General features: G+C 39.1%; 2 protein-coding genes across 3 annotated transcripts; one reads left to right on the top strand and one right to left on the bottom strand.

Annotated features, from left to right (window-relative positions):
• Positions 1-9774: 9774 nt before the first annotated feature.
• Positions 9775-24825, top strand: LOX (lysyl oxidase). 2 transcript variants are annotated; one of them, XM_065656320.1, is made up of 7 exons: positions 10051-10876; positions 11333-11441; positions 12749-12886; positions 15807-15963; positions 18401-18496; positions 18640-18755; positions 20333-24825. In XM_065656320.1, the coding sequence occupies exons 1-7, from the start codon at positions 10150-10152 to the stop codon at positions 20337-20339; spliced, it is 1350 nt and encodes a 449-aa protein (XP_065512392.1). In that variant the 5' UTR covers positions 10051-10149; the 3' UTR covers positions 20340-24825. The 2 variants fall into 2 exon arrangements, with proteins under 2 accessions (XP_065512393.1, XP_065512392.1); XM_065656321.1 differs by lacking the exon at positions 20333-24825 and having other exon boundaries at positions 9775-10876; positions 18640-18759.
• A 1307-nt stretch (positions 24826-26132) lies between these two features.
• Positions 26133-109749, bottom strand: SRFBP1 (serum response factor binding protein 1). Its single transcript, XM_065656547.1, has 8 exons — positions 109648-109749; positions 81412-81500; positions 80339-80411; positions 53537-53608; positions 31949-32030; positions 30288-31032; positions 29846-29883; positions 26133-29121 (listed from the first exon to the last, which is right to left on the bottom strand). The coding sequence occupies exons 1-8, from the start codon at positions 109675-109677 to the stop codon at positions 28934-28936; spliced, it is 1317 nt and encodes a 438-aa protein (XP_065512619.1). The 5' UTR covers positions 109678-109749; the 3' UTR covers positions 26133-28933.
• Positions 109750-144179: the final 34430 nt, after the last annotated feature.

Here is a 144179-nt window from a genome sequence, read left to right on the forward strand (position 1 = left end):
CAAATACAGAAAGAAAAGCACGGTAAAACTAGACTAAAAGAACAACTTCTGTGAGCTTACCTGCAGATTTACTAGAGAAGATAAGTAAGGGGTTTAATCACTCCTGTTTTTTCCCCATCTCATGTCCTCATGTCCTGTTCTCATGCCACCACACAGATAACTCATACAAACCCAGCTTTTCCCTAATGCCTCCAAAGCTACAGAGAAGTCAGCGTTGCACCAGAGTCAAGACAGTTTGTCATTTGTTCTCGCCCTCACCCCACTGCCTATGCACTTGTAGACCCAGCTGACAGCATGACCCCTTTGCCTGACCTGATGCAGTTGCACAGCCCAGACAATATCACAGGGAACAACACAAGTCAGCTGGAAAGATGGGAAAAGGGCTTCGCTTTCTTAGATAATGGCAACAGCCACTTCTATCAGTAAGTATTCAACTGAAATTAGCTCGACTGAGTGTATACCTTTCTGAATAATGCGTTTTCATGGAAGTTTCTGTTTTGATACATGACATCAAACGTTGAGATAATTTTGATTGCTCTGAAATTACAAATGTGCAATGCAGTTTAAACCAATTACTGCGTTAGTCTTCTACTCAGATAGAATAAACTGCATGAAACTAACCTGGGACACCATGACAGTTTCCAAGCTTACCCTCAAAGACTGGTCTTCAATGAGTAACTGCTTGAGTCTGTTCTCTGTGAGAAGAAAATTGTATTTACCGTCAACTTTTATTTCAGCTCATTAAAGCCAAACAAGCAGTTTCTAAGTATATCTCTTCTACTCTTAGTTGGTAAAGTAAATACTACAGTCATTGCCCTGATATACCTTCAACGTTTTTATAAACATTCCTTTCAATTTAACTGCATGACTTAATGTTTTACTTTAAGTAGTTTCTCCAACCATCTGAGCAACGAGAAGACCTAAAGTGAAATTTGATAATTACCTGTGGATGAAAATAGGAATTAGATTAGGAATGTACTTCAAAAAGGATCTACTGTGCTGTTATAGAGCAGAATAGTAAAAGAGTTCATAGTATTGGTATGTAAGACAAAATATTATGATGAAATTTAAACCAAAGGGAAAACCACCATGGATGTTTTATTTGAGTCAGAAATGCTGAGTGTCAACTTTGTTCGATAGTACACACAGCTGCATGAGGTCTTTCACATGTTCTAAATGTCACATCTGTTCAATGCAGCGTTCCGTATTCAGAGCTGCTCTTCATATCACAGTGTCGCCAAAAGTAATAGTGAGACTCAGTGCCCTACTATGGCATTGCTGAGCCCATACACATGAGGCCATGGACCCTGCTCTGGAGAATTTATAATCTGTAACATTTGGAAAAAAAAAAAAAAAGAGATCAGTAAGGAGGAAAGATAATGGGATAAAGATCATGGGTAGGATGAGAATATGAACAACAGGTTCTCAATAGGTTTAGTGTTCTCTTCATCTTATAAGGAAGGTAAATAAATAAAGCCAGCTCTTCCCAAGCCTCATTCAATTAGACACTACTTTTTTCAGTCTTCCTAGGATGATTATGCTTAGTTATGCCTAGAGAAAGAAAAGCTCTGCAGCCAAGAATTGCTCACCAGTCCAGACCATCAGTTTAGGCAAACTGGTGCATCTCCACAGTTCTATGTAAGCTGATTTGTTTCAGGACTGGAAATATACTTATTTTCATAGAATCATAGGTCCATAGAATGGCTTGGGGTGGAAGGGACCTTCGAAGATCACCTAGTTCCAACCCCTCTTCCATGGGCAGGGGCCCCTGTCAATAGGTCAGTTGCCCAAAGCCCAGTCCAGTCTGGCCTTGAACCCTTCCAAGAAAAGGGCATTCACAGCTTCTCTGTGCAATCTGTTCCACTGCCTCATCAACCTCATCGTAAAAAATTTACTCTTTACATCTAATTTAAATCTACCTGTTTCTAGTTTAAAACTGTTGCCCCTTGTCCTGTCAGTACAGGCCCTACTAAAAAGCCTGTCTCCATCTTTCTTGTAAGCCCCCTTTATATCCTGAAAGGCTGCAGTAAGGTCTTCCCAGAGCCTTCTCATCACCAAGCAGAAAAACCCAAACTCTCTAAGCCTTTCCTTGTAGCCAAACTCTCTAAGCCTTTCCTTGTAGGAGTGGTGTTCCATCCCTCTGATGATGTTTGTGTCCCTCCTCTGGCCCCTCTCCAACAGGTCCATGTCTTTCCTGTACTGAGGGCTCCAGAGCTGGACACAGAACTCCAGGTGGGGTCTCACCAGAGTGGAGTAGAGGGGCAGAATCACCTTCTTGACCTGCTGGCCATGCTTCTTTTGATACATCCCAGGATACAGCTGGCTTTCTGGGCTGCAAGTACATGTCCAATTTTTCATCTACCACTGTCCCCAAGTCCTTCTCTGTAGGGTAGCTTTCAATCCATTCATCCTCCAGTCTGTACAGACAGTGGGGATCGTCCCAACTCTTGCACTTCATGAGATTCACATGGGCCCACTCCTCAAGCTTGCAAAGATCCCTCTGGATGACATCTCAAGCTTCAAGCAAATTAACTGCATCATTCCGCATGGTATAATCCACAAACTTCATAAGGGTGCACTCAATTCCTCTGTCTATGTCATTAATAAAGATATTGAGCAGTACTGGTCCTCGTATGTGCCCCTGAGGCACACCACTTGTTACTGATTTCCATGTTGGCTGCACCTCTTTGGATTTTGTCCTTGGTGAAGCCAAGGCTGTCTCTAATTACCTGTCTGCCATCCATATGCCTTGACATAACTTCCAGAGGATACACAACATCTCTTTACTTAATCCACACAGAAATCCTTTTCCAGGGTTTACAGAAGCAGCTCTCTACACATAACTGTGTGATAAGCAAAATAGAAACAATGTGTCTTAATAATACCAAACATTTGCTTGCCAATACCAAGCTAGGAACCAAGCCTGAGTTGCAAATGTGAGGGTATTTGTTTTAGAAACATTCTGTCCCCTGATCAGATGTTTACATTTTGACAACATCAGATGCAGCAAAACACTACTGGAGACAGCTAAGGGGGGATTAAGGGCTGTTAGATGCCTAAATGATACTGGTTTTCTATAGGAACTTGGTTAATATAAAGTACCTTGTAAGTCTGAGCCTGCATCTCTATCAGAAGACCTGTCGCTGGGTAGGTTTCTGTGTTCTGCTAGAAGTAGATTTCACTGTGGAGAAGTTGGCCCATTCATCTGTTTCTATTCTTTCCTCACTTCTTTTTGAACACAAACTGCAAACTGTATTTCTACTGTCCTTGATACTCAGCTCTGAAACATTCTCTTTGCTGCAAAGATGTGGGGGTTTTTGTTCATTGTTTACTGTGTACTTATTCTCCAGTGAAACTAAGTACCAGAAAATTAAAATCCTAATCATAGAGATAGAGGACTTCCTCTGCCAATTCTTGACTACCTTCATCATTGTTCCAAATTTATACATTTGCATTATGAATGGCATTACTGGTTGCTATTTTAAATGAGCCTTTATATGCACCTTTTCATATAACACAGAATTCTTTTCCAATTTCAATTATGAAAATTTACCTCGGGACTTGAAAGCAGGCTGTCCTCTGGTATTTTTCCATCAGACATTGAAGTGCCACAAAGAAAATTACCTGTCTCTGTGACAGCCATCCAAATTCAGGGATGGTTATGAAGATAAGGATGCCATACACTAGATGTAAAAGAACTATCAGATCCAGGTATATTAGAGAGTTAGGAATTATATCTATTTGTAAACCAAGCAACCTAGATATGACGAATGAGACACAAAGAATCTGCAACTCCTTTACACTATTTTTACAATTAGCTTTGTTTTAGAGATATTTCTGCCACACTGTCTCACCAGCTTTGATGAGATGCATAGTAAAATCATGTTCCAAAATTTCTACCAACATGTTCTGCTATTACATTATGTTGGAGAGTGTTCCACTTTGTGAAAGATTTATGAGGACTTCTCTGCTGAAGATGAAAGCAAAATGATGGATATGAAATGTTATCCATTCATCTCCCTTCATACATAATGTTCTTAACCTCAGAACAGCCTGATGAATGCCTCGATTCAAAACTTATTGTTTTCTCAAGTCTTCCTCAGCTTGGACTTACTAGCTGGTTTTTGTTGTTGATTTTGGTTTGGGTTTTTTTTGTTTGGTTGGTTGGTTTTTGTTTGTTTTTTGGGCTTTTTTGGTGCAAAATACACAGAAGGAAAGACTCATTTTGGAGCCCTGCCACAACAAAGACAGGCTTGTGTATAGAACTGTTCAGCCAAATATTTGCTTTTTCTGAATTTACTTAGGTTTTTCAGGTTTACCATTATAACCTCTTCCCAGTATTTAAAAATTTCAATAAAATTAAGTAGTTAGTCTGAGATGGTCAACAGTTCTTGAGCACATGCTCTTCTTATGGATACAATGCCTGACTGAAGTCTCTAAACTAAGAAAGTACTGTTTACACATGTACTTTACAAATCTACTTTTAATTTTATTAACCTTGCTAAATGAAAGTATTTGATACCTATCAGAGGCATTAATGTGCAGATAGTGTGCTCTTAACTTTGAGTGTCTTGGATTTCAATTCCTTTGCACATGTCATGAGACAACTTACTGAAACCAAAACAAGCATACCTGGTTATATTGTATTGCTGATGGTAAGTTTTCCATACCATTGCATTGAATACTCCCAAGACAATAGTTAGGGAAGCCTTCATTATATACCCTGATGTGTAAGAAAAGAAATTGCTTTAGTGGATTTTCAAATCTTTGATTGAATTTGCAGAAGCTGCCTATTTGTCTCACTTTTTTAGAAATATCACTTGTTACATAAATCTTTGGGAGAGCAATAGAAAATAAACAGAAAAGTGAGAAAACAATATTCAGAGATGAAACCGACTATAAATTCAAGAAGGAAGAGGCTTTTGAGTTAATTTTCACTAAGCTCTTTTAAAATCTATGTTCAAGTAAGAAATCATAGCTGCACAATGTGAAACCACTCATATTCAGCTTTACTAACACATGAACACTTTAAACTTAAAAAAATACTGCTCTTGAAACCCCATTGCAAAACCCTGATTTGACAAAAAATCCACTGACATCAGAAGGTATTTGTCTTCAGGTCCCATGCTAGAAAATAACAATGGCTGTCTTGGATCCTGTAGCTTCTTTACTTGACGATGCTGTCAGATTCTGCAGAGATAGACGAGGATGCTTAATTTCCTGCACTGGGCATAAATATGTGCAATTCGGTTGCTCTATCTGCAGTGTACAAAACCAAGTAACTAGAAAATAGTTGAGCAATGCAGATAGATTAACCCAAAATATTAGATGTGGCATCTTGGCAGATCATTTTGAAATTAGGATATTACCTACCAATAAAATTCTAACTGCTTGCTTTCTTCAACAAGTTGACAAGTTCACCATAGCAACAAAAATCTATGTGTTCCTTTATAAATTCAGAGCAGAAAAAACTCTGAAAGTTTACTTTTGGACTTTACTTATGGTCATAGGAAGCTGCCTGATTAGAGACTTCAAAATCAGCTAAATTTAACTAGGAGATTAACTTTTGTGAAAATAATTTTTTACAGTTTGTTCCGAAGATTACTGATGTCTGAAAAAGTCTATAGCCGTGATCTCTAATTAACTTTTTTTTTTAAATCTCATTACAGACCTGAATCTGAAAATACTCAGTGTTCTTAGTTTCTAGTGAAGTTTACATACTATAAAAATATCTAATATCTTAATTCCAACTATTATGGAGAATTCATTATATTTAGGGACCTTTTAATCCAATGCACTGACAAGTGAGTTTCTAAATAAAGATGCCTGGACCTGCTGTAAAATGTGCTCCAGAAAAACCCACAGTGTTCTAGTGTGTGACAAAATTACCCAATTTTGAATATTTGAATGCAAAAAACCTCAAGTTATTAAAAATATTATTAGGAAGATATGCAAAACAAGATAAATTTGAATAATCTACTTGCAACTTGGTGTTTATACAAACACAAAAATCATAGTAAGTTTTTTGTCTACTCAAGCATAACTTGGATGAATAAATGAAGTTTTTCTTAGATACAGAAAGCTGAAAACAAACATTAATTTTCAAGCTTTTTTTCATAATGACTCCTCAATAACCAGCTCTTGAATCCCAAAGAAATAAATACTGGCTTCAAAGAAATGTACTTAACACATGTTAAGTTTGCCTAGTTTCATGTTAGGCTTTCATAAAATTAATTATATTTCTTGCTTCACATATGTGGTTCTAGCTAAGCATCCCAATTTAACACTAAATAAGAACACAAATTAGCCATCCTGTAACAATATAATTGATGATTTTTAAAAAAACCATTAAAAGTAACAATTAACGTGATAGGCGTATACTGTAATTTTAAATAACTTTCTTTTTTCTACACTATAGGACTTTTTTCATCCACACACTAAACAATAAGCTTGGAGAATCTTAAAATGTCTTTTCTGGGATGTGCTAAGACATACCAAATTCAAATAACTTTGGCTCTGTTTGGAGGGTTTTTTGAAGAACAGGTTATTTTTTTTTCCATTTTTGAGATTTACAACTGCTGTTTAATAGTGGTGGACACATAAGGAAGACTCCAAATGCTGCACATTACATTAAAGACATTTTTCCATTTGTAACCTTCGAATGAGAACTGCAACGATCTACCAATTAATTTTAAATATAAAATACCTCCTGATCTCAAGTTTTGAGAGATTACTAAAGTTACTTACTGATATCTGGTTAAATTAGCATCATTTTCTGGTAAAGAAAAATTTAATTTCTCAGTTGACATAGACTGTATTCATTTCTGTAGGTGGCAGAAATCAGAATCCCCAGTGCAAAGAGTACCCAGGCATACCAGTCATCTCAGCCAAGAAGGAAAGAGGTAGGCAAAAGCTTAAGAAACTAAATTAATTCTGATCCACTGCCAGACTTGGGCTTTACAAAGAGGCTGCATTAGCCTCATGAGAAAGCTTAATATCAGATGACTCAACAATTTTTAGGGAATTTTCAAAGCAATCTCAGTACCTGGCCTGCTTACAAGACTTTTCAGGCATTGCAGAGATTTTCACCTCCGTACCTCTGGTCACAGATACTGGTGGGCTTTTTGATGGTCTAGACCAGGTATGTCAAACTCATTTTCACTTGGGGCTACATCAGTCTGATGGTTGCCTTCAAAGGGCCAAATGTAGTTCTAGGACTGTATGAATTTAGGACTAGTTACATTTATACAGTCCTAAAATTACTTTCGGCCCTTTGAAGGCAACTGCCAGGGTGATGTGGCCCCCAGTGAAAATGGGTTTGACAGCCCTGGTCTAGACAGACACAAGGTATAAAACCTAGTATAATTAGGCAACCTGTGGAGAGGGAGGAGAGGACAGCAGCTGAACGGACATAGGTGCCTAATGATAAGTGAAGGACATGACTCTCTAGGGATGCTGATAGTGCTTTTCATGCATTATGAAACTTTAATTAATTAACAAATAAAACTTGTGGTATGGAAAAAATGGCAAACAATGTGAATGGCTGATACATGCGCAGGACTAGCCTCAACTATGCTTTCTCCAGTTGCATGAAAAATAGTTACTTAATCAGGCAAAAAAAAAAAAAAAGCTAGAATCCTACTGTGTGGAAACTTTGTCTAATATCACACATTGGGCAACAACCTGCTGTTTGTAACACTAGCAAGATTTAGAGGAAGATTAGAAAGATGGAAACCTCATTCCTTCAGTGTTGTATTTTCCCTATCTTCAACCTTTCCATTTTACTCAGTCTTAGTCACTGATTGTTCCAGGCAAACTCTTAAAAGGAGAATAATATTTTCAAAGCCACAATGAGAAAGATCAGAGGGCATGAGCAGTCTGCAAATATGATGAATAAGAGAACCTAAACCAAACCACCTCTATAGCAAGCAGCCCAGACTAGCGGTAACTTGAGTGTGAGACACAATCCACTTGTGGAAAGATACCAGTTACCGGTTCTGGTTGGGACCCCAGTCCAGCAGATGCTCCCCACCAGCCTGGTGAGGGCTAGCAGTGATGACAAACACCAACTTTGCTATTGGGGATAATATTCCCAAGTAAGAAGACTTTGATCTATTTGATGCACACCTGCCCTGTGCTCCTCTGTGTTCTCCAGACTGGGATTTTTTATGATTAACTGCTGATTTCCCAGTGATTTTAACCCTCCAGGTTGTTTGAGTGACTGCAGGGTTAATAGTGCTTAAATAAACTTACTAGGCTGCACACTTGTCTGCAGCACTGACCTCCCGAGAAAGAGAGCAGAGCAAGCCAGCCTGTCACCCAGGGCAGCCAGTGCCGGGCATTGCCCACAGCCTCTGACCCACCTGTCCACAGAGATAAAACGGACTCCCAGGACGCTACCACTGATTTCAGGGACTAGAAAGAGTTATTTTAAAGCTAATCACTACTAATAATAATTGGATAGTGGTGTGAATCACCAATCACAATGCATCACAGCCACAACACAGGACCGCGTTTTGCAGAATTCGGATTCTTGTGAAACATTTGAAGTAATATGCAATTAAAATAAACTACAATATAAAAAACGACAGGAGAACTGTATCAAGAATATCAAAAGGCAGCGGCAAATACCTGCCCAGCCAGTGGTATGTGGACTGTTAACCTGAACTGGGTAAGTGAGCAGTGGTGAGAAGGTGCCTTGCATCTGCCTTAGGAGGATAAAGACTTCCAGCCTCGGCTGATTTGTTTTGACGGGAATATCTTAAGAACTATCCTCACCATCAAACATTCGGTGAAGGAGAACTTTTGTGTATTCTCCTCCATTCCTTTGCAAGGATTCATAAGCAAACAACCCTTGAAAAAATACACTCAAAAGGAGTTCTGGCTGAAATCCACAGACCTTAATTCGTTTGCCTTGCTGGGTGATTTGACTTATCAAAACACAGCGTTGATGAACTCTTGTAAAAGCAGGAAGGGCGGGAGAGGCTTTTGGGCCACAGCCTGCCCTCCTTCTCCCAGCACGGTTTTGGGGACACGGTGCTTGAACCAGGTTTATTTGTCCTGGTGATGGGGCTCAGCCTCTCCCATGTGAAATTTCACTTTTCAATGAAAACTTACTCTGGGAGGACAACCGCCAGTATATTTATCGTGTGACTCATACTCAGAAAACCCAAAAGTCAATAGTCAAGAGTTTATTTGATGGAGGTTTTCTCCTGATCAAGAGGTCATTAAGGAGATCCGACTGTTACTCAGCGCTAAGACGAAGGTCCCTAGCAGCTGCTCCAGCCCGGGAGATGTGCCGGCCAGCACATTTTCCAGAAACATGTTTCCTCTCTCGCTAGCAGCCCCTTCCCCCTCCCCGCCACCCCGTTTCTAGTCTCTCCAGCGCTGATGAGCTAATAGCATTTTTCCTTTGCATACTTTGGCGCTGCCCCACGGCATACTCTGGCAGCCTACGTGTGTCTGAGCGCGCTCGCTCGCCGCAGGCTCGGCTCGGCTCGGCGCGGCTCGGGGCCCGGGGGGAGGCAGGGATGGAAGGAGGCAGGCAGGGAGGGAGGGAAGAAGGAAGGGAGGATGGGCAGCCGCTGCCGCCGCGCCGGCCCTCGCCGCCCCGTTCCCCCCGGCCGCCCCCGCGCGGGGCGGGCGGCGGCGGGCGGGGGGCAGCCGTGGGGAACTGTCAGGGCCGCACGTTTCCAGCCGCATTACGTGAACAAATGGCGGGGGCGCAGCCAGCGGGGCTTGTGTAACTTTGCGAGCGTGCCAGCAAGTTTAAAGTCCCTGGTCTCTCCTCCTCCTTCCCTCGCACCAGACACCAGCGCGGGCCGGAGGACGATGAGAGGCTGATTGTTTGCTCCGGCTCCCATTCGCATCCCCTCGCCTATAAATACCGGGAAGAAGAAAAGCCGCTCCTGCCGCCTCCCCCGGGCCAGGTTTCCTTCCCGACGGCCCGACCTGCCCGATGGCACTGGCTGGGTGCCGCCGCGCTTGAGACCCCGCTGCCTGCCGAACCCTTCCAGAGGCGCAGCCCGCACTCCCCGGCCCCCCCACACCCTCCGCCACATCCCGGGCAGGAAGGCGTCTCTCGCTCTCCGCTCGCCCCCTGGTTTCGCTCGTTCCTCTCTCCCGCCGGCACCCAGGAAAGAGGAGAAGATGCATTTCGCGCCGCCGGGGCTCCTGCTAGCCCATCTCCACGCGTGCATCTACTGGAGCTGCCTGTGGCCCGCCGGTGGCCAGCAGCCGCCGCCGCCCCGCGACCCCCCGCCGCCCCCCGCCGCCTGGAGGCAGCGGATCCAGTGGGAGAACAACGGGCAGGTGTACAGCCTGCTCAGCCTCGGGTCCCAGTACCAGCCTCCCCGGCGCAGGCAGGCGGCGGAGACGGCGGGCAGCCCCATCCTGCTGCTGCGGAACAACGGCACGCTGCCGCGGGGAGCCGCCGCCCGAGCCGCCGCCGCCGCGCAGCCCCAGCCCGCAGCCGGCAGCCGGGGGGGCACCGGCGCACGACACTGGTTCCAGGCCGGCTACCAGGCTCCCTCCGGGGGTCGCGCCGCCGCCGGACAGCGGAGCCAAGGGGCTGCCACTCCCGCGGCCGCCGGCGCGGCCAGAAGCGCCTCCTCGGGGCCGTCGCGACCCAGCGCCCCCACCAGCCCCGCCGGCGGCACCGGGACCGACGGCAACAGAAGCAGCACCGGGGCCGGCGGGCTGCCGCCCCTCAGCAACTTCAGACCCGGGCGGGAAGATGTCATGGTAGGAGACGACCCCTACAACCCCTACAAGTATACGGACGATAACCCCTATTACAACTACTACGACACCTACGAGAGGCCCCGCCAGGGCAGCAGGTACAGACCCGGCTATGGCACCGGCTACTTCCAGTATGGTAAGAGCCCTCCCGTCCCATATCTTCCCTCCCCTTCCCTCCCGCCGGCCCCGCCGCGCCGGCCGCTCGCTCCCGTGCACGCCGGGGCCAGCGCGGCGCGTCCCGACGGGGTGCGGTGCGGGGGTCGGCGGCCCTGCCAGCCCCTCGCTCGGGGCAGAACCGGACCGGGCAGGCGTTTGCACGGCTCCCGGCCTGCGGGCAGCCCGATGGGCGCCTGGGGGCGAGAGGGCGAGCTGCGCGGGCCACAGCAGGAAGGCCACGGCGGGGGTTCCGTCGCCGTGCTCGTGGGGCGGTCTTTGAGAAAAGGCGAAGGGCCTGAGCAGAAGGGAGAGCGAGCTTCATGGTCAGGGGTCCGTAGCAAAACGACGGCACCTAACGATTGGGATGGAAGCCAAGTATCTGCAGACGTGTCCTGGGTTGATCTTGCTGTTATGTGGTTGGTTTGATGAACTGCAGGTCTCCCTGACTTAGTCCCGGATCCCTATTACATCCAGGCGTCCACATATGTCCAGAGGATGTCCATGTATAACTTGAGATGTGCTGCCGAGGAGAACTGCCTGGCAAGGTAGGCATCACCCCGGCTTTTGCCTGTTCACTCTGGGTTCTTGCGCTTCTGCACCCGCCGCAGAGTACCTGAGGACACAGTGAAGAGTGGAGAAAAGTGAGGCTGAAGGGCCCAAGGAAACAGCCCAGTTTGTAACCTTCTAAGCCCGTGGCAGATTGTGTGGTGTGTACATAGGAAAACAATACTGCCATATTAGAGAGACAAACTACAGATGCTTTGAAGAACTTACATTTTGAGAAAAGTTATATTGCACATTTCTATTATCAGGCTCATTTGAACATATCTGAATTTTGCAAAATGGAAGCACCTGAAAAAAACCCGCTTGATTCTGGTGATTTTCATCTCCTTCCTCTAATTCAACCAAATAATATTTTGCTCCATTTAAAAAAACCCCAAACTATTCTTAATCAGCACGAGTTACTATTAAAATTATAACATGCTAATTGTTTCTGGGCCTATGCCTTGTAATGTCTCCTAAGACTAAAATCTCCCTAAAAGTGTTTCAAGTCTTTTACCAGGTTGAAATAACAGCTTTGCTATGAAGTTAGGTCCTGTCTAGCTGGCAAAGAGGGATGTTTCCTGTTTTGTTTGGAAAGAAATCAACATGACTAGTTTTTAACCATTTTAACTTGTTTGATACCTTATCATGTAAAACAGATTTATTTATTTACCAGCATCATTAATTGATGTCAGACGGTTTCCAGGGTCATGCTTTTTCTTCACTTGCTGGAAAAAGAACACATGGCATAAGAAGCAGTATTTTTTATGCTAACTTTACAGTGAAGACTAATTGAAATGTTCTTGCTGGCTATAAATTGATTAAAATATTCCAGTATTTAAAAGACTGTAGATAATAGCTATGTGAAATAGGAAAATATAGCTTGGGGCTTTTTTTTTAATTTACAATAGAAACAAACATCTGTTGTGTGATCTTACATACACAGAAGTTATTTTGGTTAACAGCAACTAATGAAATTGTATTTTGGGTACCGGAGTAATTTTACAGCTAAGCAGTGATCTGCTTCAGAAATGGAGTGTGTCTGTGTGATGGAGGCAGAAAGTAGGTGCTCACACTCCTGTTTATATTATTAGAAGCAGATCTGAGTCTTACTCAGGTCTTACTCAGGTCTTGGTCAGACCTCAGGCACTCCTGAGTGTACCATGTGGAATTCTTGCGCATCTCCAATGCATGTTCTTTAAGGTGGCTGAAAAGATCTGTGCTAGCAGTTAGTTCTGAGACAACATAAAGTGCTTTTTAAAGTGTTTCTTGCATATGCTTATGGGTCTTTTTTTTTGTATTATTACAGCTCAGCTTATCGAGCGGATGTTAGAGACTATGACAATCGGGTGCTCCTGAGATTTCCTCAAAGAGTGAAAAATCAAGGCACATCAGATTTTCTGCCCAGCAGACCCCGTTATTCATGGGAGTGGCACAGCTGTCACCAGTGAGTGAAGTGCTCAGTATGGTACCCTCTTATTATCTTTTTCACTAACAAATTGTCACTCACAAGGTGACATTTTCTCAAACTGCAGTGAAGTGGGGGAAAATCATGGGGAAACTTTAGCCTTTTACTGACTGATTAATTTCATGGTAGTGGTGATTACTTTTTATACAGCCACACGAAACCAAAATGGATATGAAGCTTATCTATAAGTATAAAACTCTTAAAAGTATAAATTCATTACGAGTCTCAAATCAGTTTTGACTGTACCACCTTCTGCATTTACATATATTTTTACATAGGTTATAGTCCAGTTACATTTAAGTGGAACCAGTAAATAAAAGTCCCAATCATGTTAAAGTAATGGTGGAAAGTGTAAAACGTACCTGTACTAGCATATTCCCTGCAATACATCATTGTAAACATTGACCTATACTTCTTTACTTGAATTTCATGGGTTAGTTCTTGGCAAGGAATGGTCTGGTCAATATAAAAGAGAAGATACTGAGTTGACTGATAATATCAATGTCCTTACCATACCATGGTACTTTTCACATATCGGTATTGCTCTAGAAACAGCAAAATTGCTGGAAACATGGCAAGGCAAATGCAGAACATTTTCAACATTTTGGGAGCTGTTAACTCTGCAAGCTTTTACCTTTTCAGAAAATGGATGCACAGTTTGCATGTTTGTTCAAAATTCCGCCATTTTATAGCAGGACAAATCATAAAATACTAGGAAGCTTGCCTTACTCCACTTTACTTCAAATACAATTCTGCTGTTATGGGTACATAAGTGATAACTTAACATTAGTCTATTAAAAAAAAAGATATGTAGTGTGGGCTTGATCTAAAGGCCCCTGGCGTCAGTGGAATATTTTTCTCTAGCTCCAGAGGCTTCAAGCTTTGGCATGAAAAATCAGTATCATTAGAGCAAATTCTTTAAAAAAAAAAAAAGGAAAAAAAAAAGACTTATATTACTAGCAACTGAAATCTTCCATTTGTAGAAGAGCCATTTCTTACTCTGCCGCCATAGGCCAGCTATCACTGTCCAGATGCAAAGTGTCTCTGATGTTGATTCAGTTCTTGGACAGAAAATACTTTGCCTACAAAAAAATGCATTTCTTGTGATCATTTCCATGAGAGTGAAACAAACCCATTTGGAAGTGAACTATAACTGCCAATTAGTTTGGCTAGCCACCAGACTTCAGTGTTAGTCATCATCATTTCACAGAATCACAGAATCACAGAATGTTAGGGATTGGAAGGGACCTTGTAAGATCATCTAGTCCAATCCCCCTGCTGGAGCAGGAACACCTAGAGGAGGTTACACAGGAATGTGTCCAGGCGGGTTTTGAATGTCTCTAGAGGAGACTCCACAACCTCCCTGGGCAGCCTGTTCCAGTGCTCTGTCACCCTCACCATGAAGAAGTTTCTTCTCAAATTTAAGTGGAACCTCTTGTGTTCCAGTTTGTACCCATTACCCCTTGTCTTGCCATTGGTTGTCACCGAGAAGAGCCTGGCTCCATCCTCGTGACACTCACCCTTTACATATTTATAAACATTAATGAGGTCACACCTCAGTCTCCTCCAAGCTAAAGACACCCAGCTCCTTCAGCCTTTCCTCATAAGGGAGATGCTCCACTCCCTTCATCATCTTCATGGCTCTGCGCTGGACTCTCTCCAGCAGTTCCCTGTCCTTCTTGAACTGAGGGGCCCAGAACTGGACGTGATATTCTAGATGTGGTCTCACCAGGGCAGAGTAGAGGGGAAGGAGAACCTCTCTCGACCTACTAACCACTCCCCTTCTAACACACCCCAGGATGCCATTGGCCTTCTTGGCCACAAGGGCACAGTGCTGGCTCATGGTCATCCTGCTGTCCACCAGGACCCCCAGGTCCCTTTCCCCTACACTGCTCTCCAATAGGTCATTCCCCAACCTATACTGGAACCTGGGGTTGTTCCTGCCGAGATGCAAGACTCTACATTTTCCCTTGTTATATTTTATTAAATTTTTCCCCGCCCAACTCCCCAGCCTGTCCAGGTCTCGCTGGATGGCAGCACAGCCCTCTGGCGTGTCAGCCACTCCTCTCATTTGTGTACCAGTTTTAGTGTTCTTGACATGTGCGTTTGTGAGACTTGTGTGCTCCTCTTCATTTTAACAATGTTTGAGTTCTGTTAAATTACAAGCTCAGTTTTCCATGTTTTTGGAAAAAAATGAAATGACAAGAATAATAGATGTTCAAGTCCACAGTAAGAGCTAGAACTCTTACTGTGTGAAAGCAAGAAAGCTGCATCACTGTGCCTAGATCAAAAGCACGCACACTTTTGAAATAGAGACTGCATCAAGTATAGACTAAAAAATTGTTGACATCAGACGAGTTCTGCATTGTCAGCACACAGAAGCTGATTTCTTTATGCATGTTTTGTTTTCACCAATGTTATGAATGCATTACATTGATTGAGGGCCACGGAAATGTAAAAGTAAATTGCTGGGAGTTTGCTAGCAAGTAGCAAACTTCCCTGGAATTTATAGTATGTAAGGTAAGCATTCCTAGCAAAACTTTGGCTAAAGGCAGTTATAAGATGTACAATTCAAATATCAACTGATTGCTCTTGTTACTGGATAAGAGTTGAAACAGGAAATTTCAGAAAAATAGTGCTGCTATTGAGTCTTTCTCTTAACAAACTAAAATCTATTATTTATTTATTTATAGAAGATGGCATTTTTATAGTAATTAAAAATTAGAACAATGAAAATAAAACTTAATTGAATGGCCAGTAATAGTAAAGTATACTAACATGCAAGTTCTGTGTAATAAATAAAATTTGACCAGATCTAACTAAAGGTAGATCTAATAGGAATATGTTAAAATGTTATTGACAAGATGTGATCCATCTTTAATAATCTATGGTTTAACAGACATTATCACAGCATGGATGAATTCAGCCACTATGACTTGTTGGATGCAAGCTCACACAGAAAAGTTGCTGAAGGACACAAAGCAAGTTTCTGTCTTGAAGATACCTCCTGTGATTATGGATATTATAGACGATATGCATGTACAGCGCATACACAAGTAAGAGTTGGTTCAGAGACAATTAAGTTTCTTTTCCCCCTGTAATTTATCTTTGGATCTTTTTTCTACCAATCATCTGATGCCCTAAATTACCTGATGCCCTAACTAGCTCTGAAATTCTCCATCATAGGGGCCAGGATAGCAGTTTGGAGACATAATTTACCCAAGTACTGCTACATGTGGGTTTCTCATTAATATGCAGGGACACTCATTAGCCTAACATCACTGGTAATTAAACTACATTAAAACACACCACAAGTTCTTGCGGTTATAGGACTGGTCAAGCAATGTAGAGAGAACTCAAGACAGAGCCAGTAAAGAAATTGTTTCCCATGTTCATGCCCCCACAAACTGCTTGGTGATGTCCTTGGCTGGTCCCAGCGTTCGTAGGTATTTTCTCCCTTGCAGAGCATGGGGCTGTAAGGTGCTGAATTCCCTTAATATCTATAGCTATTGGCTGGCAATTCAACACAGAAAACTTACAGCATAGTTTTATGTGTATGTAGAAGGCTGTTAAAGAGAATGGCAGCCATGAGAACGTTACGATAGGTGATATACAAACTTAAAAGCAAGGTGTTAGGGCTTATTAAGGGAACAGATTAAAAAATCCAATGTACCGTTATGTTATTATACAAATCCGTGATAGACTCTTACCTTGAATATTGCATGGAGTTCTGCTCACCACCTCTCAAAACTGTTGAAGAAAAACTTAAAAAAACCCAGTTAACCATCCCCAGGAGAATAAGGATGATCAGCAGTATAGTATGGCTACCACACTAAGAGATTTCATAGACTATTCTATTTTGAAAACCAGAAATAATACGAAATCTTGAGTGGTCCTGGATGGAAAGAAGGAAATGTTGATATTCACTGTTCCTCACAGTATAAGAATTTAAGGATATCCGAAAGCAACAGCTTTAAAACAGAGAGGAGTGCTCTTTTGCCATATGAATAAAGTATTAAATTCTTTGCCATATGATGTTGCAGAGACCAAAAATACGCATATGGACTCAAAAGAAATTTAGACAAAGTAATGGAGTCTATTAAACACAAAAATCTGATGGTACTCTGTGTCTTAAATACAGTTAAATGTCTAGTGGAAGGAATATGCCTGGGTAAAGGACATTACACATACCGTTTCTTATGTTCTTTTTTCCTCAAGCATCTGCTGCTGACCACTGTCAGAGACATGGCAATGAGCTCGATGGATCTGTGGTTTAACTCAATGTGGCCATACTCATCATAAACTTGTATCCCTTATTCTGCAGTTTTTAATCTAGGAGGTAGTTATTTTATCACAGAGAAATGCCAGCTATGCTTCACTGGCTGGCGTGTCCACATTTGCATTTTAAATATAATGAATGATCTGCAATACATGAAGGCTTTGAAGAGGTTTTATAAATGTCTTTCTCCTTCTGGAGACTATGACATCTAACTTAGCAATATGCATATTTTACAGTTGGAGTATGTGTCACTAAAATCATGACTGTGTCAGCATTTCCACTGGAAGTCCATATTTCAGGGGTTTGTAATTGGACTGTAAAACTTTCCTCCAGCCTCAGACTTGGCACATACATGCGAGAGTCTGAGCGGATCACCAGCTGGGTCAAGAGGGAACTACTGCAGGACCTGGGTTTTGTGCTCTATGCGTGTCACCAGCACAGATCAGCTTTGCCTAGAGCAAACTGTGTCAGCCATGGTTAAAGACACTGGATCTGAACCATCAATACATTCATATATGGAAATTCTTACTAATGTTCCTAACAGCAAAGAAGATTTCAGAAAAGATTCATCTAGAGGAAAGGCTACGTTTTCAGTTCTCTCAGATTCTTGTGTCACTATTTGCCTGAAGACGTGCCATTTCAGAGCAAAACTTGATGTGAAAATGGCCCTAGAGTCTACTATTCAAAGATGGCACTTTGGCAGAGTACACCTATAGCAAAAAGTTGCATAATTCCTAAGGGTAGAGACAGATTCCAACATGGTGGTCAAGTTTTTATTCAAGGATCTCAGAAGCTATTTATTTGAGATTTATAGACATTTAGGTCCAATTTTTGGTCAGTTTTAATTTTATTCTCACCTTTGTAAAGAATAGCAAGTAATAGCATCAACAATATTTACATAAAAGGAGTACTGTAACAAGTGATAATAAAATACAGGTAAATTACAGGTATCTCACAGATGAACAACTATCAATAGTATAGGTGTTTCTTATGCAGTAGTAATACAGTGCTGTCTATAAAAGCGATATTTTATATTTACATATTCTAGTTTAGTTATTCAAATAAAATGCCAAGAAAAAATGAGCCTCATTTCCTGAGGTAATTTTCATAGTGAAATGTGAAGATTAAGTGTACTTCAGCCTGAGTGTCACTAATGTCTAGAATGTTAACATTCCCAATGATTTTTTAACATCCATCTTAATGCTGTTTTTAAGGGACTGAGCCCTGGCTGCTATGACACTTACAATGCTGATATAGATTGCCAGTGGATTGATATTACAGACGTAAAACCTGGAAATTACATTCTGAAGGTAAGGATTTTAGGAGTGGGGAGGTTTGGCTTTTGTTCATTTGTTTGTTTTTTAAAGAAGCAAATCATATGCATATGTCCTTGTGAATGTAAGTTATCAACTCAAACATGGGAGTAGACAACAATGTACTTTCTCTCCTTAAGGTGAGTGTAAACCCCAGCTATTTGGTGCCTGAATCTGATTACTCCAACAACATAGTACGCTGCGATATACGCTATACGGGCCACCATGCATATGCCTCTGGCTGTACAATTTCACCGTAAGTACATTCCTTTTTCTTTGCAACCGTTTTATATTCATAGTACTAAAGCTGACACACAGATTTATAAATTCATTTTATAAATTCATTTTATAAATTCATTTTATATTGAAAAAATAAGTCCCACCATTAATTCCGGCTATATCAATTTCTTTAGTATGTTGTTTCTTTGGTTTCAGGATCTAGTGTGTTAATTCAAAATTCAGATGGAACTTTTCAAAGGTCTTTTTTGGCAGGAATGATGGGAACAGTTGCTGTGCTGCTGATAACTGCATAGCTTTCCAGTCCTGACCTCCACTAATTAAACTATTTCTGTGAGGCTACCTCTGTTTTTTAAAAATTATTTAGGCTTGACAAACAATCATAAGTGAGGATTTTGCTCTTGCAATCGTGCCATCAGGATATATAGCATTTTCAAAATCGTTGCTACTGCCTGGGCTGCTAGACAACTACCTCTGGTTCATGCCTTCTTTGTATTTGCACTGAAACCTTTCTGTGCTCATCCAATACCCATTTACAGCATCCACACACAAGTGCTGCGCAGTTACAGAGCTCTTAAAACATTCTGCAAAATTCTACACATGTATGTTACTTTGCTCCTGCTGCCGACACTGCAGCCATCCTCCCTGAAACAGTTCTTCCACGCTCCATTTACAGTTGAGTTCTTTAACAGTTTGAACAATGCCACAATTATGCTGCCTTTTTTTTTTTTTCCAAAAAGGCAAATTCATTTAATTGATGTTCTCATGGTTGATCTACGGTAGCTTAGTATCTGTAAAACACACACACACAAAGCAATCAGTCTTCTGTAACACAGAGGTAAGCAGTTCTCAGGATAATATTTTAATTGCCCATACAAAATATTTACTAAGTGATTTCATTTGGATTGCATAAGCAGTGGGTATTAACATTGTGTAGAGGTTCATGTGAGATAAATTCCTGAGCAGTAAATGAAAGGTAAAATGAATGGCCAGTACAGTCTGCTATAATGGCATCAGTGAAACAAACATACTAAATGAATTTGACTATTGCTTAATTAGCCTTTAAAATATTAATTCCTTACTTTGTATTAGGAAACCAGTAATTAAATGAGGCCAAATGAGAAATATTTTTTCATGCCACTGTGGAGATTTGCACTTAAAATCACACTTTGTTCATAAACATGACAAGTTAAATGGCTTCAACAAAATCCTCTATTTGTTCTCGCTGTGTGGTAGTCAGACTTGCAGGAAACAGACGAAAAAGAACAACAGGTGTATTGCAGGTCATGAGCCATTATTTTTGGCAGACTTGAAACAGGAGCTTTTAAAGCATTTCTGTGTAACAGGACTAACGGGAACATCGTTTCTGTTCACATTCACGTGGAAGGGAAATTTATGCTTCATGCCTTTAACGTTTAGTCTACCCATCTTACCTCTTTAAATGTTATCAAGGAAACATATTGTGCAAGGTGAGGAAACAAAATCTCTGTTATTGTTTGCTGACCTGCAGCTTCAAGCTGACAAAAGAGTGTTAAGCAGATACCCTTTTTTATCTGCTTGGTCATCTGTATAACATTGTTTCTTTTCTTTTGACAGGTACTGAGAAAGTTGCAAGAAAATGGATGAGAGGTGCCAAATGTTTTGAACTGAAATATCATTGTATAAACTTCAATAGGATGTAAACACTATAGAAACAAAACTACAGAACATACACACATACACCCACACACCTTATGTGATCTTGAAGCACTTCAGCTGCTTCTCAACCAAATCTGTAACTGGATTTTAAGCATTTAAATTGGCATTAGTTTTATTACTCTTGAAATGTGTGGAACTGGTGATTCATGCACAGATCCTTTGAATTTTGAAAATCTAACTCATTCATAAAAACATAAGCATTTCTTAGCTCCTGAAAATTTGGAGTTTAGGTGATAATAAACTTTAGTGGGAATATGACTGGTGAATGAGTTGAACATATTTTAAAAGGTAGCAAAAATTTATGTTAAATGAATTAAATAAAATGAAATAGAAAGTACTAATTTCAGCTATCTCAGAAAATACCAGAATGAAAACCAGCTTGAGAGTACTGCTACAGTACCATTAATATAAAACTTGCTAGGACACATTGATATGAATGAGAAAAGTATGTTCAGTTTTCAAGGACTATTAACATATAGCAGAGAAATACATATATATATATATATAACAGTTATAACCCCTGCAAGAAAAGTTATGTTTACATTTTTAATACATTAGAAGTTTTTCCATTTTCTTAAGTAAAAACAGATGGGGTTTTGAAAGAAACTTTGCATCTGTGGAAATGAATTAAAGAACTTATCCACCTTTCTATGTTCAAGATATTTTTCAAGGTGGGGCTTTTAAAAGACTTCTGCAAACTTAATGTGGATAAATACTTGTCCAGAAAGGGGCTCTTGGAGATGACGAAGAGTCCCTAATGTAGTCATCTGTGAAAAACATCCAACTTGAACAGGTTAACCATCAAAATAATACAGGCAATTAACTCAGGTGGCACCACAAACAGAAGTAGGTCAGAATCTCTACCAAAGTATTTTTATAATGAAAAAGCCTACTACCTGCTTCCCCCTTAAGTACTGTATTTGACTTTTAAAATGTATATCTCAGTATTCAAACAATGAAGTTGAAAATATACTATATATAGAGGGAGAACAAAAGCCCTGCTAGGCTGTTCAGGAACCAAATACAACATTGTTAAGGGGAAAAAAAATCCAGCCCAAATTAAAGTTTTTGCTGAACTGCTTAACTGGTGCTGGGTACACCACTCCTCCACCCATCCCCAAATTATTTTGCTTTTGCAGAGCACCCTGCTGTAAGCTACAGTAGCTGTGATTTTGTTTTTAAACTGTGAAATAACATATCACAAGGGGATCTGGTGTTTGGTTTTTCTTTTTTCCTTCCCCCCCCACCGCCCCCGAAAATTTCTTATCATGTAAAATGAAGGATCTGCTTTTGAGACAAAGGGACCTAGAAATACTGATTGGTATTGATTTAGTCAACAGTTCAAAACAGCTAATGAAATATGGAAAGCTCAATATCCTCTTAAAAAATTGAAAAACACACTCAGTATAGTTGAAAAATCTGTGGGGTATGGAGAGGTTTTATTATCCCCATTGAGAATACTTCAGGCAGTATTTGGAATGATTTTATGCAATAGAACCCTAGGGATTTAGTTTGGTAGTTTTATGAATTATCGTAATATCCTTTATGGATCAACTTGTTTGCTACCAATATTCAATCTTATTTCACAATTATAAAGTATTTCCACCCTAATCATAACTTAGTTACAGATTTACACAACTACCATGTATACTTAAAAGAATCTAAAAACCAGCAACCCAGTGATTATTATCCAACATTGGGAGTGGGTGCAGAATGAATATCATTTATACCTGCAGGTCCCTTTTTGTTTGCTGAGAGATCCATTTTAACAATCAGTCACCAGTACGGGCAACAAACAGAAGCAAAATTTGGAAACTAGGAGTATTAGAAAGCCATTTATTACGTATGTCTGCAAAAACTGAGGGTCTGCTTAAAGTCCAGGCTTTTGAAATCTCAGCCTAGAATTTTTAAGATTAAGTGGTGTTAAGGGATGCAAGTGCATTCACCTTTTTGTAGACTTAAGACAAAATTGGGGTGAAAGTCCCGACAGCAGCTTGGGCAGTGGACACAAAAGCTACTGTAATGGAAGCTAGGCTGTGGGCACGGGCTGCTTCCTGGCAAGAGGTTGTGAGCTCGTACCTCCTTGTGCCTGGTGCTAATGTGGGATAAGAGAGCACTAGCTGGACACAGAACAGCCACAGAAACTGAGTTTATCCTTCGGCTTACGAGGCAGTAACCTGCTCACATGTCCATACCCAAACTACTTGCAGAACTCCACAGAAGTCAGCAAGGAGCCAGAGGACCTTGAGCATCTGTGTAGGTGGAGCAAGTTGTAATACTGAACTTGGTCCTTTCAGTGGGAATGGCCTGGTTCAGGAAGGTGCTGAATGCCACAACTTTGAATATTGGGGATATTGTAGCTACAAAAATGTAGCTTTTTTTTTTTTTGGTAGCAAAATATTGTATTTGTTTTGAAATGTGTGTTAAGCAACATGACAGTGATGTACAATAGCACAAAAATTGCCTAAGATAACACGAACAGTCTATTTAGAAAAAAAGGAGGGATTTTAGGATTAAAAAAAATGAAGGGATGTGACTTTAACTTCCCCTGTTTAACTGTAGTAAATCACAATACAGTAGAAGAGTTTATTATATAGCATGTGTAGAAGTAGTTCTAAATAAGGGAGTGCCAACCAGTATTTTCGGTATCTTGGCTCTGCAGTGTTGACCCAGACACTTTAACTTACTTTTTTCATACTGGAATATATTTATGTGATTACATGCATTTTTGTTGAAAAACATTTATAAAAACTGTTTTGATAAAAGCTTATACAGCAAATTATACTTTGGAATACTTTCCACCAGATATTTGGCTTATTCCCATCATCTTTGAAAGGCATCTTGCCATTGGTCTCAGTGGGAGCAAAATCAGATTTAGATTTTGTGAGAATTCTAGAACAAATTTGCTATCTTGCAGTCTCAAATTTCCTTTGAAAAGCCGAATTGTAAAAATGTGTGTGAAGCAATTACCTCCCACATTTCAGATCTTGAGATAAATATTGCACATAAGGAACATATTGTATGCCAGCCAGGTTCATTACAGGAGGGGTTTGTTATATTTTTTTTAATCCTGAAATACATTTGATATTTGCATATTTCTAGACAAAAGTGTAAGAAAAATGACAGATTGGTCACCAATGGAACCAACGTATTGTGTAGATGATGTTTTTGTGTTAGTAAAAGTCTACTTGTTTTCTCTCTGCTCCGAAGTTTACTATGCAGTGTCGAATGAGTGCAAACACCAGCTGTACCTTCCTATAGCCATTCATACATTGTACTCATTCAAAACCAGCAGGGTGAATTTCATACATGAGACATTGAAAGGTGGTTTATCCTGTGTCTCACATTTATGCCGATAAGGCATTTTCATTTTCTCCACATCCTAAAAGGTGCTGAAAGATTTTAACTTGAATTAAAACCAAAGAGTATGTTTTTGGGAGGTTTTTATTATGCAACTAAGTGCTAGATACAGTGAAATGCCACTTGTTTTTTTGCAACTTTTTTGAAGGTTTTTCATTATTTCCTTTACTTTTCTTCCAAGAGTCTTACTTTCAGTAACTTTACATCTTTACCTGAAGCGCTCTAATTTATAATATTCAGGCACTAGCTTTGTATTCTTCATTGCACTTTCATATTCTTGTGTTACATGCCCGTATAATGGTTGCAAGTTTATGTGAAAATGACTTGAATAAAATGTTTCAAGCGTGCTACTTGTCAAAGTATTATACTTCATGCATAGGCCAGATCCATCTCTCAGTGAGAAGGCTTCAATTGAAGTTGTTATATCTATCTGAAAATGAGGAAGATTTTATCATGTTGACATGGTCTCAGAAAAAAATGTTGCAACAAGTTAGAAACAAGAAAGAAAAAGTTGCAAGGCATGATAAATTACCTCTCACACCACAGGAAGGCTTAACACCTGAAGGTGTAACAGGATGAGGTATGGTTCATCAGGATACAAGATTTCCTTACCATATTGGCTGTCTCCGCAGGAACAGGACCTTAGAAACCACTTTCGGAATTTCTGCTCCAAAACATTTACTTTAATCAAAAGAACATTTGAGCAGTCCATGGTAGAAAGTCTACTAGAAAACTGACCAATACATTTAACATTCAGTTACTCCAAAAACATTTTACCCTTTGTTATTTACATTCTCTGAGTACAAACCAATGGCCTGCTGCCTCTTCAATCTATGCTAAATGAATGAAATAGGCTAAATTGTGAAGCATCTCTTGTCCTGTCACTGAGGGATTATAGCACAAGAGCATGGTTAAAAACTTTGGAATGTTGACTCCAGTAAGAGGTTGTCAAACACTTAAATATGAACTCATAGCACTCTTGACTTTGAGTAAATGGAGACAAAAACGATGTAATAACTTTTAAAATTAATAAAATAAATGTAGAATTATTTCAGATATAAACAATGTTGTGAATATGTTTCTACAGTTTATTTAATGACGTTATTCCTATACTGCTATATATTAGAGCTAAGAACTTCAAACTGGGAATTCCTGCAAGTGCTATGCCTAGAGCTCAGAAGTCACTGTGGGTCAGAATCCATGCAAAACCAAAAATGCAGTAAAAAAACCCCACATGCAATTATTGCAGAAGGTGTCTTCAAATTTACTGAAAATAAAACATCTCCAGGTTTCCAGGTATCTTCTACCTGCTATTGTACTATCTCGTTTTCACATTACCTGCCTAGTATTGCAAAATGATCTATCACCTACCTACAATTAGAATGCAGCCCAACATTTTTGGTTAAGAAAGTATTGCTGTAACTGAATTTTCATTCAAGCCCTATTTCTCCTGATCTAATCTGTCTATAGAAACTGATGAAAGAAATATTTACATCTGTTTGGAAGTCTTCAAACTGGTGCTATCAATAGTATACCTGTCCTTCTTAAAAAAAAAAAAATCACATTTAAACTAACATTGACTCTCTTGAAAGACATTGATTGTTTTGCCAGTAAGTCTGAATTGAAAAAACTGCGCACCTGAAGCAGTCTGGTAGTATCTGACAGTATGTACCCTGACTGGGAACATTTATTCTATGGTATGTCGCTGAACTGGAAAGCATGGTTCTGAATGTTTTTTAAATCTAATCATCACAGAGTGAAATAACTTTCCATATCATCATAAAAATAAATTGGTAGTACTTTGTAAGAGATCTCTGTCTAAACACTGTTACAGATACAAGTTATGTTAAAATAATGTATATACCGAAAATGTTATGTTGTTACAATGAGGAGAAAATGTTCTGAACTTTATCAACAGCCTCCAGATAAGTTCATAGGTTTATCAGTTGATAAAAAATTGCCCAGTTGCACATAAAAAATATTATCAAATCTCAGCAATCACAACTTGTTCGTATAGTTTATTAAGGCTGTGATAGAGGTGAGTCACTAAGCACCAGCTAAAAGTAGCAGTAACCCATTAAAATATGAAGCAATTCCAGTAACCTAATCTCCTCTCATTCATATTCAGTGTATGTTATCTTTTTTCTTTTCTTTAAAGAAGTGTTTTTGAAGACAAAAAAAGATGTCTTGATAAGTCAGGCTTCCTTCAGGAAGAGTTCTGTGGGCACGAATTACAGCTGTAAGAATGGAGAAAGAAACTTGCTCAAATGCCAAGATAAACTAATGCTTCTAGATCTCTAAGCACATGTAAAAAAGCAGTTCAGAACATAAGCTCCTCAAGAGTATTTAAATTTTTTTTCTTCTTTCCCAAACTATCTGCAATCTTTAATTTTTGGTCTTTAATGTGAATCAACTCTTAAAAATAGGTGCTTCCCTGCAGAAACAAAGATAAGCTGCCCATGAAAAACTATTGTAGCTGACGACACCTACCAAATAATTTTTTCTTGCCTTTTATTGGAATCAGAGAAGTCACATACCAAACATCTGGTTGACATAGCATTCGGCTAGGACTTACTTATTTAAAGCATTAAGGATTAGCATTTGCACCTGGAAAACTTAAAAGAGTTTGTCTATAGCACATAAACACATAGCTTGTTCTAGAAAATATGATCCTTCCCTACAAAACTACAGTAAACGTGTTTCCACGTTTATTTTGATGCTCCTGGCCTTAAATGTTGTTCTGTATGGTACAATAAAAACAACAACTGAAAACACTGGGAAATGGAAGGGTATTCAAATTTCTAACTCCTCTGAGTAGCAATGCCATTCAGGAAGATAACACCACATACACCGACATTTGTTTAGGATGCAGAAGAGAAAGCCTAACCAAGTGGGGCAAAGACATGCCTAGATAATAATATAAAATGGACCAACCAGAACATTTAGCCTTCAGGAACTTAACACAGGACAGGAGAATGGGCAGAAATTGCTGGGCTACAAATACTAACATAAAACATCCGCAGGAAAGAGAGGTGGCAATATCAGCAACAGATTAACGCTAGAAAATCTAAATTTGTTCCTGTCATTTGAGGCTATTGTCATCCCAGGTGGAATACATTGAGGTATTACACAGTGACTGTGTGTTTTAGACACAATCAGGAACTCCTCTGTGAAGCCACTGATGGTTAGGGAGTCATTGCTTCACTCAGTCCTAAGTGTACAAAATCAGAAGGAGTAGATGAGGTAGAAAGAGACCTCTGGATGTCATTTATTTCAAATGCTCTGTCCAAGCAGGGTCACCTCAAGACAGTTACCAGGACTGTGTCCAGCCAGGTTCTCAGTATCTCCAAAGACGGAGACTTCAAAATATCTGGGCACCCGTGCCAGTGCTCTGTCACCCTCACAGTGAAAAAAGTTTTTCTTGTTTATGTGGAATTTATTGTATTTCCATTTGTGCCCATTGCCTCTTGTGCTGCCACTCAACAGCACTGAGAAGAGTCTGGCTCAATCTTCTTTACACTTCCCTTCCCCTGCCCCATATTTATACACATCAAGAAGGTCTCCCTGAGCCTTCTCTTCTCCTGAACAGTCTCTCAGTTCTCTCAGTCTCTACTCCTTTGCAATATACTTCAAGCCCTTAATCATCTTGGTCACCTTTTGCTGGACTCGTTCCTGTCTGTCCATGTCCCTTGTGCACTGGGGAGTCCAGAACTGGACCCAGCATTTCTGATGTGGCCTCCTCAGTGCTGAGTACAGGGCAAGGATCACCTCCCTTGTCCTGCTGGCAACACTTTCTAATGGAGCCCAGGAGGCTGATGGCCTTCTTTGCCAAGACACAGAAAAATATTGTTTTTCATAAGAGTGTAATACATAGGAAGGACTTCTACACCTTAAGGGATTATAGATTCCACAAGTTTACATGGATTTAAGAGCAGATAAATCTGCAGAAAATAAATCCATTGAGGATTATTAAATAGAATAACCTACAATATCACAAGATGTCCCTGAGCTCTAAAATTGGAAGCGTAACAAGCTGGAAATTGGAAGCACTGTGTGCTTCCTCTATGTCTATGCTTAAGCATGCCTGTTTGACAACTGTTGAAGGTATTAGGCTAGATGGACATTTGGTATGATGCGGGGCTATTCTTAGGCATTCCAAAACACAACATGAATTGTGCAGTGTATTATCTTATACCCACTGCAGTCATTTACCAAGTTTCCAAATTAATTTGATTATGAAAGTTAACTATATTTAAACAAACAACACGGTTAAAGATGAATTACAAGTTCAGAACTTTTTTCAATTAAGCAATAGGAAAAGCCCCTGAAGAAAAATTACAATAAAGATTTTACCGATCGAACTAACTCCCAAACTCAGAATGGCACTTAAAAGTCAAGGGTTTCTTAGCGTAGAAAGACCTTTCAGTTTTTCAGCATTCTTTCAAAAAGTGCAAGATAGACATGTTGGAGTACCCAGAAATATCCTTCAGGACAACAGTATTAAAGACACTCAGTTCTTCAAATCTGCAGTATAATCAAAGGACAGAGATGACAATTTAACATGCCAATATTTTATTGCTCTCCAGAAACTTTCATGTCATCACGCATGCTACTGATTAGCTTTACCAGCTGCCTGATACATTCAGGAATTTTTAAAGTCTGTTCGAGTTTAAGAATCTCTTAGTTTTTCTCAGTTAAGATGTATTTGATAATACAGTTCTAGGATGATCACCTCAGTATTTTGTATTCTCCCCTCTCTCTTGACAGCCAAGTCCTTGTACAGTTTAAAGTACATTTTTATACACAAAAAAAAAAGCTCTGAAGAATCTGTACTATTCCTACAGGGCACTAATGATGTTCCTAAAATCCATTAATTCACATTAAGGTGTATTTCATAATTAGTGGCACTATATAACGGGATCTATGAACTGAGACCATATGACCACATTAACCAATAGAAAGCACATTGAATAAATGAAGTAATCTTCATTATTGAATGATAATAAGTTCTAGCAGTTGCTATTTTACAGGTTGCAAAGGATAAGGACAGTATAGCAAAAATGTTCAAACAGTAGTTGTAACACCATGGGATGCAAATCACAAAAGAATATTTTTTTTAAATCTCAATTTACATATAGTCTAGTCATCAAATTTAATCTTTTTGCCTTGGAATGCTGTAATTTGAGACATTTGTTCCCGGCGCCTCCTGCTTGCTTCCCATGAAGGATGAAGAGGCTGCTCCAAACCTGCTTTCTTATTGTCGCATTTAATACTTGCAGCTTTTGCAAATGGTTGCTTCTTGAGCTGTGGTTCCTTTTTAAGAAGAGCTGTGCAAGAAGAACAAAATAAGACATTAACTACATCATGAACCTTCATAAAAATACACTAAAACTACCTTGGGATTGCAGATATTTTCAAGAATTTCTTAATGAGCCACAGAGAACACACTCATCTGAATTTTCACACCAAGATTTCCTCATCTTGCAGCCCAGTAAATTGTCACTTAGTAGAATGCAGATAGTTAAAATTTGTTATTGCGGATCACATTCAAAATTTGTGTAGACAAATAAACAGCACAATCTCAACTCCTTCCTTCACAATAAACCAATGAGATATTATACACTGTAACTCAGTAAGACTGAAATAATATCCTTGATCCAATGAATACCAAAATAGAACCATGTACTATCAATGGAATAAAATACTGAAAGAGCTATTGAAGGAATTACTTATGTGATAACCTACATACAAAATCTGACACCTTTACCTGTACATGGGTAACACTAACTGCTCGACATGAAAACAGATGGAAAAGCACTTTCCTGTGTAAACCCTACTTTAAGTATTTCTAATATTCAAAAAAGGAAATAGTGAACAATATCCAGATTAAAATGAAACCTCCACAATTTGACCAGTTTAACAAAAAATGTTAAAATACGTGCTAAAAAATTGAAATGAAACAAAAAATAGCCTATCATGATTAGATTGCAGAGGCAATAAAATCTCAAGATGTTTTTACTCTTATAACTTTACCAGGCTAAGTAAACATACCTGTTCTTCCATTTTTGAGAGGCTGGTCTTTAGTATTTCTAAAAATAAAGAGAGAATTTAGGATTTTTTGACAAACTTGTAAGACGACAAACACCCATGAATAATGAATCATAATCACCAAAACACTCATGCAAGCACCAAACACCTTTCAAGCATAATGTATATTGTTTCCTCCTTGTTAATAAAGAAGTAAAAATAGAAGTATTCAGTAGTGACTGGATGCAGGTCTAGTTAGAAATCCTATGTATATGTTAGTGCTAGTATAAATACGAAAAATACATAAGTGTCACGAAAGCACAAGAAGACTGCAGAGTACTATATATGAAACTGTTTTAAGCTATGATTGGCTGAAATTCTCCTGGTTTGGTAAGGGCTACTAAAAATCACAACAATTTCCATTATGGGGAAAGAGGGAATGGTGAACATAAGGGGAAAGGTTTACCTTCTTCTGTTTTGAGATTTCTCATTAGAGGTAGACAATGAACTGCAGAACATTGATTCTAGCCTGCTTGCTTTTGCATGTGGCTTTCCTTCTTCCAGGATCAAATTTTGTGCTGTCCCAGCTGCTGTGTTCTTTTCATTCTTCACTACATTTTTCTGAAGCCTACCCTTTTCATTTGCTGAAGAAAGATCATCAACTGCTGCTATCTTTTTATTTCTTTTTACTTTGCCAATGAAGAAATCATCATCGCTGTCACTGTCAGAATCTGATGACTGGTTATAAAATCTCTCTTCAGTACTATCATCAAAGTACTCCTCTTCATTAGGTTGCTCCTGGTCACTGTCATCATTAATTATTTCTTTTATTGCATTTAATTTGTTCATGCTCATATTTTCTTTCCTTTTTTGATAGCCAAGTTTCTTTCCCGTTTTATTCTGAGTGACTGCTTGCATTTCTCCTGCCTGAAATGAAGATTCTTCTGGAGCATATGCTCTTTCCATTACCACAGTTTCCTGCTCAGATTCACTCTCACAGGGGTCTTTACCCACCCTATCAGTTTCTATTTTCATACTCATTTTTGCTTTGTGTTCATATCCTTGCTGTTTATGAGCTGGTTTAAGACCTTGGTCACCCAAATTACTATTGAAATGTTGTGCTGACTTAGGCTGTTCTTCTGATTTAGCCTTTTTTGCAGGTATGGTTGTGGCTGGGTTCTTTCTTGCATCCTTAAAAGCTTCTACAGCAGCTATACAAGGGGAAGAAGAAAAATATTTTGTTGCAGCTACACATGAGTTTACAGAGTTATTTTAACACAATAAAACATTTTTGCAAGTTAGATAAGTTGCATTGAACAAGCATATTTTGACTGTCCTTATCAATCATTCAGTGAACACACAGAAAGTGGAAATATTTTAGAGTACAGTATCAACAAAAGTGAGGAGAAGAACCTGAAATTATTACCAACTGAATATACTGTTAAACTTGGGTTTAACTGTGAACTTCTCTTCAACAAATAACCTGCAGTTGTTCATCTAGGGAATTACTCTGTGTGTAAAAGCTGCAAACAAACAGTAGATTGCTCAGAAATAACTGAATGGGTATTTGACATACTCTGTTATTAACAAAGCAACTTTTTGACATTATTACTAGGACTTGACCCTTTTAAACATCAATTCTAGTTGGAAAAAAGGATTGTAATGACAGGTTCCAGGAAAGTTGAAGGGACTCATTTACAAAAAACCTTTTAGCTGCCTTTAGAAACCCAATTGTAATGCTCCTTCTACCTTCGTATCTGATAGTTATTGTGCTCATTGCCAGTTCAGTCCTATTTAATTTAGAGATAGTCCATTACATGCATTCGATTTTTAGAATTCCCATTGTGAGGCCTGTTTATCCTACACCCTATATCTTAAATGTCATATAGCATACTGTCACACATATGCCCATTTCAACCAATATAAATGGCTACAAGATGGTGACAGCTGGTTCACTGCAGCTAGTCAAGGTAATTACAAGAGTGGTTTTGTTTTTGTGGGGTTTTTTTGTTTGTTTGTTTATTACCTTTCTTTTTATATTGGTTGTTCATGTCTGGAATGTACAGCAGCAAGATAACACATCAGTAGGCTACTGAAGTCATAAATAAGTTAATATATATTTCATACCTTTAAGTTCAACAAATCTGGGCTTCAAGATGGGGTGTGTTGCAAGTCTTGCAATGGCTCTCTCAGTTGCAGTACAATTTGGCTATACGAAAAAAATCCAAAGGCATGAAATCAATAGAATTGTGAATACTTACACAGGTCTGTATTGGTTATGTTACAATGCAACTAATGTGATTCTGGACTATTGACTGAACAAGAGGAAAAGCTTATGACACTGTAATATTTGAGTATTTCTTGTTTTTACTGTATTATTGTCATCCTAAAGGAGGAAAAAACTGACTACCAAAACTCTGACAGAATCATAGCAGACATGTAAATCTGCTATTTCCCAGGTTTTGAATCAGTATAACATGATTTTTATTTTAAAAGCGTACCAGACACATTTTTCAGAGCTAACACACTGATTTTACATTCCCTATTTCTTACAAGTGCAAAGCAAATTTATGAACCCCTTGAATAAAGGACATCATATTGGTAGAAGGCATTCTGCATGAAAGAATACAGCAGCTTGCAAGAAGTCCAGTATGGATGCCATAAAAGTAGGCAAAATGACACAGCAGGTATTGAAGGAATATACATTAAATATGGTTGAAAGACAAGGTCTAACCTGATTTTAAAGATAAACAACCTTGAATTTCATGTGGTAGAATACTGGAACTCTGTAGACTGACTCAAAGAACAAATATGATCTTCATGCTTTAATTTAAAGAAAAAGGAGAAAAGTAGGAATTTCTTCAATTTCTGACTTCCTTTTTTATATATTAGAAATCACAAGTATAACACATTGTAAAAGCTATCTCATTTTTAGGTTCTTGTAATTACTCTGCTTGAAGAACAAAATGAGACTTATCTAAGACTTTTCCAAAGACAGGTTTGTCTTCTTTTTTTTGAAGGGAGGGAAAGCAGGTGTAACAGATTTGTAAAACACAAATCTAACAGGGAGATTTCTTAAAGCCTGCAGTGAAATTCTTTGGGAGAAAGGGGAAAAGACACACCTTCCTCCCTTCATTCTAGTGGTGCTGTAATTGATATATGTTTAAACTGTTGTCACCTGTGATCTGAGCCATGCTACAGGAAGTATTACAGCAGAAGCCAATCGAACCAAGAGATGACGGGCCTCATAAAGAACCGGGCAAGCGTTCCATGGCTCAACCTTGAGCTGGTTTTAGTGCCCAGCAACTTAACACAACACCCTGCCTCTAGTGTCCTGAGTGACTGCTGCAACAGATGGAGCCCAAGTCACAGGTATGTAAATGGTAGAGAATAAGGGGTTGCTTTGGATTTGCGACAAAAACATTTTAGAGTTGGTAACATACCAATGTTTTAGTTATTGCTGAGCAGTGCTTGCACAGCATCAAGGCCTTCTCTTTCTCACTCTGCCCTCCCAACAAGCAAGTAAGGTGTAGGCAAGAGGTTGGGAAGGAAATACACCTGGGACAGCTGATCCAAATCGACTGTCATGGTTTAGCCCCAGCTGGCAACTGAGTCCCACGTGGCAGCTTGCTCACTCCTTCTCCCCATGGTGGGATGGGAAGAATTAAAAAAAAAGTGTAAAACTTGTGTGTTGGAATAAAACCAGTTTAACAGGACAGCAAAGGAAGAGATCAACAACAACAACAGTAATAATAATAATAGTGAAAGAATATACATGAGGGATACAAATGCAATCACTTACCACTCAGAAACCTATGCCCAGCCCATGAGCAGCAATTCCCTCTCACGGCCAGCTCCCCCAGTTTATGTACTGACCATGATGTCTTTTGGTATAGAAAATCCCTTTGGCTAGTCTGGGTCAGCTGTCCCAGTTGGGGCCCCTTGCAGCTTCCTGGGAAAATTAACCATCCCAGCTGAACCCAAGACAGACCAAAAGGATACTCCATATCAAGTCATGCTCAGCTCAAGAAAGGGAAAAGAAAGAGGGGATGTTTGTGGTTTTGGCATTAGTCTTCCCAAGTAACCGTTATGCGAAATGAAGTCCTGCTTTCCAGGATGTGGCTAAAGATCTGCCTGCTGATGGGAAGCAGTGAATAAATTTCTATCCTCCTTTGCTTGCACACACGTCTTTGTTTCACTTATTGAACTGTCATTATCTCAAGCCATGAGTTTTTCTCACTTACACTCTTCTGATGCTATCCCCATCCTGTGGGGGTGGGGTGAGCGAGCAGCTGCACGGTGCTTAATTGCTGGCTGGGGTCAAACCACAACACAAACACTACCTAATACATCAGCAATGCATGTTTAAAGTATATGATATGCTTGACATAGTGGAGAATCTTACTTGTTTGTATGTACATTTTCTTCCAGCAGAATTGTGCCACTTAGTCCAAACAGTTACGTATTTATTGCATAAAGATAGACGGACAATTCATGCCAACTACTACTGCAGGAGAGTCACTTTCAGTGCTTTAGTCTGAAGGCAAGAAGATGACACTGCAGCTACAGCAGAGCCAGTACTTCTACATGCAGGAGCATTTAATTGGTTTGCAAAAATGTAAATCTTGTTCCTCAACCAATGCAAAGCAAATCACACCTGTATTTCTTTTGCCGTGGTTCTAGAGCCTACAAAATATGCTCTGGGTATGTCTGTTCATATCTCATGTTTGAAGTGCAGAGCATTTGGAAATTCTAGTATTTTTCTTTCTCGTCAAGCCTCTGCTATTACAACTTTATTTCTTCAGGTCAAGAAAAACTGGAAAAATGTTTTCACTGTAGACTGTCTACAGAACTATGAAGAGTGGGAAGAGGAGCCAGGTCAAAAGATGGGTCTATTTCCAAGGGTCACAGATGGGCTTACTTTCAGGCTAGCCTAGCTCTGAGAATCTGAAATCAGAATTCTGATCCCCATGTGACAGTGCTGCATGCTGCCACCAGATTCCTGGGACAGCAAGCTCACATTTCTGAAGATCAAACATTATTTTCTTTGGAGATTTTTCTATAGCTGGAAAATCTATTTCTGAACTTAATTAATATACTTTTTCCCTCAGTTACTTCCTGTGGGTTTTGAAAGAATATACCATGAAGTTCAGAAAGCAGCAGCAGCAGCTTCTGTGCAACATCTGGTGTCCTTTAATTAAAATGTTTATAGAAAAGGTTTAAGCATATACATGCCAATCCATATGGAATAAACACATTTTTTCCTTATAGCAAAATACTTCAAAAAGACTACTCACACTGATAGACAGTAGTCAAAAGCAAACAACATGATATTCATATTCTTTACAATTTCCTGTTTTTCTGGGGGTTTTTTGGCACTTCCAATGCTCAATTTATTTTTCCCTCAACTATTTTCCAGTGTATAAAACCTTGGCAGAAAATAAAACTTGACAGAAAAATGTCACCTGTCTTTACTGCAAGAACACCCTTCCCCCACTGCCCACACTCAGTATGTTTAATTATGCAGATACTGGAATTGCACACATGTATTCTCATGTGTTCCTGCTACTTCTTGTATTATTTTCCACTATTCGTTTTTAATGCAAGAATGTCCTAGTACCTTCCATAGGAACACTCATTCAGCGTGCAAGTGAGGCGCTGCAAAGTGAAAAAAAGCAGTGGAGCAGTGTACAGTAAGAAGCTGTACGGTACATAAAGAACCACCTGAATGTCAGAGTCTCCTTAAACTTTTTATCTTAGTAAGTGACGCATTATTTCTGTATATAGTATTAAAGATGTCTGTCTATCATCACCACCATGTTTCATTAAACTTCATGCAGACATTTAACTGAATTAACTGTACTGACTTCGGTATTTTCAAATCTCTTGAAAGGAAAAGAAACCCAAACTGCATAAACAAGCATTCTTCATCCTGAATGGTAAATGTGCGCACCGATGCACAAACCTCAAAACATAACTTGTTAGTCATAGCATAATAAAGCAACAGTTGTGTATATTACACATGTGCAAACACTCATGCCTGTCCCACATAAGGCAGACAAACTTTGTACCATGTGGCAATGATTGGGAAGAGAATGGACATTTCAAGCTTGTTAAGATAAAAACAGATTCACAATGCAAGTTTTGAGATGTGCTGGAATAGGGGTCAGAAGAAGTATGCAATGGCTCTTGAAAGCTGGCAGCACTGGGTAAAAAAATGTCAGGCAGAAGTTGTGTGGGTAGTACCTGCTTCATACAACGCAGGTGACAAAGTGCGAACAAGAATCTGAGTGTCTCGGGGCCTCGGGGCAGACATGATTGCAGGAGTTGAAAGGGACACCTTGTTTGCATGCTTGAGACAGTAGAGCTTCAGGAAAAGGGCAGAAACCTGGGATAAACTCGGGAACATGAAATGGAGACTTCCGACCATTGCTTCATTCTGATTACTCTTCCTGTTCAAGTCTACTTTTGTTTGTACCCTCTCTGCTATAATTATAATCAATAATAGGGAAAAAAGAGGTCATACGTCTATTCTTCAATTGACTTTTGTATAAAGGAGGATTGCCTTGTTACAGGTCTCATCAGAAAGAAGACTGCTACTAGAAGAGTATACTACTACAAAGACTACTACTAGAATTTCAACTGGGTCAAAGCACAGTGCTACTAAACTGGTAACGCTTGGTGGCCCTGCATCTGTCACTTCAGGTCATCTCTCAGTTATTTAAAAGCAATGACATTGAAATGGAGACAACCAGAAACCCCATTGACAAGTATGCAGTACATGTCAAAAGCCATGACAGAAAAAGTAACCTTGAAGCGCGTCATACTCAAATTTCTAAGCCAACCAGAAGTGCAGTTTTATGTTGACAGTAACAGCCTGATTTTAAGCATAAAAATGGCAGAGCTAATGCTAACCAGGATAAGCATTAAAAAAATAATGCAATATTCAGAGCTAAAATGAGATGTCATTGCAATATCCTTTGTAGCAGCGTAGAAGAAGAGCTGTCTCTCTACTGAAAAAAAAAAAAAAAATACCCAGGAAACCTATCAATCCCCACATTCTTCCCAGAGGTCAACTAGTTACAGTTGTCCTTTGTAATAGCAGATGTGGTTAATGTAGAGCCACAGGGTGTCTGAAGGTGCCAGATCATGGCTGTCACCCAAGTCTGTTCCATAATCTCATACTGCTATGGAACCAGACCCTTCAGAAAAGTTACTTTCTGACTGTGAAATGTTGCTAGTCCTCCGTCATTCTTTATGTCTGTAAGACAGACAGTGTGTGATTTGTTAGACATGGTGAAGATTTTGGTGTGAGAGACAATTGGTTATCGGTATCACTTGTGGCTGCATTGTTGTCTTTCTGCTTCTGACAGCAAGAGATTGTTTGCTGACTGTGGTGCGTTGACCCTGGCTGGACACCGAGTGTCCACCAAAGCTGGTCTATCACTACCCCCCCTCAGCTGGACAAGGCCACGTTGTGTCTGCTGCTCTTTTCTCTTCAGGGGAAGGACTCCTCACACTCTTTCCCTGCTCCATGTGGGGTCCCTCCCATGCAAGACAGTCCTCCATGAACTTCTCCAATGTGAGTTCTGCCCACGGGCTTCCTGAACTGCTCCAGTGTGGGTCCTCCCTAAGGTCACAAGTCCTGCCAGCAAACCTGCTCCAGCGTGGGCTACTTCCACAGGTCTACAGGTCCTGCCAGGGGCCTTATCCAGTGTGGGTTCTCCAGAGGGTCACAGCCTACTGCTCCAGTGTGGGGTCCTCCATGGGCTGCAGGTGGTATCTGCTCTACCATGGACCTCCATGCGCTGCAGGGGGACGGCCGGCCTCACCATGGTCTGCAGCATGGGCTGCAGGAGAATACGTGCTCCAGCACCTGGAGCACCTCCTGCCCCTCCTTCTGCACTTACCTGGGTGTCTGCAGGGCTGTTCCTCTCACATATTCCCACTACTCTCTCTAGCTGAAGTTGTGCAGGGTCTTTTTTTCCCTTTCTTAACTATGTTATCCTGGAGGTGCTACCACCATCACTGATGGGCTCTGCCTTGGCCAGCAGTGGGTCCACCTTGGAGCCAGCTGGCATTGGCTCTGTCATACATGGGAGAAGCTTCTACCAGCTTCTCACAAAAGCCACCCCTGTAGACCACCTGCCACCAAAACCTTGCCAATGCAAACCCAAAACACTCTGATAATAGGAAGATGGATCAACTAGGGAATACAGTAAACAGGTGTCTGTTGGATTTGGCAAGAGTTTAAAAGAGAGTGGGTCTCCCAAATACAGAAATAACAGCGAGCAATCCCATGACATTCAAAGGAGAGAAACATCAGCACTAAATGCTTCAGACTCTACACTGCAAATCGACAGCCAAAACCTGTCAGATTTATAATCAACTTTTACTCATTTTTTACTCAAGCTTTCCCAACTTTCTATGTAACATCAAAATGATAGTACAGGTGTTATAAAGCAATAGCTATAAAACCTTAAAACCAAGACAGGTGAGAAATACCTATGGCATTTACTTCTGTATGGACCTCAGGAAATCATACAAGTTTCACCAGATTTTATTTTATTGGACTATATACAACTTTTAAAGTGGACTGATGAAAAATTTCCAGTTGAAACTAAAATGTATGTCCTAACAGATCTAAAGCCTTTGGAAAAAACAAACAAACAAACAAACCCAAACAACAACAAAAAACAAAACACAAACCTCAGCAGGATATCTTGTAACAGAACAACAGAAGAAAAACTAAACAATTTCTTACAAAACATCAAGATACACAATAAACCCGAAGTCCCCCTAGGCTTCCTGTTTATTATTCTTTTCAAAGCTTGCTATAGTTTATATTGGTTTACATTGTTTTCTGTTATCGTGGTAATTCAACCACGAAAATGTCTGGATATTTACTTTATTTATCTTGCAAGAAGTATGGAAGTTAAGACCCATGACAACTCTGGCACACAACAGAACGTCAAGGCCTGGAGAATCTAGCTGACCTTGCAGTAGCACTGATTGTCAGCTAATCACTGATGTCTGCAGACTCTTGAATTCAGAACCAGGCAGAAGCATGAGATTCCTCTAAATAATATCAAGGTGCTTACACTGCTCTAACTCCATTTGGATGTCCAGACTAAAGCTGTTCTTTTCCCCATAGTTTGTTCAATTAGATTTACCCTCACTCCTCCATGCAGTTTGTTTTATCAAAATAAGGATCAAGTATAAACTTGTTTCTATTGTCTCCCCTCCTTTTAAAATAAGAATTTCAAGATAGGCCATAAATTTAAAAAAAAAAAAAAAGAAGATTTCTTGCTCATCTTTGCTGCATGCATGATAGAAAAACGCCTACTATCCAAGCATTTGAAAAAGTTTAAAGGCCCTTTAAGAAGCCTACCACTTTACAGGTGTTAGAAGACCATATTTAATTGGACTATAAAAAAGTCAACAGAGCTTCTCTGGATTAACCTGCCACAACTAATTTGGCTAGCCATACAAGTATGAGGCAAATGCTTATTTTTCAGACAGGGAAATGGTCATGGAGAAATGGGAGTGTTTCATCCCTAACTATCACAGTGAACTATGGCAAAACTTGGCATAAACCCCAGACCTGCCCAAGTACAAATTATGTACTTAATCTTCTACTAATTCTTTCCTTCTTCTCTTTATGTATAAAATAATTTCTATGATTGTTTCAATAAAGAAAAGTCAGAGCAAAAAAATCCTGAATAAAGCACGCATGGATTCTTAATTATCTCCTCATGGAAAACAGGGTCAGCTCTACGTATAAGCTGAAACAACAAGATTGTGGGAAAACTCAAATGCTGGTAACTTTGACATCTCTTCAAAAGCTAGTAGGAATACATGTTTATAATCGTCTCACTGTGGCAGCCCACACAAACAATGCACACTTTTTTAGATAAAAAATGTTAACTTCTTAAGGTTATGAAAGAGGACATAAAGTGAGCACTGGGCCAAACTTCCCTCCACAGTTGTGGTCTAACTCATTGTAACTACCAACGCTGAAACCTCTGCTGGCCTTTGAGAAAACCTAGAAGCAGGCTGAATGTTACTTTATGCTATGGACAAACATATCTATGATGCAGACAAATTCCCAGTGGAAAGCAGCTGTGAACAGAGTACTCCCCATATTAGATGCTAAAAAATTATTAAGAAATATCTGTAATGTAAAAATATTGCATAATTTGAATTATATATCCAGTAAAATTAACCAGTATAAAATATGTACAGTTCTGACCTATAGCAATGTAAAATCAAATACACAAAACCTAACAGTATAAAGGTTACATGTTTTTGCTTTGTATAAAATATATGCATTTCATTTTTTTTGACATTTGAACAGTTGAGGCATGATATCACTATAAAATACATGCATCTTCCAAACAATAAAAAATCTTGGCACGCAGCACAGTAAAATAGATGCCATTAAACACCCCCCCAAAACCAACCAACAACACAAAAACCAACCACCACTCAAACCACACCAAACAAACCCAAACCAAAACCCCCCAAAAAACCGAACCAACTCCCCTCTTCAACCCAAATCAGGCAAACGACAATCATACTGTGAAAGTAAACTGGAAAGCAAAATTCAATGAAATAGAAACCCTGAAGCAAAAAATGTACTTCAGAGGGAAGAGGAACAAAACGTCTCTTGGGTAATAGGCAGTAACTGGGAACAATACAGAGAGAAAGGTCTATGCCACAAAATTCACACAGACTTCTTCAGAGAGCATAATGAAATTTGTACGAAAGGTCATATATAAATTAGTTTGACAACCACTATATATTAGATCTGAAACCAAAACTGACTTTTGCAGAAAAGTGTGAAGTTGAGAGATCACTTGCTTGTAACTGGCCATCTAGAATGAGAGTCTAGAGACTCAAAATAGGCAGTTGTTTATTAACTCCAAACAGGGACTTAAGCTAACCAATCTCAAAATGAAATGTGAAACAAAATTTAAAAAAAGAATGATTACTTATATTTATTATAGAAAAGAGAGCAGAAACACAAAGTGGACCAACACCAGTCAGGCAGCGCTGCAAACCAAGCAGGAAACAGAATTGCCTGAGTTCCCTACAACCTGCATGCATCTGAGCTCCCAAGATCTAGCTGTGCATCATGAGCATGTCCAAAGACTGAGTGGAAACAGATGATGGCAAATAAATTGGCAAGATACAGGGATGAGCACCACATTATTAAACTATTTAATGGACCAAGAAGTTCACAATATTCTGCCTTGGACAAACCTGTGAACTTTCAGAATTGAGATATCCACCAGCCTCCTTATGAAGTCTATTTGGTGACAAAACTCTGTACTGAACTTTCAGGGATGTAATCTTGAGACATCCTTACAATATTTCACTGTAAAACAGATGCTCAAACTTCAAATTATCACTTGTCAGATGCAGCCCAATATAGCACCATATGTATAAGCATATATGACAGACTTTATAATAGAGAAAGTAGACACAGTTCAGATTTTCAAATATAAAACAGATGCAAAGCTTCAAAACTAGCTAACATTTGAAAAACAAGCTCCAATTTAATCAGGTACATTTCAGATGATTTATAACATAAAGGTAAAAGATTTATCCCTGCCAACAAAGCCTGTCTTGCTCAGACCTTCACATTTACAAGCATTACCACCAGGAACACACTCATATATAACTGTTGTCAGGTCGATGCTTTCAGATAAAACTCTTGGGAGAGATGTACTTATGTTTAGAGCGCTGCTGAAGGAAATAAATATGAGAGCCAGGGATTTGGAGGCACAGATGACTTAAGACCTCACAAACACTGCACACACTAACCAGGGGTAGGGCACATTATAATATGCCATTCAAAACAAGACAGAATTTCTTGGCATACCACATTGCAATCTTCACGCACAACTGAAAACAGATTTCTTTTCATATATATGTTTTTCAGCCATTTTCTGAAAAAGACAATGGAAATAAAATTCTCTTCACTGAAAAGCTATTAAAACATCTGAGATAAACATACGAGTTATCTGGCATCAAAATGTAGATTTTCCATCTTTAATACTATTGAGGGAGTATATGCATTCAAAACTAACAATAAACACGTTAGATATGTATGGAAGCCCTGATATTACTTGAGCATATCAGCAGATAATGGATGTAAAATAAATGGAAATCCTGGATGTTCACATTTTATAGCAGGTATTTCACCATATGACGAACAAAATAGTCGCCTTTATGCTTAGAGGCTCTCCGGCATCTTCTAGGCCATTACATTATTTTTAACTGAACTCTGGCATGTAGAATTTTCCTGATCACTCAACCACTTCAATCATTATGCATTTATTTGTATTCCAAACCCAAGAAAAATCTAGACCATCATCCTTTAAATTTAATGCTGTTATACTTTTACTAAGTGACCTCACGTTTCCCATACTTTCTCTTACCTAGTAATCTTGCCATAGAGGGGAAATATGCTGTAAACTTAAGCTCTCATTTTACTGAGGTGTAACTTATTAATGTAGCCAGTCTCAGCATCTACATTCATTGACATCCCAATAGATAAGGTTTTACTTCAAGAAGAATTCTAATAATGCAATAACATAAGTTTTCTCCTTCTACAGTTAAGTTTCAAAAAGTTCAAGCAACAGTGCCTCCAGCATTTTTCATCTAATTTTCCAATAGTAACAGACTGATGGGCTTCATATTGAGCTCCTAATCCCAGAACACTTTTTTGTTTGTTTGTTTTTATTTTTATAAATCTCAATTTCCTTGTTCTGAGTTGCAGCACTTTAAAAACTGATCTGGATAAGAAAGGGGGAAAGAAATCAGAATGGTTTAGTACTTTATTTTTATATGATATGTAATGAAAAACTGAAAGAGGTTTCATTTATAAAAATAAAAAGAGCAAGACAGCAGCATATGTTTTTCATTTTCAGAAATATCAGAATGACAGATTTATTTTTTTCTGATTTTGTAATGCAATTCTGAGTCACACTGCAAAGCATATATACAGAAAGAGCTTTTCCAGTTAGCAATTTGTGAGTAGCTGTCTGCCTTGAACACAGTTGATTACAATTGTTTATATAACATTAAAGACATCTTAACACTTTAAGTTCTTGAAGGAACCAAAATAATGAAAGATTCAAACACAGGTATGTTCTACTTTATGTTCCCTCTGTGCACTTATCTTCTGTGCCACCACCAACTCTATGGTGCTTCTCAAAACAAGATCAAGAGGTAATGAATTATGAACACCTTTACCTCAATGGTACACTGTTCTTGGTTTCTCCTACACACACAAAAAACCCTGTTGGAAGTTAATGCTTTTAAAATCACCTCCAGTAACTTTGGTTGAAGTTGCTCAATAGGTACTAATACTTAGTGGATTAGTAGATAGATAGACGGCAAGACAGGGAAAATGTTTTGCTTTCTCATTTGGTTGAGCATAACTTTCTCCCTGCCCCTTCATCTGAATCAACTTTGTAAACCAGTTACTTTCCCTATGAATACATAAAGGATGCAATTCAAAGATTCTCTCTTTAGTACCCAAACGAATTAAGGGTAAATGAAAACTCTCACTATTAATCTGTCATGAATTTGTAGCTTCTCTAACCTCATTTAACGTTTTCTGTTCACTGACACCATTCTGATTGGAGGCTGTAGCACATTAATAGTACCAAACTTTTAAGACAGTTGGAACTTCCATTCAAAAGGCTTCTTAGTGCTTCTCTTTTCCTGTAATATATTTGTACTGTTAGACTTAAAATACAGTGCTTCACAACACAGCATTACTCTCATGAACATACATCCTCCCCCATTATCCCTGTAAAGATGGTACCTTTCATTAATTATCTTGAAGATCTGGTAGAAGAAGGGTATCTACTATATCTGTGATGATGTCATATGTCAGGTATTCTAATTTATCTCCATTAATTTTTTCAGTTCAAGGATTGATATGGAAGCATTCATAATTTACATTCTTTCTCTGTAGCTTAGTACTGGAGGTGCCAATCAGCTGCCACTGTAGGCAGTCCAATTTACCTTCCTTATTTATTGGATCAAACTGTTCTCTTTGGCCTTTAAGAGACATCCTGAAAAGGAGCCACATGCCCCCTGTTGGTCATGTCATTGGCAATCAGATGCTCTTCCATGCATATTGTACTCCCCCTGCTTTTAGTTTGAGTATTCCTTTATGACCTTTAAAATTTTCAGTTCCAGCAGCCTGGCACAATTTTGATTATGATGCAGCTCATCTTTCCTGTCCAAATTCCTCTTGCCACAAAGATTCCCCAAACACCTAAATCTCTCCTTCCTATACCATACTCGCATCTGTGCATTTTGATTCTGGACCTCTGCCTGCCTTTTGGGTATTGGGTGCAAGTCTGAACAATATTTTGGAGAAGAATACCAAGGAGATTCTGGGCATCAGTAACTTCACCTTCCTTTATTTTTTTTTAAAAAAGGTAGCTAAACCAACCAACATATCCTGCGAATCTCTTGTTACACTATACTTTTTTTCCTGCATTTTAATCAATGAAAGCATAAAACCAAGACAATTTCTAACATTTTCCTCTATTGTTCCCATGACAGCTCATATGCAGTAAGATATTTACACACATCACTCTTATATTCATTTAAAATAGGAATAAAAGTTGCGAGTTGCTTGTCTTTCATGAGTGCTGTGACATAAGTCTTTCTGGTACTGAAAAAGTACAGTCACATGCACGTGAAGCACCATGCATCACACCACACACGCCTGAGCCTAAAAACACTGATCTACCCAATCTACTTTTTTTTTTTGTTTATGCTCTTGCAAGTATGCCTATTGTGTCTGAATTACCTAGATTATCCAAGCCAAATACTGCTTACAAAAATGTGAATTGACTTAACAATTCAGCTCTATTGACAACAATATGCCTGCCCACATTCTGGTCTGACACACCAAATAAGTGAAATGAGCATATTAAAATCAAAAGCAACCACATCACTTCTGAGATTGAACCTTGTCTAAGGACAGGAATACACTTTAATAACAATCAGTTCAGCCAGGCAACAACAGTAAGTAATACAGCTTCACAGGAATGCAAATGAGTGGTAGAAAGATCCCTGAACTATTAATTTAAAATTTGACAGGAAACAGCCTTTTTGTGTCACAGATAAACATAGTATCTCCGTGAAAAACTGCCAAACTTACTAGCAGTTTATTTCAATACTGAACTTAAAAACGATGCTTTCCAGGATGGACAAAATCCAAGCTGTAATTAAACTGAGATCACTGCAATTGCTACTCTGCTGTTGAAGATGATGGTAACTTTGATCTAGTCTATTTCCTTACTCCCAAGCCGTGACCCTACTGACGCACATGTGTAGCAGCCTAGTTTGAATGCAAAGGGGCAAATGGAGAAGAGCTGTATAAATTGGCCCACTAAGGGAAGAGTGTTGTAGGGGGAAAGAATGGCTAACCTAAGGTAGGTGGGCAATGGACAGAACAGCATAATCAGGAACCTGAACTCTCCCACTGGAAGACTGGGAAGGGACTGATACTGGCTGGGCTAGTGGATAGATGGACAATCGAGTGGAGAAGCAGAGAGAGAAGTGGAAAAAGATTTGTCAAAAATCAACAGACTTAGTTTTATACTGACATGAAACGTCAGTTGCAGCCATAACAACGGATTCTTAGTTCTAAAATAAAGAATTATATATAAAAGACATGCTAACAGCTTGCAGTTCAGGTGAACAAATTTGGAAGATGAGGAACCTTCAGGAAAAGACAACAAAACCCAATCAGTCATACAGAGAAAGTATTTACACCTGAATGTGATATTCATCACTGAATGCAAAATTCTTCACTCCATCAGTAGTGTTAGGAAGACCACAGGCACTCCTGTTTAACATTAACATCTGGTGTTTGACATGGAAAATTCTCAGGAAACAGTGGTTTCATACATTCAGTATAACTTACATTGAAACATAGTCAAAATACTCAGGACAAAAAGAATTCAACTCTGTAACACTGATTCCCAGCATCAAGTCAATTATTTTAGAACATGTTACAGGAAATCATGCTATTAAATCAATGCAACACATTTCTAAAAACATAAAATGCTGACAGATGCCACTATTAGAGCAAAGTGCATGTGGTATTTGATATGCAAATTAGTACCTTTATTTTCATACTGAAATAAGAAAGGAATGTAACATAACATTTTAAACATGTAGGAAAATAAATGGAATATCATTATTTTACTATTCTCAGAATAAACACATTGGTGGAGAAAGGAAATGTCTTCGTAAGTACAAGGCAATACATTCATTCCAAAGCAAAAGCTGACAACAATGTTTCCAATAATTGATACTTAGAAAGAAGGCAGGGTGGGGGGAATGAGATCGAGATTGTTAAAGAGTCTAGGCAGGTGATCATTAAACTACTAAATTATCACATATTCTCCTTATAATTATGCTCTGATTGTCTATACACAATTTCTAATTTAAAAGTGTAACAACCAGAATTTAGATTAAAAAAGAGAATGAGTTTTCCATGGGTCCCTGAAAAACACCAGCCATTCACCTACCCCTTGCCAAAATCAAACCACAAAATTAACAGCATATTATACAAAGCTGATGGTCTATGACATTAGTATTACAAAAAAACCTGATTCATACAGTAGTCCTCTCCCTGTGGTTTATGGATTGCAAGTAAAATATTTTCATAAGCAAAGAATGTTAAAAATCCACCTAAGTAATTATCTAGTTATGCTGCTATTAAAGGCACTAACAACAGAAACAGAAGTTTTATATCAATAATAACATCTATCCTAATCAGAATGTTTTTGTAATGAGTAGAATACTTCAGGGGGGCTCACGGGCTGGAGGGGAGAAGGGAGGAGGTTGTGGAAAAATCCCCCAAAGCCCAGACAAAAGACAGAAACTATTCTGTGCTTGATCCAAAGCCTTTGAAGTTAACGGAAAGTCTTCAATTAAACTGCAAGAGACTTTGCATCAGGCCCCTTTTATGATTTAGTGCATTTCCTCAGATTAAACCCACAGAGAATAGAGAGGTCTTGTTTATATATTTTCCACTAGAACATACATTTCTAAAGTAAATTAAGGCAAAGATCACAAGCATACATTTAGGATTGTCAGCTAAAATAGAGACCCTTATATTTTCCAAAGTTAGAAAACACAGATACGACTGTTGCTCCTTGGATGCAGATGTGCTTAATCAAAAGTTCTGCTTGATTCAGAAACCCCTTTCCTTCCCTGCCACACAGTTAAAAAGTACTAGCAGTATCAAGTTTAATATGTTCTTAATAAATAAATGTATTCATTAGCATAAATGTTATGCATTTATTGGATGTGTAACTGTATCATATGTTAGTGTCTTGTAACCAAAGATCACTATCTAGTAATATACTTCCGGGACCTTGACGCTCCAAATAATTACTTACTGACTGTTAATTAATGTCTTAAATTAGGACCCTTTCATAAACTGCCTTTCACAGATTGCTGGTGTGAAACCTTTGCAGCGTAAATCTACGAAGAAGAATGTAAAACAACACAAGCACTATGACTACCCTATCCTATCCTTGCTCTTTTTTTGTCTATCGATGAGGAGTTGTGGACTGACCAATCTCAGACCATTGCCTAATTTAAAAAGGTGACACGTATCTGAGAAATGTTATTTTGATACTGTGATTTAAACACTCTTTTGAAAGTAATCCATAATCAGTCCTGTAACTTCATCCTTTCCATTCCCGTCTGCTCTGGGCAGAAATACCTTTCTACCTCTTCTTCATGTCCTTCTTGCCCAAGGACTTCCTTAGTCCTGCACCAGAGATCCAGTGAATTAACAGAAAAGTTTGGGAGGTGAAAGAGGGTCTTCTCATGTGTGAAGCAGTAGAAGTCTTATTTGATAAATCACAGGAGACCTTTTCTTATTGCTGTTAATATTTCAGCTGGTTCCCCAACTCCAGATAAATTTGAGCCATAGATACTAAATTCGCTCACCCTTGAAATAACCCCCAGAACTTTAACTGTAGCATAACAGCCTTTGGGTATCCATTAAAAATATCTGGACCTGCATCTAGACAGCACTAATGTCATTTCTCCAAAATCATGTTAAGTACACCTGTCCTCATCAGGCAGCTTAGAGTTACAATGATCAAAATCATACTGTGCACCAGGCTGCTCAGTCAAATCCTGGCATGTCTCTCTATGGCTGTGCCTGAGATCCTGTTTCTAAAGGCTTCAAATTCCTTTTAAATTCCAAATATGATTGAGTTGGTTCCTGAATATGAAACAATCCAAAATAAGCTCACCAGGCCTTACATTAGCAAAAACCCCTAGACTTCTAAGAGCTAGTAATGGTTTACATTTCTGGTGTAGAAGAAATTTCTCAATGCACTTGGAAATTGTGGTAAGCATTTCAGTAATTGTGGCAAGCTTTTCAGTAATGTTGCAACTCAGAAGGATGTGGCATGGCCCCAATAAACTTCGTAGCTCAAAATATACTCAAAATTTGCTGTGCAAAATCCTCTTTGCACACAAGCATCTGCATGATTCAAACATGACAGAATTGAAGTAACAGGTGAAAATACAGGACTTAGTAGGAAAAGGTGGTGCTTTTCTCAAGGACCAAAGATTAGAACTCAGTGCAAAAAAGTGAAAATTATGCTGCTAAGGTTATATGAAGATTCTATCTGGAAGCAAAAGAATAGAGGATGTATATCAGTGAATATGTGTTGGTATTTCTGCAAGTCAGAAGCATGTGCTCAATTCAAGCTCTGACAATAATGTATACTGGTACTCTGTTTCTCACTCAAATACCACAGTTCTTTGCTGTTTCAGTTCCCCCTTCCTCAAAAATCTGAAACTCACTGAATTTGAAGCACAGACTTTATTACTTAAAAAAAAAAAAAGTATTTTGACATTTTGACTTAGGGCATGATGGACTCCAGATAATTGCTTGTAGTAATAAAGAGTTCCATCATGCTGGAACAGAATTCTGTCATTTTCAGTGTTTAAAACACAGGTTTTTGTTGTTGTTTTTCTTCATGTTCTATATACCAAAGACTTATCAGAAAGAAAACTAAATGAGATGCTAAAATAAGCTAGTCAGTATCTGCTAGCACTAGTGCAAAAGCAACAAAACCAGTTGCAGTTATGATGAGGGTGTTCACAGGTGGACCAATGTCCCTTTTTTTTGAGAAACAGCACAGATGACACATATAATTTCTCTAATACTGGAAAAATATTAATACATATTAACCTATCTACCCTGACCATCTTAGCTTACCTAAGTTACCTTAAAACTATGTTAGCAATAAGTTGAAAATAACAATTAAGACCTTTATCAGTTCCCAAGTCAGTTTCCTGCTTGTAATTAACAGCATTTTTAGGATTAGCTTCCTTCTAACTTTGGTGTGCTGGAGCACAACAGTAATGAACCAAGCCTCCTGTATGAGTTCAGGTAGATATGTTGTACAGAACACTTAAAAATGCAACAACAGTTGGAAATACCAGTTTAAAAAAAAATTAGACAACAGATCTGCCACATGTTTTTTTAATTTTATTAATACCTGGCAAATATATTTGTTACAGACAGTAAAAAACTGTGCACAGAAAGTGCACAAGAACTTAGTCAAAACCTAGAAAATATAAGTCTATTTTTCAACAGATGAAACAAAGCACCAGCAATTTAAAGTTTAGTTAAAAGTTGCATAACAACATTCATTATCATTTTTATAATATAATTTGTCACCTTTTGATAGCAATGGTACCAACTGCAGCAATATTAAAATGGATTTAAAAAACATTTCAGCAGAGGTGCATAAAGAACTGTTCACCTACAGCTTCTTCTCTGAAAGTAATGTCGTAAGCCCTATAACACTTCTATAAATTGGAAAAGGAAGAAGTTTTGTGTCGTGTGGCTGGTGACTCTTTGCAACTATCATAAATTTGATTTGCTTATTAGCAACTGTCTGTATAAAAATACTGACAGTTAAACCATTAGAACTCAAGTTACAGTGCCACTTGCTAAACACATAGCACAATTTTATTGTACTTGACTGAAATCTATGCAAACTCCTTTGAAGTTGAAAAGTATGCTTATCCATTTCTGAAAAATATATGGGGAAACGTAGTAATGGAACATAAAACATGACCACTATGCAAAACTAATATTCAACATTCCACAGTGAACTAAAAGCAGATTGCCTTTTATCAATGAAAACAAACCTATTCTGAAAATGAAAACAGCCACAGGATGTTTTCCTTCAAATATTTCAAAACTCAAGTTAATGAAAAGGTAAACAGTGTGGTCTGCATTTCGTATGACCTAGAATATTGCTAGGGATAGAAACTCAATGATTTTTTTTTTATTGTATGTTTAATAACTAACGGTGGGAAAAGAAGAAATAATATATTGGAAAATTAACTTTTGTTAAAGCATGGAAGGGATGCCTTCTTTAATTAGGGATATGCTGTGGCCAACCAATAGCAACCAATAGTTTGATGGCTTAGCCACCACTTGTCAACAGCATTGTAATAATTAATTGTACATGTTCTTCTAATGCAGTGAGGTTAAAAATCCTCTTTAGGTTTAAAAAAGCATCAGCACCCACCTATAAACTCGATCTGAAACGTAAGACCCATTCACTACAAAGTGTGAGATTAACAGACTTTCATACCATCGAAAAACAGCAACAAAATGTGATGTTCATCTACAAGAAGGGCCAGAAGGAGGATCCAGGGAAAATTACAGGCCTCTCAGTGTGACCTCAGTGCTGGGGAAGGAGAACAGATCATCCTGAGTGCCACCACGCAGCACATACAGGACAACCAAGAGATCAGGCCCAGTCAACATGGGTTTATGAAAGGCAGGTCCTGCTTGGCCAACCTGACCTCCTTCTATGACAAGGTGACCCACCTAGTAGATGAGGGAAAGGCTGTGGATGTTCTGTACCTAGACTTCAGAAAAGCCTTTCACACTGTATCCCACAGCATTCTCCTGGAGAAGCTGGCACCTCATGACCATCCAGGATGTACTCTATGAGGGCTAAAGAACTGGCTGGATGTCTGGGCCCGAAGAGTTGTGGTGAATGGAGTCAAACCCAGCTGGTGGTCGGTCATGAGTGGTGTTCCCCAGGGCTCAGTATTGAGGCCAGTTCTGTTTAATCTTTTCATCAATGATCTGTACGAGAGGATTGAGTGCACCCTTGGTAACTTTGCAGATGGCACCAAGCTGGGTGGGAGCGTTGATCTGCTCGAGGTTAGGAAGGGTCTACAAGAGGGATCTGGACCAGCTGGATCTTTGGGCTGAGGCCGATTGTATAAGATTCAAAAAGGTCAAGTGTCAGGTCCTGCACTTGGGTCACAACAACCTCAGGTAGTGCTATAGGACTGGAGAAGCGTGGCTGGAAAGTTGCCTGGTGGAAAAGGATCTGGGGGTGTTGGTCAACAGCCGGCTGAACAAGAGCCAGCAGTGTGGCTAGGTGGCCAGAAGCACAACAACAGCATCCTGGCTTGTCTCAGTAACACTGTGGCCAGCAGAACCAGGGAAGTGATTGTCCCCCTATACTTGGGACTGGTTGGTGAAGCCCCACCTTGAACACCGTGTTCAGTTTTGGGTCGCTCCCTACAAGAAAGATATTGAGGTGCTAGAGAGAGTGCAGAGGAGGGAAATGAAGCTGGTGAGGAGCCTGGAGCACAAGTCTTACAAGGAGCGGCTGAGGGAACTGGGGCTGTTTAGCCTGGAGAAAAGGAGGCTGAGAGAAGAGAGACCTTATCACTGCCTACAACTATCTGAAAGGAGGTTGTAGCATAGAGGGTGTTGGTCTCCTCTTCCAAGTAGCAAGTGATGGAAAGAGAGGAAATGGCTTCAAGTTGCGCCAGGGGATGTTTAGATTGGATATTAGGAAAAAATTCTTCACGGAAATGGTGAAGAGGCTGCCCAGGGAAGTGGTGGAGTCACCATCCCTGGAGGGGTTTAAAAGATGTGTACATGAGGTTCTTAGGGACACGGTTTAGTGCTAGGGTTAGGCTAATGGTTGGAGTCTATCATCTTCAGTGTTTCTTCCAACCAAAATGATTCTATGATTCTATAAATAACAACAGTTCTAAAACCCAAAATAACTCCATGAAGAAACATGCATTACCTGTTTTCAAGAATTACAGCTAAATGAAAGCCTATTTCAAGTAAATATGGAAAGCATACAGTCAGCTATCACTATGAATACACTAAAAATAATGGGACATAATGAACTAATAAGATTAATAATATTCCTTCTGTATTCTTGGCAATAAAATTATCTTCTTTGAAAATAAAATTTAACTGTAAACTCTTTTAAAAATATAGCATCGATTATTTCATTTTGGGGCTCCTACACTTTATGCAACCAGCATAAGCCTGATGCATTTGAATTCTTAGCAGAAGAACCTCCTACTGGAAGTACTAAAATATCTTATTGTTTGAATTTAGCATCCATCTTCAAGCATGAAATCCCTCTCCACATGTCCTCACACTTCCAGAATCTTTACTTCTGTACCATTTCTAACATTACAGTAACCAGTTTCTGAGTAGCTCACCTTCAGACTGGAAAATTTTGGTCAAATAAATTTAAAAGAAGAATGCTGCTTTTTAGTTCCACGTCAGTATATCTGTGACCTTTTCCTTACTCTCTTCTATCATTACGAGAAGGAAAAGCAATAAGATGCTTCCATCCAAACACTGCTCCAGAAATACCAAACTCCTATGATACTTTCCTATTAACTTCATTTTGCTCACATGAAGCACAGAAATCCTGCTGCACATTATGCTAATGGCTGAACTAGATCACACATAACCGTGCTTTGCAACAGCCTTATATTACAAACTAATGATGTCATTATAGGAGGAAATGACCAAATTATACATTAAAACTTCGCCTGCAGACAATAAACATTTCAGATTTCAGACTCCCTCAGTGGACCGACCACCCATAGCAATTTAGGATAATGTGGAGGAAAATACACAATTTCATGTATCGATATTTTTTGGTTCAGAATTGCTTTCTGGCACCACTTCTCCAGCACATCCCTTAAAATGGTATTATTTGTGCTCTTCTTAGCACTTTAGAATGTCCTGTCTGCTCTCAACTGCTTATTTCAACAAGCATCCTCTCACTTGTATGTCTTCATCTTTTACAGATATCATTAGTCGGACAGTTAATATTTAATAACGTACCATCAGTGGGCTTCAGGAGAAACACTGCGCTGCAATTAATGAGCAACAGGGGTGTTAAAATTCCACCTTTGTTTCAGGTTAATGTTTGTCACATTTTGTTCACGTGTGGAAAAGTCTCTCTGCATCTAAAAGCATTTAGAGCCTTTTTCCAACTGTCATTGAAAGCTTAGATTATTTACAGTAACTGAACCATGTATATGTAGGATATAAACAAACCAAATCTATTTATAAAGACTCAAAAACCACTACTATGCTTCCTGGTATTATATTCCAGTTACCAGGGATTAGCCCACCACCTTAGATGACAAACCACTTGTACTAAACTGCTGTACAATTTTTTGTAGATATGTCCTAGTGGATAAATTTCCTTAGAAAAGGAAGTAAGGTCTACAGTGAAGACAAAATACAACATACAGAATACCTTTTCCTAAGAAGCGCTCTCACACTCACAGAAGCAGGGTAAAGAAAACAAAAAAAACAACAAGCCTTACCTTTCTGCAGACACTTTCAAAATTAACTTCTGTCCTAAGAGCAAGTCTGGTAACTTCATCTGGCTTTATATCCTGTGGATGAAAGAGATATTTATTCTTCTTATGGTCAGACTTTACAAAATCTTTCTATGGTTCATCTTATAAACATTCTAACTTCATGGCATCTTCCACTGAGCTCTTTTAAAGGAAGAAAATAGGGGAAGTCCTGCTTGACCAACATCATAGCCTTTTATGAGGACATAACCAGGTGGATAGATGATGGCAAAGCAGTGGATGTGGTCTACCTTGATTTCAGTAAAGTATTTGACACCGTGTCCCACAGCATCCTTGCTGCTAAACTGGAGAAGTGTGGACTGGATGATCGGGTAGTGAGGTAGACTGTGAACTGGCTGAAGGAAAGAAGCCAGAGAGTAGTCGTCAGTGGGACCGAGTCAAGTTGGAGGCTTTTATCTAGCCGAGTCCCTCAAGGGTCAGTACTGGGACCAGTATTATTCAATATATTCATCAATGACTTGGATGAGGGACTTGAGTGCACTGTCAGCAAGTTTGCTGATGACACAAAACTGGGAGGAGTGGCTGACACGCCAGAGGGCTGTGCTGCCATCCAGCGAGACCTGGACAGGCTGGAGAGCTGGGCAGGGAGAAATTTAATGAAATATAACAAGGGAAAGTGTAGAGTCTTGCATATGGACAGAAACAACCCCAGGTTCCGGTATAGGTTGGGGAACGACCTATTAGAGAGCAGTGTAGGGGAAAGGGACCTGGGGGTCCTGGTAGACAGCAGGATGACCATGAGGCAGCGCTGTGCCCTTGTGGCCAGGAAGGCCAATGGCATCCTGGGGTGGATTAGAAGGGGGGTGGTTAGTAGGTCGAGACAGGTTCTCCTTCCCCTCTATTCTGCCCTGGTGAGACCACATCTGGAATATTGTGTCCAGTTCTGGGCCCCTCAGTTCAAGAAGGACAGGGAACTGCTGGAGAGAGTCCAGCGCAGAGCCACGAAGATGATGAAGGGAGTGGAGAATCTCCCTTAAGAGGAAAGGCTGAGGGAGCTGGGTCTCTTTAGCTTGGAGAAGAGGAGACTGAGGGCTGACCTCATTAATGTTTATAAATATGTAAAGGGTGAGTGTCACGAGGATGGAGCCAGGCTCTTCTCGGTGACAACCAATGATAAGACAAGGGGCAATGGGTACAAACTGGAACACAAGAGGTTCCACCTAAATATGAGAAGAAACTTCTTCATAGTGAGGGTAACAGAACACTGGAACAGGCTGCCCAGGCAGGTTGTGGAGTCTCGTTCTCTGGAGACATTCAAAACCCTCCTGGACACATTCCTGTGTAACCTCATCTAGGTGTTCCTGCTCCAGCAGGGAGATTGGCCTTGGTCCCTTCCAATCCCTAACATTCTTTGATGCTGTGATATATGATTTCTTTTGTGTGTATGTAAATATTACTTTTACGGACTTCCAAAACATTATTTATACCTAATCTACTACTACTACTGAGGGCAACAGAGATTTTCAACAGCTAAGTATGCGGAGTGTGATTTTATTTATAGAAATGTTTAAATTGCCTGTTGCGCTACAAATAAGCTTTGGAAGGTTTGAAACGCTCCACTTATCTTAGACTCTGCAGTTACATCAGAACTTACCAACATATATGAATATATGTTTAAGACGATGAAAACGAAGTTGAGATGATAAAAATTTTTTTTCTGGAGAGACTGACTACACATGCAGTTTTCATTCCTGGACTTAAGCATTTTCATTGGCAACTGAAATACAGGAATGAAAACCCTGAACAAATGGATTTTGTTAAAACCTGAATATTTTGTGAAACATGTCCCAATGGCAAATTTCTCGTTATTTTAAAAGACATACTTTATATATGGTGTATTACAAATGCCCTATTAACCTTATCAACTGAATGTACTGAATATTGGCTTTTCCCTTAGGATGCTCCATTAAATAAATCATGTTACACATCAGTTATTTGCCAGATAGCCATTTTAAAAGCAGTTTAACTACTGTTATGCAGACCCCAAATAACTTTCACACATTTATAGTTCTAAAAAATGAAAAAGTTTGTACAAAGAAACCTTCTTATTCTATTTCATCTACATCTAGCCTATATCACAATGCTGGTGGATTCAAAATGTGAAGAAAATTATGTTTGCTAAATTTCTCAAACTATAGTAAAGTAGATGACTTAAATATGATACAATAATTTTGCAACACTTGTGGTCAATAAAGAAGAAAACCATGGAAGTACCCATGCAAAGTATTATTGTTTGAGAAAATGAGATGTGTCCAGGTGTTCAGATCTGCACAAGAAAGATACTAACTGAAAACCCTTAAAATCAACCACTGTGACTGTTGGCTCAGAATAATTAATGTCTGGTCAAAGAGTCAAATGCAAATCAAATTACAGGAGACATGATAATTTATAAGTGTCTAGAAAAAAAAATACTATATAATAGGAAAAGGCTTCCATGTTCAACTACTAAATTATACTTGTTCCTTGCTTTTTTTCCCCTACTTAATCATCCTCGATAAGTATCCCAACACTTTCATTTAACATCCTGCTCCATTTTTAAGTTTCCATATTCTGTTCTGTTTCTGTCCTAAATCTGAAGCAGTCTGCACACTTACTTAGATGTAATTTCAGGAAGAACCAAGTATCTTACTTTATTATATATTTCTTATACCTTGCATTTCAAAACCTTATGTTGTCCCTCCTTCTATATATTAGATATCTTACAGAGAGTTTTCATCTTACCTAGATCTTTAAGGTGCTGGGCAAATTGCATATGCCTTAAAACTACAAGCAAGCATGTAATAATGGGAACAAAGTAACAGAATGAAAACAATTAAAAAAATTCTCTTTTTGTGAATATCAGAAGAGCCTCCTGATAATGAGGTCTAGAAGTCTGCAAAATCATCTCCCAAAGGTACTGATGGAAGCCCAATCACTTGGAGGATAGAATCCAGACTGGAAAAACACTGGTGGATGTAGGAAACAATCTTCTACTGGCAGATGGACAGTTGGATGACCTAATAGAATGTTGAGATGGAAAAGACCTGTGATTCAGTTTTCCATGACTTTCCAAAGCATTTCACAGATGGTGAAAGTAGGACACGGTGGTTAAGTGACATGTTTACTGTCACATAGTTGGTTGGGGGCTATAGATGAAGCTCTGGAACTCTATACTATTCATTAAATCAAGCTGTTGCTTTATAAAAGAAAAAAAGAATTTATTTGATCTTCATCTCAACTAAAACTCCATATTTCCATATTTAATTGCAACAACATGCTTCAGAGGGAAAGCAGGCAAACTTCAGCAATCCCTACACAAGAATGTCAGAGGTTTAATTTTGATACGACAATATTGCAGAACTCCCTTAACATTGCAGAATCATGCATAATAATGGAGAAAAAACCCACAGTTTGGAATGTGAAGTCATTAATGAAGCTTCACTGAAATACTTAGTATATAGAACAAGGCCACAAATTTCCTGTTAAGACTTAAACCCCCACATTTATAAAGCATCTCCTTCTCTTAGATTTAAGGAAACAAGCATTTGTGACTTATATAGTCTTCAGCAACATCTGGTTTTGTAAAAACAGCCATGGAAGTCAAGTTATTGGAGTAAAGAGATCTTTCTTCTGTGTCTATTAATGGTCAGCAGCAGACAGGAAAACAGAAAAAGCATATAGTGATATTTTTCTCAGCATACTTTTATCAAATTTGAGATGCATGTAGCTCAGGAACTCCTGACTGACAAAGAGAACATTTGTATTAAATATCTATTATGAAAACTTCCTTCACCAATTCTGTTGATGGATGTTACAAGTTACTGCCACCTCCAACATCTCTGGGATGAGTCCAGGGATTCCTCCTGCCCTGCTGCTGGAGATCTCCATCCCAGGTCCATCGACATGACAGTTGCTTTCACATCATCAGGTTCAACCAGATGTGAAGCTTAGCTATGCAGCTAGCTGTTACAGACAAGGCATTGCCTTTGACAGCAACCACATGTGACACTCCCAGGACGCACATGAACTTCAGTACAGCCAGCTAAGACCCCTTCCTCCTTTTTACCTAGTCAGGATTGAAGCTCACTATTGAGAGTATGTCCCCGCAACTCCCACCAGATTCACAAGCACATGCACATTCATGGATTCCTCAAATACCGGTATACCATATCCCTCTGTCCATATAATACCCCTCAGCCTGGGTTCAGAGCCCTTTCATCCATTTCATGGGCCTCCTACTTACTGGCTGACATTAAGTCATTAGTAGGCAGATGCATGCACTCACACTTTTGTATTACAGGTACTCTTGTCTTACAGGCTCACAGGTCCCTGTCAAACACCAGCACAGGCCCTCTACCCACCTGGCAACCCTGCCCAGACCTGGCACCTCCCACTCATTACTAGTCCAACTTGAAGTTTGCCAGTGAATTACACGTGCCAAAGAAACACATATATGGGGTCAACCCACACTGCCAGGTATGGCTGAAAATGCCAACGCCTTGCCCGCCCCTGTCAGCAGCAAGCACCAGGCACATGGGCTGCGACCTGCAGTCCCAGTCAAATGCTGCACCGAGAGCCTCACTTGCTTCATTCCCCCTAATCTCACCTGTAGCCGTGCCCAGAACACACATTGTTCCTGTTCTCCCAGCTGGGACACAGGCTGTTCCTGCCCCTGCGGCTGGGGCCAAGACTGTCACCTCCTCCTGCTGCTGACACCACATGCTCCAGGCACCTACACTCCTTGTCTGACTACAGTTGCTAGCCCCATATCCACTCATGCCAGTCCTCCCAGTAGCTGGCACCTAATTCTTACTGCACTTGCACACACAGGATAAGGAGTGAGACTACATGGACAGTTAAGAAAAGATTTATAAAAAGATGACAGACTGTGATGCTCAGACACAGGGCTTGGTCAGAGAAATGTACTGACTGGCACTGGTTGGGACGAACCCCTCTGACACCCACTCCTACCTATGCCCCCTAAACATTATTTAACTTTAGCATAGTCCATAGATACCCCCATATTCCAAAATAATCATGTTCATCTTGTTTCCCCTTCTTATCAGTTATAAAGTGCAGGCTGGCCTTTCCCAAAGCAATACCACTAGCTTCTTAATGGCCTGTTATTTAGTGACTGGAGACATTTTGTCTTTGTCACTGTCTCTGTTATCCCCGGTCTACTAGTTCTGCTCCTCTGTGTTTTTGTTTACCCCTTCGCCCTAAGCATTGACAAGGTTCAAGCCTGAAGGCTCATAATGAAGAATGCTCTCACCACTTCCCACGTGACATATTGACAATCATTGGACTAGATGATCTTTCGAGGTCCCTTCCAGTCCCTAACATTCCGTGATTCTGTGACCTAACAGATTATAGCTACTTTCTGAAATAATGCTAACGCTTGGCGTCATAACATCCTGTGCCAGCAAGTTTCCAAGATCAATTAAGTGTTATGTTCTAAGTGAAGAGGGAATACAAAAGTTTAGAGGGAACCAGATAAGTATGCTACTTCACAAAGTATTTGGTGCACAATAATCCCAGATGAGGTATATACAAAGCCTCGCTACCAACCAGTACAGACACTCTCCTCTTCTTGAAAATAATTTCTGACAAACATGCCTAGCTGGCAAAGGCCGGTGCTCTGGCGGATAATGGGTTGTATGCAACAAGGGGAACAGATAGTTTTGTTTTAGTTAGACTGTATCCTTATCTCAACTTCTGTCATGAAACCATTTAAGAGGCAGGGACACGAGCAAGGAAAGACTCTCTGCAGGCTGATGTACACAACACAAAGCATAACAGTGTGTACACTCTGTGTGCAGCTCTCTTTGTCCTGGTGCCTGAGCTGAGCCAACAACTTCCAGAGGAGCAACCAAGACGAGACGAGAAGGTGGCAAAGATGACAGAGCGGCAGCAGCAGGACCAGCCTGACTCCCAGGGCTGGGATTTGCACAATCTTTCAACGATTTTCACATTGTGGGGACCAAAGCTCCTCCAGGCGTTGGCCGCTCGAGCAGCTGCTCTGCGCTCCAGCAGGCGGCCGTTAGCGAAGTGACCTGTCAGCCAGTTGGACCTCGTCACAGCTGCAGGCAGATGACTAGGCCTTGGCCCGAAATTAAGCTGAATAAACAGGATGTGAAAGACTACTGGATGTGACATAAGAAAACTGCTGGATGTGACAGATAATGCGAGAAGCTGATGGGAGCGGCTGGATTTTACTGATCATTAAAGGAGAGTTACGTGAAAAACAGACAAGCTCCACGGAAAGCTGAAGAGGAGTACTGGGCAGCTTGCAGGGGCGGGGGATGGGACATCTTGAAAGGCTGAGGGTATAAAGGTAACTGTACTGGTAATAGCACATGAAGCCAAGACTGCCTATGGAGTCACACTGAAATACCAAATTTTGGGGAAAAGTAACTATGGGTGAGAAAAAAGACTGGCCTGGGCTGGGAAAAGGGAGTGCTGGGGCACAGGAGGGGATGTGGCAGCACGGAGTGGGGCAGCTGTGGGGCAGCCACGCAGCTCTGCTGAAGCCAGTCCCAGTACCAGAGAGAGACTGCTCACCCCACTATTTACAGAAACTTGGAACAGCAAGGTCTGATTTTTTTTTTTTAATGATGAATTTATTTAAATAAGCCATAGCTGTCTTAGACAGAAAAGCAAGGCCATACTGAACAGAGTATGTGAAGCATAAATGGCATCTGAAAATATGATTTCATGCTGACATCGATAGTGGTTACTCAGATGACACTTTACTCAAGTGACACTGAGGAAGATGGAATTTCTAACTTAACAGGCGTGGAAATGTAATTTATTGAAGAGCCTTCAGAAGACGTGAAAGACACAAAAGAACTCCTGTCAGATGAGACTTTGGCACATCTCAGAAAGGCAAGATTATTCACACAAAATGTATCCCTAGTTATGCTGTCTAAAGCAGTTTTAGATGACTCAGGAAAAAAGTTAGTTTGCCAGTAGTGGTCCATGCAAGAAATTTTAGAGTCCTCACGCTATTAAAAACCAGCCCAATTCAATTTCGTTTTGACTAGGATTTTCCTTTTCCCTTTATCATATAATTCATTACTTTTCCTCATTTTTTTTTCACATTTTCAAGCTGTAAAAGTGTTAAGCCTTTCCTTGTGAAATCATTCCATATCCACCATCTTTATAAGATGATTTTTGTGTTAAAATGGAGAAATTTCTTAAAAAAAAAAACAAAACCAAAAAACAGAATCAGGGTTTCCACAAGTAGATAACAGAACATCCATACCAAAAATCAAATATTTCTGGTGAAATCTCAATTGTAGTTACCCACTACTGCACTTACATGTTTTAAAACTTTATCACAATTTTTGTCCTTGGACAGCTATTTGAGCACACTTTCTTGCAAGCTTTCTTAAATTTTTCCACAGCATTCAGTCTCATTTTGCTGTTTCCCATAATTTTCTAGGTTCCTCAGTGAGGAAAAAGAAACAGGAAAAACAAACCCAGTTTCAGAACAGGTCTTCAGCTTCTTTCTTCTATAATTTAATAACTGCACGGCTTCCTGTTATAACCAATTTGTTCAGTATTTTAGTTATTCAGGGCAAAAGTAGTCTTTGATTCTTAGCATAAATACTACCGCTGTGAAAGTACATAAAAATGGGATCATGCACTCACAAGCAGGATATCTTCAAACTAACGAAAAAAATCAGCCATGGTTCATCTGAAAGTTTATTTGCTTTTCAAAAATAAACTAAATCCATGATAAGAGTACAAGTTTGCTTCAGCTATGAAGGCCTGTTTTCAAGAAATGCAGTACTCTAATTGGTTATACCAAACTGACTGTGAAGAAAAAGCGACACTTTCTTCCCCTGACAGTTTACAAATCTAAACTCTTTGTCAGTAACTGTTATCCAAATATACAGATACACATACATATATAACCAAGAATTGCTACAGATGTAAGTCTCACTAGTGGACCACTATAACTAACTAAATAGCACTGTATGTAAAAAAATTAAGTATTAGGTTGGTGCAAAAGTAATTGTGGGTTTTGCATTGTTGAAATTTTCTATTTGATATTGGAATACATTCTTTAATAAATGTGGTTATGTTATACATCATTTTAATGTCCTTTTCTCGCTTTTTGGTTTGTTGCTACTGACTTATCACTTGCTGTTTATTTTATATTTATTTTAGACTACAGAAATGATGTTAGACAACAAGCAAATTTGAGTGATTTTCTTATTTGAGTTCAAAATGGGTTGTAAAGCTGTGGATACAACTTGCGACATCAACAACACATTTGGCCCAGGAACTGCTCACGAACGTACAGTGCAGTGATGATTCAAGAAGTTTCACAAAGGAGACGAGAACCTTGAAGATGAGGAGCGTAGTGGCAGCCATTGGAAGTTGGCAACGACCAGTTGAGAGCGACCATGGAAGCTGATCCTCTTACAACTGCACGAGAAGTTGCTGAAGAACTCAATGTTGACCATTCTACAGTTGTTTGGCATTTGAAGCAAATTGGAAGGGTGAAAAAGCTCGAGAGGTGGGTGTCCCATGAGCTGACCGAAAAATCAAAAAAATCGTCATTTTGAAATGTTGTCTTCTCTTATTCTACACAACAACAACGAACCATTTCTCGATTGGATTGTTACATGTGACAAAAAGTGGATTTGATACGACAACGAGCGACAACCAGCTCAGTGGTTGGACCAAGAAGAACAACCAAAGCAGTTCCCCAAACCAAACTTGCACCAAAAAAAAGGTCATGGTCACTATTTGGTGGTCTGCTGCCAGTTTGATCCACTCCAGCTTTCTGACTCCCGGCGAAACCATTCCATCTGAGAAATACACTCAGCGAATCAATGAAATGCACTGAAAACTGCAACGCCTGCAGCCAGCACTGGTCATCAGAAAGGGCCCAGTTCTTCTCCACAACAATGCCTGACCACACGTCACACAACCAATGCTTCAAAAGTGCAACAAATTCGGCTACGAAGTTTTGCCTGATTTGCCATATTCAGCTGGCCTCTTGCCAACTGACTACCACTTCTTCAAGCATCTCAACAACTTTTTTCATGGAAAACACTTCCACAACCAGCAGGATGCAGAAAATGCTTTCCAAGAGTTCAATGAATCCCAAAGCATGGATTTTTTTGCTACAGGTATAAACAAACTTATTTCTCATTGGCAACAATGTGTTGATTGTAATGGTTCCTATTTTGATTAATCAAGATGTGTTTGAGCCTAATTAGAATGATTTAAAATTCATGGTCCAAAACCATGACTACTTTTGCACCAACCCAATAAATCCACCCCCTAAGCCATAGTCCCTCAAGCCCCAGTTTTACCAAATGTGAAGCCAAGATGAACAGTATTGCCAGTAGGGGAATTTGGATAAAATTAGGAAGCAGAACAGCAGGACAGAAAATTTAAGCTGGTAAGTAAAACTCTAATATTGTCTAGTTAAGTGTGCCTTAAACTTATTAATAAGTTTATTAAACAGATCAGCACTACGCTGACATATCTGCTTTATTATAAAATCACTATGTAATTTACCAACAGACAAAATTAAGCACTTCAAAGAAGCTGGCTGCTTTCCTGACAGTACTTACAAACTATTATCAAGTCACGTCTCAAGTCCTCTTTTGAGTCCCGGACTTCATCTACCACAGAATGAAAATTTGTCCATATGTAACCTCTGTAAGTATTTTCCGCATTTGCTCTATTTTTTTTAAACTACAATTTTAAAAATAGGAATAGAATGGGATGCAGTATCTGTCTTGGTAATATCATACAGAAGAGGAGAACCCTCATTCTAGACAAAGAGCCCATAGCCTTCCTTACTCCTGGAAATTTAATCTTCCATTTGGCTTTACTTTTTTCCTCAATGGAATCCAGGCAATCCGGGTCACTCTCATCTTTATCCACCGCCTTTAAATTACATAAAATCCTTCCAGAGGTCTACTGATTTGTCTCAAATTTCCCTAACTGTAACCTGATGCTAGGTAAACACAGAACACTGTATTTGGTACTTGATTTTGGCTGCACTTTCTGCAGTAAAGCTTTTGACAACTGAAGACTCAGTTTTGTTTTAATGATTTCCTGCTTTGTTGACTGTGACAAGTAATCCTGAAAACCCATTCATGTCCTCTGGCCAAATGACAGCATGAGAACGCCTGTATGATGCAACCGCACCATTTATTTTACTTCGTGCTAAGAAACAGATTGGATAATCATTAAATGTTTCATTCTTAATTAACAATATAAATGAATGGATGTATTATCACTACTTTGATACTAAAATTTCTGTTGCTAGCAGCCCCTAGAAGTCTCCAGTCTTTGCACCCATACATTTCTACTAAAAATACAGCACAATCTGAAAGCGTGGCAAGTAAAAACCAGATTTTTTTCATCAGGAATCCAATCCAGCATTTCCATTCTAAAAAGACCTGCCATTGCCTCCTGTTGCAGCAGACTGCAAACACACATTTTACACAATACTTCACACTGGTGGATGTAAAAGCATTATGCCACAGTTACCAAGAGTTTCAAATTACTGCTGAGGAGGACTGAGACTTTCAGCCCACAGGTGAGAATCTGTTCAGGGCAGTTAACAGTCTAATTAGAGGTAGACTGATTCACAGGGAGTCTAGGATGGCATTGTTAGGGCCATCCCTGTCACAGGTCTGAATTTGACTGATGCCCAGATAATTAAGAAGGTATACAGACTCCCAAGTCACTTGTTCAGAATATTATTGCCCTTCATGAATCAAATGAATATGTATCACTGGGTTAAAAGCTTTCCTGCCTTTTTTTTTTTCTTCTTTTCCCCTTAACAGTTATTTGGAAAAAACCTGCACCCACCAACCCCAGAAGTATCAGCTCACCCGCTGGCCCACATAGTCGAAATGGGGATTCATTCTTGTGGTTCTTGGGTGGATAACACCTGAGGCTCAAGGTAGAGGACATACTGGGAAACTTCAGCACTTCAACTCCTCCCAGTTTACAGAATTGCCCCATACTACACAGAGAAGGGCCATGCTATGCCTCTGAAGCCACAGTCAGTTCATGCTACATTTAAATAAAATGCAATTAAAAGCATTTATTTGTAATACTTGAAACAGACATAGAAACATTTATAAAATGCCTAGGTAGAGAAATGAAAGACAAGATATGCTTAATCTACTCACACTATGGTTAAAGATCTCCCTGCCTTGCTGAGGTTGAGTTGTCTTTCTTCCTAGCAAGGTGACACTTGAGATTTTCAATGTTTGTAAATATTTATGCCACAGCTTGCACCTTTCAGACAGAGGAAGTGAAGGAGTCTATTCGGGAGCTACTATCTTGGTTTCTTTGGTGACTCACTGGCACCTCACTGGCATAAACCCTTGCATTTTAAATTACAGATGGACACAAAATATAAGTGGTGCAAACATATAAAGCTTATGAAAACACGCAATACTCTACCATATACTAAGAGAGACCATAAAAGACAATAATGAATCAGTGCAGGATGAATGTGTTTAGGAAGATGGATTCCCATTCTTCACATCTAGGATAATGTAATATACTGACAAAGACTGTGTGTTGAGGTATAAATGCACTCAAGACAAATAAATCTGCATATTAGTAACGTATCCTGTTTTCTAAGTAAAAATGACATGCAACATTACAACAGGGGTAGGAATATCTTTCCAATTATCAGTGCTTTGCATGTTGCGGGAACTTCTCACTATTAAACTGTTTTAATACTATCAGTCTTGCAAATATTTACTAATATTATTTGAATAAATACTATTTCAGAAGTTTGCACATTTTCAGGAATGACATCACCTATTAATAAATGACTTCGAGAGCTTAAACTTTCACTAAGCCAATGTAGTAATTCTGAGAAAAGTTCAACGTATGCAGATGTACAGATTTAGCTTTCCGTAGAAGTCAAGTTTTACTGTAAATACCTGTGTCATAAAAAATAGACAACTACAGGAAAGCAAAACCACTACAAAAAAAGATTACATAGATCTTTTTTTGTTCCACCAGTCTAGCCAACAAAGCTCTTCCCAGCAACCTGACTGGATGACTTGATTCTATATCATCACAGACTGAAACCAGAGGTTTTATCCAGTAAAAATGAAGACATTTTCTCTCTAATTGCAGACAAATTAAGTGAATTATAATTTAAATACATTCTCCTGTGTCATTAGGGTTTACGATTATATTATGTCCTAAAGTAATTATAGTCTTTTCACTTATCAAATATCTAGATTCTGTATTACAAAGAGGAAGGAAAGCACAAAAGGGTTCTACAGTTGCTAATTTTCCTAAAGTATATGCTAAAGAAAATTTCATGTATTTTCTAAACACTTTGCATGTTTTGCCGATTGCGTGAAATTTTCAAAAGCTTTAATCTTGTTTTAACTTGCGTTTTATTTTAATATTAAATTCTTAAAATAATCTTCCTTAAAATCGTTACTTTTCAGCCTTTTTGGATTAATAACAACTTTGGCAGGAATACTACAGAACAGACTAAGAAAAAACAATAAAACCTAATTCTTATTTTAAAATAACAAAACCAAAGAAGTCATACAGTAAATTATCAGAACAGAATTTCCCCCTAGAAAGTTGAAAGCTGTACAACCATCTCACTTTAGATGAATATATGGCATTTGATTTTGATGGGAATTAACTATTACTAGCCTGTTAAAAAAAAGGCATTCCAAAATTACAGTTAATCATTGGGAATGCAAGAATGTATTTCAAGTGGAACTTGTCTAGCAATTGTTCTTTTAGCAAACTACACTGGTGTCAGGTTTTTGCTGGCACCAATTTTAAACATTACTAAATGTCTACAGTATTGCTGTCTCAGTTTAGATCCAAGTGAAATTCAGTGTCAACCTGTGAGTTTTCATCTACTAAGTTTCACACTACAGAATTTTGTAATTTTCTGGTTTTATAGCTCTCTGGAAAATCACAGTTATTAAAATACTTATCAAACAAAACTACCCAATATTTCTATAAATATAGTTTTGTCCAAATGGTTACCTTCTTCTAGTTAAACATCTTTATTTTGCTATGCTATACAAGTTCTCTTAAAAGCAGAGCATGCAGCTGAGGCAAAGACCACTTATCTATGGCATTTAATAACAAAATAAAATGAAAAAACAATTCCCTAAAACAAGAGTTAACATAACTAGTTTAAGATGTTGTACCCAAACTTTATTTGGCAAGTATAGGCTGCTCTTTTCTGCCACGTTTATAAACTAATTTAATATTTCAAGAGGTATGTGAGTTAAATGCCAGCAATTACATCAGTCCACTGAGATGAACACTGTGAACTTGGCATTTTATTTAGTCAATTAGATTAAATGAATTGCTTAATTTTGGAGGTACCCATCTGATTCAGTAGCCGCATTCAGGAAGCAACAGTTACTGTTTTTCCCATAGAATACAAAAAGAAAAAGTTAGCAAGTCTGTAATCTTGTGACAATAGCAGAAGGTATTATGAAAGTAAACTATAATTACAAGCATTCAAAATAAAAGTTACAAAAAAGGAAAAAACAAGCTCACTGGATTATTCACTACAGCAAGCATGATTATGCCAAAATTATCGTTATTTAAATATTCTTTTTCCTTCAAACTTCTTTTAGTTCTGAATGTCAGTGTTCACTTAGACCAGTACAATCTGTAATTTCACTCTGTACTGGCAATTTGTTCCATGCTGCTTTTCTAATATTAAAATAACAACCACATGCAATTTCAGGGTTAACATATTTCCAAGCAGTCCTGTGCTGGCTGGAACTGTCTTCGGTTTTGAATTACTATCCCTGGTATTCACAACCGTTGCCAGTATTGCTAGTTGCCAGATGAACTGTTTTTGTAAAAATTAAAGAAAAACAGTGTTACCTGACAGAAGGGGACGCTATGCACAACTAGCAGAAATCCACCTCTTACTTAGTTTAGCCTCTTCTCCCAGCCGGAGCCTGAGCCAGCAAGACAATCAGTCACCAAAACAGCCAGGGAAAGGATGTGCTATATTCTCAAAACGTTCCCAGCGAAGACAGTGACTGAAAAATGGGTGCAATTCAGCTATTCATCCCCATTTGCTAGATTCTGGTTTGAAATAGATATGGATGCAGAAATAAATAATGAAGACAGAAGAACCTGGAGATATGCAGAAAGAAGCAGAAGAGTGTGAATACACAGAGCCACATACACAGTCTGTCTGCTTCCGGAGGGCACAAAAGAGTTCAAAGATTAGATACAATGGAGAAAGAATTTCCTTTTTCCGTTCCCTTTCCCAGTGTGCACTGTCTCCAGGAAAAGTACTCCTCCTGCAGCCTTTTCTTAAAGTACCATGGGGAAGAAAATGAATTACTTTTTGTCCTTTCCCAGAGATCTTGAAACTCGTGCAGGACAAACCTACTATCTCAATTGCCCAAGGTAAGGGGTGAAGGTAGAAAGAAGAAATCTGGTAATAAAGCACAAAAATACGATTTTTTCAGTACTTGCAAGATTTCAAAATTGGCTGCTAAAAGCTCCTGAGCAAAATATAGGCATACAAAGTGGAAAAGAACTACCCAGTACAAATATGTGAATTGTGTAAACCTCCAACATCAGTAGTTCACCTTGTATCATTCTAATTTTGTTACATCTTCAGTAGATGCTATGCCATATCTCTGATCATCCTTTTCAGTTTTCTTTATACTTTTAGCGGCTGGTTGGTTGTTTTTTTTTAAATACACCAAGAAGACTTATGATAAAACACTTGATTCAAATAGGAACATATTGTCTTCTGTCTGAAGACACCAAATAGCAATATAGGATTTTCATACTGGTATCTATGGTAGCTTCAATATACACCTCCTCACTGGTAATAGCCTGCTTTGATCCAATGAAAATGAACTGTTCGAACTGTAATTCTCACTACTGCCACATGAATTACTTTGCATTTATCATTACTGAATTTCTTTGCTCATTTTATTACCCAGCTAGTCAGTTTTGTAATATTATTTCACAGTGTCTTAGTATCTTCACTATCCTGAAATTCTGGATCACCAAGTTCCATCATTCATTCTCTTTTTCTGAATAATTTCCAGAACTGATCCCCACAGAACACCACTGTTAACTTTCCAACACTATGAAAGCTAACAATCTACTCCTTTCTTCCACTTACAGTGTATAACTCTGTGACCAAAAGAATTCATATCCATGAACAAATTTAAACCAAAACCAAAACGAACAAAAAACCCACAAAAACCCAGAGTCTTTGGTGAAAGTTGGAAAATGGCTTTTTGGAATTTTAAAACAATATACAGACTCAATCAGCAACATCCACTGTATGTATTTCAAAGAACTCCCACTGATTTGCAAGGCATAACTTTCATCTCTTAAAGATATAATTATTCTGCCTCATCCTATTCACCCACATGTTCACTAAATCCATTCTTTAATAAAGATGCCAATAAGTCTGACCAGCACTGAAGTTATATTTACATTAGTATTACATTCCCAGAACAGACTTTACATATATACATATATATATATACGTGTGTATATATATATATATTTTTTTTTTTTGTATGCAAGAGGCAATCATGGGGGAAACAAGATTTTACACACAAAAGCATCAACTGGAGTAAGGAGTCATAGCAGCTGCAGTCACCATTCTGAATTAATTAGTTTCCAAGTGACTATCAAGATATTTACAGTAGGTCTCCAATTTCTTTTTTTCTCCCTCTTTCAACCCCTCCAGTTACAAGAAATAAGAATAAAAACTTTACTACGCTATAAAAGAAAAAATTATTTTACAGCTGTGAAGAACAAAAGACCTAACATTTGATTAAGGATTTTGAGACAATGTAATTTTGATCTGCCATATTAAGTACATTCACAATTTACTGGAGGTATTCTTCTTAGCTTCACCAGAATAAACTAAGTACAAAGACCAGCTAGTATACAGCAAGAAATTAACTAGAACTGGCTCAGAGCTCTCACAAGGACCATCTCACTTGGCAACTATTAGTACACTTCAGCATGAGATGGCAAAAATGTAAAGAAAAGGTAAGCAGTGCTTACAGAAAAAAAAATGTTTCTATCTCAGGTTCAGAGGAATTATAGAGAAGGTTAACAAAGAGGGCCAAGCTGATGCACTAAATTGAAATCAACAACAACAACAACAAATCTGTTTGGAATACACATAAATATTTTCAAAATGAGCACAGAAACATGCTGACACTTCTGTCATTATTTTGAATAATAGTAACAACACTAAGTCTTTTGGTGTGCTGTCACTGCTCAATTTTCAAAAAAAAAAAAGGCATATGTGTTGCATTTACTTTTTGTGCCACTACAAAGGTTGCCTCTTTATTAAAATCAACAATAAAAATACAGAATTCAGAAAGGACATGGAGTCTCATCGGCAAGCCATATTTTTTTAAAAAGTGAAAATAGCTTTTTTTGCATCCCTACAAAAAATAAGCTAAAATAAGCTAGTAAAATCCTTACACAAGACTCAAGAGGAAAAAGCTTCATCTGCAACCATATTTTTAAGATAGTTGACAAACTTTACTTAGAACCTACTTTAATATTTCCCTTAAGTTGTGTCAAATCCAACCAAAACCTGTCTTTGTGATGTTTTCACTTTGTAACTAACAATCTAGTACATTAAAAAAGGACATGATAACTGCTTCTATTTAAGTATCTTGTCAACTATGAAATCTTGAAAAATGAAGCTGGTGATATTTTCGCTGACTTTTATATTTAAGAAATGCAGTCCACCCTTTTATGCAATCCAAAGCAGTACTTGGTGTTAAAAAAATCTTTGCTTCTGTTATCATAACAAAATAAAACAGCAGGAATGTATGTCAGTTGTTTTCTAATTCCAAATTAAAATTCTACAACAAAAGATTTCTTTCTAAGTATTCTTTCATGCTTATTATCTAAAAAAAAAGGCATCGTATTCTGCAGCTTTCTCATGCTGAGATGATTAAGCTTCCTCATTTTGACCTTGCAGAAGGACCAAACAGGAGAATGACTTGGGAAAGCACTTATACTAAATATGAGGTTTCCCATTTTAGCATAAACATAAATGGAAGAAATTTATCAGTGAAAATAACATTAAATGCTATGAAGATTAAGAACGGAACTCTGTCGGTGGGTACACCAACTTGCCTATTTTAAGAATGATGTTGGAAAAAGGTGCTAGGTAGCAATATTCTAGGGAAGTAGGTATATTGAGGAGATACAGCCATGTAGTCTCCTGACAAGGCGTTCCTCCCTCATTGTTATTAATCAAGTATATCGAGATCTGAGCCTCAGATCTCATAAACACAGGGAAAGCCATCGCAATAAACATTCATTCAGCTTATCACTTCTTCTGTATACTTGTATTCCACCTCAGCTATGAAGAACAAAACATTTCTACTTTGATAAAAAAGTTGTCATCATTCACTTGTAAGGGCAAGCACACGTACATATTGGTAGACAGATGTAAGCTAACTTTCCACAAACTAAATTCCATTTGGAAGTAACATCCCTCTGCTGACACTGACCACAGTATTGAACTCTGCAGTACACCACCAGTTACTGTCCCCCAGTTAGGTGGTCTTCAAGCTGCTATAAAAATCCTTTTTGCTCAGCATTCCAGAAAGGTTTGATCCACTTCACTGTCTCTTTATTTAGTCCTTGCTTCTTCAGTTTTTCAGTGAGCATGTCACGGGATATGGTGTCACAAGCTTTACTGAAGCAGAAACAACCCCTGTTCATCTCACCCATCAAGATAGTCACCTCACCATAGAAGGCTATGAGGTTAGTCAAATGTGATTTCCCCATTGTAACTCTGCTGACTACACTGTCCTTTATATTTTTGTAAATGGTTTGCAGTATTATGTTCTCCACTCATCCCCTCAGCCATTGAGGAAAGGCTGCCTGGCCTCCAGTACCCTGATTTACCTTCATGCCTTTCCTGAAGATAGGAGTGATATTTGCTTCTTCTCAGCTGTCAGGAATCTCCCCGCAATGTCCCCTCAGTTGGCTTCGCCAGGACCTTCTGAAAATGACTGAGGCTGGTGACAATGACCAGCTTCGTCATCAACTAAGGGCTCACTCCAGCAGGTCCCATGGACTTGTGTATGTCCACTTTGTTGAACTGTTCCCTAACCTGACCCTCCTTCTCCAGGGGTTGGTCTTCCTTGGTCTGGACTTTCCCACCAGTTCCAGGGACCCAGTACTCCTGGAGGCTGCTCTTACCTGCACTAAAGACTGCAATGGACAATGATTGATTACAATGGGCTTTTGAATGTACTTCATCTGAAATCTCCTGTCCACTCAGCAGTGGCCTCACATTTTCCCTTGTCTTCCTTTGGCTGCTGATACTCCCACAGAATATTCCTCCTTTTTTGTTCCTTTCTTTCAGGATCCCAAATTCCACCAGATTGGAGTCACTGGTAGCAACAGTGCCCCTGACCTTCACCTTGCTGACCAGTTCCTTCTTGTTTGTATATATCAGGTCCAACAGAGCATCTCCCATCATCGGCTCATCAATCACCTATGCTAGAAAGTTATTATCAGCATTCTCCAAAAATCTCCTGGATTGCTTGACAGCTGCGGTTCATATCTCTGCAGCAGAGAGTGGGGCAATTCAAGTCTGCAAGAAGCTGTGGACACGAGGTTCCTTTAACTTGTCTGAAGAAGGCCTCACCTATGCCCCAGGCACACTCTGCATGGCCAAAGGGGAAAGCTGGTGGTGGAGAAAGTGGGGCTGGGGTAGGGGGGCTCAAGCCAGCGCTGGTGCCACTGCTGGTGGGGGACACTGTGTGCAGTCACACTACCCTTCATGCGCCCAGTACTTTCACCTCAAAAACTAAGCAGGGGCAGGCCTGGTTAGTACCGGGATGTTCACTGCCCAGAGACGACCCTTTGCCTCTGCCCCTTTCCCTTCTGGGTTTTTCCCCACTCTCTCTTCCATTGTCCTCCTTCTAAAGCCTCCTCACACATGATGTGGAAACTGGCCAGACAGGAGCTAATGGGTGTAGGGCCATCCATCCACCTCCTTTTTGTCATGCTGGCCCAGAGACTGGGAGATGCATCTTCCACCTCCTTGGGGTGGGGTGGGTGGAGGTGTGAGGAGGTCTTTCTGCCCAGCCAAGCTGGTGCAAGGGCTTCCCCTTTGCCTCATCCCCTTTGAGGGGCTGGGGCAAGTCCCTGGGCTGGATGGAGCATGTGGTGTCCTGGGAGCTAGTGGGAGGTGAGGGCAGGAGGAGGCAGGCAGGGCACTGATGGCAGAGCTCCAGCACTGTAGGTGCTGGTGGGGAGCATGGGGGAAATCAGCCACTAACCACGGCCGGGCCTTGCGGGTACACAGCACTCCGAGAGGGGAGGCTGCTGTGGTGCTTTGGCCTGCATCGCAGGGCGTGCACCCAGTGTCACGGGCAGCCTTTGCCTGGTGGGAGCTGTGTAACATTGGGAAATTGTGCTCTGCAGATGGTATGGGGTGCGTGAAGTGATCTGGAAGGGGGTCTTCATCTTTGTATCAGAAATAGTGTGGCCAGAAGGACTAAGGAAGTGATCAGCCTCCGTATTCAGCACTGATGAGGTCCCACCTCGAATCCCATGTTCAGTTTTGGGTCCCTCACTACAAGAAAGACACTGAGGTGCTGGACAGAGTTCAGAGAAGGGCAATGAAGCTGGTGAGGAGCCTGGAGCACAAGTCTGATGAGGACCGGCTGAACGAACTGGGGCTGTTTAGCCTGGAGATAAGGAGGTTGATGGGACACCCTCTCACTCTCTACACCTATGTGAAAGGAGGTTGTAGCGATGTGAGTAACCACCCCTTCTCCCAAATAATAAGTGATAGGCAAGAGTAAATGGCCTCAAGTTGTGCCAGGGGAAGTTTAGATTGGATATTAGGAAAAATTTATTCATGGAAAGGGTTGTCAGGTGTTGGAACAGGTTGCCCAAGTAACTGGTTGAGTCACTATCCCTGGAGCTGTTTAAAAGTCGTGTAAATGTGGCACTTAGGAACACGGTTTAGAGATGGGCTTGGCAGTGTTAGGTTTCCAGTTGGAAAACTGGCTTTTCCAATGTAAAAGATTCTACGATTCTGTTATCTGTTTCTGATCATGCCATGTGTAGCAGATTGTCACAGTAATATTGCCTAGGTTAGTCTGTCTGGTAATGGTGACCCTTATGCTCTTAACTGGTTTATTATCCATCCCAAGGCAGTGTTACATGAATTCCTGATGCTCTCTCACATAAAGGGCAATTTTGTCTTCATTGTCTTCCTAGCCCTAGTTTGGCTATAAGATGATTATGGAGGATTATGTCACAGACTTTGCTAAAGTCAAGGTATATGACATATGCTGCTTCCTTCTTGTCCATACAAACAGTGATCTCATCACAGACCATCATCAGGTCAGTTAGGCACAAGTCGCCCTTGATAAATCCATGCTAGCTATTCCCAGTCATTTTACTGTCCTTCCTGTTCCTGGAATTAGCTTCCAGAATGGCTTGCATCCATAGCCTTCTAAGAGATTAAGTTGAGACTGACCAGTCTGTATTTCCTCAAATCTTCCTTCTTCAAGTTAACCACGACGTTTGCCATTTTCCAAACATCAGTAACCTTTTTCAATTATTGTGACCTTTTAAAACCAATAAAAGCAGCCTCATCATGACATCAGTAATCTCCTTTTGCACTCCACAGTTCAACACATCTGGTCCCCTGGACTTGTATATGCCCAAGTGACTTATGCATTCCTTAATGGCATAATTTTCTGCTGTGGATAACACTTCAGTCCCCCAGACTCTGGTTGTAGGTTCTGGAAGATGAGAAGCCAAAGGGCAAAACTGACCAGTAAAAACCATGAGGAGAAAAAAAGTACTGAATACCTCACCCTTTTCCATATCCTCTGACTGAGCTGTGGACCCTTTATTTTCCTTTAGCTTGCTCCCAATGTACTTATAGAAGCCATTCCTGCAGGCCTTCACATTCCCCACTAGTCGGAAATCCAGCTGAGTTTCCTATGTTTTAACACTGTGTGCATTCAGGCAGTGTCTCTACATTCCTCCCAGGTTGTCTACTCTTGCTTCCACCTTTGGTGGACCTCCTTTCCTCATTTGGGCTCAAGAACACACTGTTTATTCATGCCATCATCTTCTGTGTTACATTAGGTGCTCTTTAAATCGTGTTTTTTACTTGGAAGAGCTTTCTACTTCAGCCCTGACATAATTTGAGATGTGTATTAAGTGAATTTTCAGAGTTGTTATGACAAAAATAATTTGCCTTACTAGGGCATACAGTACCTAGAAGAGCCATGTAATGCCATTGAAAAAGTAGAACACAAGCAATAAAATTCAGGTTTTTTTAAAAGAGAGTGACTTCCTGCACGTTCTCCTGAGTAATGCACATACAGATCTATCCACCACTCAAAGCACCAAGTTTCCTGCATTATTGCAGAGAAATGCATCGAGCATTGATAAAAAGTCAAACACTTCCCACAGCAAGAATCTGCACTGCTCTGTTGAAGGAGGGCTGAATGACTTCAAGTTCTACCCCTTCTTCCTTCCATGAAATGGTCTGGAAGTGGCACCTGACCTATACCATCGTGAGAGCTGGACCAGCTCTGCCTCTGTCTTCTGTTGAGAAGCATCAAGGACTCTTCCTAAGCTGATTACACTACAGTTTAAAAGCTTCCCCATTACTTGTTTAAAAACCTTCAAAGGTTAAACATTCTATCAGTAATATGAAGGTCTGCTATCTATCAAGGAAGAAAATATGCAAGGCTGTTGTTGGAAACATATGCTAAGAATCAGAAAAAGCAAAACTGCAAAAAGTGCATTAGTCCTCACTCTTACTTAAGATAATTCTACAGTGAGATGTTAACTGAAACTGAGGCTACAAAAGATGAAAGCATTAACCAAAAAAGGAACCACCACTGGTAGAAGAAAATTATAAAGGCTTCTTGAAAAAATTCCATGCAAAAGAACCAGACTAAAAGAAAGAGCTATCAAGCTCCTTAGGCTGACGTACTCTAAAATCATCAGCTTCCCAGTCCTGAGAAAAAAAATTTTCTCACCCATATCAGTATTACTTTCACGAAATTGGATGATTTTTGTTCCAAGGGCAAAGACTGTAAAAACATCCTTCAGACTGAAGCTCTACCTTTACAAAATGATTTGGCTTTCAAAAGCTTGACAGTAATACTGGAGTTCACACTTTACTTCTGCTCATATCTTGCTAAAATATAAAGCTGAGAGAAAATAGAGTAAAGCATTATTTTTTCTGATCTCTCTTGTACTAAACTCATTATTCTGCAATAAATATTGTGTTTTAAGTGTAACTATTTTTCCAGTGAGTATTTTCAGGACAAAGAAAATATCTTTCCAAGCCATGTAACAATGGTTGTAAGCAACTGCTGCTCATTCCCAACAACTGGAAGACATTTTTACTTTAAGCATTGTAAATAGGCTTTCTTCTGTATCTCATTAATGGACATCATCCATATGCAATATTCCTACAACAACACCTGCCATCATAACAAGGTTTTCATTGTAAGGTAAAGGCAAAAACTACTCCTAAATACACAGTAAAGCAACTACATAAAGTTGTATTAAGACTTACTTTCAGTTAAGAAATTTAAACAATTCAAGATAAGATACACGTTGCTAAGAAATTGCTAGACAATCAGGTTTTTTTTCTGTAAATAAACTTAAAAAAATCATAGCTTCTTAAATAGGGTAAGAAGTACCCTACAGTGGGCAATTAATCTATTTTGACAGTATCATCAAGCCTGACAAACCAGTAAAAAAAGAAAATCCTATAAGTATACACAAATTTATATTTTTTAAAAAGTAACATCATAGTGGAAGGACTAAAAGGATCATACTGTCCTTTTTCTCCCATCTTTCATGAGTTGTTAAATAAATATTTTATACAGTTTTGGCAAAACAAAATCTGATGAACTCAAAAAGCAGTGTACTATTCCAATAGCTTTGAGAATTCCTACAAACAGTTAACCCAGTTCCTGCATCCATGTAATAGGAATTTTTAACTGCTCTTATTTCCTACAGTGTTTACTTCTGATCATTGTGCTTGCGACACTATCAATTGTATTTGTCAATTAAGTTAATTTTAATCTCCGGTCTTACCAATGAAAACATCAAGAATACATGATACATGCTATTTGCAAATTCAAATAACAAAAAGCTTAATACAGCCCATCAACAACCCTTCTTAGGTTTTCAATACATGCAGAACTGTGCATGTGCAAGTGTCTATAGGAAATAAAAAAGCAGACACAGACACAGTATTTAACTTGAAAACTGAGCATCTAATTATGTCCTACTCCTAGGAAACAGTATATTTAGAGTGAAATTATGTCAGCAGTGCCTGTTTACAGTCTACTTGAAGACAGGAAAAGATTATCCCCACAAGTTAGTGATAAGACAAGTGTTATCAAATAATAGCAAGCATTTTCTCCTTCCTATGACATCAGGTTGTAATTAGTACAGATACACACTAGAAAGAGAAGTTAAGATCTTGTAACTGAAAGCTTACATTTGTCTTATTCAGAAGGACAGCAGCTCTTGTAAGTCCTGCTGAGCTGCAGGCAGCCAGCCAGCCCCTTAACAACAGATGCACAGTCAGGCAATTGATTTGTTGTTGTCGTTATTACAGTCTGGATGAAAGAAAATAGTTGTTCCACGAAGTGGCTGCAGTGTGCTGACCGAGTAATAGATTCCCAAAGTAAATGAACTAATACAATAGGCTCCTGGGTTTAGAGGCAGCTGAATGCAGAAATGTAGTTCTGAAGATGGTGAGGAATTCTCCTTTATTGAGATCTCAACCCCTCAGATTTTTCTTCTGAGTAAGAGAAACTTAAACCACGGAAATAAAAACTCCAGTAAAATACACAACTGTGTGAAAGTCCCAGAATTTCAGTTCTTTCTGATCTTGACACAAGTTCCCTGTGAAGTGGAATCCTCTCATGCCTGAGGTCATCAGGATACATGAAGTCCTTCCCAAAAAACCCTGTTAATGCCAGCAGTCCCCAGAAGGCTTTTATTTTATGGACACATGGTTGCAGAAAGGTGGTCTGTCTGTTCTTGACTGATGGAATAAAAATGAATATTTAGAAAGAGGTGTGTTGTCTTTGACAACTGTGAAAAACTCAAAAAATTCCACTATTTTCATTTCTTCCAAATATGTATTTTCTTCAAGCTATATCAACCCTTCATGTTTTTCCAACCAATAAAGAATGTCTAGAAGTTTTAAGTAGCCATCTCAACAACTCTTTTAATCTGAAATTAAACAAGCTGTCAGACTTTGGTGTAACATGCGCTTTCTAGTTTCCAGCCACTTCAGCTGGTGTAAATATTTTTGGGTTTTGTTGTCTTTTTAACTGAACTCTTTGCAGCTGGGTATACTTCTCAAGACTAAACATGCCGTAAAGGAGAAGGCAGACATTTCTTCTTACATAACACACTTAAGTAGAGGTTTATGGACTACTTCTCCATGTTATATGGAAAATGGCCAATTCCTATATTCTGCACACAGACAGTCAACCAGTTCTAAAAGGATCTGCATCTCCTCTGACAAATGTTTGGGGATCCACACACTGAAACTGCTACAAAAGTCTGGATAACACAAGCCTGCTCTAAGGTGCAACTTCGTAGACTGCTTTCCATTATTGACCATTTCTATTCTGTCCATTCTTTCCTAAAAATTCAAAAATATCCATTTAGATTATGCAAAGAGTTCTTCATGAAACCCTATGATCAAAAACTTCAGACAAAAGGTTGCTGGGAGTGACGTTTCACCAACATAAAGACTCTCACTATCTCAGATAATATCAATGATTTCTGTGAAAGTTGTCTTGTTACTCTTCCATGCTAAATGAGGAATATTTCTACACCAACTCTAAAAAGCTCTTAGTCTAGAAATCAACAATGGTGGAAAAATACGTAAACAACTAGTGTCTTTTAGGCTGTGATTCATAAGAAACAGGAATTTTTCTTTCATCTAAGAAACAAATATACTGTAAAGCTAGTAAGTGTCTATTTGTTCATTTTTAAAGACTAAAAAATGTCAAGAGAACAAATCTTTTTGCTATAAAAATTATATTAATATAAGGGTGCATTTTTTCTAACAATAAAGACCACCTACAGCACCATTTGAGATAACTGAGTGCATTTACTAGCTGTTTGCTTGAGAAGTGGCAGAGCTTTTCCTCTTTCTCAGCTGCCCACTCTGAAGACTCCTCTCTTTAGAGAAAACTATTTCAAAGCAAAATTTGTTTGCCTTTAGCTCTCCAGATTACAAATTTATTCTTCCTTGACATATGCTCTTAAAGTTAACACTTACGAGTCCTGCACTCATTAACGCCAACTGAAGAAACAGATTGAATGTACTTGGCCAACACAGCCTGAGAACACGCAGTCTTTAAGATGTCTGCATCAGTCACTCCTGAAAGGAAAAGCACAATGTGGACAAAGCAAACAGTTCCAGGAGTCGTGTGCAGAATGGATTTTGCAGTGAAACCCTTTCAGGAGTGCTCACAGAAGCCCTGTAAAACATGGAGCATCAGATGCACCACATCTGATCACTTGATGTATTTCTTCTTAAAAACCGAGACATGTTTCCAGAATCCTTATCATGCTCCAACAAGCACGTAAATGTGTCATCAAAAAATAAATATAAAAAAAGAAAAAAGAGCAATCACAAGACCAAGCTTAAAACTGATGGCAAGCCAGAAAAGCGGAATGCTTATGACCAGTGCTTTACCGTTCAATACACCACTGCCCATTTCCTTTTCCCCTTTACTGATTTGTGAGGACCCTTGTTTTGTAAGTACAGTGCTAAAAATCCCTATGATTCCATCTGATGAATCTGGCACAAAGCACATCTAAATGGGTCAGTGAAGCCTTTCCCGTACCCAGCTTTTGTGAAGACTGAGGTCTGTACAAGGATCAGGAAACAAAGACAGAAAAGTTAACAAAAAAAAAAAAAAACCAACACCACAAAAAACCCCACAAAGTAAGGGTGATTTAATCACTACAGTCATCAATGGAAAACAAACAAAAGAGATATTTTATATGAAAACCGTTCTCTTGGCCTATACAGGACTCTTGTGCTCAAGCCTTATAACTGGAATTTGTACCTCATTTCAACACACAAGATTTGAAGCAATATTGGCTACAACTGGGATACTACTAGTACAAAACACTATGAAGTTCCAAAATTTCTGAAGCATTTGCTGAGATGTCATAATGTATAAAATAAAAGCTATATCAATTAACAGCAAGGCTGAAGATAACAACAGGTCTGACTGTAACGGTACCACTCCCTTGCAGCTAAAACTTCAAACTACTACAAAACTTTGAAGTTGAAAGTAGAACACAAGTAGCATCATACTTGAAACTAAGAGGGCTGACAAGGAGGATACTACATTGTCAGGGACAAAAAATGGCTTCTATAATCCTGACCAGCACGAGAACTTCAGCTTCCATGCTTTAAGTGTTACAGTAAAAACTACAAGCATCATGCATTTCTAAACAAATTCATGTTTAGCCTGGCAAGCTTAAGACTCAAGTTGTCTAATGCCTTGACAGATGCAGCAAACAAACACGGAAATACACAAATATCCATAATTTTCCATCTGTGCTAATGACCAAGCTGACTCTGGAAATATTTCAGTTAAGTTTCAGTAATGCAGTTCCAGAAAACAGACAAAGCTTTTTGCTACTGAAATTAAGGACCTCTAATATTGAAATATCTAAACATGGTATTACCTTCATGGCATGGATTTCTTCTATTAATCTCTCAACTCGTTTTTGGTTCTTTAATTTCAAGTCTTCTGGACCCCTGCAAATGAAGTCTGTCTTCATTAAAAAAATATGAGTTCTCTTAATTTTATTTCCCCATGTACTAAGTAACAAAATAAAAATATCACAGAAGCGAGTATAAACACATTCACTTGTTTCTAAATAAAGATTTTAGCAAAAAATTGAACATAATCTAATGCTTTCACTGATTTCAACAGAGGAAAACACACTGGGGATTTACTAGAATAATAAGACAGACAAGTGTTACTTTACTAGAAAATAGTAACTACAATTCCAATTAATGACACGTAGGAGACACTGATATCTCAAATATAATTACATTTTAAGATCTGTAATATTTAAATATAAAAGCTTATTTGGCTTGCTTCTTATTTTGCACAGTTTCCTAAAATTGTGGGAGAAGAGTACACTGAACTTACACTTTGAACACAGTGACAGACGTATCTTATACCATCTCCAATAAGACATATCATAAGTTACTTTTGGCCAGTTATCTTTAAAAACATAATCTACAAAATGTTGTTTTAACTATTTACTTAAACATTAATCAATACTAATTGATTTGTTGTTGTTGTTATTACAGTCTGGATGAAAGAAAACAGTTGTTCCACGAAGTGGAAATTGTGCAAACTGAACAGTATTTTTTGCTATAGAACCATGCAGACAATTGCAGTGAGAAAACGTTGCACAACTTAGTCAGCAGCAAAATAACATAAAAAAATCAAGTCTAACGCTTTTAAAAGTGTTGTAAAAGGTTCCATGACTGGGATTAGCTTCCAATACACTATATCCATTTAAAAAATGTTATTGCAATTCTGCTTTATGAAACTGCTTTTTCTATAGTATTTTTAGTTTATCTAAAGTGATGTAAAAATAAGATAAATACAACTTATGCATCATAGCCCCTGAAGTTTTAAATGTAATATATGTTTCTCCCACTTGTGTGGTTTTGGGAAAACAATTAAGATACTGTCTAGTTTATAAATACAATAAGAAGAACACTGATACTTAAAACTGACTTTTTCAACTTTAGTTTCGCGATGTGTCTGGTTAGTCTGCGGATAGTCAGGACTCTGGCCTTTTTCACGTCTTTTCTCATCTTCACAACCTGTCAGAAAGATAGAAGACATTACAAAGCTTGTTTTCCTTGATTAGTTTCCATATAGAATATATTCATTACATTGACTTAAATTTTAGAAATCAGTTCAACAAAAAGAACAATTTTTGAAAACAGAATGCACCTCCCTGCTAACTAAATCCCAGTTCAAATTAATTCAGATTTCATTTAAAATCAAACTGCTTCCATAAACATCAGAGGAAGAACAACCAACCATCTAAAATCTGTCTGAGCTCTCAAGAGAAGACAAGACTTTCCTAATTAGCCATACTTTATTCTCTGAGGTAGACTGAGCTACAGACTTGAAGAGACTCACCTTTTGCCTTTAATTTGCCTAGATATTGCCTTGTTAATGATGCACATTTTGGAGATAAGGGAGTCAATAGTGACCTTGTTTTTTACAAGTCAAAACCCACTTATTTATTCAGATATGTCTTACCGTCACTGTTAAGATTTTGTATTTGACAGTTAAACTTAGAAGACACAAAATATTAAAACAAACAACAAATCAATCTTCTTGACAAAAAGCCAAATTTATCTTAATATTATCTAGTGGGATAAGTTTCAAAATAAGTTGGCATCTCTTTCTCAAGGAAATTCTTTACCTCAGATTTCTCAGAAGTAACATCAAAATGATTGCTAAAATGATTGCTTCACGGTGTTTGCACCGTCAAGTCAGTTCCATGAGGAATATTAGTATTATAAGCCTGCATCAAGCTTGACCGAAAAAGAGAAGCAATAAGTCTTCAAAGCTCACAGAGTAACATTTTGCACCTACAACGGGAAGCCTGGCTAGTATATATCCCCTGTGCAGCGACCATAAAGGTGAGATTATATAATTTTTTAAAAAAAACACCAAAGAAACAAATGAAACCAAAACACAACAAAACAACAACAAAAACCCCCACATACTTTGCACACCTGATTATGTCTGTACTTAGGTTACTGACACAACCAAGTGGTGAAGGCTTGAACTGTATTCAGCAATGGCTCTGCTGAAGGCTTGGTCAGAGAAGAACAACTTCTGGAGAGACACACATGCTGATTGCCAGCCCCACTCTTGCAGGGCAGAGGAGGAGCGTGTAAAGCAGAACATTCCCCAAAAGCAGGGAGAGGGTAATTATACCAGGACAGCATTACTGGCACTTGTGCAGAGAGAAGGTAAAAGGCAAAGAAGATTTTTGGGACACGAATGACTGACTTTAAATTGGTCTCCTGTTCTAAAAGCTGTACTACAAAGGGTTAGTACTTGCCTCGGTTACCCTAGTGAAAATAACTGTGCACACAGGTCTACCTGCATGTATTTCTACTTCAGTTAACAGCAGAAACCACGTGCCAAAAAGCACCTGCGCCAAGTCTCTGCTAGACAGTAGCACTGCTCAAGTCTCCATGAGCTAAGGAAGAAAACCTTACCATGATGATTTGACATGTGGGCATGTTAACATTTATTTGTATAAAATACTGAATGGAATTATCACAGCTGTCTACATTACATCATCTTCTAAATGGAAGAAAGAAAACAAAGCATCTTCTGGTTTAATATCTCTTAGATGTACGTTCAACAAGTTTGGCACTTCAGATGCAACCTGTGTATGCCTTCTTAGAATGTGAAGGGGGGGTTGATTTTTTTTTTTTTAAATAACCGTTAAAAACATCCACAAGCTACAAACACATTCAAATTTAAATAATTCATACTTAACATATTAGTTACTTTGAATCAAAACAAAAAGTATACTTAACCTCTCTAAAAAAATATTTTGTAACGTATTTCTTAATAGAAATATTAATGCAGACACAGTAAGTTTCTGGGGCCTACAAGAGCCAAAAACCAGCCTTTCCCTCTGCCAGCCCATGAAGGCTACACAGACATATGACAGCAGGAATGAGGGAAGGTATTCACTCTTTGGCAGACTAGGAGTATCAATTTATGTAATCCACAGTCACTTCTTTCACACGGGACAGTATGCATCAACTATGTTCTTGGAAGTACTTGCAAAGTTTTCAAGAAAGCAGCCAGCTTTTTGGGACAGAAATAAAAAGGTTTTGCTTCAAATTTACATTGTGCCTGAAACAATGGGGCTTAGACCACCAGGGTGGTTCCCAGGACTCACTGAACTATCCGCCTCTCTTCTTACAAAGAGAGATAGGCAACTTCGTCTTGAGCAAAAAAAATACCAAAAAAACCCCTACCAAAACCAGCAGTAGATTTTGAAAAATAATAACAAACATTTACTCATAATAACTAAGATATTTTTAATACATACATTAGAAAATACAAAAAAGAGAAGGAGACGTCTTTGTACTCAGAAAAGCTGCAGTAAAATTCAGGGTCAGGCAATAAGGATTTTTAATCTACTTAGAGATGAATCTACTTAGAGAGAATAATTATGACCACAGGCACATTTAAAAGCAAACAATTTCTTCTACCAACAGGAACAAATTCTAGGATTCCTGGAAATACAGGATGTGTGCATTTGTAAGTGGAAATAACCACTGCTTTCTTTGTTGAAGACTTTCGTTATTCTGTAGGAAAACATTATCTACAAGACAAGACATTACTATTTATTCATACTAGCAAATATCTGTGTTTATTCATGATTAACACCTTTTCTAATGACTGTTCTTCAATAGTAATAGATAAAATAATAATTATTAAATAAATAAATATATCTAAAAGAAATCATAGGGGAAATGAACCCACTTTTAAAAACAAGCCTAGGTAGTAACACCTACTAGCCTGAAAGCATGTGAAGATGTTTCAAAAGCTATGGTTCGGAATAAAAATGATAACCATTCTGCACTGTGCTTTCCACAGTACATTGTAAGTACTTACTTTACTACAAACCCTAAATGAAGATGAAACCCAAAAAAGTTCCATGGCTGCAGGTACTCCACAAAGAGAGGCTTCCATCACCCCAGCAGCTTGCAACCTACAGTAAGCTTTGCCACAAAACACGATCTCTACCAACCAGCTGCACACAAGCCATTTCAAGCCACAGGCAGACAGTGGCTGCTGCTGTTTCAAGAGAGTAAGGTATGAGATCAGCAGACTAGTTGCCAGACAAGAACTAGAAACCCTCTCCTGCAATTTACCTTTATGCTTAGAGTGCACATTGCTGATGGGGATTATAACAGGAATTGCCAACTTCAGCACAACCTGCGCCTCCCGGTACTCGCTGCTGGTAGCAGCAGTATCTGGCAATAAAAAGAGCCCCGACTTGGATGGATGGGTGCACTTGGCATGGTACAAATGAACAAGAGGGTATATGTCAAACCAAGAGGGTGATTTCCAGCAAATAATGCATCTAACAAGTGTGTGTTTAAAGGCCCCACAATAACTATATTTAACCCTGAATTTACAGCTGAGGAAGTGAGAAACCAACAGCTTCAGCCACTTTGCAATCTTAGTCCAGATTGCTCCTGCCTCTGAGGGGTGAATAACCATTCCCAGAGATCTGTCCTCTTGTGTGGTAGTCCAGTCAAGCCTTCCCCAGTCCTCAGCCATGTCCAAGCCCTTCTCATGCCCAAAGAGGGGGAATAAAAAGAAAGAAACTGATACATGATTGTTCTATCATAACTTTGATCTCTTAGTTTCCTTCTATTTTTTTTTTCTGCAAGACTATAGTTTGGTTTGAATACTGATATTTCAGTCATAGTTACAAATTACTTAATTTCAACTAACAAAAGTCTTGTATGGGCTGAGTCAGTGCCTGAATCAGTGTTGGACTTACTGGAAAGGGCTTCTGATCACATACATTATCCCTTTTAAATTAATGGGACATGGTTATTGTATACAAGACAAAACACGTGTAATAGAATAGAAAGTTATTCTAACAGCCTCTCACACAATTAAGCTGTTGCAAAAAACGTTCTATGAAAATTTTCAAGTTTCTTGAAGAGAAACCTATGGTATTTTTAGACGAAAGAAAGAAAGAAAAAATATCTGATTTAGGTTCCAAAAACGTAAATCATTATGGCAAGGTCCTCATATTGGTGATGGCAAAAAAACCACACCAAGCAATGTGGACAAAATGACAGTAATGTGCATTAGATTCAAATTCACATGACCAGCAAAAGGTATTTGTCTACATATTTTTAAGACAACAGCAGCAAAGTTCTCAAAGGAACACTACACTAGAATAAAATGTTATACTTGGCCACTTCTGAAACTTGTTTTGAGGTCTGTACAGGCAACATGCCTCCAAACTAAGCTAGTGTTCAGCCAATAAGAAAAAAATAAAGGAAAGAGTGACCAAAGATTTGTATAAAGAAAGGTACGTCTCCTCTGAACTGTAGTATCAACAACTATACGTGACCAAAAAAAAAAAACCCACCCAAACCAAACCATTATTCAAAAATTATTAATCCAATGGATTAAGAGAAAAAAAAGCAATAAACGGGTCATGGACAGGAACATGTTAATATATTCTATTCAAAAACATTGAAATACTAGCAGACCTGTGTAGGTTTACAATATGGAAAGTATTTATTTCATGTAACTGTGTACAAAAGCTAGTAATGTACATGAAAATACCTGAAAGACTCAAAATGTCTTAAATTCTTCTTAACTCAGAGTTAGTAAAATTTTACTTATGCAGTAAGCCCCGGCTATCCAAAACGCATGAAAGCCAGTAAACTGATGGCCATGACTTTTTCCTCTGAGTAGCCTGAAGCATATACAACTGTTCTGCTTGGGCTTCAGCCCATGAGATGCTGAACATTTTGGTCCTGACCCAATAATGCACTTAAATTATTAAAAATCCTTAAATAATCAGCACCTGACAGACTCGAGTTTCTTCATCCATCTCTGCTTTATGCCAGTACACAGTCTAGTCCTAGTTCTTGTAAAAGTAACCAGAAAAGACAAATAATTATGTTATCCTGAAGGAAGGACACTGTACCTAACCTCATCCAGTGAAAAAACTCAGGAGTTTATAATGTTCTGAAATATCCGTAATGTCACACAAACACACACCCATTAAACATAGACCTCCTTCCTCTCCCCCAACATGGTAAAGTCTCTCCTACACGAAGATCATCTTCAAGGCCCAAAAACAGCTGCAAAAAATTAATTTACAGTTTGAAGAGACCATTCTTAAGCCATGCTTTGTAATTTTACATAGACATGTCCAAATCTACTTTGCCATATGAGGTCTCATATGTCTTTTCTACCACTTAATGACTGAAAAAAAAAAGGAAAAAAAAAAAAGAGTAGTTCTGAGTTTTTCTGCTTCAGTTTCTTTGTGCTCTCAAGGCTAACAGACTTTATCTGACACGAAGGTCACAGCTGAGAGTGGGATGGCAATGAGAAAACATCGAGAATCTACGTTGTAAACTCTGTCTCAGGAAAGAATTTATTTTTAATACATGTGATCATATTGCTGTCAACAATTTAGTACATATGTGCACAAACAGGGACTAGTGAATGAACGAAAGCAATAAAATCATAGATACAAACTATACCTTAGTCCTACTGGAGACATTTCATGCCAAGAGAATCTAGCAAGTAGAAATAGGAGTCTGATCCATTAACATCAAAATGACCCAAATTAAAAGGAAAAATATGTTTACATGTGTCCAAAGGTATACAATAGCTTCTTGATTTTACTGCTTCAGAAATCTGCTTCTTAACTTCTTCAAATTTAAACAGCACTGCTAAAGTAGAAAGGAAAAAAGTCAATAAAACACACCAAACCAGTTGTGTAGGCTTACTAAATTATGTGTCAACAAGTGTCAAAGCAAAAAATCCAGGTAAAAAAAAAAAAAAAAAGTGAAATGTAGTTAAGTTGAGTATTCAAGGTCTCTCCAATACCTGCAAGAAAAACATGGAACTAAGTACGTTTCAGTTCTCACTGATCTTCTTTCCTTTCCTCATTTTAGGGCACACCAAAAGCATTGGTTTCGTTTTATAGTTACTTGGCAGTCTTCTAACCAAGAAATTACCATGACAACAGAGTATTCTAAAGGTTAAATTTTGGTGCTATTTGGCAACAGAGAGTTTTAAAATTCAAAACACCTGCAGCTGGATCACATATTAGCCAGAACTAACAATAGTACATAATCTTTTGAGTGAATAATCTAAGTGAAAAAATGTTTCTGGAACTTCATTACAAATATTTCTCTCTATTATCTGGAATGTCAGCTTGAAAGATCCAACGACTTTTAGATTCTTCGGAAAAGTGAGGAATTGCCAAGTTTAATTTTTTTCTTATTCTTTAGAAAAAGAATCATTTTATTACAGTATATATTTTATACATGTAAAAATATCTTGAAATAGCCAGCCTTAGACTTATTATAGCTTCATATATTTGAATTATAAAAACATATATAAGTAGGGAGATAAAGGCAGCAAGAACAATGTAAATGCACCTATGTGGTAAGTCAGGGTTCAGTTGTTCAGTTCCAGGACAGTTTTACGCAAATATAGATATATTAAAAAAAAAAAAAAAAAAAAAAAAAAAAGCCACACATCCTAACCTTACAGAAAACGAAACAAGGTGAGTTTTCAGCCAGATCAGTTTATTGAACTATTTCCCTTCATGGCCACACGAATGCTGGCTAGTTCCAGGGCAAAAGTGCAAAGTGAGAATGAGCAGGAGGAGACAGAGAGATGGGCTCCAACAAACCAGACTATGGTTTGATATAAGGATCAAATCCCAGCACAGAGAGTGCTAAGGAACATAGTTTCTTCAGTTAACATCTGTGCTGTACCACTGTAGCATTAATCTTGCCTCTGCCATCTTCAGCTACATGTAAACAGGTTCAAGGCAAGTAGACTGAACTCTATCACTGTAAGTTTAACAAAATGAGGCAACTTTTTCTGGATTAAAATATAGCACCCTGCTGCCCAAAGCAGGCAGAAGTGCCATCACTACCTGGAAGTACCCACAAAGCAAAACACCTGCAGCCTCTCAGGCCTCTGAGCACTTACAGGTTCCCAAGGTGAATTGCTAAAGATGAATGGGAAAAAGCACATTTCCAACTTGGGCATGTTTGCACCTTTCTCACAGGAAAAGTAATGTACACACTCCTTGTGAGTTAACATCAAAGCCTTCTTCCACAGTCTGTCCATGCTGCTGTCTTTGTACTTTCTCAACTGAAGCACTGAAATACGAGTTTCTCATTTCAATACAGCACCGTATTTCCTCCTGCATGGAGAACAGTTGTGATTTCTAGCATAATTTCTTGAAGTGGAAACCACAATGAGTACTCGGACTGCTAGCACAGATTATTTTCATCTAAAGGTTTTGAAAAGTAATTCCAAATATCTCAGATAGTTGGGAGGGAGTAAGGCTAGTCTAGAATTACTTGCTCATTGCCAAAGGCCAAAATTTAATGGATTTACTGCTTCAAAGTCGGTGTCTCACTGTATGGAGTCAGGAGTCAGGTTCTATGTAGTACTTCAGAAAGCATTTGAGCTCTTAAGTCCAAACCAGGATCATGATCTGGCTAGACACAGTTCTAAACCCTAAATAAACAGCAGTAGTTGTAAATGTCCACATAAGAAATAACTGTGATACTCTAGCCCAAGATGCTATATTATATAAATCGGTGCATGGGTCACCACATGGAAATAAGAATTACACAATTCCTCCAAAACAGAGGATCACTTGAAGGCCATTTCTAATCCTGTATTTAATTGATCAGGTGGATGTGAGTTTGAAAACCCCCAGCTAACACTCTGCTAAAAGTATTTCCCTGGAATGTTATAGGGTGATGTGATCAAGGCAGTCAAAACATCCAAGCTCAAATCAATGCATTGCTATGTCTAGGATTTCTTAATTAGACCAAACTTCTAGCTAGCAGCCATGTGAATTTCACATCCCCTTATGCTTTGATTTCACATGAAGACAGTAACAGCAGAAGCTATAATAGTGACACAAGAACTATTGGGATGAACACACATGAATAATGAGAGCTGAGCTGTGAGGATTTTTTCCCTTCTTCACTTTAAATGGTGAACTTCTTAAAAGAAGATGAAAAAAGAGACCACTGGTCCCATTGCAACACTACGAATCTTATTAGTTGCATAATCTGAAGCTTAACACCATAGCTTGACAATACTGACTCAAACAATCTGTGTAATTTTTTGCATTAATTAAACCAATCACAAACATTCACACTGTAGAGTTGAAATGCTATCATGAAAAGAAAATTGAGGCAGAACTGGTATGACACCTTTCACATAACAAAGTCTGAAATGCAACAGCAGTGTTTCCAGTATTAATTTTTCGGGGGTGGTGTGATTGCTTTATTTGTTTGGTTTTTCCCTGTAAAGATACACTTTCATGCTGCTACTCTCCCTTCTTCCACTTCAAGTAACATATGCACTTTTTTGTAGAAACTACACAGTTGTTTAAAAAAAAAGTCAAAAGATGTTTACAAACTTACACCTCTGAGTATATTTTTAAAATATAACATGACTCAGGTTCATGTGTAGTTTTTAAAGATTAATCTCTTTTTACCCAAAAATGAGCCTGAGTAACACTGTTAAGCACTCAGCACCCTTTCACTATACCACAATTCACAAATCACAGTATTGGCCTAACCACTAGCAAGGGGCTAAAATTCTTCTAATTCACTGGTACAAGATCAGCAAGCAGCAAATGCAAGTTAAATTCAATCTGTCAAAGCCCCAAAACATGAAGGGATGGGTTTGTCTGACAGAACTAAGAGATGCAAGAGTCCTTGTTACATAAGCCAGCAACAGAACTCCTTTGCAACAGAACATAAAACGAAAGCATTTGAACAGGTATCACTCCATCTTGCAAGAAAAGGAGCAGCAGAACAACCAGCTGGCAGCTCAGCTGAAAGGACAAATCATCAGACCATTTTTCCCTATTCTACTTCAGTTTGATTCTCTCAGTCATGGTTGTCAGTCACTGAAAATGTGCACTGTAGAAACGTTTACAAGAGGGAAGTGGTAAGAGAGTGAATAAATTGGCAAACTGTAAATGCAGAGCTGTTTCCCTTGTATTTTTCTGTTTTCCCTCGTTTACATGCCACTTCTACACAGCACTAATTCCACATAGCACCTGACTGTTGAATATTGATAGAATAATAACATTCTGGGTTGGAAGGGACCTTCAAAGGTCATCCAGTCCAACATCCTGCAATGAGCAGGGACATCTTCAGCTAGATCAGGCTGCTCAGAGCCCCGTCCAGCCTGGCCTTGAATGTCTCCAGGGATGGGGCATCTACCACCTCTCTGGGCAACCTGGGCCACTGTTTCAACACTCTCATTGTAAAAAAAATCTCTTCCTCATGTCTAACCTGAATCTCCCCTCCTTTAGTTTAAAACCATAACCCCTTATGCTGTCATAACAAGCCTTGCTAAAAACTCTGTCCTCATCTTTCTTTTAGGCCCCTTTTAAGTACTGAAAGGCTACAATAAGGTCCCCCTGGAGCCTCTTCTTCTCCAGGCTGAACAACCCCAGCTCTTTTAGCCTGTCCTCAGAGGTGAGGTGTTCCAGCCCTCTGACCATTTTTGTGGCCTCCTCTGGACCCCATCTAGCAGGTCCGTCTCTTTCCTGTACTGAGGGTTCCAGAGTTGGATGCAGTACTCCAGGTGGGGTCTCACCAGAGCAGAGTAGAGGGGCAAAATCACCTCCTCGACCTGCTGCCCACGCTCTTTTTGATGCAGCCCAAGATACGATTGGCCTTCTGGGCTGCAGGTGCACATTTCCGGCTCGTGTCCAGTCTTTCATCCACCAGTAGCCCCAAGTCCTCCTCCGCAGGGCTGCTGTCAATCTCTTCGTCCCCCAGCCTGTACAGATACTGGGAGTTGTTTTGATCCAGGTGCAGGACCTTGCACTTGTCCTTGCTGAACCTCATGAGGTTCAAAATAACAGGCTAGTAAATTGCACTCAATTAAATGTGCATTTAAAGAACCCTCATACCATTCTTCTGGCCAAAGAGATTTTCTTTGCATGCCACAGTTTGCTTTCAAGGAAATACAAGACTTTGGTATTCATGGATCGTCAACAGGCCTCCAACATCCTATGGCCAAACTGTCAGCAGGTCAACTGTCACACTGTCTCAGATCAGCATTAAGTGTACTTTTTCTCTAAGTGAAACATTAAGATCCATTTTCAAACCACAACAACGCTGCTCAGCTCCATCTGTACGAAGATCGGTCTGCTCTGCTAGGTTCTGATACAGGGTGAGGCAGGAATGGGGAAGTAGGGACAGTGGCAGCTGTATGACAATAAGCCCTACAAGAATGCATGCTGCTGCTTATTTTTGCACTGGTAGAACTGATCTCATATTATTCATGCATTTGTTTTGAAAGTGCTCTGGAGAACATCCACTGAAAGTAATTATTTGCATCCTGAATAGTGGCACAGCTTATGATGGGTTTCAAAAGCAGAGAATCAGCACCTGAGCTGACTCAAAGCATAAGATGGAAATTCTGAAGACTGCCAGCCAAGCTGATTCTTCTGTGTATAATTTTGCTTTTTAATAGTATATTTAGACCTTAAATTCTTTAAACATTACATCAATTTGTATAACTATTTTTATGTAACACTTATGTTATGATAAATTAGTTATATGCTCAAAAAAATGAAGGAAAACATATTCTATTCTACATAAAACATATTGTGTCCATGTCATCTTGAAAGCCCCACTTTCTCAACTTTGCTTAGAAATTTAAATTTTCAGAATTTGTTTGCTGCTCAACATTTCCACTTGAGTTTAATGATCATTTTTGCAAAGAGATGGTGGCATTGGCCTCCTAAGTCAAAGAAAAAACCACAGAGTCCTGAAAGCCAATACATTACAACTTTGCTCAGCTATTCTGAGAGAGTGGAACATTAAAACTGTGTATTCTGGAATTAAATTTGTTAACCTGGTTTCTGAGGAAATTAAGGTTGTCATCACATTGTTTGCCTGTCAGCATCCCTCCCTAGTAACTTTCAGGCTTACTAAACAGAAATCAACTTTGACAAAACAGCACAGGCCAGAGCTCCTACATATTTTGTGAAAACTAGTAGCCAAGTAGGAGATAAGGACTAAAATTAGCATGCCTAGCATAGAAGAAATTCATAGGCAGAATTCAAATCTTTCTGATTTTCACTGCCAACTAGTACATGCATATTCATTCATCAGCACATCTAGCTCTGAACCAGCCACAGAACACCAGTCACATCTCCTAATTGTCGAAACAGGTAGGAAACATGGGCCATAACTAGTTACTGATTAGCACTTAGAGCAACTCCAAGCATAATACACTAAAAAACTGTAGAGACAAAGGAATAACGGAGGATATTGGTTTGAAGTTTTAAAGAACACCATAAGATGTCAGGCATCACTGGTTCTGTGACTTGAACAAGTTTTATTCTTACCACAGTCACTGGACTGATGTTTTTAACGTGGTGACTAAGCTTCAAGGGAAATTAGAACACTGATAGCTTGCTGAACTGGATAGAAAATAGGAGAGGAGGGAGGGAGGGGAGTGGAAGGAGGGGAGGGACAGGTTCTTCTGTGCCAGATACACCATGCAAAAAGAGACATTTTTATACTTACGTCAATTACCTTCAACTTACACTAGTCTCACATGCTAAGAAGCCAAGGAAAGAATGGTAAGACTTCGAAACATCGTAACAGCAAACATTTGCCAGATATTCATATCTTAATATTACCAGAAAATGTATTAAGTATTTTTGTGAATCTGTCATTCAATACACTCATTTTGTACTGACGCATCCACTTCAGAATTTCTATTTCAATGTCACTATATAGTTATTATGCAGGCATAAAGGAATCATAAAGGAAAAACGGTTTCAAGTTCATTAAACAAATAAAACTCAGCATCACCTGAGGCATGATCAAGTTGGAGTAATACTTATTAAACCACTTCTCCATTTCTCTGTAGATCTGAAGGATAAAAAAAAAATGAAGCAAATACCACATTTTTTAGATTGTCTATGAAGTACAACCTGGTTTTGTGAGAACTGAAAATAAAAGTAATTTTTCTTACTATGATAAGAAAAATGAACTTTCTCCTTTAAAATCTGAACTACTTTTCTTCAAACTCCTCCTCAGCAATTTTTTTCCCTCTCTATATATGTAAGAAGAGGAATAAACACTAGGAAACCAAAAGGCAGGAAGGTTCTTTAGGTATGCGAAAACTCCTATCAAAAAGGGGAAGTTCTCCACTATGAACTCCTTCACATAGGGTGAATAGCCTTTAAAATCATCAGAATCTGAGATGAGCTTCTGTTGGCTTCAAACATGCCTCAATATTATTGGCCTGCCAGACTCTGAAACAATATACTACTTCCCCCTCCAAAAAATGATCTTCCATTAAGGCGACTTCTGCTATCAGGTGTCTATGACTTTTTTTTTTTTTGTGAGAACCTTCTCTCACACAACAGTTACAGATCAGGCTAAAAAACAAAACAAAACCAAATCTTAAAAAGTGAGGTATTTTAACAGCACTAGCATATAACTTACTTTTTAGTCTTTTTGGAAGGACAGGAAGAATTCTTTCTAGTGGGAATGGAGAATTACCGTGCTACAGCAGTTAGTGTTCTTTATTCCCTGAGAACTGTTTAAAAAAAAAAAAAAAAATCTATTTCATGATGAGAATTCTTCACAAACACATGGGAAAGTGTTTGAAAAAAAATAATAGAAAAATCTAATAATCTGCTTTCTTCCTGGAAGTTTCTTCATGACATAAAATGGGAACTGGGGAAAGGGACAAGTATGAAAAGTAGAAGAAATAAAGAGCTTAAAATATCCCTGCCAGATGTCTGACATGCACTATTCTTTTGTTTAAAAACTATACCTTCAAGCACTTAGTTCTCTGTCAAGCAGTTACCAAGACACCAGATATACAAGAGCTTGTGTAACTACACCAGTATTATGTTACTAACACCTTAGAACAGCACTTGGTTCTTGTACGATCTTCTTTGTTACAACAGACCAAATGCTCTCACAATACCCATCTATTTTAGGTATGGTATGTTTATTGTCCAGCCATTTAGAAGTTCTCTCCCACACTATGTGCTGGTTCTGTTGGTGGATTCCCTTCTGAAGCTTGCTACTTTCAAGTATCCAGCTTTTCCATTCCAAACACACGTTTCCCTTCATGAGCTCTCCTCATTCCTTGTCCTATTCCCTCTTGTCCAAAACACCTTATTACCCACCTATCACTTTTGACTGCTGCAACATCTAAAGAATTACCAGCTATCTCTTCCCTGTGGGAGCAGAATAACAGACTCAATGACATACCAATATGATCATAGTTGAAGCCACTTTATTGCTCTAACAAAGTTATATTTATACCTATCTTATTTCTGTACCCACAACACGCTATTATTTGATTGATATACAGTTTGTCCACGAGCTGTTCACGCGCATAGCTACATTGCTAATTGGCTCTTATTACTACATCACGTGTCCCCAAATATGGTTAACTGTTTGCTTTCTTGCAGTTAACTGCTTCTTTCCAGTTCTTGCTTTTATGCTCGCTCAAGCAGCTTTTGCTGTTTACATCATGTCCTTGGACCAGGACCTAATCAGCAAGGACCGGTGGATAGTCCGTGAGATTGTTGCAATGTCCTCGTTCAGTGAAGTACACTACCACAATCCCCTTCCTTCCATCATTCTCATTACTTCTGAATTGCTCCATGAGCAATCACCTTAACTGCCCTTTTGTTTTCTGTCATCTGGAATTCTGATTTTATCATGCAACCAAGTTTAAGTTATGCTCTCCTGCTCCCATGCTACTCATTTCCTCTGCAGCAGTCTTCCAGTGATTTCTGCCTCTGGATGAAATCCCTTATTCATTCATTTGAACCAGCTGCTATTCAAAACAATTTTTACCAGCCTCTCATGCAAACAGTCTCTATTCACCCATCCCTTCCTACATGAGCGTATCTGTACATGACCTCAGACTTTTTCTAATGAGCCCTCATAAAACAACAAAGAGGAATCACAGAATCATTTAGGTTGGAAAAGACCCTCAACATCACTGAGTCCAACCATAAACCTAACACTGCCAAGTCCATCGTTAAGCCATATCCCTAAGTGCCATGTTTTAAATAGCTCCAGGTATGGTGATTCCACCACCTCCCTGGGCAGCCTTTTCCAACGCCTGATAACCCTTCACATGAAGAATTTTTTCCTGATATCCAATCTAAAAATCTCCTCATGCAACTTGAGGCCATTTCCTCTCTTCCCATCACTTGCTACTTGGAAGAGACCAACACATGCTACAACCTCCTTTCAGATAGATGAAGAGAGCTATAAGGTCTCCCCTCAGCTTCCTTTTTTCAAGGCTAAACAGCCCGAGTTCCCCCAGCTGCTCCTCATAAGACTTGTGCTCCAGACCCCTCACCATTTTCGTTGCCCTCCTCTGAAATTGCCCCTGCACCTCAATGTCATTCTTGTAGTAAGCAGCCCAAAACTGAACACAGAATTTGAGGTGGGGCCTCACCAGTGCCAAGTACAGTGGCACAATCACTTCCTTAGTTCTGCTGGCCACACTATTTCTGATACAAGCCAGGATGCTGTTGTTGTGTTTCTGGCCACCTGGGCACACTGGCGGCTCATATTGACCTGGCTGCTGACCAACGACCCCAGATCCTTTTCCACCAGGCAGCTTTCCAGCCACTGTTACCCAAGCCTGTAGTATCACATGGGGCTGGTGTGACCCAAGTGCAGGATCCAGCACTTGGCCTTGTTGAACCTCATACAACTGGCCTCAGTCCATTGATCCAGCTGGTCTGGATGACCCTGTAGAGCCTTCCTACCCTCCAGCAGATCAACACTCCCACCCAGTTAGGTGTCATCTGCAAACTTACTAGGGCTGCACTTGATCCTCTCGTCCAGATCACTGATAAATATACTAAACAGAACTGACCCCTGTGGAACACTACTTGTGACCGGCTGCCAACTTGATTTGACTCCATTCACGTCAACTCTTTGGCCTGGCCATCCAGCCAGTTCTTTACTCAGCGAAGAGTACACCCATCTAAGCCGTAAGCAGCCAGCTTCTCCAGGAGAATGCTGTGGAAATAACGTCAAAGGCTTTACTGAAGTCTAGATACACAATATCCACAGCCCTCCTCATCCACTAAGTGGGTCACCTTTTCATATAAGGAGATCAGGTTGGTCAAGCAGGACCTGCCATTCATAAACCCATGTTGACTGGGCCTTGTCATTTGGTTGTGCTGTATGTGCTGCACGATGGCACTCAGAATGATCTGTTCCATGACCTTCCCCAGCAATGAGGTCAGACTGACACGTCTGTAATTCCCCGGATTCTCCTTCCAGCTTTGCTGGTAGATGGGCATCACATTTGCGAAATTCCAGTCAACTGGGATCTCCCCAGTCAACCAGAACTGCTGATAAATGATTGAAAGTGGCTTGGTGAGCACCTCTGCCAGCTCCCTCACAACCCATGCATGGGTCCCAAAAGTACCACAGACTCTGAAATTAATGAAGATAGCCTGTTACCACAGCAAAAGTTTTCAGTTGCAATGTACCTGACACATCATAATGGCTACAAATTTAATGGCAAATATGCCCCTAGCCCCTTAGAGATTCAGATATCCATACTCAATATTTACTGGTAGGTCTATGCCAGTGATAGTAATACTGTGTGTATTGCTTACATAAAAACTCATTTCTATTTGTCCTGCTCCACCACTAGCTTTCAATTTGTTTTTTAAAAGAGGTGCGCTTTCTCATAAATCCCTTCTTTAAAGACAAAAATAAATGTTATTTCAATATTTTTAGTATAAAATGTACTACGAGTTATACCCTGAGGAATAAGGGTTTTTTTTTCCCATTGGTCAATTTTGTTTTGCTGGCTAGTTTTCATTCTCTACTGAGAACAAAATCATCAAGGTCAGAATCTAGGGAAATGAGCAAAGAACTCCTGAACTGAAGAAGAAAAAAAGAGAACAAAAATTACTTCAGTAAAGCATTTGACACAGTCTCCCACAGCATCCTCACAGCTAAACTGAGGAAGTGTGGACTGGACGATCGGGTAGTGAGGTGGACTGTGAACTGGCTGAAGGAAAGAAGCCAGAGAGCCGTGGTCAATGGGACAGAGTCTAGTTGGAGGCCTGTAACTAGTGGAGTGCCTCAAGGGTCAGTACTGGGACCAGTATTATTCAATATATTCATCAATGACTTGGATGAGGGACTTGAGTGCACTGTCAGCAAGTTTGCTGATGACACCAAGCTGGGAGGAGTGGCTGACACGCCAGAAGGCTGTGCTGCCATCCAGCGAGACCTGGACAGGCTGGAGAGCTGGGCAGGGAGAAATTTAATGAAATATAACAAGAAAAAGTATAGAGTCTTGCATCTGGGTAGGAACAACCCCAGGTTCCGGTATAAGTTGGGGAACGACCTATTGGAGAGCAGTGTAGGGGAAAGGGACCTGGGGGTCCTGGTGGACAGCAGGATGACCATGAGCCAGCACTGTGCCCTTGTGGCCAAGAAGGCCAATGGTATCCTGGGGTGGATTAGAAGGGGGGTGGTTAGTAGGTCGAGAGAGGTTCTCCTCCCCCTCTACTCTGCCCTGGTGAGACCTCATCTGGAATATTGTGTCCAGTTCTGGGCCCCTCAGTGCAAGAAGGACAGGGAACTGCTGGAGAGAGTCCAGCGCAGGGCCACAAAGATGATGAAGGGAGTGGAGCATCTCCCTTATGAGGAAAGGCTGAAGGAGCTGGGTGTCTTTAGCTTGGAGAAGAGGAGACTGATGGGTGACCTCATTAATGGTTATAAATATGTAAAGGGTGAGTATCACGAGGATGGAGTCAGGCTCTTCTCGGTGACAACCAACAGTAAGACAAGGGGTAATCGGTTCAAACTGGAACACAAGAGGTTCCACTTAAATTTGAGAAGAAACTTCTTCATGGTGAGGGTGACAGAACACCGGAACAGGCTGCCCAGGGAGGTTGTGGAGTCTTCTTCTCTGGAAACATTCAAAACCTGCCTGGACACATTCCTGTGTAGCCTCATCTAGGTGTTCCTGCTCTGGCAGGGGGATTGGACTAGATGACCTTTTGAGGTCCCTTCCAATCCCTAACATTCTGCGATTCTGTGAAATAACACAAGAATAAACACAATTTTATAGCCATTTTAAAGCATGTTTGGAGATTTTTATTTGAAACTGGGTTAGTCTCATTATTAACCGAGTAAAACAAATCACAAGATGGCACTATTTTTCTAAAGTAACTTCCCAACAAAGAGGTATTCCAGATTCACTGTTTACATCTGCACCTTACCTTGACATACAGTGTCTTTCAGGACTAATTCCAACATTTGGCTCATAAAAAATGAGAACAAATAGTCCGTCACATTTTACTCCTTGCTCTGAGCTCCTCTTCCTACTGGAATATTACTTGTTTCTCCCCCTAGTCAGTATAATGAATTTTTGAGATTGAACTCTTTCATTTTGTATCAATTTTAAAGACCTTGCAATCTAACTTCTCGCCCTACCATGCTGCTATATGATACTGTCTTAAACTGATAGTTGTCCAATTCAGCTGCTGAGCGCCACCTCACATCCAAAGTTTGCTTGACCACAGATAAAAATAATTTAAACAAGTCTACAAACATATGATGAACTAGTCTCCAACACAACTGAATGAATCCAACCAGATCTCTGGACAGTACAGTAAAAGTTAAATTTCTCAATTAGAGCCCCTAGCGTATTTTTGGTGTCATGGAGATCTCAATATTAAGCTTACTGATGTTTTAAATGGAAGTTCTCTAAGACCCATCACACAAATACTGTGGTGGACCCAATTTTGACCTGCTTATTCAACACAAAAATTACAGAACAGAATGACTCTAAGTTAGGTGACTACAGAAGAGAAAATACGCCAGAATAAAAATGAACAGAATACTTGCATTCTAAAAAAATTACCAACTGATTTACATTTCAAGTAGTTAGTTTTGAATATATATATACGCACACCTCATTTGATACTAAATGCCATATGAATAAATACGTGTCATTGTGACCCATCTTAGCAACAGAAATAATGGTACTTTTTTTTTTTCGTATAAATTCAGAACAAAAATTTAAAATCCCTTTCTCTTATAGGATTTAAAGTACAATCAAAACAGTAACTGAATTTAGTAGCTGGTCACTTCTGTGCTGAAAAACCTAACTGAAAAAACTTTCTCCTTAATTCACAGAATCATAGAATGGTTTAGGTTGGAAAGGACCTTAAAGATCATCTAGTTCAACTCCCCTTCCATGTGCAGGGACACCTTCCTCTAGACCAGGTTGCTCAAAGCCCTGTCCAGCCTTGAACACTCCCAGAGATGGGCATCCACAACTTCTCTGGGCAGCCTGTTCCAGTGCCTTGCCACCCTCATGGTGAAGAATTTCTTCCTTATATCTAATCTAAATCTACACTCTATCATTTTAAAGCCATTACCCCTTGCTCTTCACTACTGACCTCCACAGCATAAGACACACTGAACTGAATTTTATCATTGCCATACCAACTGGCAATTTGCAATGGATTCGCGACTGATTACTATTCTCCTTCTAGAAACTCCTCCTTCCCCAAGCCTCCAAATTCTGCTAGGAAAAAACCCAACACGGCCCCTTCCTTTCTACACCCATTTCAGCCTTGCTTCTTTCAACTGGCAGCAAGCTTCAGGCCCAGAAATGCAAAGGTTGCAAAAGGACGTCTGCAATTACAGCAGCAAGCAATTAAGCACATTTACAGCAACAGAATCGTTTCTTTAAATTGTATTTTATGCAAGCATATATATCCATAAATTACATCTGATAAAAGACTATACTGCAAGTATCTCACAGTTCCTTTAAAATAAGTTACAAAGTTTCCCATGATTGTGTTTGCATGTTTTTTTCATTATTGTACACTACCACAGCAAGGAACCACAGATGTTTTGTTTTATGAGAGCATCTTACTAGTCTACGTGGCCTACCACACACACTTTATATAAATCACTTGAGCTAAGGAAAAGTTTTCATTTCTGTCCTGAAGAACAGTAGTTTGATAACGGTTGTATACAATATTGGTAGACATAAAAAACTGCACAGTTTACTGTGTTTAATTGCTTCAGGAATCTGCTGGAACAAAATCTGTGTGAACAGCAGATCAGAATTTGCTGTTAATATAACTGATGATGTGGCAACTCTAGAAACTTTAGAAACAGCTGCTGGAACAGTTCCTAGGAAGAAAAAGAAAAAGCCACAATTCCTCAGAATTCTATCTCACAGAGTATAACTTTGGAAATTTCATAAGCTTTCAAAAGACCTTTTCCTTAGGACATTTACATGGTCTGTAAAAGAATGTCAGTAATTTAACACTTGAACAGTTTTAAGCAGAATTCAAGCCCAATCTAGTAGTTTTATTCTCCTTCAAATAACTGCTGTGCTTAGAGTTATTTCGTAGTAACACAAGTAATGCAAGAATTCTTACATGCATTTCTATAGAGCTAAAATGACTGCTGCCAAGTACACCAGCATTTAAAGAGAAAGTCCTGTTTGCTTTCTAACTTTGCACAGACTTGTAATTTACAGCAAAAAGTGGTGATTTCCCAGTATAATGAGAAATAAACCCATAGAATAGACTAGTTATTTGGTTTTTAATTGTGTAGAAATATATTTTTTCTCAGTTCTCATGACCCTTCCAAGACTTTAGACTGATTTCAGTGACATATGAGAGATGGTATGACCAGCTTCAAGGAAGTATTTAGGACCATATGCATGCCAGGGATACACAGATCTTGGCAGTGCCAGAATTCAGCCACAGCTCTAATTTTGACCACAGAACATCTTAGGCACCAGTATTTTTTCAAAAGTACGGAAGTGCTAACCACCTTGCCTTAAGAATAATTTTGAAGTGGTCATAGATGAATCTAAAGCTGACTTAAGTTGCCCAAGACACAGAGACACTCTGATCCAGCTTAACAATATTGGGAGACAGCTCAGAACAGTAACAGAACATGTGTCCATCATCTGAGGAACAGTCCAGATGTTGGGGCACTTATCAGACTGAAAAGTCTAAAATTACAGACCTTATTCAATGTGAAGAAGCCTAATAAAAATGCTTCTACTTAAAGCGAGTGGCTAGGCCAGCATGCCGGATAGGTAGTGGAACGAACAAGGCCCATAACCCAGAGACAAAACAGCAAACGGGAACTCATCTGTAGAACAGCAAGAAGAATTTCTTCTAGGGGTAAAGAGTTCAGAATTCCAGTATTTCTTTTGATGGAGCTGATGTATTTTAATTGTTGGATAAGCAGCCTTTGGAGCACTGCCAATGACTTTTCCTACAGAAATGCTCCCACTGGTGAAACACATGAGCAAGCACCTCTCACCCCACATAATCTGCCTTTTTTGCCAGACAGTAGCCCAGCCCTTACATTAGTTAGTATTTGTGATTAGTGCACTCTGCTGGCCACTGAATCACTGGATTCAACTCATCTCAGACTGAGGGAACCTATACACCAGCTTTCTCAACTACTGGAAAGTTCTCTACCAGAAAGTTCTCTAACGACTATGCCATTGAACCAAAAAATGCAGCATTTTCCCCATCGGACAGAGGCAAGCTTCGAAAGAAGGCAGAATATTTTGAATTATGAGCAGTAAGACATGTCACAGCTCAGTCCAATACTGGATAACTGGTCAGATACCCCACCTCATGCCTCACCTCCCCTTTAGACAGCTAGAAAGTTAGCACACAGGAATATTAAATTGCTCTAAAGAACTCCTAGATCACCACATCGCCCAGAGGATAGCACACAAACCAGATCTTTGAGGGTAGCTCCTTTATTTCAAAGAGAAGCCTGGATCACCGCACTGGGCTGGCTGCCTAGTATTTCAGACCACTTTAAACACCATAATGCCTAAAGTACTCAGTCATTGTTATTTTGAAAGTTTCCATCTAGAATTCTTTTTTATCACTGGTAAAGAAGGTCCAGGAATGCACGTAAGAGTATCACAACATTCCTTAGGTAACGTTAGCCATTTGGATATAATACACTAAAAAACTGAATGCTCACATCAGCTTGTTCATGATAGTGAAAAGTAATTTCAAAGAAAGCCCAAGAAAGAAGGCCTAAGTGTTCGTTTCTCTGATTACTGTGGCAAATACAACTCCTGAAAATTAAATTTTGCTTTACTTATGACTGGACTACAACTTGTTTTAAGAGTTCTTTTGCAACAGGGAAGAGACCACGTTGGTGTGGCTGGTTTTTTGTTTGGTTTTTTTTTTTCCCCCTTGATATACCCCAGGTCACATTTTCCAAAAAGAAATATAAACTTACTTATGTATAACAGTGAAATTATAAGATTCTTCTTTCAAGGTGGTTTGTAACTACTCTCCAGTGAACTCATCATGTAACATTAACAAGATCAGACAAACAGAAGGGCTCCTGTGGCTTCCTCGTTGAACCCTCTAGTTCTCCTACCCTTGTAGCTTTGACCACTAGCTAATTTCCACAACATAGACACCTGCCAGACAAGATAATAGCACATCATATAATCAGAATCATCCTGACTATTTTAAGTTTTGCTGGTTGAACACCCTCCCCAAACCTTATGCTTATTTCACAGAAATGTCACTGCCTAAAGAAAAACACTTAATTGAGATGAATAGCACCATTCCACCAGCCCTCCAAGCCAAGCACATAGTTCACTGTGGTGGAAGTGGGACAGTCCTCCTCCATCCCCTGCCCACTCACTCCTGGTCCCATGTGTCTGCTGCTCTCATTCCCTGTGAGACCCTGCTACCAATAGCAGGAAACTGGCCTAGCAAAAAAATTATTCTGCTAACAGGAAAGGGAGGCAGGACCATGCAGCTGGAATGGATGAGGAAGAAAGAGAGTGAGAAGCTCTAGCTACAGAAGCAGAGAGTCCAGCTGCCCATGAAACCACTGTCAGAGAATCACACTCCTGCAGGGGGCATGTTGCACGTCTGAGACACCGCACACTGAACATAAAATCGATTCTTCACAAAAAGCCTTATATGAAAGACCTTTCAATGATAAAAGCTATCACAGTTTCTACAGCTTAAAATCTGGGGTCAAAAAGTCATTAATAAACAAAATCTTGAATTACACATCTAAATTTTCATCTTAATGAAAAAACACAGAGGCATATCACATCCAAGTGATATGGCAGTCATGATGCTGAAGAAGGCTGAAAACAGGGAAGATCTTAGGTAACTGCAAATAAATACCACGGAGAAGTCTTAAACTTACTTCGTATGGAATGTATCTCTGCAAAAATGGTGACCACCTAATGACAAAAAACTCCTTTAAGTTGATTTCGGATCAATTTAAAATTGATATTTATATAAGCATTCTGGACCTACTGTATCAATAACAGAAATACATAATGCGCTAAGGACTAGGATGGGTAAATAATCAGGTTTTTCACATACAATGAAGCTTGCAAAAATCATGATGCACTTCCAGGTTATATAAGTCAGTTCAGCTTCAGGGGGAATGCACAACTCTCTCAAATACTCCCACCCCATGCTTTAATGATTCCACCTGATATCGCAGACAGACCGTGTTTTTTTCACTGCTATACAGAAAATATGATCATGAAAAGTGATTTACTTGTTGTAGAAGCATGTACTTGGCCTTTTAGCAATTTGTGAACAAAGGCATGTACAAATGCAATTTCAGTAACTGGTTTTCTATTTATGTTTGTTATCTTAGCTATGCCTGGTCACCTAATGGCAAACATAACACCCATGCTACAACAGGTGAATCTGCTCTTCATATAAGCATCTCCAAATATACATTTACTTCTAGTTGCATTGAGATAAAAATGGAAGATTCACAAAATTACAGATAAAACTCAGACTGCAGTTTCAGACTTTCAGAGACTGTACATTAGCTTTTCTTCACAGGTTAAGGTTATTTCCCTTCACTTTTTGTCTGATTTATTTTCATAATCAGCCACTCTGTCGATCTTTGACTTGGTCTACACTGGTCTAAGTCCTTAGCCACATATCCGTTTTGCTATTTAAACATGTCATTTCATCTAAATTGCAGTCCAGAAAACTCAGAGGTTAGGACGTCAATCCTGTATCTAAAGAGTAAAAGGGCCTGAGTATTGCCACGTTGAATATCACAACACAAGGTGTTGGGACCTGAAACACTACTGAATGGGATCCACCACCTGGAGCTTTATTTCTAAGCCCTCTACGTAACATTTTTTTAAAATCTGCACTTTGTGTCTTCAGAGTAATATCTGTACACATGCATTTTTCAGTCCACTAAACACTTTTACCTTTACCTTTTAGGAAAAAAAACAACACTTAATCGTGGATGACAAGCATTATATAGACATCAGCTTCAATTATCTAAAAATCATAGCTTTGTAAATAAAGCTCAACCTTTTCTAATTCAATAAGAAGTCTGTAACATTTTTATAGAGAGAAACTATATTGGATGTATGCAATTGACTATTAAATACAAATTTAAGAGAAAAATTCACCTGATACCAAAGTTTCCATACTCAAACAAGTTTGACAAATTCAATGGATATGTCCCATGGACAGAAACAACTGTCAACTCTAAGAAGATATACATTTGCTTTACATAATATGATACCTTACTCGAATTCACCCACTACAGCACTCATGTAAATATACATTAGAATACCTACTTTTAAAACAATTCATACATTCATACATCATCTGCATTAGTTTAATGGGCTTTCTGAAGCTTAAATCCTCGAGGCAGCTGTAAACACTATTTAATTCCAAAAGTAGAAAAGAAGTAGGGTAGAGAGAGAAATGTATTTCTTGTGATCGTACAATGTTGGTAGCAAAGTACGACTGTGAAAACAGAACAACATGATTTAAGAAGCCCAGGTTCTGAAAAAAAAACCAGCAACTCTGGGTTCGTCCCCATTCAAAAGCTTCAGTTTCATACTATTGTATATTGCTGATCAACAACGATCATTTTTCACATTAAACATGAGCCATCTTCCCTTTAAACTTGTCCTGGTCCATGGCAGTTGATGATTATGTGCTGCCATCTAGCACATGTTTCCAGAAAAGCTTAACTTTGGAAGCTATTCTGTGACAAGACACCTGAAAATTCTTAGCAAGTTTTTTAAAATAAGAAACATGTACAAGACAGCAATTGCTTTTTAAAAATACTCTTTTTTAAAAATACTTTGTAAATTCAGCTGTATTATATTTACATATTCCATGTTCTAATTCTTCAGCCTGCATGCCTATAAAATTAAATACAAGATGAGAATTAGACTTAATACAGACAAATCCTGCAAAAGCATGCATGATCTTATACAGTTGATGCATAATAATTGCAAAACTTAACTTTTTCATTATACAAGTTATGTTTTCCCTTGTACAAAAGAACACGAATAATAATGGTAAGAAATACTGCATTTTCCTCTTCTTTCTCAAAAACTCTAGTCTTCACTGTTTTACTTTGTAACTTTCTGTGGTCTTTACTTCCTCCACTCCTCCCAGCTCTTCTTTGGGCACAGAAATCAAAATGCAATAATCTCATACAGGAATTGAATGTTTGAATTACAAAAATAGTCATGTTTTTTAACTCTTTTCAATCTTAATTTTTCAGTCATGCAGGCACACTGAAACTGTACCACATTTGCCAGCAGAAAGCTGGTAGCTTCTTAAAATCACTGGACCTTGCTAACTGCTAACCTTGCTAACTTGCTTTTTGCTGTTATTATCTAGCTATACATGAATTAGAGAAAAATAACATTTATACACTTTTGGCACAACACCTATTTGTTAACACGGAAATAACCTGAACTTCTGAAGCTGTTAACTGATACAAACAATTTTACATGAAAAAATACAATAAATGATAAACAGTATGTCTAAACTAATTATTCTGTGTAGAGCTAAATAATTATGACTGATTTCTTACCTTTTTCTGTCTTATTTCACCTCATCACAACAACTGCAATTCCCTCTTATTTTCACCCAGGATACTTACCTCTGTACAATAATTTCAGAGCATATTCATACAGCCACCTAAACAGTATGACATTTTCATTCTTTGTTTCCTATTAAATCAGAACAGTTGGAACCATGTTGCTTCACAAAGACACTATTCTTTAATCAAATGATAACTTAAAAAACAAAACAAAACAACCCAAACAAAACAACAACAGCAACAAGAAAAAACCCACAAACCAAACACTTCTGAGGTCTCTACTCTTTTCTGAATTCTTTGAAATTAGTCAATGAATTCAAAAGCTGTCAGAAAGGAGACACACATCACAGTCCTGTATTTGTCTTATTTACTTAGAGGATTAGATTTTCATAATAATAATAATAATAATAATAATAATAATAGATAACTTCCAAGTTTCTTTGGTGATAAGTTAAATCATCGCTCAGTTGAATATCCTCTAATTTCAAAACATGTCTACACTTTACTTTATTACTATATCAGAACCAAAGTCTTGATTTTTACAGTGTAGTAACAAAACTTTCCATTAAGTGTGTGAGGGTTTTTTTGTCTTGTTTTCATCAGGACAGTAATACCAGGACAACTTCTGCCATTGAATGACACAGACCTGAAGCTACCTACTCGAGTGGTAAGTAATTATCCTTCCCATTCAGAAATAAATGTACGTTATCTGCACAAAGGAGATGCTGTGCAACTTTTACTTATGACAATACCATCTACAGGAATACTGAAGACATTCTAGAAAAAAGTTTTTGAACATCAATAACTATTTCTTTCATCAGTTACTAGTATCAAACATATAATAGGAAATAATGAAACTAAAGGTCAATTAACATTAGCAAAGGTACCAAATTATGTTACTCAGAAACGCTGGTCTTAAGACTATTTGCTCTTCCTGTAATCAAAATATGAACTGGTAAAAAAAAATTTTTAAAATGCAATTTTAATAAAAAAATGCTTTTGCAGGATTTGTCTGTATTAAGCCTAATTCTCATCTTGTATTTAATTTTATAGGCATGCAGGCTGAAGAATTAGAACATGGAATATGTAAATATAATACAGCTGAATTTACAAAGCCTTACACAGAACTACTGTAAATCCAGCTAATACCAACAGGTTTATCAGCTACATAAGGGTCACAGAGTTCTTTCTGCAACAACTACCATCATGCTTATTTGATATAGCCTAATGAGGGAAGAAATTTGTATAATCCCTAGCATTGGTTGATTGTGGAATGACGAAGATGCACAGAATAAAGCTGGTTTGTAATTACAGTAAATCTTTCCCTTAGCAAACTGGAAAAATACATATGAAAAATTCCATAGTCTGTTTAAAACATTAGACTTTCTAAAATCATTACTTTATTCATGGTCAAATTCCACCATTTCACATTTAATTAGAGGTAGGTAAATATTTCTTACAAGCAAAGTGTGCTTACACAAGAGCATCTCAGTAACTTAAATAAATACGGAGGATATCAAAGTATTGTTAAAGAAAATACTTATTTCAGATCTTTTAACTAGTCACCATAGTAAATAATACGGCTGTCATGCTTACGAAAAGGCATAGGTGTAGAAATGGAAAAATTGTTTAATTTATTCACACCAGGTCTCCGTTCTACTCTTAGACAGATCAGGCTCAGAGGTACCTGTTATTAGAGAGTGCCTACTTTTTGTCCAAGCCTGATTAAATCTCCCACCTCCAGAAAATTTAAGAACTTACTTTCAGTTTCCTCTTAGGATAAGGTGATGTTTGAACTATAAGAACAAATAACATGCCTAGCGTGCCTAGTGTCCATACTGAATTTTTTTAATCTTTGTACAGAAACTCAGTGTATTCTATCTTTTTCTGAAGAATGGTTTGGTCATTCCTCAGTCAAACAATGCTTCTTTTTTCACCCCTTGTTATACAAGTGTCTCTTTGGTGAAAGCTTATGAATCACCACCTGAACTTGATCAGTCAAAGAAACTGCTGCTTCAACAATGCAGGAAATACTCTCCTGCTCCTTCAATGGTTCACTGGTGTATTTCAATGTGAAATCACTCACATTTGACCTTATGTTTGTTAATAGTAAGGACCGAAAGCCTGTAATAAACTACCCATTAAACACCTATATTTTATGTAATATCAAACCACATTTTTTTCTGATGAACAGACTACCTCTCACTAAATCCTTGACTTGAAAATCTACCTCTCTCAGAGTCATCATATGCATAGAACATAAAACTTACTTTAAATACAAATGTAATCTGAGAATGCTTGTACAATCTGTCATTTTGGTTCTCCTGGTGACAAATTGTAACTTCAATCATACTGTGAATTATCTAGGAATCCTGGAAGCGCACAATGCCTGATACAACCCATGCCTGGCAGAACTGTCAGCTACTCTTTAGGTGCTGCAGTAGCAGTTTAAAGAAGCCAGTTTAGTTCTGTCAGACTTATTATACACAATAATTTGCAAACATGTAGTCAAAGTTCATCACAAGCGAAACACATTTAACTAACTAAATTCACTTTATAGAGTTGAAAAAAACCTGAAAGAAATATGAAACACCAAACTTCTTACAAAACAGTAAAAACTTAACTCTAACCCATTAATTACTCATTCTCAGTCCCTCCACCTCCAAGAAAATAGAGCAACATCATATCTTTGCTATCCAGGAGACAGGCAGCTGAGACTTTGGTAGGTTCACCAGAATCACCTGCAAAACTTCAGTATGAACACAAACACGGTAAGAGATAACGCGATACGATAATGACATGACACGCAGTGACAGGATGTAGAACCGAGGCACACGTGTAGACAATTGCACAGCACCCCCTTAAAGGCGGTTTATCTTCGCAAGACAGGTCTTCCTTCACCACACAGCCCCTTCGCTGGGGGCCAGCACGGTGCGCAGCGTTTCGCAGGGGGGCGGCGGCAGCTGCCTCAGGCCACATGGCGACAGCCCGGCCGGGGCCGTTCCCACCGCTCCAGGTAGCCACGCGGCTCTGGGAGGCTGGAGTCCGTCCCGGCTCGCTCGCAGGGTGACGCGCTGCCGCCCGGCTCTGCCGCTTCCCCCGCTCCCGGTGCGCAGCCCCCTCCGATGGCCGCTGCCTCCACCTGCCCCGCCGGGCCCTCCGCGCCGAAGCCTCCCCCACCGCCCCCGCCGGCCTGCTCCGACGGCCGCCCCACGGGACGCGGGAGAGGACGACTCACCTCGTTGTTGAGGTTCAGCACGGGAGCCATGGTGCCGGCCCCCGCCCGCAGGGCGCCGCCGCTGCCTCTCCGACTGCTCCCCACGCCGCGCCACGGGCAGCGCGAAGCGAAACCGGGCGCATGCGCCGCGCGTGCGGCGGCAGGCCCGCTCCAGGCTGACGCTCTATGGCTAGAGCCTCTCTAGGCTAACTCTTGCGGGCCGCGGTCCTCCGACTCCGCCCTGGCCGCGCCGGCTTCCGGCGCCGCCCACCGTGTCCCGGGGAGGCGGAGGTGGGGGAGGCCCGGGGGCCTCACACCGCGGGAGACACGCAGCACGCAGTCCCTTTTCTTTACAAATGGGGGTGAAGGGGGTTTTCTTCTGGCTCTGGCGGCTGATCAGCGGCGTGGGCAGGAAGAGCATCCCCCGGCTGACTTGCCCGAGCCGCTCGGCTGGCTCGGGGTGACCCCGGCACTGCGGCCTTGTGCTTGTGCTGCTGCGTTTCGTCATCGGCCGGCCGAAGCAAAGACCTGACGAGATGTCTAAATCCTCAAAGTGCCCCACCTAGTAGTTTATAATCTTAGAAATAATCAGGCATTCTTGCTTTTCTCCTCTTGTTGCTGCCAGCCCGAAAAACATTACATGAGTAAACAGTGCACAGCTCTGCATTTCTAGGCCTTGGCTCATCCTTGCTCCCTGTTCCTCCCTATGACACGGAACCAGCCACCATTTTAAAACTGCTTTAAAATTTTCAGATCGATTTTTTTTCTATTTGTGCAGCAGGCAGAGCATACTTTGTGCAGAAATAAGGTCGTCTGAAGCTCTAGCTCCATAAAATTTTGTATACACAGTTCATTTTAAGTATCTGTGGTGAAGTAGGGCTGAGCATGTGTTTTCGACTTCATGAAGTCTCAGTCTGAAATTTTGGCAAAGTTTCATGAGACTTTTCCCTCATCATTTCCAGTTTATTGTTTTAGAATGAATTGTTGATTTAAATTGTTACAAATATTTTTTCTATTTTATTGAAACAGGACATTCACAAAACTTGTGTCTAAATGTGAGGAAGTCTTAGCATGTTTAGAAAATGAATCAGTTGTTGTTTCACATCACTTTTTATCTGTTGCAGTATTCAAAAGAACTGAGATCATATTTGAAAATATTTGGAGAACTCATTTTAAATATAAAACCTTTTTGTTTGTATGAATAATATCAGTTTCAGGAAATTCTTTGGACTTTCACCAGCACTTAGCTGGCCGTTGGATGGCACTGTTGTGCCTGGAATGCTGCTTTGAAGTCTGAATATTTAAACAAGTACAACTGTTGTCAGCTGTCTCTATAATGCATTTTTTTTCTGCAGGATCTAGCATTTAGATCTTGTTATGTTTTAATGTTTGATTTTTAACTGGCGCTCAGGAATCTCTTGTATGTGAACTGCAGCTAAATCACCTTTGTAATTTTTATCAAGTCTTACATGCAAGTAGGATCAGGCCAGGCTATTCCTTCACAGTAAAACTTTGAAGTTCCATTTCAGATGTTTCATAAAGTGGTGCTGTTTTTTCAGTAGCAGTCTAGTTTTCATTTCGATCAATAAAGAGCCAACTGAAACTACTTTGAAGCCATCCCTTCATAATGTAGTAAAGATATTTTTTTTCCAACAGAAGCTGAATTCCAGGTTAAACATATAGTTGTTGAGAATGCTTTGGCTCTAGCTGCAGGTGAGGAGTGTTTACCACAGCTGCTGTTTTGGAAAGATTCTGACTTGGGCAGTTACATCCAGCCTACCTAAAGTCAGCTGACCATCATAGACTATTCTTTGCTTTTTAGTAACACTGATGGCAAACAGCTATACTGTTCTACATGAGAAGTAGATGCATTTGATTAGGTCTGCGTATAAAGCAGACTTGGATGTGATGCACTCAACACCATCAATATATTTTTAAAAATTAAAGAATATGATCTCATATCTGGATTGGATTTGTATACACTGAGTGTAAAATTGGAATCAGGAACAACATGGGAAGATCTTCTGAGGAAAATAAACAGATGCTTCCCTTTGTCCTGAGCTTTAAAGCAAAACTAATTCCTAGATATGCCAGTCTAAAATTCCATTGTGCATTGCAGCAAAGAGGAAGACAAAAGCGGGACCAGGGAGAAAGCTGTGGTTCTGTGACTCCAGTGCCAGCCTGGCCTCACATCAGTTAGGGTTGTTTCCTGTCTGTGTAGCCTACTGGGTCATAACTTCAATTTTCCTTTCCGTTTCTTCTGGACACTAAAATTATTTGCTTTGCAAGTTTCTTGTAGACCCTGATGACGTACTTCTGGCCCTTCTTCATCCAACAATTTTGTTTTCTTGTTACTCAGTCAGTCACTGATGAAAATACACATTTTCATTGCATTCATCTTTTTAAACCTTAGTGACCTTCCAGAACTTAAAATCACTGTGCCTCACAGCTGGTTCATTGGCTCTTTGTCATACTATTTTTTGACCTCAATTCATTCTGAGTCAAGATTTTCTTGTCAGCTTGTCACAGTCAGGATGCTTTGAGGCATTGCCCCATATAACACTTTCATACTTCGATGCTTTGTTCTGACCTTTCTTCCTTTCATGTCAGTATTTCATTCAGATATGTTGGCATGCTTCCTCAGTGTTTGAACAAATTTTTCTGAACCATCTTCTCTACTTTGAGCACAGATGCCTATGTGTGCACGTGGCAGGGCAGCATGTATTTGTAGAACATAGTATGTTTCAAAACAATACAAGGGATTCGGAGCAGTAAGCTATTTAAGGAAAAATGGGGTTATGACTGAATCCCATCTCCCTCCCTTTATCTTGGCACTCTCCAGGCTTCTGTGATGTGGCAGCAGCTGTGCAGACCATCTTGAAGCTACATGTGGCCTTGATCCCAGAGGCCATGCATATAAGTCATATTTTTGGAGTACTTACTGAGATTCATGATTATTGCAGGAACTTGCATTCATACGCACAGTACAGATGTAATGAAAGAGGTGTTAAGTGTGTTTTGTATTGAAAAGGAAAATAAGTAAATTTTAGCAATTTCAATTAATTTTTCATGTTTTGTGACCCTATTTAAGAGTTTAGAAAGTTTCACAAAATGAAAGTGCCAATAATGTTAACTAGACATTGAGGACCACAAAACCAGAAGGTGTTCTGTGACTTGTAGCTTCCTGTGTAGCAGCTTGTGCTCTGACTTTTCCCAGAGGAGTTTCTTCTTATGGATACCAAGGCATCTGTTTTGGGCTTGCTTCCTTTCTTTTATTGGAAATTGTAGTATTTCTTTTTTAATTATAATAAGAGGATCTATCTGATGTTAAGATGCTGTTTTTTACTTAGCTCTTTACATATGTGTAGTAAAAGAAAATTTCAGCATCACACAACAAGCAACTGAAATATGCAAGTGAACTATTGAAACTGCTTCTGATAGAAGGAAAGTGTAGGATTTAGGAATTACTAAGTGATTTATGATGGGTTGCACAAGGAGACAATGTGCAGTACTCATTTAAACTTGATGTCCCACACTGGACAGATATCTTTCCAGGCTCTTTTTTTAAAAAACATGAAAGTGTTAATTAACTTCAGAAATATTTTTGAAATCTAAATGCTTGCAGTGTGACTGAACATTTAATGGAGTCTAAGTAGGAAGCAATCTCAAAGTTAATTCTGCTTCTTTAATAACAGAAGGATGTGGTCACTTAGGATTGAATACAGTGAATTTCACTGAACAACATGTTCTAGTGTGTATATAAGGGCAGTAGTCAGTAAGTGTGTATGAAGACACAAAAATTTTTAGAAGTGAAGAAAGTGACAAGAAATATAAATCTGCAAGAACAAGAGCCAATTTTTCTATTCTGTCTTGAAAGTCAAAATAACACGTTTTTATAGACTGACAGGGAATTTTTTAATACATATTTTTTAATCTTTTTCTTACAGAAATAAGAACTCACATTTCAATATGATAATTAAATTAATAACCACATTACTATATCTTCATATATGTGTTAAAAACAAGGTAGTTGCATTTTCTGACTAATTTTTTCCTAAAGAGCGTGTTCAGTGGATTTTTGGTGTGAATTAATATCATTAAATCACCTATATTATAGCAACTACATGGCATTCATAAAACATACCCTTACAGAAATAATGTCACTAACATCTTGCAGCATATTGGCTTGACTGAAATAAGATCCAGCTATAACTGGGCTCAGACATACATAGTAGATTCCGTGTGTTGACACTATAATACAAGAAGCTTAAATGGAAAGTATTTCACGTGTTAAGCATATTCTTGCTTTGGTTTTGGCTTTTGTTTGTTTGGGGGTTTTTCGTGTTCTGTTGTTGTTGTTGTTGGGTGTTTTTGTTGTTGTGTTTTGGGTTTTGGGGGTTTTGTTTTGGTTTATGGTGGGCTACAGCTTTGTACAAGTTTAAAATATTGACTATGGGAGAATCTAGAAACACTCCACCATAGAAGTAATGTTGCCTGTTGTAGCATTTTTTGCAGCTGCTTTGCAAGCGATGGATTTTGTTAGTGTATCCAACTGAAATAGCTATTAAAATGTATTCCAGAACAGTGGCAGTAATTGCAAAGACCTACAGGAAAAATTCTTGAGAGAAAGGTGGCAGAATTTTAATTACATTTCTAAGACAGTTAAAGGCCTATTTCAGAATACATTAAATATGCTTTTTCAAATAAATAGTAATAAGAAATCAAGATTCTTCAAAGCATAGGAGTAGTTTGACATCTGTCAAAGAAGAAAGAGGATATACAGTTGGTTTTCTGCAAAGGATTGTTGCCTTCTGGCATTTCCTAGTTTAATGCCATTTTAGTGTAACTTTGTGCTCCTTTTCATACTACCTTGTAGATACACAGTCTATTATGAGCAGACTCGGAAGTGCTGTTCCCCCATTTCAAATACTGTTTGCTCCTATTTGAAGCAGACTCAAGCTTGTTTTGCTCTGAGTTGTCCAGAAGCCATGTGCGTGTTATAGAATCATAGAATCATAGAACAGTTTGGGTTGGAAAGGGTCTTCAAAGGTCATAGAGTCCAACCTCACTGCACTGAGCAGGGACATCTTCAGCTATATCAGGTTGCTCAGAGCCCTGTCCAGCCTGACCTTGAATGTCTCCAAGGACGGAGCATCTACCACCTCTCTGGGCAACCAGTGTTTCACCATCCCCATTGTAAAAAATTTCTTCCACATGACTAGCCTGGATCTCCCCTCCTTTAGTTTAAAACTATAACTCCTCATGCTGTCGTACCAAGCCCTGCTAAAAAGTCTGTCCCCATCTTTCTTATAGGCCCCTTTTAAGTACTGAAAGTTTGCAATAAGATCTCCCTGGAGCCTTCCCTTCTTCAGGCTGAACAACCCCAACCCTCTCAGCCTGTCCTCGTAGCAGAGCTGTTCCATCCTTCTGATCATTTTTTTGTGGTCTCCTCTGGACCCTCTCCAACAGGTACCTGTCTTGCCTGTGCTGATGGCTCCAGAGTTGGACACAGAACTCCAGAACTCACCAGAATAGAGTAGAGGGGCAGAATCACCTCCCTCAACCTGCTGGCCATGCTTCTTTTGGTCTTCATGGCACTGTTGTTCGCTTGCAGTGGTGAGCAGCACTGAGAGGCAGACCTCAGGTTGGACACTGCTGGCTCCTCAGTCTCCTCATAATAACTGTCTACACAGTTTTATGTTGACTCCAGTAGTGTCTGGGAAAGACTATTAGGATATTGAAAGTGAACATAAGAAGCTTGCATTTAATGCATAAGGAAGGCTGCAAAGAGAAGGGAGGTAAGGTGAAAGTTACTTTCTAGGAAGATGATCTGTGCATACAGTGCCAAGGCACAGGACTGTTATTAGTCAGGGCCAGGGACTATGATGTGGCAGCAATTGTAATACAAAAGTGGTAACAGAAACCTTGATGAGCATATCATCTCCATGAGTGAATAGGATAAACTGTATGTTTAGGGCAGAATCATTATGACTTAGACAACTAAGTTTTCTGAATATTCAAGGCCCAGTATGTGGGCTCTGATGCCCAGTGTACACCTATATGTCAGGGGGAGAAAAGGACAAAAGACTCAGCTCTCTCCAACCCCTTGCAGGAGGATCACTTGAAAAGCACTCTGAAGAGAGATCCCATGAGCAGAAACTGCTTGAGCATTCAGTATTGACAATGGGTCTTTGTCACAGCACACAAACAAGTGACATGCTGGGAAAGATGAGAGTGAAGCGGGTCTGACACTTTCTCAGTGAGAGGTTATTGGAATTTGTAGTAAAAGACGCATTGGGAGTACATATGGTATCTTGGGTGAAAGCTATGTAGAATGAGTCCTACTACCAAGTCCGTGGAAGGGAATTCAGAAGTGGGTGATGGAGTTTGGAGATGGACAGGCGAAGTGTCTATGGGATAGCAGCTCGAGCGACTGATGGCATTAGTGGGGCTCTCTGCTGACTGCATTGTAAAGAAAAAGCTGCAGGGGATGAGTGGGCAAGGAAAGAATAAAGTGTAGTATGAAACTGAAAGTAAGTGGGATCAGGAATAGGATGGGGTCAGTAAAAATGGAGAGGTGTGAACAGACGAGGGCATGAGAAACTCCTTGGCTAAAATGGAAGAGAATTTAGCATCCATAGAATAATGTTAATTACTTATGCAAAAATATAAAGTAAAGCATCATAGTTTAATTGTACTCTGACAATCCAGAAATTATTTTATTCCAGAATTTAGATTTTGTAAACATGAATTTTCTGTGTAGGAAAATCTGAAGGCCAAAGTTCATCACACCCAATGTTAGGCTTTTAAGCAGGATTTTTAGTCAGGGGTCAAATCAGCATTAATTGTCCTTTCTATTCCCTTCAGAGGGAGACACTGGGATACTTCCAGAAAGCACTTATGCTTATCTAAGATCTTGCTGCTGGAGACAGTAGAAGTCTAAGATGACTAGATTCCTAACTTAATGTCTCGATTAAGTATTAGGTAGGATGAATCTTGGCATGGGTATCATTGTAGTTGTGAAGAAAAGCTCAGATATGCGCTGAGTGTAGTTGGTATTTACTGTCTATCTAAGTCTGAAATCATAAACAGATATGATTTAATCCAGGTATCACAAGGTATTTTTTGACCCCATGGCAATTAAAAGTCAGTATTTGAGTCAACGTCACCTTTCATCAGGTTTGTGAACAAAAGCAGTTGGAGGATTGGAGTCTCGTAGTCTATTCTAAGGGGCATCTGAGTGATCAATCTCGCTTTCCGTTTTCTTTCACCTTTAAAACTGGTCTATGAGTTAGGTCTGTGGAGCTGAGCAAAATTCAACCAGGATTCCTCCCTTAGAGGAGCCGAATAAAAGGAACTCATCAAACAGACCAGAAGGTGATCTGGTGGAAGCTACTCATCTCTTAAGTGAAGCCTTACTTTGGTAGCTCAAATGATTGGAGTTTTTCATAATCAGAGTTTGGAACAGTACTGGTTTGGAATTGCATATTTGCATAATTCTGTCAGGTGGTGATTAATGGGAATCCTGTTTCAGGGTTGATACTGATGATAGTTTTGATATATCAAGAAAGCACACATACAAGAACAAATTTTTTTACAGTGTAAATCCTCTGAATTTCTTTCAGTCTGCTAGTTAACTGTTGTTTTCACTAGAAAGTGCAAAGGATTGCTGCATTTTAACCTAAGCTTTTTAAAGGGATTGTTTTCTCATATCCTGTTCTCAAAGTAAACTGAATTTCTACTAGAACAAAATTGCACATTTGTTCTCAAAGAAAATCAACGAAGTGTAAATTAAAGTCTGGAATACACTAAAAGTCTTCTTAAAGTAATTAGTTATTCACAGTAGTTTTTGAAATGATCACATTTTCTGTCACTGGTCTGGCTTTAAAGATGCAGCTGCTGGCATTTATGAGCATAATCACAAAACTAAAGCAGGCTTGAAAAACTTCGGGTAGCTAAGAATGAGTAAAATTTGCAATATTAGGTGCATACTGTATTTTATGTTCTAATATATACTTCAAAAACTGCCCTTATATGTATTCACCTGGCCATCTGTTACAAATCTGAACAGGAAAGTACATTACAGGTCAGTTTAAAGATACCTATAACAGACGTAGTGTAGCAACTTCAGAACAGTAAGTTCTACTTGTAGGCATGTGGGTCCAATAAATGGATACTCATTTGCAGTAACAAGTTGTCAAAGATAAAAGCATCATTTCATTCATTAAAATGAGCAAAAGGTTAAAACTAAATTTTGGACAATCTCTTTTCAAAATATAGTTTATAAAACAGGCTGCTTTTTGTTTTATACAGCTTACAGGAAAAAAAAAATGGGAGACCTAATGCTTTAAAGTTTTCTTTATGAGGTTCTGGCTTAGAAATAGTTTACAATTAGTTTTAGAAAGCAATCTGAAGCTAGTGTTAATACCTAAACACAATTTTATGATGTAGCTTTCAGAGTAAGAGTCTGTAGTGAAAATTTTGAATGATGAATCTGTAACTGCGGCAACATTAGCAGAATTGTGTTTCAAAGTTTTTATAACTGGAGTCAAAAAATACAGATGAAAAATTTACACGTCTTCTTAATTTACAGGGTTGTTGAACCAGCACAACCAGCAAAAAGGGTTTCATTTAAAAGCACTCTGTACCATTGCAAAAAAGCACATTATGTGATATACCCAGAGATTATGTAACTTGATCTCTTGGCAAAGATTAAACTCACTGAGCTTTCAAGCCACAAAATGATGGAAAAAATCTGGTGTCTTTCCAATATCAAAGCAATTGTTGAATGTTTGCTGTGAACCAGTAAAAACTGGACATAATTTCCTGAGTTCTGAAGACTGAAAATATATTATTATTACTGTCAAAGACACATTTTCTCTATTACAGCCATGTTTGACAGCACCATCAGAGGCTACATACTGATTTCTGTGTTCAGTTTGAAGAGAAGTGGGTTTGGTAAGAAAGTGATGGTAAGTGAATTACTGGTGTAATATTTATGCTACAGGCCAGATTTTCCTTATTTTTGAGCTTCCAGGAAATTTGTGGTGCTGACTTTATCTTTCAGTTTTGTGGTGTTTTCAGGGATAAAATTACTCCTTTGTGAGAATTTATATATACAAAATTTCTAGCAATAAACAACTTGTATTTCTTAATCTGTTCCACTAATCACATTTAATTTTGTGAGATAATTAAATCTTTTAGTTATACTTTCTTTGGGATTTGACTCGTTGTGAGATTCTAGCAAAATCACATATTAACAAGCTCAGTGAGCTTTTAATTCCTTTTCAGTATTACCAGCAGCATCCAAAAATTATGGAGTTATTTTATAAATAATCTGAGAAATTTCCAACTAGGAAAAAAAACCAGAAGTTTTTTTTTAATGTCACAAAGAGAGAACTTATGGGATTAGTGAACATTGGAGTGTGGATTCTGAATATAGCTAAGTGACACCTCGGGAAGACAATATTTTTTTTTTTAGTTTTGGGCTTTGTTCTCAGGTAATTAATGGAATGATAGAATCATTTAGGTTGGAAAAACCTTTTAAGATCATCAAGTCCAACTGGAAGCTTAACACTGCCAAGCCCATCTCTAAACTGTGTCCCTAAGTGCTACATCTACACATCTTTTCAACACCTCCAGGAATGGTGATTCCACCACTTTCCCGGGCAGCCTGTTCCAATGTCTGACAACCCCTTCCGCGAAGATTTTTTTCCTGATATCCAATCTAAACCTCCCCTGGTGCAACTTGAGGCCATTTCCTCTCATCTTTTCTTATTTGGGAGAAGGGATGGTTACTCACGTCACTACAACCTCCTTTCACATAGGTGTAGAGAGTAAGAAGGTGTCCCATCAACCTCCTTATCTCCAGGCTAAACAGCCCCAGTTCGTTCAGCCGGTCCTCATCAGACTTGTGCTCCAGACTCCTCACCAGCTTCATTGCCCTTCTCTGAACTCTGTCCAGCACCTCAGTGTCTTTCTTGTAGTGAGGGACCCAAAACTGAACATGGGATTCGAGGTGGGACCTCATCAGTGCTGAATACGGAGGCTGGTCACATCCTTAGTCCTTCTGGCCACACTATTTCTGATACAAAGATGAAGACCCCCTTCCAGATCACTTCACGCACCCCATCCCGTCTGCAGAGCACAACTTCCCAATGTTACACAGCTCCCACCAGGCAAAGGCTGCCCGTGACACTGGGTGCACGCCCTGCGATGCAGGCCAAAGCACCACAGCAGCCTCCCCTCTCGGAGTGCTGTGTACCCGCAAGGCCCGGCCGTGGTTAGTGGCTGATTTCCCCCATGCTCCCCACCAGCACCTACAGTGCTGGAGCTCTGCCATCAGTGCCCTGCCTGCCTCCTCCTGCCCTCACCTCCCACTAGCTCCCAGGACACCACATGCTCCATCCAGCCCAGGGACTTGCCCCAGCCCCTCAAAGGGGATGAGGCAAAGGGGAAGCCCTTGCACCAGCTTGGCTGGGCAGAAAGACCTCCTCACACCTCCACCCACCCCACCCCAAGGAGGTGGAAGATGCATCTCCCAGTCTCTGGGCCAGCATGACAAAAAGGAGGTGGATGGATGGCCCTACACCCATTAGCTCCTGTCTGGCCAGTTTCCACATCATGTGTGAGGAGGCTTTAGAAGGAGGACAATGGAAGAGAGAGTGGGGAAAAGCCCAGAAGGGAAAGGGGCAGAGGCAAAGGGTCATCTCTGGGCAGTGAACATCCCGGTACTAACCAGGCCTGCCCCTGCTTAGTTTTCGAGGTGAAAGTACTGGGCACATGAAGGGTAGTGTGACTGCACACAGTGTCCCCCACCAGCAGTGGCACCAGCGCTGGCTTGAGCCGCCCTACCCCAGCCCCACTTTCTCCACCACCAGCTTTCCCCTTTGGCCATGCAGAGTGTGCCCGGGGCATAGGTGAGGCCTTCTTCAGACAAGTTAAAGGAACCTCGTGTCCACAGCTTCTTGCAGACTTGAATTGCCCCACTCTCTGCTGCAGAGATATGAACCGCAGCTGTCAAGCAATCCAGGAGATTTTTGGAGAATGCTGATAATAACTTTCTAGCATAGGTGATTGATGAGCCGATGATGGGAGATGCTCTGTTGGACCTGATATATACAAACAAGAAGGAACTGGTCAGCAAGGTGAAGGTCAGGGGCACTGTTGCTACCAGTGACTCCAAGCTGGTGGAATTTGGGATCCTGAAAGAAAGGAACAAAAAAGGAGGAATATTCTGTGGGAGTATCAGCAGCCAAAGGAAGACAAGGGAAAATGTGAGGCCACTGCTGAGTGGACAGGAGATTTCAGATGAAGTACATTCAAAAGCCCATTGTAATCAATCATTGTCCATTGCAGTCTTTAGTGCAGGTAAGAGCAGCCTCCAGGAGTACTGGGTCCCTGGAACTGGTGGGAAAGTCCAGACCAAGGAAGACCAACCCCTGGAGAAGGAGGGTCAGGTTAGGGAACAGTTCAACAAAGTGGACATACACAAGTCCATGGGACCTGCTGGAGTGAGCCCTTAGTTGATGACGAAGCTGGTCATTGTCACCAGCCTCAGTCATTTTCAGAAGGTCCTGGCGAAGCCAACTGAGGGGACATTGCGGGGAGATTCCTGACAGATGAGAAGGCCAGTCAGCATTTCCTCAATGGCTGAGGGGGATGAATGGAGCACATAATACTGCAAACCATTTACAAAAATATAAAGGACAAGCAGCTGATTGAGTGTAGTCAGCAGAGTTACAATGGGGAAATCACATTTGACTAACCTCATAGCCTTCTATGGTGAGGTGACTATCTTGATGGGCGACATGAACAGGGGTTGTTTGTCTCTACTTCAGTAAAGCTTGTGACATCATATATCATATCATCTGCACAGACAAACTGAAGAAGCAAGGACTATGTAAAGGGTCCCAGCCAGCATTGGTTCATGAAGGGAAAGTCAGGCTTAACAAGCTTAATTATCTTCTATGACAAGATCATCTATCAAATTGACCAAGGGAACCCAGTCGACATGATTTTTTTGGATTTCAGTAACACTTTTCATACCGTCTCTCCTAGCATCTCCCTGTACAAAATATCCAGCATCCATCTGAATAAACACATAATGCAGTGGATGAGTAGTTGGCTGACGGGCCGTGCTCAAAGGGTTCTAGTAAATGTGGTTATGTCAGGCTGGTGACCAGTCACAAGCCGGTTTCCTCAAGGATCCATCTTAGGGCCAGTGCTCTTCAATGTCTTTATAAATGACTTGGATGCAGGACTTGAAGGACTTTCAAGAAAGTTACAAATGACACAAAATTGGGAAGAGCTGTTGACACTCTCAAGGCCAGAGAAGCCCTACAGTGGGATCTAGACAGATTAGAGAGATGGGCATTCACTAACTGCATGAAGTTTAACAAGGACAAATGCCGGATTTTGCACCTGGGACACGGCAACCCTGGCTGTACATGCAGACTGGGGTATGAGATGCTGGAGAGCACTTCCATGGAGAGGGATCTGGTAGTTCTGGTCGACAGCAAGTTGAACATGAGCCAACAGTGTCCCTGGCAGCCAAGAGGGCCAACCACGTCCTGGGTTCATCAAGCACAGCATCGCCAGCCGGGCAGGGAGGTGATTGTCCCGCTCTGCTCTGCACTGGTGCGGCCTCACCTGGAGCCCTGGGTGCAGTTCTGGGCGTCACAGTATAAAAAGGTTAAAAAGCTACTGGAGAGCACCCGGAGGAGCGCCATGAATGTGGTGAAGTGTTTAGAGGGGAAGCCGTAGGAGGAGCAGCTAAAATCACACGGTTTGCTCAGCCTGGAGGAGACTGAGAGGTGACCTCATCATGATCTACAGCTTCCTCACAAGGGGAGGAGGAGGGGCAGGTGCTGATCTCTCTGGTGACCAATGACAGGACCTGAGAGAGTAGCAGGAAGATGTGCCAGGGGAGGTTTAGGTTGGATATTAAGAAGAGGTTCTTCACCCAGAGTGTGGTAGAGCACTGGAACAGGCTCCCCAGGAAGGCAGTCGTAGCCCCAATGCTGTCAGTATTCAAAAAGTGATTTGACAACGCCCTCAGACATATGGTGTGATTTTGGGGGTTGTCCTGTGCAGCAACAGGGAGTTGGGCTCGATGGTTCTTGTGTGTCCTTTCCAACTAGGACATACTATGCTTCTATGACAGTGACCTGGATCAAAAACTGGCTGGACTGCTGATAAGAAAGGATTTTGACAGCAGCATGAAGAACACCTAACTCGAGGCCAGTAATTGGTGTTATACCGCAGAGTTCTATACTGGGGTCTGTAGTATTTAACATCTTCACTAAGGATAGGACAGAGTGTGTTGTTCAAGAAGTTTGCAGAAGATAAAATATTGGAAGGATACACCAGATAGTTATAGTGCCATTGAGAGGGATGTGGAAAGGCTGGAGAAATGGACAGAGATGTAATCTCCTGAAGTTTAGCAACGGAAAAAGTAAAGACTTGCCCCTGGGTAGCAGTGAACCCTTGTCCCGCCTGTGCTGGGGGCTGACAGGCTTGAAAGGAACCTTGCAGGAAAGGACCTTGGTGTCCTGCTGGACTCCAGCTGACCATGAGCAAGCAATGCAGCCTCATGGCAAAGAAGGCCAGCGATCTCCTGGTGTGTGGGAATTGCACAAGAATGGCGAGGAGGCTAGTTGTAAATACACTCAAGTGACTGCAGCTGGGTGAAGAAAAAGCACATACATCACACTAATTGTTTTACTGACCTTGTGTGCTTGACAAATAGAACCTCTGTGTTAGATAACATAGACCTGTGAGAAACTCTAGGCACCTTATCATTATGCCTGAGATTCTTGCTTTGTTGTGAGAAAGAGCGTGAGGCTGTGCCTGCTTGAAGCCTTGAAATACAGGTGAACACAGCAGGCCCAGCGATCTTCTACCATGGCTGAATTCTGCAGTGCCTGCGTCACCGCTTGTGTTACCTCTGCCCGGGAGCTTAGGTGCTGCTTCAGAGATCCTCTGGTAGAGAGGTAACTAAAATAAAACTTGCTCTTTGCAATTGCATTCATGGCCTCTGGTTGCTTCTTGCGATGAGCCTGTGTTGGTTCACACACCTGGGTTACATTAGGAAAGGTGTTACAGTAGGTTGAGAGAGAAAATCCTTCCACTCAGACCTGGTGAGAGACATCTGAAGCTTGGTCCAGTTCTGGGCTCCCCAGTGCAAGTGAGATATGGACATCCTGGATCAAGTCAAGTGAAGGATCATGAGGATGACTACAGGCCTAGAGCATAAAGGAGCATGTGAGAGAGCTGGGACTGTTCAGCCTTGAGAAGGCTCAGGGGGATCTTATCAATGTCTATAAATACCTGATGGAAGTAATTGTGCCCACTAATATGATAAAAGGCAATGGGCATGAACTGATAATAATTACAAAACCAAGGGTATAAGTGAGTTTTGGGTGTTTATTTTTCTATTCTGAAATAGAGCATAGGTAAGTGACAGAAGGGTCTATGCAGTTCCTAAAAAAATCAGGGATTATGATACAAGTCTCATTCCTTTGTTTTTTTGTGTGTTTTTTTTTTGTTTGTTTTTGTTTGGTTTTTTTGTTGTTGTTGTTTTTTGGGGTTTTTTTAGCAACTTTCAGTCATATCTTGGGGGATTCAGTGGTAGAATCTAGTATTTTGGTCACCTGGATTTCTGCTAGAATGGTAAAGAGATTTAGTCAATAGACTTGAATGATTTGCACAAAAGAGGATGCATTCCTGATTCTGATTTTTCATTTTCTGACATATAATTTTCTAAGAAAATGGACTTTCTGTAGCAAGTGAGTGGAGGAATATGCTAGAACATGTGACACTCATGGATGGTATTACTGCATAGTTTAGGCATTAGCCATGTTTTTTTTCACACTCTCCAAATTAGGCCTGGCTTTTTAGTCCATTGAAGAGCAGACGGCATACAAGCGCTGCCTGGTGATTGTCAGGGATTTCCCAAGTTTTCTTCCTGTCTTTTTTCAAATTACCTAAAGATATACATCTGGTTTTGGTTTTAACTTGGTCTGTCTTTCATTTCTGTAGTAAAATCCTGTCTTTGATGCAGTAAGCTGTGAAATAATGTGTAAATAGTAACGTCTGTTGTTGTTTGTTCATTTGTTTTTTATTTTTTCATTTTCTCTTGCAACTGAATTGAAGATTTCAGCTAGTACTCCGGAAATTTTATTAAAATCTACATTTTCATTTAAAATGACTGCAAGAAGAATATTATCATTTCTTATTTGCTTTTTTTCTTGCATTTTTTAGTATTAGCAAATTTGTTAAGCCTGCTAACAAATAAGTTTTACATTAGTGTTTCTTTGGTTTTTTTATCACCATTTGACTTCTGTGTGTGTGTGCACTTGGGCGTCATGGACCTGCGACTCTGTTTTGGTTCTACATGAGAGAATAAATAGGAAAGTCTTTTGTATTGCTGAGAAAAATTTACAGGAATTCATTCACAAAGTCTTCATAAGGCTGGTGCAGCAGCACCTGCACAGCTGAGCTAGTGCAGACACAGGTCTGCACAGATTTTGTTTCTTTAGAAGCAAACAGAATAGGAGAGAAGCTAAGTGAATGTTTTGGCCAGTTGCTTCTCTTGGAACGCAAAACTTCCAAAAGTGTTCACAACAGTGGCAGGCAATCATTCAGTAACAGTATTTTAGGACTGGTTGTAGGCTCTTTTTTGTTAATAGTTTTAGAAAGTTATGGCTGGGCTGATATAGTAAGTAAATATGCATATGAGTTCTCCTGAAAATGGTCAGCATAAGTCAATATCCATAAGTGGATGGCAGTCATGGTGATATACAGCTCTGAATGAATATCAGTTATTTTATGAAGAAATGCATGCACATAGTGATCTTGTCTGGTTTTCTGCCAACGAATATAGAAAATCCCTACAGCCTGTAACAGCATCTTGATTAATACCTGATTGTAATTCTTCTATTCATGGCAGTCATGCCTGGAAAACGAACAAGTATACTCAATTTGTTCCAATCAGAAAGAAGACTATTTCAAGAGCAATTTTCAAATGAATATGTGAATAAGAAATCCTGTGGAATGATTTCACGTCCTCTGATTTTTTGCTGGCCCATGATGTACGCCCTCCTCTGGCATAATTTTAGAAAGAAGGACAGGCATAAGAGACATGTTAAGAAGATCTTTTTAGACTACTCAGGATTTAAGAATTTAAATTGTTAAGTTTGTAAGTGCTTAAATTTGAGCTCAAGCCAACAAAATAAATTTGGGGTTTGTTTTTCAGCTTCATGGCCTATCTACTGCATCAGCAACATTTTAACCACTGGCTTCCAAAGGAAACTTAAGTCAGTCCTTCTTCTAGTTCCTTATTCATTTATTTATAGGTGAAAGACCTGACTCTGCATGACTATTGTGCAACACAATAGTTTTGGTAAGTAGATACAAAGTTGACAGGTCAGCCTCATATGACTTCTCTGCATAACTTCTAGGAGGGTAAAGAATGCTAATGTATTCTGATTGTAGTCCTCACCCTGACATGGAAGCTCCTGGGGAAGCAAGGTCAGGGTAGTCCTTAGCCACTGAATTTTTCTCCGCAGTTTCTGGCAGCAGGCTGGAAGTTCGAAGCTGGCAAAAACTCATTGCTAAGCATAGTTCAACTGGGAACCAGAAAATCTAGGCTGAAATCAGGGTATCTAAAATCTGCAGCGCATAACCACCATGTGCGTAGGCTTCACACATAAAGAGTTTGGCTTCAGCTTGTGTAAGTAATTCATCCACTTAGCCAGACCTTTTTTATACAAATTAATGTCAAGTCTCTTGTTAAAGCTCACTAATTAAGATTGCTCTAGAGTCCTGAGTGGTTTGAGAAGGGCAGAGGGTTAGTTTCATTGTAATGAACTGACCAATGGGGATTTTTCTACTACTTCTAGGAGATATTTCTATTAGAGACATTGAGTTTGTTTATGATACCATTAAAATGGAAAATTGGTGAAAAAGAAGCCAATTTCCACACTGCTTTTTGAATGATTATACAGTCATTAAAGTAAAACATGAGCCTCCATGGACTATGCAAGTACAGCAAAAGGAATGAGAAGATTCACCATACATGGATAGCCTGAAAAATGCTGTGTGAATAATTTATTTTTTGTGGCCTGGCATCAAACCTGGAAACTTAAAGGAAAAAAAAGTTCAGAACTAGATGATTATAGATTTAAAATAGTGGCCATTTATGTCAGTTTTGCACTTCCCATTTAAACCACATCTTTCCTATTGTGTAGAATAGCATTTGGAAACACATCTAGAAGATAAATATTTTTCTTGCTACACCTTTCTTTGTATTATTGTCTGACAAATTACTGAAAAGTTATCAATGAATTACCACCACTTTATTCAAAGAAGTTGCTGTATGGTCTTTGTTTTGTCATACTGTTTTTGCAATGGATGTCTGAATGGTTAAAAATCCCCAGTTACTGCCATGCGTGATGCTTTGAATGATTCTATTATTGACTTGTAATATGCCTGCTCCATCTGAGGTCCCTGATTTGGATTGTCTATAGTAGATTGCTCTTGTAACATTATTACTGCTCAGTGATAAATTCTCATTTTCTGATTTTATCAAAATATATATCTTTTCAGCAGGTTTCCCTCCACGTCTTGAACGTTACAGAAAACATGTGTTCTTGATACACAAGAAGATATCTCCACACATCCTATATTAATATTAACATTAACAACATTAACATTCCAGTCATTCAAATATTTCCATCAAGTCTGTTATAGCAACTTAGTTCTAAACTTGATGATGCACTAGGAATTGCAGTTTCTCGTGGTTTGTCCTCATAGATCTTGTGTATGAACTTCTGAGCTATTCTATGAGTTGGTCTTGTATCTGCCTTCTGAAGTTATACAAATGTAGTGTTCAGTACAGCAAGGTCTAGAGTCCAGGTTTTGGTGTTCTCTGTCTTACATTCCTTAAGGAATGGGTTATGAAGTCTTCCTCGCTTTATCTCTCTGACTCAAGCAACTTGGGGCAACTTCAAAAAGAAAAAAAATCCACCTTAAGCTATACCCTAACATGATGTTTCAAACACTGTCATAGGAAATAGCTTTTCTGGTGTCTGTGGTGAAGGAAAAAGTAGAAATAGACACAGCCATTGGATTTTGAGTAAATGATACAATTTCTTCTCCCTTGGTTTCTGAATTTCAGTTTCTATTCCTCCATTTTTCTTCTTGAATAAGTTTAACCCATTTTTTTGATAGCTCTGAGTTGATTACAGCTGGCTTTTTCAGCAAATAATTTAATAAAATTTTCTCATCCCTGCAGAATATTATTTAGAGCCTCTGTAATGAAACCTCTTTCATTGTTATGTTTGTCAGTTCAATGGCAAGAAGTGTTAAATGCATTTTGAACATGTTCAGTAAATTGAGGAATGATTGTACTGACAGAAGAAGTTAGTACTTCTCCCAATGGTTTGAAAGCTGAAAAAATGCACAAGTCTTGCAAAAACGTATTTTATGTGACTCTCAGGAGGCTGATTTACAATTAGGATAATACATCTAAATGAAGAAATCCTACAGGGTTTGTTATTGGCTGTTATCAGTAGGAGGTTCAAAACCCACCAACATTCATTTAGATGGATGTTCAAATACATTTTGTAGTGTATTTATAGTGATACATTGATCAAGTCGATTTTCTTTCTGCTTAAGTCAGCAGAGAGAAAATAGTTTATGATGACATTAAAGCAATACTGGCCAAATTCTGTCTGCTTTATGAATATAAATCCATGAAAGTGCTTGTTAAATTATGGTAAACAGGTTTTACACCACGTGTCTGGTGTGTGGTAGTTCTACGTGATAGGAATGGTAGCCTGTGAAAATAGCCACGTGATACGAGCCATGGGGCACAGCACATGTATTGGAACAGTGTATGTTTCATTTCACTTACAAGACAGTAAAAATGTAAAGCTGATATTTGTAACTTTATGTTATGCAACTACCAGTTAAGGTGCATATGGAAGGAGAAATTCTCCAGCTTTTAATATCACTGAGCAATGCCTTCAGACATCACTCAACAGTCAGTTCTAATTGTGTATTACAGCTGTCCTTACAAATTTTGCTCACTAACAAATAAATAGCCTGTCTTCTACCACCAAAACCTGGGAGCACCTTTAGGAAGGAAGTATTCACTGATCAAAGGAGATTTCTAAGTGTTTATAAGCATGTGTCCCATCTTTTGCTGTGTTGATACTGAAATTCTTTAATTTTTGTTTATAAAAGAAAATTAAGACTACTGTTGGAGTTATTCAAGGACTTGGCACTGCTAGAAGGGACAGCTTTCTGAAAGTTCACACTATTTTTCTGAAAGTTCACACTGTTTAAGAGAATTATTTCTTTTTCAATCTCCAAGGCAAATCTTGACAGCAGGGGTGAGATGCAGAGATGCTCAGGCCATGAGAGATCACTTTTTCGAGATAACAAAACTCTTAACACTTGTGTATTATAAGCTGATTTTACTGCCCTGGAGCTTTGTCTTGATTGTGTTTAAAATCTGAGACCCAGAAAATATGAGTAAATTAAAAACCCATGAATAATTTTTTGAAAGTTGAATTAAATCACAAGATCCTCAATATTATTTAAAGTTGCTAGAAACCAGTCAGGTGTTTTTACTTTGATTTGCAAGTAAACTTGCTCTAGTATTACAAGTTTAACATCTGTTCTTCCAAAATTTAGGTCCTGGCTTATTTAGAATATGTGATACATATAATACACATATACAAGCACATATGTATGAAATACATATATACATATAACGTGTTCTGGTTTTGTTAAAAACAAGACCAGTTCTCTTCTAGTGAATTTTCCTTTCAGCTAAGTTCTTCTGAATAACTGCACTTTTCTGAATTTAGCTGCGTATTTTTTGAGATGCTGTTTGCTCCAGAGCTGGTAAGGTGAGCAATGGTATGCAGAAGAGGCCTATGTTTAGATTTATTGCTATAACAACCAAAAAGACTGATAAAATTTCACACATCCCATAAGTGAGAGGAGCATATTTGCAAGAAGGGTCCGACAGACCAGGTGACTAAAACCAACCGAGTATTCCATCCCATACACGTCATACACCCTATAAAAGTGGGAGATCATGAGGGTGTTGCTCTCTTTGACCATGGCCGGCATCTGAAGAGAACCCTGCCTGACGTGCCTGTGATCTAAGGCTTGGTTCCAGACCCTACATTCCTGAATCCAGTTCTGGTTTACTGTGGAATCCAGCTCAGGACTTCCAGGTGCCTGCCCTGCAGTAGCTGGAGCAATGCCAGCTTTGTGTGGGAGGGCAGAATGCTGCGCTACCCTGGGAAATTCAAGATTGATTTTGTATATTTTGTATTATTTTCTCTATTTATTAGTAGCATTAGTAAAGCATTTGAAACTTTTCCAACTTGCAAGTCACTCTCTCTTTTCCTCCTATTACCTTTCCTATGTGGAGAGGGCGGGAGGTTGACAGAGAGCATCTGCCATGGTTTATTGTTGCCCTGCAGTAGACGGTGACATAATGTTACGTGTAGATATGATCTTGACTTTCAGGATGTATTTCACAGTTTTTGTGAATAGGGAGGAACTTAGTTGTAAAACTGCTTTCTTTCATGAAGGCCTTTTAGCTTTGTATATTGGTAGAAATCAGTTTTGTATATATGTCCTTAAATCTTGTGCTTTCTCGAGAATATAAAACTTTTCTCTGAAAGTCCACCAATGTTTGTCTAAAGTTTACTTTAATATTCACCTCCTTGTAAGTAAAAAAAAAATTACAGCTAGAGATTTGGGATTTTCTGAAACATGTAAAATCAGTCTTTTGTCTACAAGTCACAGTTACTCAAGCTTAGATCTGAAGACCACCTCACGTCTGTAATCTCTCGTTCTCAAGAGAACAAGAAATGTGAGGAACAGAATTGTACTAGCAATATTGTTCCTGTTGATTCACTCCAAATTGCTTGGTACTGGGGTGATTATTACAGCAGTCTTCTGTAGGAGAGCTGTCATTACAAATGGTTGCTGCCAATGTGATTTGTGGCAAAGAATTTCACGGGGAGTAGGTGAAAGCAAAATTGCAACATCAAATTACAGCAGCTGAAGTTAGAGGGTAGAGTTTAAAAATTACTCAAATGTTTGAACTCTTCTAGAAAAGGCCTCTTCACTACTGAAGTAAAGCTGGCAAAACTCAAGATATATGTATCTTGAGTTCATATTGTAATATATGAAGTAGTGAGATATATACTCTAATCTAGCTCAACCAATATAATAAATGCATGAATGTATATATGCAGTAGTCAGATACATAACCAGATACAGCTCAACCAGTGTATGAAATATGTTTCTTCAGTTGTTCATTTTGAATTCTTTGCAAGGTATGATAGCAAGCAGTAATTGGACTGAAGTGGCATTCCCTTCAGAAAAATACAACTTGACAAAGTGCCCTTGAAAACCCCTCAGACAGATTAACCAACCACCTGCAACCATAACATGACACTGACCTCTTGCAAGGGAAAAAAATGAAGTAGTAAGTATTCCATAGACCATGTTCTTTTCCCAAATTCATGTATATATAACAATGTGGTAGAAAAGCTATCTTGCTATACATGCTCTCAGATCCTCACTGGAGACGTCACTGTGTACATGTAACTAAAAAAAACCAGTTAGCTTGCTTGTAGAGGAAAAAAGAGTACACGAATAACTGTAGTTGGGTCAGTCTAGATTGTGACTTTTGAAACAAAATAGGACTTTCATTTCAGAAAAGTCTTCATGGTCATTAGTGATTTAAGATTATGGTATTTAGTTTACTCTACAAGTACTAAAACAATGGCAGTTGCAAAAGCTCCTGCTGGAGCTGCTGGAAAATTAGCATATCATTGCTAACTCTCATTTTAGTTGTGTTTTTGCCTATGAATTTAATTTCAGAATTATTTGCTGTCTAATAACTTACAAAAACATATGTTAGATTAGAATGTATCTATGTAAATCCTAAAATTAGTTAATAATTATTTAAATATGAAAATGTTTCAGTATGTTTAACTTTATAAGGTTGCTTTTAAAAGCTAAAGTGTTCTTAATTTCCATCACAATACTGATACATGCTTTGTTATAATGCATTTTCATTACAGTCTTGGTGCTGAAACAAATAGCTGTTGAGACATTGAGTATTGTTTCAACACTTTTTCCCAACATCTGTTTCTTATTTGAACTTTGTGTACTCCCTTATTTCCCTGCCCTGTCTGGGCCTCATTGTGAAACAAGAGCTGCCAAAAGGAAAAAGAAATAAAAAGAAGTTTCTGGTCCCCTGAAACAGTGGTCAGGAAACAATGTTCTGCAATGTTTTCTTTTTACAGCACTAGACATGTGAATGTGCGCTCACCTTTATTCCATATCGTTTCTGTCAGGAAAAACTCTAGCCAACTTTATGGTGGAAGAAAGGCAGCAAAAAAGGCTGATAGATGATTCTTGGGTTCCAAAAGATGTTTTAGAGATTGTGGTCTGCAACTAGATCTGCCAGTCTATTGATCTGGATTAAGGGAAATCACTTACCAGGACTCAGTGAGCAGTAATCCTTTTGAGAGTGCTTATCTCAGAAGAGCAAAGATGCTCCAAAGAGTTGTCAGGATGCGGCACTCTGCTAGAACTGGTCCAGGTTTCACTGACACAGACTTGCAGTACTCCCCATCTCCCACCTCATCAAGTATCCACTGGAAACATTTCAGAAACATGTCATTTCTTAAGGAGATTTAGTAAAACTGACATGTCTCTGTATTTTTTTTTTTTTTTAAAAGCAGACAAGTATTGTCAGAAAAAATCTAAAGAGTTTTTACACATAAATGGGGTATGAGAATAAAATGGTACAGGAAATTTTTCTAAAAGAGTGAAATTTTTTCTTAGAATTCTGTGAAGCCGAAATTTTTCTAGAGCATATTGGCTGGTCACTCATGGGCTGCCAAGAAAAAGGACTGTGACACTGGGAGTTTGACACAAACTACTCTGACACTAAGAATGCACTTTAAGTGACAGCAAAGTTGATGTATTTGTAGCATAGTGCAACAGAGAAAGTGAAATCTTTGCTAGGAGTTAAAAGCATGTACTATGCACAAAGTGCGGTAAAGGAAGATTAATGGAAGCTAGGATCTGTTTTGAACTGGCAGAAGTTCAGGTAGACACTGCTTTGAGAGATACCAGTCAGCTCTCAGCTTTTTTCTTCTTTTTTAAACTAATATTTGGTGACATTTCAGCACTCCAGTAGTTGACAAAGGAATCAAAGACTATTTTGAACATGTTATGCAATGCCTTTTCACCCAGGGTCCTTTCTGCTTTCCAGTTCCTTTTATGATGAATTCAATTTTTTCTCCCATGTACCACCAGTCAGATTGAGCAGAGAGAAGTTCGTATGGCATTGTGGGAAATGTTCATTTGGAGAGCCTAGGCCGAAAGAGAATGGAAGCCTGACATATAATTTCCATAATGGAATACAGAGCTTGGGAAATGCTATTTAATGTTTTGTTATTTTGAAAATAAGAGTGTATTTTCTGGTGCAGTATAAAATGTATGAGTCAGAGAGAACTACAATGGAAAATTTGATTTTGACTTTACATCAGGAAATCAGTTTTTAGGTAAAATCCTTCCTGTGGAAAGTTCACAATGACCATTACTATTAATATTAATTAAACAACTTTATTTGCTAAACATGTGGATCTGTGGAAGCTCTACTAGATTTTTAATCTGGATCCAACAGCCTTCAGGAAGTCCAACATTTCAGTAGAAACTGGTGATCTAATGTCCATCATGTTCTTTCTAGTAAAAAATAATAAGAAACTAATTTCTAGAGACTACATACTATTTCTGTCATAGACACATTTATTCTATTAGTATGGTGAGTACTTAATGCTGAATGCAAAAGAGTTTTGCATGCCAACCATAAACGTGCAAAAACAATGAAACAGGGCCTTTCCTTCCCCCTCTGCTCTTAGTGCCTGCATACAGAATTTGATTCTTCCTAATTCTGATCTTGAGACATTTGTAGGTATCATTTCCTCTACAACTACTTAGTCTGGAAGTATTTTTAACTAGAAGCTGATGTTTTTAGGCAATAATCCAATTCTGAGCTGTTGCTCAGCCAGCTCCATAGATGGCATCTGCCTAGTTTCATGCTCAAATGTGGATCAACTTATCACATTCTGCAACTTAAATTATTAAATTAAATTTATTAAACTTAAATTATTTTACCAGTAGTTAGTATTCCTACATTACTGCTATAAAATGCAGAAAATCCTATGGAGACCAGGAAGGGCCTTGTCATTTTCTGCTCGGAGAAGCAGAGAACTGGAGTGATACTTCAAAGATTTTTAAAAATGGAAGAGGCCCAGGTGTCAGTCTCAAATACTTGTAGACTTGAATCCAGAAGGAAGAGTGGTCATCCTGCCAGAAGTCATGGTTCTTACAGTACATTCCACATGAAAAAACAGTGTTGTGTACTTTATTGCCTTCTGACAGACACTTCATCACTCTTAATAGCACTGAAGAGTAAAGCCTCAGAAGGACTTTTTGAGACTTTTGGACAGTTGTTATCATCATTGTTTTCAGATGTGGAAAACATCCCAAAGTTATTAAGGATCTGAGACAGAGCTAGGGTAAAGACTGAAATTTGTTGACTTATAGTCCTTTGCCTTAATCAGAGGATGATCTTTTCAGGACTGTATTTCCTATCTCTAGCTGTTTTCTTAGTATGCAGCTTAAAAATTTAAAAAGTTATTTTGATTTAGTACATTACTTCATGCATTTTCTGTTAGGTCTGAATCTCCTGAAGGTAATATCTGGGTGATTTGCATGCTGTGTGTTACTGGATGGACATCAGGAAAAAAACACTGGGAGGATATAGTAAAGAAAGAATAAAAAAGACTTTTAAAGAAAACTTGCTTTAAAAGTTCAGGTCTCAGTAGCTCTTGTGAAAATACTCTGTGATCAAATTCTGGGACTTACTACACCACAGAAACAAAACCAGTGGCATGTGCAATCGAGGCTCCTGTTCTGTGTGCAGGAAGTTGCTTGCTCAGTGCCGTAAGGGTAATGTTAACAGACCCAGCATCTTGAAATGATAAATTCTATTACTGCCTAGTGCAGACTAGCAGTGTTTTCAGAGACCCCTGTGAACAGTTCTGCTCAGGCCATTGTATAACAGCTTTCGAGATGGTGCCAGTCATATCACTGAAAATGTGAAATTCTCTTACAGTATCCGAAACAGAAATGGTGAATTTTTCTGCTTCAGCATTTTGTATGACATGGAGAAGAATGTGGTTTTAAACCAAGATCTGTGTCACAAAACCGACTTTTTGAGGCAGAGCTATGGACAGAGGTTTAGCAGTATCACCTAGAACTTATTCTAACCTTCCGTCTGTTGAAGAGCTGCTTTACTAGTTTTTGAAAGGAAAAGAACTCTCAGCCCTGTGCAGTGTCTCCATGAAAAGATACTGCTGATGCTAGCCAAACACAGTCCTTCTTATTCAGAGAACCTAGGGTTTGTGATTTATTACCAAGACTAATGAGTGGCAAAAGGAAATTGCCCTCCATTTATGTTCCTGTGCATTTATTTAATGAACACAAAAAGTACCACTGAAGCAATTATCTTGTAATTGGGCTAGACTATTGCATAGACCCAAACAAATTCTTAGATGTTACATACTGCAGCTTTACAGTTATGAATTATAGTTTTTTATATCTATCAAACTTTTAAAGCAGAAATTCTCATAGAAAGCTGTTGAATTACAAAAAATCTGGCACAGAACAGAGGTGTGTCCATGCTCTGTGTGCTCTAAGTTTTAAAAATCAGACTTGTTTGTCTTATTAACTTACTTAAATACTTGATGGTACATTGCCTGTATTGGAGAGCTTCCAGTTCAGCTAAGGGCACTGAACTACTGCTTGAACAACAATAGCGTATAGGAGGTATTAGAAGACTTCCATAGCGTTTATATTAATAGGGGTTGTGACTACTGTTGAAGGAAAGAGCCCTTTTCACTTGCCTCACTGCTGGTGCATAATGATCAATGTCAGAAGGGCACATTTTGCTTTATAAACCAACTGGAAAAAAAAAAAAAGGAAATGCAGTATTCTCTTGTAGTTACTCTTAGGCTACCTGCCTGTGCTGTTTTGTATGTCAAAAAATCCTTTCATCTGAGAGGCATTAGCGTAAAGTTTAGGCAGTCATCTAGTGTTTCTGATGATGTGTCATTAATAGCTTCAAGGAAGCATAGGTTATAAAGTATTGAGTAATTTTTAATGTACTCTTAAACTCTTTTGCTCTCTGAGGTGCACCGAAATGCAGTACTTACAAAAGAAAAAAAAAAAATCAAAGATTCATAATTCCCAAACAAATAATAAATCAAAAGCCCAGCTCTTAGAATGAGTGCTTCTGAAGTGTCAAAGATTTCCTGTATTTCAAGGTAAATAGCAAATTGTGCTGCAAGATTTTTATCATTTAGCAAGAAGAAATCTTCTATGTAGCTGTGCATTGAGGTAAAAGTCAACAAGTCAGTGATTAGGAGATGTAAACTGTATTTTGTAGAGAGACTCCTATAAACAGTTTGATGATATAGAAATACTTACAGTAATACACTAGAAAATATGACAGAGTTAGAAAACATTAAAAAAAGAGGAGACTTGAATATCCTTTTGAGGCCATGAGGATAACTTATTATAGTATGTTGAAGTGCTAAAGTGGAGATATGTTACAAATTCTTTCCTGTCATAATATGTCACTATGAGTACCTTGTCAATTTTAGCTAATTACCATTGCCCGTAGTCCCAGTAAGAAACTACTTTAAAAATAGACGGTGATCTCTTGCGTACTTGAAAACTGAACTCCCCTGCTGCTATATCTAGCTTTTTCCACCTCTCTGTATGCAATTTGTAAGAAAAGTTTAAATTCCTGTAACTTTTTAAACATAATTGTAGTATCTTAGTGACTGCACATTTCACTTCTGGCTGATCAATTTAAATATAAATCCATTCAGTCTTCCAGGAGTTAGTAGACTCTGAACAAGCCATATAGGGAATAAACTCAAGCAGCAGTGCTTTTTGCTATATTTGCTTTTGCCTTTTGCTTCTAATTTTTAAATTCTCAATTCTGACTAATCTTACACATTTCTTGGCAGACTTTGCTGAGAGATTAATTCAGCCTTTGTTTTACTTTTATTGCCATGCATAGGATCTAATGAGTGTATCACTCCTTTCATTCATTTGGATTCTTATTTTTTAACTAACAAGACTACTGCAAAAAGCAAACCTATTAACCAAAATGCCATGAAACATTATTTTGCATTAAAATGGTGCTTTCTCACTCTAATGGGAAATAATAAAAGTGAAGACTTACGTGGAGAAGGCTTTTCAGTAGCTAATGGGAAAACAGACTCTGGAACATCAGCTTTCTGTGTTTGCGTTTAACCTGAGTCAAGGAATTAATTGCTAGCTAAACAGAGCCTTGAAGAATAATATTAAACAGTTTCAAACAAACCCCAAAACAACAACAACAAAAAATGAAAAACAGATAAAGTAGGTTAAAATGAATTAACAAAGGTAGAAGTCCAGAGATGACATTGCATTGTCAATGAACTTTCTGCCTTTATTTAAGTGCAAATGAGTAAAGGGAAGAAGTTATTAACAATTCAAGGTGAAATCTAAATGAAATTGAAGGGGATAGTAAAAAATTCAATGGTTGCAGTACTGAATCTAATTTTCTCCAGAGGGAAGACGTGACTAAACCATACAGACTTCATGGGTAATAAAGCATAGGTGATAAAGGAGGTACAGTGAAGCAGAGTAACATAAATGTCAGCAAATGCATGTACTTTTTAAAATTGGTATTTAAAAAAATTATATAAGCACTTTTGGAATAAAAGATTAATATTTTAGGCTTGCTTACTATAATGTAATTTTAGAAGGTAAGAAAGAATGAGTTATGGCAAGAATATCAACTAGGAAAGCATAAGACAGAATAAATTTTCCATGTGCCTAATGTTCATTCTAAATAAAAGGCCATCCAAAACGTTGGATATCTATAGCCAAGTCCAGAATAAAATGCTGATTCAAGCCAGCAGAGAAACTTACAGTAAGTGTTAAATTTTGCATAACAGCTCACTGCAAATGAAATAAGCTTTAAAATCTCACCTAAGACCTTAGTAAATAATCACAATCAACACATCTGTGTGGGCCACTATGAAAGATACTTTTATCAGCATGAGTAAAGTGTGTGTTTCTTGTTCCAAAGATTTTGCAATTTACTCAAGATACGAGAAATTGCTACTTGACTTAGAGCAGCAGTGAAGAAAATGAGGATGTAAAGTCAGTTTCCAAGGCATGGGAGAACAGGCATGCTGTTCTAGATGTTTGAATCATAGATTTGCTATCTGTCTCATTTCAAATATGCAGAATGTTTTTAATGGCCAGTCGTTGTGCACTAACAATTATAGAGCATACATGTACAATTGTACCCATTTGTCTGAGGTGGCATTTTTCAGTAGATTAGGACTGGTGTTGAAGCCGTATGTTGAAAGGTGGGAAGGCTTAAGCAGACAAAGATGCAGCACCGAAGAATTGGTAGGATCATGAGGTTACTGGGTAAAAACAAACAAGGAAAGAAATTAAGGAGGATGACACAGGCTTATGAGAAGTCAGAAACCGTAAGAAGCCAATAAACTGACAAAAAAGTAAGATGTTCTGTGGTTTGTGAGCATGAAAGATGATTCTGACAGTGACTTTCTAAACTGAAAAGGGAGAAATGAGGTTAATAATAACCTAGACAAGTGACAGTACAATTGTTATAGGAGAAGACCAACATCTACCAGGAGAGTTTTAATCATAGAAATTACAAAACCCCCTGAATTTTGAGGAGGTTAAAAGCAAACATCAGAAGATGGGATATGGGAGAGGAGAGAGCAAAGACATTGTAGTTAAGGAGCTCTACAGAAGAGCTCTATTGGCTATGGAAGCATGTTAGAAATTGCTGTTTGAATTGGGCATAACACTGTGAACTCTTCCTATGTACTGACTACTTACTGTAATGTATTTGCTATTTTCTAGACGTATAGAGGTGGGACCTTTGAAGACCTCCAGAAGAGCTGATTAATGTAAAAAAAATGTATAAGCAACAAAATAATGAGAACATCCAGTTATCATAGAAGCAAATGTTTCCTGGGGTTAGCTGTCAAAATTGATAAAGCTGAACAGACTCTTTAGTACTTACGTAGCTTATTATAATGCTTTAGTAGTTCATGACAGGAGATAAAAATGAAATTTGCCAATCAGTCACAGGAATTTTATCTGGTGACAGTAAAGTGACATTTTTTGCTGCAATGGACAGTTAAATCTTTGTGAAGTTATGATTGATATTAATCTCATTTGCATTATTTGACCTTTATTACATTTGTGGATTTTTTTCCCTACAAAGCTACTGGATTTGATTTCTTCTTCTTTCAAGATCCTGAACTCTGACCTAGCTGTGACACCAAAATTCTAAAAACAGTTACTTATCCACTTTGGGTAGCTGAGATCCAAAAGTGAAAATGTGAACTGAATGAGAGTACGTGAATTACGTTCATTACTGTGTTTCCCTGTCATTTGGAACTTTGGCAAATTTTGAGTTCTAGAATAGTCTAGATGAAGAAAATTGTTTATTGAATTAAAGGTATAGTTGACGGTGCCATAGAAAAGGTCCACAGTTCGTTTTATGAAATTCTGTGCCTGTCTTGGGTTTTGAGTTCTCACTTGGTTCATAATAGTGGCATTATAGTGGCAGCAAAAACACAATTAAGTAAACATGCTGGATTTCTGTGAGCCCCAACGGTCCTTTTCTGTTTAGTCAACAGAGCCTGTGTTATAGTCAACAAGGCCTGTGTTTAATGTTGACATACAGGAGATGAATCTAAACCCATGTACTTCCAGCATGTGGTTTTGGATTTCATCCTGATTTGTCATATCCTTAGCAGTCATAAATAATAAGTCCATGCTTTTGAGCATTTAATACCAGATCTGGTTTGAGTATATGTATGAGGCAGCAAGAGAGCAGGCAGCTCCACAAGAACAAGGATGCTGGCAGCACTGTGCTGCATCAACATGGTGCAGGTCCGACACCAAGCCAGGAAGCCAAGCCAGTGGGTCAGGGTAGTTGAGGTGCGAGGCTGAGAACAAGTAGGTGAAGGATGAGAGCCTGAGCTGAAGTGCATCTTCTGAATGAAGGCAGGGGGACCCCAGGGAGGTTCCTTGCAGGTTTTCCTGTCCCAGCTCTTTCCCAGCAGTATGTTCCAAGGCCATGGGGCTGCACCATGCCAGGGCCGGCCATGAACATGAACCCCTAGGAGACAGTCGAAGCTGCTCTGCATCTCACCCTGGGCTCTGACACTGTGAGGTTAGAAATTCAGATATGACTTCAGGTTTTTGTTCACTTTACTGATTGCTTTTTACTTATTTCTTGTAACCAGCTAGTGGAATGAGTGCATTCAATTCAAATTTCTCTAGAAATTACTCCAGCTTGTCTGCTTTCGTCATGCAGAACAGTACATTTTGCACCCAAATTTAATTTACATATGATAATAATGGAAAAGGTTTTAGTCTTTGAGATAATGCATACATTTTAGATGGGTGTGATTATCAGAGTTGTGAATGTGTTATTTTACTCAAATAGTTACAACCATGATCCCTAGTATGAATGCAGTGCTTTAACCCCATATGTTCTGAGGATAGAATTTCCCTCAGAAGGCCTTGCATACTATAAAACTGCATTTATATTTTGGCACATTTTGCTCTTCCAGCTATGATGGTGCTACTACATCAGTGCAACTTGGATGTTTTACAAGTGCTGTTTGTCAATAGAAATGATGGTTACTGCTCATGCAGACACTGAAATTATGAGTGATGGATGGATACCGCCTATTAGTAGATTCACTGGCAAGGAACATGTTCAGTTGGCTATTTTGGATAGACAATATCAGCTTTTAAAATACAGGTCATTTACATGTTTCTGTTTATGGAGAGTAATGTCTTTTCCTGAGTTCATCTACCAAATGTTTATGGTTTTAAACATTTTAGTTGTACTGGAATCTAATTAGAAGCTCTGTGTGTGGCAATCTGGCAAAATCACTACATATGCATGGAGGCTGTGGCTTCAGGAATAGTCAAATCTCTAAAAGGGAGATGTTAAGAAACAAATATCCAAGATTGAGACATGATTTTGTGTATCTTGAAGAGAGAAACTTTGTTGTATTTTGTTCAAGTATTTTGTTCATCACAATCGGCATACCAAACCCTTCACAAAACCAGCATTAAATAATTTATGTGCAATTCTCAGTTCATCTTTTGCTGGGGGTATGATTGTCCCAGTTATCTGCTAAACCTGATTTAAACATTCTTGCAATCTCTAGTGTTCTTTGTTTATTTACACAAACCGTATTATGTCAAGCCACCTTAATCTAGTGTTTCTGATAGCTGTCGAAGAGTGTTAACAGATTATTCTCATCATAAGTCATAATGACTGAATATTGACTGATGCATAAATGCTGTATACAAATTTGTTAAGCACATTTTTCAAGGTAGGGATTTCACTAGAAAAGTGTACCTTATGATATTTGTTCATTTGTTCATTCATACATAAAGAAATCTTTCTCAAACTTAGAACAAAGAAAATTCCAGTGTAATTTCTTCTTATGTATCAGAAACAAGGAAGCATGAGTAACATCTTGCCCTAGGATATACATTCCTAAATGGGCATTCTAGATTTGTGACTATTTTTTCTGTATGGAACACTTAAATTTGACTGTAACCATGACCAGAGCAAAAGGGGCAAATGTCTAACCCTCCATACTTCATACATACTGTTCCCACAACAGCAATGTCAGGTATAATGAAAATCTAGGAAAGTGTTTACTAGGTCTCAGTTGAAAAATGCATATGCTCTTTGGATAACATGGAAAACAGAGATTCCCAGGTGTAATGCCATGAGACGGATCTAACAAACCAAGATACTCCCTTCGTCTCCACTGTGGTCTTCCTTCTGATACCAGCCATGTCTTCCCATCCCATCCCATCCCATCCTTCACTAAGTAAATGAAAAGTAATCTGGCTGCAAAAGCCTGAGCACATGGAGGCCTGAGAGAAGAAGGGCCAACACTGCTTTCACATGAGGTGGGCACCAGATCAGGTGCAGGACAGCAGCCCTTTCCATGTAGAAGGGGAGTGGCTGCCTGGAAAAGACGGTGTTGCAGTCAACATGAGACTGACCATCCTGGAAATCGCCTTCGACCTGGACCTGCCTAATTGTGAGAAAGACAGACAACAGTTGCACAAAGCTGCTTGCTTACGAAGTCCACTGCAGACATCTCTTCTGAGCTGTGGACCCTGCTGGAGCCCACACTCAGCTTTGGCCCTCACTCAATGTTGAGTGCCAGGCTGAGGATCGCTGCAGAGAGGGGCCTCTCCTCCAGGAACTCCTGAACTTTCTGCAAGGGTTTGTGGTGTGCTCCATGCTGCAGCCCACTAACCCTTGCTTTGTTTATATTTGGACTTCACCTCTTAGTTGCTTCTGGGTGAATCTGCATCTAATGTCTTCTATTAGGTGTTTCCTGATTAACTGGTTCTTGATTAGGGAAAGTCTCCATCTTTAGACTTTAACTGATGCGTGATTTACGTATATCAGATGACTGGCTATATTTCAGCATTTATCTTGTCACGAGGGTGGAGCCAGTCTCTTTTCGGTGACAACCAAGACAAGGGGCAATGAGTATGAACTGGAACACAGGAGGTTCCATTTAAATTTGAGAAGAAACTTCTTCACGGTGAGGGTGACAGAACACTGGAACAGGCTGGCCAGGCAGGTTGTGGAGTCTCCTTCTCTGGAGACATTCAAAACCCGCCTGGACACCTTCCTGTGCAACCTCATCTGGGTGTTCCTGCCCTGGCAGGAGGATTGGACTAGATGATCTTTCGAGTTCCCTTCCAATCTCTAACATTCTATGATTCTGTGATTAACAGGAGTCCAGAAAACAGGAGCAACTAATAGTGACTTTGGCAGCAAATGTGGATGTAAAGGGTGCGAAAAATTCTGCTTTAGACAGCATGGAATTGCTTGACAGTGTGCAGTGATGTGGTAGTGATGTGCCAGGATGATCCCAGCACCAGCTAAAGATGCTGTCCTGACACATCAGAGGCATTGACCCAGCAGGAGCTCTGGAAAGATGTTGCTGTCCAGGTCTTGGGGTTCAGGAATTGTCTATTGTGTCTCCTTCTCTGGAGGAGATGGCAATCGTGGTTGAGTTGCAGAGGAAGAAGCTGTGGAAGAGGTGAGCAGACTGTGTAGTGTCAAGGTAGGCAATGCAGAGGCTGACAGGGTCTTGAGTTTACTTCCCACCAGAATGACCCTGTGATCCTCACACAGACTCTGTCCCTTTTGTTGTGTCTGGCAAGGCACAGGGGCAGGGAAAAAGGATGAGAAGGTTAAATTCTTAAACTGTCACTTTGCAAATTGTCAGAGCTTGTGAGTGAAGGATTTTATGTAAAAGAGAGAGTGTGAACAGGTCTGACAAAGCTTGTTGTGTTATTTGGAGTCAGCTTACAGTAACCCGTTTCCAAGAGGCATGCCTGACTTCTTCCTGCACAGTGAGGTGCCCTTCAGCTTCACCCTGTAAAATGCTAGGGTGCATCTTGGAACATCTTCAACTTTCACTAGCCTTACTTGGAGAAGAATATTCATTACTTCTGAAGTCTCTGTATACTTTAAATAATTGAGATGAGAGAGTATGAAAGTCTAGTTTTCCAAAGCAGCCACAATTTGGGAGGACAGGTATATAGCAAGACTTCTATGGTGGCGTTTCCCCCAACCCCTTTAGTCCTTCTAAATGGCAATTAGAAATGTTGACATTTTCCTCTTTACAATGTATGAGTGAAGAGAGTTTTGTAAAAGACTGGAAGTTGTTGATACAGTCTTTGCAAGTAGATCTTGGGCAGGCTGATTAATGGAGACTTAAATCAGACTCATGCATGATATTTCTACATTATTCATTGTTCAATAATCCTGACAGTTATGATGGTAATAATGATGTTCATTCGTTATATACCTGACAGTTTTCAAAACCAAAGAAAATTAAGACAAATTGTGTTCAGAGGGAATTGTGCTGTTTTTGACGATACCTGAGACTGCACTTGATTGCTCAGGGGATTTTAAGAATAATAACTTGTTAGCTCTGGCAAGAAAACAGGAATGTCTCCAGAATTATTCCCCTATTTAAGAAACATTTATAAAGCATAAATTATATAAATTGTTACATAAATTTATAAGAATTCAAATTAATTTTGTTATTGAAGCTCTGTTACACGTTTCTTGGAATATCCTTGCATCTCAGCAGGTGTGTACTTATCAATATGCTTGAATGGAAAATCTGAAGATATTTACATTCTGTTCCTTAGAGTGTCACTTTAAAAGCTTGCCTGCTATGGTACAGTTGGATAGACTTAGTTGTTAAGGCATGCAGAGCAACTGTCAAGTCAGAAATCAAACAAATTTAACT

The sequence above is a fragment of the Caloenas nicobarica genome, chromosome Z, assembly GCF_036013445.1.
Source record: "Caloenas nicobarica isolate bCalNic1 chromosome Z, bCalNic1.hap1, whole genome shotgun sequence".
Lineage (NCBI taxonomy): Eukaryota > Metazoa > Chordata > Aves > Columbiformes > Columbidae > Caloenas > Caloenas nicobarica.

Excerpts from the sequence above, each read along its gene's own strand:
- SRFBP1 (XM_065656547.1), bottom strand. The coding sequence starts at position 109,677 with ATGGCTCCCGTGCTGAACCTCAACAACGAG. Across the intron at positions 53,609-80,338 it reads AAGAAATCCATGCCATGAAG|GATATAAAGCCAGATGAAGT; the intron begins GTAATACCATGT and ends TTTCATCCACAG. Across the intron at positions 29,884-30,287 it reads AAATCTCAAAACAGAAGAAG|AAATACTAAAGACCAGCCTC; the intron begins GTAAACCTTTCC and ends CTTTATTTTTAG.
- LOX (XM_065656320.1), top strand. The coding sequence starts at position 10,150 with ATGCATTTCGCGCCGCCGGGGCTCCTGCTAGCCCATCTCCACGCGTGC. Across the intron at positions 12,887-15,806 it reads GAGTGGCACAGCTGTCACCA|ACATTATCACAGCATGGATG; the intron begins GTGAGTGAAGTG and ends ATGGTTTAACAG. Across the intron at positions 15,964-18,400 it reads CATGTACAGCGCATACACAA|GGACTGAGCCCTGGCTGCTA; the intron begins GTAAGAGTTGGT and ends GCTGTTTTTAAG.